The sequence below is a fragment of the Camelus bactrianus genome, chromosome 13 (assembly GCF_048773025.1).
Source record: "Camelus bactrianus isolate YW-2024 breed Bactrian camel chromosome 13, ASM4877302v1, whole genome shotgun sequence".
NCBI classification, from domain to species: domain Eukaryota; kingdom Metazoa; phylum Chordata; class Mammalia; order Artiodactyla; family Camelidae; genus Camelus; species Camelus bactrianus.
In genome coordinates this window covers 43,405,550-43,549,728 of record NC_133551.1, presented here as the reverse complement: position 1 = coordinate 43,549,728, position 144,179 = coordinate 43,405,550, and the positions used below count along the sequence as shown (strand labels likewise).

At 41.9% G+C, this 144,179-nt stretch overlaps 1 protein-coding gene across 3 annotated transcripts; it reads left to right on the top strand.

Annotated features, from left to right (window-relative positions):
* Positions 1-30,442: 30,442 nt before the first annotated feature.
* ELAVL4 (ELAV like RNA binding protein 4) lies at positions 30,443-118,293 on the top strand. 3 transcript variants are annotated; one of them, XM_010951822.3, is made up of 7 exons: positions 30,443-30,687; positions 66,978-67,218; positions 92,643-92,746; positions 109,184-109,337; positions 110,998-111,223; positions 112,855-112,893; positions 115,911-118,293. In XM_010951822.3, exons 1-7 carry the CDS (start codon positions 30,571-30,573, stop codon positions 116,236-116,238), a joined length of 1,209 nt encoding a protein of 402 aa, XP_010950124.1. In that variant the 5' UTR covers positions 30,443-30,570; the 3' UTR covers positions 116,239-118,293. The 3 variants fall into 3 exon arrangements, with proteins under 3 accessions (XP_010950124.1, XP_010950130.1, XP_010950129.1); XM_010951828.2 differs by lacking the exon at positions 30,443-30,687 and adding an exon at positions 33,299-33,553; XM_010951827.2 differs by lacking the exon at positions 30,443-30,687 and adding an exon at positions 34,195-34,315.
* Positions 118,294-144,179: the final 25,886 nt, after the last annotated feature.

The window sequence follows — 144,179 nt, the reverse complement described above, 5'->3', positions numbered from 1 at the left end:
ACTTTTCATTTCAATGATAATTTCCTTTGATGTGCAGAAGCTTTTTAGGTTGTTGTAGTCCCATTTGCTTACTTTTGCTTTTGTTTCCCATGCCTTTGGAGTCAGGTACACAAAAACATCACTAAGACTGATGTCAAGGAGCTTACTGCCTATGTTTTCTTCTAGGAATTTCATTGTTTCAGGTCTTGCAGTCAAGTCTTTACTCCATTTTGAGTTAATTTTTGTGTATGGTGTAAGATAGTGGTCTTCTTTCTTTCTTCTTTTCTTTTCTTCTTCTTTTTTTTTTTTTTTTTTTTTTTGCATTTGGCTGTACAGTTTTCCCAACACCTTTCTCCATTGCTTCTACGTTGCACATTAATTGTCCATGAAAGTATAGGTTTATATCTAGGCTTTGTTTCTGTTCCACTGATCTATGTGTCTATTTTTGTGCCAATACCATATAGTTTGAAATCAGAGAGTCTGATACTTCAGCTTTGTTCCTCTTTCTCAGGATTGTTTTGGCTATTCAGGGCCTTTTGTGTGTCATACAAGTTTTAGCATTCTTTTTTCTACTTCTGTGAAATATGCCACTGACATTTTGATAGGGATTGCATTGAATCTGTAGATTGCTTGTGGTAGTGTGGACATTTTAACAATATTAATTCTTCCAATTCGTGAGCACAGATATCTTTCCTTTTTTTTTTTTTTTGTATCTTCTTTAGTTTCTTTCAAGTGTTTTTCAGTTTTCAGTATACAGATTTTTCATCTCCTTAATTAAATTTATTCCTAGGTTTTTTTTGATACAATTGTAAGTGGGATTGTTTTCTTAGTTTCTTTTTGATATTTCATTATTAGTGTGTAGAAACACTACAGAATTCTATAAATTGATTTTGTATCCTGCAACTTTACTGAATTCATTTATTCTAACAGTTTTTTGGTGGAATTTGCAGGGTTTACTATATCTATCTATATTTGTTATCTGCAAATAGTGACCATTTTACTTCTTGCTTTTTTAATTTGGATGCCTTTTATTTCTTTTCCTTGCCTAATTGCTCTGGCTAGGATTCCAATACTAAGCTGAATAAAAGTGATGAGAGTAAGCATCCTTATCTTGTTCCTGATCTTAGAGGAAAAGTTTTCACCTTTTCACCATTGAGTATGATGTTAGCTGTGAGTTTATCATATGCAGTCTTCATTTTGTTGAGGTATGTTCCCTCTGTACCCACTTTGTTGAAAGTTTTTATCATAAATGGATGTTAAATTTGTCAGATGCTTTTTCTTCATCTGTTGGGATGATCAGATGATTTTTATCCTTCATTTTGTAAATGTGATGTATCACATGTATTGACTTGCAGATGTTGAACTATCATTACATCTCTGGAATAAATCTCAATTGGTCATGGTGTATGATCCTTTTAATGTATTCTTGGATTCACTTTGCTAATATTTTGTTGAGGTATTTGGCATCTATGTTCATCAAGTATATTGGCTTGTAGATTTTTTTGTATGAATGGTGTTGGAATCCTTGTCTGGTTTTGGTATCTGAGTAATACTGACTTTGTAAATGTACTTAGAAAGTGTCCTCTCTCTTCAACTTTTCGGAAGAATTTAAGAAGGATTGGTATTAAATCTTCCTTGAACGTTATGTCGAATTTGCCAGTGAAGCTAAGAGCTCCTGGGCTTTTGTTTTTTGGGAGCCTTTTCATTACTGTTTCAATCCCCTTATTAGTAATTGGTCTCTTCAGACTTTTTATTTCTTCATGATTCAGTCTTGGAAGATTGCATGTTTCTAGAAATGTATCCATTTCCTCTAGGTTGTCCCATTTGTTGGCATGTAATTGTTGAAGTCACCAGATGAAGTTTACCTTGGATACAGCTTCCTGTGGACTAGGTGAGACTGTCTCTTGGGTAGGAATTGTTAGATGCAGGCTTACCACTGGAGGCTGATTTTTAGAGAGGCAGCTAATGTATGATGGGAAGAACTGGAGTTGAGTAGATGAAGAGGACACCAAGATTTTAGTCTGAACATGACGGGGGCTGTAAACAAACTGGATAGGCAAGGAGTTTTGAAGGCCTTGTACTTACTGATAGTGTGACCTTGTTCAACACCTTTGACCCACTTCAGATTCCTTGTCTGTAAAATAAGGCCCATAATTGGGGAAGGGAGAAAGTGAAGGGACTGCCTCCCACTTAAGGATTGTTGTAGAACTGTTGAGAGAATGTATGTGATAACAGCTATGTCAAGTGGCACTCTCATAAATTGATATAAAGTGCTTGGCACCCAGTAAGTACTCAACAAATGGCACCTATTATTTATATTAAAATTATTAAAACACTTGGAAATGATTTGAAACACTTATAAAGATTTGGATGTCTGGTGTTAAATGATTAGCTTTCCTTGAATTTAAACAAACTTTAAATGAACTGTTAGATTATCTTCTGCTTCCTGTTTGCATTTAGTAAGCATGGGAAGTCCCTTGAGCACAGTAAGAATCTGGACTCTAGAATCAGACAGAAATGAATGCAAATCCTGAAGTGAATGAATAAATGAGTTGGCAAATGGACTAGTGCCCAAACCTAATCTTAGCCCATTCAAGTTTCAGTTTTCTTTCCCCATCAAATTCCTGTTTATCATCTGAAGGAGGCACTATGCCCAAAATGCCACGAGCAAGAGAAATAAACTGTGGCCTGGATATTTCACAGATGCCTTTTGTACCCCTGTATGGATGTGAACCACCATGTATTTCCTCCCAAACGGAGGCACGGGCATGTTTGATCCATACAGCCCTACTTGGACTTTTCACTATTTTATGAGTCAGATGCCGAGACCCGTCAGAGTAGCAGCCACTCACTGTCACCATCACAGTAAAGGACAAGAGACCTGGAAAGAAAGGGTCATGGGCGAGTCATCTTTCCCTCTGGGTCATCAAGGGACGTACATAGATCATCCTTGTCTCAGTCATTAGACTCCAACCCACTATGAAGGTCCCTCGAATCTGTGGTCTTTGCAACTGCTGAGAATGACATAAATAATCCTGATACAAAGACTGAGTAGTTGCTAATGTGCTCAGTAGGCATCGTGCTCAATCCTTTGTCTGAATCCTTTTACAGCACTAGAAGGTGTAGGTACTGATGTTGTCTTCATTTTTCAGATGAGGAAACTGAGGTTTCAAGAGATGAAATAACTTTCTGAAAATACCCCAGGTAGAAAGTGGAGGAGCTGGGAGATCAAGTGAAGTCATTTGACCCCAGAGTCTGCTGGGTGGTGGTCTGTTGTCTCTGCCAGACTGTTAACTCTTTCAGAGATGAGACAAATCTTATTCACCTTTAATTGCCATCCATCCCCAATGCCCAGCTCAGTCAATGTTTACTGAGATGAAAATTTTAAGTCCCCTCTGTGTGAATGATGTCCTAATATGTATCTTGAGCTGTAAGATAGAAGGTGCCTGTATGTGAATCCTTCTATGATACTAGAAGGTGTAGGTTCTATTGTTGTCTGCATCAGCCCTTTGCTCAGACACACAGTCTCCCTCAAGCCTCATAACACCTAGGGGTGGAGGGCATTGCTCCATCTTTACAGAGGAAGAAATAGTCTCCCAGTCCTCGGTAGGCAGTGGATTTGGGGTATAAACTCAGGGTCCTTAATTTCATATTTGATCATTTCACCTCCTCTGTATCTTTAAACCTTTAAGAAACTTAGAATCTTTTTGGATGGGGACAGGAATATTTGACAAAGTCTCATATTGTTTTAGAAAAATAAGCTTACCCTTATTGTGAGGCATAAGCTATTTTACTCTCTAATACAGGCACAAATGCTCTATTGATTTTTTTTAAAGCAAAGTAACAAAAACCCATGTCCCTCTTTTTGCGAAAAATCATTATTACTAAGTGTTGTGGTCTGCAAGATGCTAAATAAGGGTTCTAGCTAAAATGTTTTGCAAAACTATTTCAATGCAAAATCAATAACATGTGAAAAATTTATGAAAAGAAAAATTAAGGATAAAACTACCCCTCACCTTTGAGTGAATACATACTCATGTATGAAACAGTAATATGCCGTGTTAACGTTTGATCGTCCACTGAGGTTTGAGATCTTGAGGCCTTAGGTGCTTAGAAAAGTAGAGATCCAACGGGGTGCCAAGCTCTTGATTTCCAGGCAAGACTTCTGCACCTCTGGATGCCTTCTGGACATCTTTCGTGGACCATGTGAACATGACTGTCAGCTAGTATTTGGCCAGTCATGGGTGCAAGGCACGCTGTATAGTGTAGAACCAGAAGGAGTAGGATAGACACGGAGGGGGTAAATTTGAAAATTATTTTGGGGACAATGTCTGGTCCATAACAGTTGCTTGATTAGTGTTTGCCAAATGAATGAAGGTATAATCTACAGGATTCAGGGCATCCCAGAGATGAAGGATGAGGAGGTGAGGTGGAAACTATCCAAGTCATTCAACCTGTCTGAGCTTCAATTCTTCATCTGGAAGATGGGAAAGGTGAGAATACTTCCTGTGTTAGTGAATTAGTCAGGGTTCTCCAAAGAAACAGAACCAATGTATGTATGTATGTATTTATGTATAAAGAATTGGCTCATGCAACTATGGAGGCTGAGAAGTCCTAAGATACGCAGTCAGCAAGACCCAGGAGAGCCGATGATTTAGTTTCAGTCTGAGTCCAAAGGCCTGAGAACCAGGGGAGCTGATGTGACCTGGTGAAGAGGAGCACAGACTCTGAAGCCAGGCTGCCATGGTTTGAATCCCACCTCTTTCACTGGCTGCACAACCTTAGGAGCAAATTATTAATGTCTGCACCTCGATTTCCTCTTCTGAGAAGTGGGTTAATAATTATAAAGTGCTTAGAATAGAACTTGCATTTAGTATGTAAATATATACTGTGTGTGTGCATATGTATAGATTGTATGTATGTATGTATGTATGTATGTTGTGGTAGTGGTGGTGGTGACAGTGATTACACAGAGACAAACTCACATGCCTTCAGGGGCCAGTCAGGTAACATCAAGTGTGTGTAGCAGCCAAGAATAAGTCGTAAGGAGTGGTAGGGTATGTGGAGAACCAGAGAGTATCCTCTTTAACTTTAAGGCATTGAAACCTGGGAATTTACAAAACACTGCCTGGCCACCATCGATTTTTCACCCCTGGCCTGCCATATGCCAAACTGCATAATGAGTGTTTTACAGGTAGTTCCCTTAACAATCCTGCTAGTGGGGTGGTCTATTTTACAGATGTCAAAATCAAAGCTCACTTACCAGGTAGTGAGTACCAGAGGGAACTGGGATTGAACAAAGGGAACAGAGGCCTGACTCCAAAGCCAGTTGACTCTTTCGACCCTGCTCTATGGTATAGAGGTTCCTGGGTGAGCAGAACTGGGGCAGTCAGTCCATCCTACAGTCCATCTGTCAGTGTTGGCCCACTTATGGATATGCTCTCCCGCTGATCTGCTTTCTCAGTGGTAGAGGTAGGGCAAGTAAAAGTAGAAAAGTGCCTGTGTTCCTTGCAGCCTCCCTGGAATGTCTTCAGGGCCCTCCCCATACAAATCGCACATCCTGCTGACAGCACTCTCTCATTTCCATTCTCATGCCTGACACAGGAGCCTCTGTTAGTGGCCATACAGCTTATGGCTGTGTTTGTGTTTGTGTAGCTCACTGCTTCCTGAGCTCAGAAGGGTCGGGTCCTTACTCATCTTTCCATCCCCTACCCTGCAGGCGCACTGGCATCACTGAGTAACATCTGCGGGCTCTGAGTGCTGGTCATTGCCCATTTCTTCAGGTGGTGAATTCAGGCAGTCAGTTCACGTCTAAGATGTTCAGACATTCATGTTTGCCCCTCTTCAAAATTGGGGTAATAACTGTCACAGGTTGGATTCCCCAGGAAGCAGACTCTGGGATATGGACCAGCATGCAGGAGGTTTATTAGGGGGTACTCTTAGGATCAGCACTGGGAGGGAAGAAGAGGGGATGAGAGGGGAAGAAGCAGGGTCAGGCGGGAGGAAAGTGAGGCTGCAGTCCAGTCTCTGTGAAGACCTCGGCCAACCCCTTGCAGCGCCCTGAAGCTGAGATAGCTCTTCAGAAGTGTTCTGAGTCAGAGTAAGGGTACCAGGTCTTTATACCCTATGTCAACCAGTCACTGGATATGAGGTGCCCCAAGAAGGGGGCATGACCTTGGGAGAGACAGCTCTCTTCAGTCAACTGAGGACTATCTAGGGGACTGAGTCCTTCAGTCCCACCCTGAAGGAGGATGGAGGAGACTTGCCACAGCCTCCACTGCAATAGCAGCTTCCAGGCTACTGGAAAGCTGCCTCATGCAAAAGCATACTCAAAAGTGCTAAACAATTGTAATGTTTAGTTGTTAATATTAATACTATATATTATATATATATATATATATATATATATATATATATATATATATATATATATATATATATATATATTTGGGGATCAGAAAATATTTCTCCAACTGAGTTGGAAATATTTCTTAGGATAGATTCTTAGTAAGAATCAAGAAGTCAGTATATACCCTTGTTTTTATTCCTCTCATTTCCCCAAAGACACCCTTTCCCCTCTCCCTTTTGTTATTAATCTCGTCTTAAAAGTGCTTATGCCATCCTATTTTAAAACCTCTAGGGTTGGTTTGATTTGATTTCCTTTCCACTGAAATGACTGTTCTGAACTCTGACCTTAATCCGGGATGGTTACAGCAGCTGGAAGCACTTCCTTGACTGTCTGTCTAGCTTCACACTTTATATTCTGTTTAGGCTCAGAGAAATTCTAAGTCCTAGTGCAGTTTTTAAATATTGCTCATATTAACTATTCTTATCAGTGAGGTTAATTAAACGTCATTGAGTGCTGGCCCTAGCATCCCCAACTTTGTACTGACCCTGGAGTCAGTTCTGTCAGCTTGTAGGGCTCAGCAACACCAAAAACCATCAGTGTAAAAGATGAATGTTCCAGAGATCAAGAATATTGAGCAACTCAATTCCAGGGACCAGCTGCTTATAGAAAGAACTGTGTATGGGAGTTCAAAGATGCAATATATTGTTGATTTCACACACTGTGCGCACACACACACACACACACACACACACACAGATGTACCTAGGCAGTTATTCTGTGAATTCCATCATCATATGATTTTCCTCAAACACATATGTAAGTATATATATTTCTAACTCACAAATCTCTATGTCACTTACCTGCCAAAATATCTTCTGTAGCTCTCTAACATCTCCACAATAAAATCTAAAAGCCTTAGCAGAGCTTTTTTAGTGCTCTGAATATATCAAGATCTTTTATGCTGCTGTGTCTTTGTCCATGCCATTTTCTTTTCCCAGAAAGCCTTCTCACTGCCTGTACATTTTTCAGTTCTCACTTCAAATGTAACCTCCACCAGGCAGCCTCCTCTGGCTTCCCCACAGTGTCAGAACAACACTTGCTGCTCTGTACTGCCTTTCCTCCCAGACAGTGAGCCACTGGATGGGGGTGGGGTGGAAATGAATTCATGGACCTGATAGTGAAGTGAGAGGGTCAGGATGGAGAGAGAATGACAGAAGTTACATGCAAAATCCTTTTAATTAAAACTTATATTCTGTAGCATCAGTATTCAGCTATGTAGATCTCTAAAAGTGTGACTTAATGCACCTGTTATTTGAGTTTGTTCTTGGTTTTAAGAAGAACCAAGAAACCACCTTTTGATCCAAGGATTAGAAGAGCTTCTAAGGAGAGGCTTTCTGACAGAAGTAAAACTTTCCCCTGACTGCCCTCTGGTGGAGGTGCTGAAAGAGCCCAGAGATGATAGAGAAAGAAAGACAAGCCTTGCTCCCCAGGTGAGGAGAGCAGTGTTCTGGATTGTTCATTGTTCTGTTTAGTCAAGCTGCCATATGTAGATAATTACAGATTTTTAGAGAATTAGAGTGTGGCAAAACATGCCTCAAACTGAATTCAGTTTGTCTCTGGTGGATCAGATGATTCCTCAAGAACATTAGAATACCCAGAGTGAAGGTTACTGAACAGCACATGGAGAAGTGCCATGTGTGGTTAAGGGAAGTCTCTGTTGGTCAAAGTGCTGGACATACATCAGCTTTCACTAGCATATCTTCACGAACTGCAGAAAGCACTATTAAGCAAGAACACTTTAAGTTCTGTTTCCCCTAGAGCAGTGGCTCTTGCCATGCCCAAGAATCATCTGCTGAGCTATGTTAAAACCCTGATTTCTGAGCCTCTAAGACAGATTCTGATTCAGCGAGTCTGGGCTGGAGCCCAGGAATATGTGTTTTACTAAGTGCCCTAGGATGATTCTAATGATGTGACCCCACACATCTTGCAGTGGAGATGGGTTTTATAGAGCCATTCACACACTTTTCCACAACTATGGCAACTTTCTGTAGAAGTCATGATTTCAGATATTCTGACCCATTGTCCCATATTACACTCTTTTTAGACCTCATGGCCTGATTTTTGGCGTGAAGGACATGGTGGTGTTCATTTCTGCACATGGGATTGCTAGTTAGGATTAGTATTTGATCTGTAACTGTGGAACAGCTTCCCTATCTCCTTTCCTCTCTCTCTCCCCTTCTTTGCACCTACCTGCCTGTCTACCTGTTTACCCTTGTATCTAGTTACTCATACTTATGGATCAACCTGTGCTCTGTGCCTTGTGCCTATGAACCAATGTGAACCATGGGAAGAATCAACCTTTTGGAACAGAGGTTACCCTAGGATTTTGGCATTTTTGATGGAGTAGCATGAAAGACATTGGCCAGGAAATAACTTCCCCTGGAGAATAATACCAGCTACCATCTTGAGCACCTACTAGATGCCAGGCACTCTACAAGTCTTCTTAGGTACTTTATTACTAACCCAGCCAAGTAGTTCACAGGTGAGGAAACAGGAAACTTAAAGAGATTATGTAACCACTTAAGTCACCCGGAGTCAGCAAGGTTAACTGTGACTTGAATCCAGGGGTGTCTGACTCCAAAGTTCCCTGCTCCCTTTTCTCCAGATGAACATATCTCTAGCTACCTGCAGGTGGGCACCAAAGCTCATCCACCTTTTCTAGGTCTGCCAGTCAGTTTCTTTTTTATTACGCATAGAATTTTAGGTGAAAACTCCATTTTCAAGAAAGTAAATTAGCAAATCAGGAATCTCTCCAGGGCACTGCTGCTAACATCTTCCCAGTTTCTGGGGAGTCTAAAACTCAGTTGTATTTAAGCGAAAAGAAGAATGCTTACTGTGATTTTTTAGAGGTTTCTGAAGGTTGTTTTAGGACCATACTGGGCAGTCATGTATCTTAGTTTCATATTTTGCAGAGAACCTGCAGCATTGTTGACACTCCTAAAAGGTCAATAACAACTTGTTTGATATTTCGAGTTAATTGTGAGTCTCTGCGTGTTTGCATAGCTGAACCTTTATTGCTAAAGGTCCCTTATAAATGTTGCATTGCCCTTAATGTTTGGGGCTGCCTTGAATGCTTGTATGCCAATGGAAATACATTTGTTGCAGTGGAAAAGCATTTGATTTAACACAGTATAGTTCACTTTCCTTTAGCCATCAGAAGATTAAAAAGAATATAGTTTGTGTTTTTCTGATTATGCAGGAAACATGTTCAAATATTTAAAATTAGGAAAATAGGAAACAGTGTAAAGAAGATGAACTACACTTAATCCTCTTATCTAAGAGTAATGGTAGTAATAATAAAAAATGTTCTTTATGTAAATAAAGCATGCTTACTGTGTCTCATACTGTTGTGAGATAGGTGACATAATTCTAATTTTGTAGATTTGGTAACTAAGGCTTCGAAAGGTTAAATAACTGTCCTCCCAAGTGGTAAGTAGTGAAGCCCAGATATAACATTCTGTTTTTTCCTTAGCTCTAAAGCCAGTACTCTTTTTGTGCCTCTCCCACATAACCACTGTTAACATTCTAGTGTGTTTCTTCCAAGTCTTTTTTTAATGCATATTTTTCATGGCTGAGATCATACTGTGAACACAATTTTCGACCCTCCCGTTTTCACTTAACATAATGGCATAAGCATTTTTCGTATATGATTTGGCTCTGCCTTCCTCTCTGACTTCATCTTGTACCTCCTTCTGCATTGGGTGTCACACTCCAGCTACACTGGCTTTCTGTCTGATCCTAGAAAAATCCCCAAATATGCTTGCCTCAGGACCTTTGCACTGGCCACTCCCTTGGGCTCAATTGCTCTTGTCTCAGCTCTCAAATGGTTAGTTTTTTCTCATCCTTTAGGTCCCAGCTTACATGTGTTGGCTTTCCCCAAATGTCTGTCTCAAATAGGTCCTGTACTGTTTCTTAGCCCCTTGTGGGTTTCCTTCATAGCACCTGTTACAACTTGCAATTAGTTTATTTTCTTTGACTTTTTAATATATCCTCATGTTACCTTCATCTTTATAGGTCTAGCCTAGCATGGGCTTATACATGATTCCATACTGAACATATTTGTATATAAAACACTTTATTATTCTGATGGTTTCAAAGAAGTTAAAATACTGGGTCAAACTGTAGGAACGTTTTTAAGACTCCTGCTTCATATTTACTGCAAAAATTTCATCCCAGCATTCCAAAATGTATATAACTGCAAGTTCTGTGTGAGGATACTAGTCACACTACACTCTTGCCAGTGTGATCGTTTCCAAAAGTCTTAGCTAAGTATACACCCGTGAAACCATTACCACAATAAAGTGGTTTTAAAATAAATGAAGAAAATAGATCAAAAAAAGAGAGAGAAGTATTAGCTATTTTAAGAGGTGATTCAAATGATGCCTGCATATTGTAGGTGCCCAGGACATTTTTGTTGAATGAATAAAGGGATCTCATTTGATGAGGGGATGATATAAAGTGGATATGTGGCCAGAGTTCCAAGAACACCTGAATCCTTTTCTGGACCCATTTTTCTCTAAGGTCGTTGCACAGAGACACATAGGTGCGGAGAACAGCAGCAAGCAGAGGGGCACAGATGGCTTCATCTTTGGCCCTTGTAACCTGGGCTGGGCCTTGCAAAGAATTCCTTTTGCTGGGCCTAACGGCAACCAGAACCTAAAAATAGGGTTGCTCCCTACCTCTTTTCCCCTGCATCTACATCAGAATGGTGAGCAAAGAGCTGTTCAGAGCAAAAGAAGACTTTGTCCTATCATTGCTGTTATAGACCTGACCAGATGTCATTTCAGTATCATCTCCTTCACAGGTGTGGTCCCATTTTTATTCACATATATGAAATTAACAAAGACTTTAAAAACTGATAATATTTAATGCATGGCATAGTAAAACCTTTACCCTCTGAGACCATGAGCCAATAAAAAGCACTCGAATCTGACCGAATTTATTCCTGCAAGCCTCTTTTCCAGAGAGCGGTGACAGGGGAGACAGATACCGAGACCTCCCCTTATCAGCCTTGTTTTCATGTACATGTTTTTTAAACTAGTCATGAGGTTAGATGTTTTCCACGTGTTTGTTAGCCAGTTTTCAGTCCTTTTCTGGGTATTTGTTCATGTGTTTTGTCTGAGTCTATATTGATGTCTTTTGTAATGCATTTATGTGAGTGCTTTAAAAAAGTAAAAGCAGTAATCCTTTTTTGTATCTGTGGTAAATATTTTTCCAGCTTGTCTCTCATAATTTTTACTATTAGTCGTACTGAAGTTTTAAATTTACATGTAGTCAAATCTACCAGTATTTTTTCTTGTTAGTTGCTTTTACAGTTAGCAAATTCCAAGATTGGATAAATGGTTACTCATGTTTTTTTCTTATTTTATGGTTTGATAAGCATGTCTGGTTTAGAAGGTGCTTTTTAATTGTATAAAAGAATATCGAAATTGTTTGAGCTGTAAATACCTGGTTTGGTAGTATCGTCCCCAAAATTGGTGTGAACTTTTTTCCAATTTGGCTTTGGAAAAATAGACTTCAAAATGAGGTATAACTAGATAAGCTTTAAAGGTATTTCTTTGTTTAGTTCCTTGGAATCATTCAGCTTTTTTTCATTCTCTCCCTGCTATCTCCTGGAATAGTATGCAGAGGCACCCTTTAGCATACTAACATAATAAGGATGCTTTTTATGGCTTAAGAGATCTTGGGAATCCTTGGGAAATTGTTCAGTGACTCTCTGCAATGGAATTAATGTTTTTAAGCCAGAAACCTGCATTCTATATAAGAGATACATTTTCAGAGCTCTTCTTGCTGTGAGCTCTCCCAGCCCCTCCCTACTGCTGTCCTGGGAGTGGCGCCCCCCCCCCACCCCCCCGCCCCGGCCCCAATAATTGGATTGCAGCCAGTATTCCTTTGTTGCTTGCTTTTCAGAGAGGAGAGGTTGTGTATTATCCCAGAGGGCTGGAGGCTGCTGTAGTGTGAGTGCATTGTCTCTGGGGCTCTGCGGATCCAAGGCCAGTCCTTCATTCTGGGACCCTCAAGTCACTCCTTGGCCTTGGCTGTTCTTCAGCTAAAAGGACAGATTCCCAAATGCTCCTGATTGTTCTTATCTGTTTTTCCAAAGGGAGAGTGCTAGTACCAAGGAAAAGGTGGCTGTAGAGGGGCAATCAATTATCTTGTGGGCTTAAAACTAAAGAAAATGAACCCACAATTTAAGAATATTTTATCATCCATTATTTTCCTTATGTCAACCCCTTTGCGGCAGGAGATTCTTTCCTCAATCACTATACTGATTTAGATCCCTGAAACGGCTACCAGAAATGGAATTCTGAAATATGGTTTATTTGAAATTAATGGATTGAATCCAGGACCTCGTGCATGCTAAGCATGTGCTCTACCACTTGAGCTATATCCTCCCCTGTTTTGTTTTGTTTTGTTTTGTTTTTTTTGATGGAGTGGAGTTAATTTTAGATTTACTTATTTTTTAATTTTTTTAAACAGGGGTACTAGGAGTTGAACCCAGGACCTTGTGCATGCTAGGCATGCACTCTACCAATGAGCTATACCTTACCTCTCCAGCACTTTCTGTTGCTTCTTTTCTGACAATCTCCAGAGAAGTATATTTTATAACTTTGGCTATGAACAACAAACAGAATGCATCTCCTAGATTCTATTTTTTAAAAAACTCTTTGCTAAAATAACCCATTGAGGACAAATATATTTTTATTTTTGTGAATTTCACCTTAGTGATGTGACTTAAATTGTAACCACTTGAAGTAGACACTCAATTTTCTCCATGAATGTTGCTATGAACTGAACTGTGTCCCTCCAAAATTCCATATGTTGAAGCTATAACACCCAATATGACTTTAGAGATAAAGGTTTTAGGAGGTAATGAAGGTTAAATGAGGTCATGTGGGTAAGGTCCTAACCCAATAGGATTGGTGGCCTTATAAGAAGAGAGAGATCTTTCCCTCTCTCTGCCATGTGAATCCACAGCCAACGTGACAGCCATCACATGTGCAAGCCAGGAAAACCACCCTCACCAGAACCCACGACACCCTAATCTCAGGCTCCCGACCTCCAGAACTGTAAGAAAATAAAGTTCTGTTGTTTGAGCCACATAGTCTATGGTATTTTGTTATGATAGTCCAAGCCGACTAACATAAAAGTTTTATTGTCTTATTAAATTCTATTTCCTGGACCCAGTAGACATGCAAATTGCAAGATCATTGAGGATGATCTGTGTTTTAGAAAAAGTGTTCTAATGTTTGATGCTCTGAGTACCTTTTGTGCGTTTGAGTTGTCAGTGCTTCAGACCACTTGCTTTACTTGTAATAAATAGCTTTTTGTTGACTGGAAATATCCTGGCTCACAAATGGAACTGGTGGATGGAAGCTAGCCTATCCTCTGCTGAACAGGGAGTAAAGGCTGCACTAGCATTGTGATCTCAATGAAAACTGAGGTCTTTGCTAGGCTGGGAACTCATTTCTGGGCTCCTGAAATCACTTAATTAAAGGCAAATGCACATAATACCTGAACAGCATTACTGTGCTGGTTCTGTCTTCCCTGCCATGCTGTTATTCATTAACATTTGTGTAAAACATCTGAATCATAGAATCCTTTTACGAGGTCATCTAGCTCATCCCTTCTCTCTGTAGACTGACTCTTCCGCAAGCATCTCTAATGAAATTCTGAGCCTCTCATCTTCCCCACCACATATCTGGTGCCCTCGCACTGATGGACCCAGCTGATGTCAAAATTGGAAACAAATATTTAATAATACAACCTTGGATAAAGTATGAGATCTGAAAATGTACAGCTTTATACCTCGTAAAGTTCTTGAAATAAAAGAAAGCCAGCTGATAGTCTGCAGGTCTTAGCAGAGCAGTAATGCTACTTTCATCATGTTAACCACCAAATGTCCTCCACCTTTGAGTATGGACAGGCTCCTTGGATCTCTTAGGGTATTAGAAACCAGGAAACAAGAAAGAGCACCCACCCACATAGCCAGTGAGCACCTCTCATATCCTCCTACAGACCCTGTTCTCCAAATGCCAGACAGTAGAATTACCTTGGCAAGCAGCAGTGACGCTTCAGATCCATTCAAATGACTGTGTTTGGTTCCTGCTCAGTGCTGGCAGTTACTCTGTGAAGCAGGCAGGGTGCAGCCATAGCCCTGTTCCACAGCTGATGATGCTGATGGTACAGGCTTGAGGGCTCCACAGCAAAGGGACTGAGCAGCTCTGTGTCTATGAGCTATTCTGAAAACCAGCCAGCCCCTCAAGGATTATCTGGCATGCTGCTGATCACTGGGATAAAGAGGAGAAAAAGGCATGGTCCCTGGCTCTGCAGAGCTGTCCAGGAAGCAGAAAAGAAAGACCTGTAAACCTATCATTACAGTATGAAAAGTGATGTAATGGAGGAGAGGAAGCGGAGGAGGCAATGGGGCAGAGAGGAGGGTAACCTAATGCAGATTCTTAAAAACTGGCCAAATTAAGTTAGAGAGATAGGCATTGTTACCTTGGAAGTTTTTCCTTTTAGACCCCAAGATAATCTTCATGCTTCTAATTGTGATGGAAAAACCCACAAACTTTTGATATGTTTTTTAAACTTTGATTTAATTGCAACGTTCTCTCAAGTGTTCTCTTCTTAATAACATTTTTCTCATCCTTTCAGTAGTTAGAATGGGCTGGAGGGGTGGGTGTGTTTTTTCAGTGGCTGCTACCATGGGTGGGGAAGGATGAAGCCAGGTACAGAACACAGCTGCTTGCTGAGGCCTCCTGTAGAGGGACAGCCAGGTGGGGAATCCCAGTGTCCAAGGGACTCAGTTGTTTAAGAGATATGTAAAAACCTGGCATTTGGGGTCCCAGCGTGGAAAGCATAGCAACAAGGATTCTGAGATTGCTGTTTGGGCATCAGAGAGGCATGTGGAGATTGTGAGAAGGTCTGTTCACAGGAGGCAGTTGGAAGATTCTGGTGCTGAGATCAGCTGGAAATGGCAGAGGCCAAGCAGGCTCAGGCAGAGGTTCTGTACATCAACCTGCCTCCTTCTCCTCTTTAAGGTGGTGATAGTTCTAGCTATCCTGTTGGGGGTGTTATAAGGGATAAATGAAACTCATACGCATAAGGACATTGGTCCTAGAGAAGATATGGCCTTCCCACCCCTCCTTCCTTCCCACGCCCCCTTCCGCTGCCTTCTTGCATTACTCCTTTTCACTTTTCAGGAGCTAATAGTACCTAGAGCTATACTAAAATGTTCTATACAAAATGGGCCACCAAGTCTTCCAAGGGAGATGGTGATAGAGTAACTCCTAAGACACTCAGTGTGGTATCACCATTTGAAAAAAATGGAAGGAACGGTCTGTATTAGTCAGAATAGGTGAATTACTGTAGCAACCAACGCCTAAATCTCAGGCTTCACAAGATTGCTTCTCATGCATACTATAGTTCAACATGGGTTTGCAGTAGGCTGTGCTCCACATAGTCATTTAGGGACTAGCCCCTCCCCCTTAGTGGCTCTGCCTTCCTGTAAGGCCTCAGAGTTTTTCCTTATACCCTCTGCATCTACTGGGTAGACCGGGAAAGGATGAGAGGATGGAGCCACACACAGAAGTTGTTTAGGGGCCAGGCTTAGAAGTGGTCATTTCTACCCACATTCCAATGGCCAGAACTCAAGTTACTCAGCCCCACTGTAGTTTCTCTGGATGGCCAGGCAGAAAAGGAAACAGGATTTAGTGGATACATGACAATCCCTGCCTCATGGCCAGAAGTAACCCCACACTGAGCAAATTATTAGAAAAGAAATGAACAAGCTCCTCTCATTTAAGCTCTATAAGCAGAGTCCAGTGACTCTCTGGAATGTCCTTTTGGGGTGGGGGACATTCAAGCTAGAAGAATGCAGAGGACATTCCTCTCTTTGAGATTCTCTGATTCTGTAAAGCAGCAGAGAATTGGAGCCGAGTTACCCAGCTGAATTTCTGGTGCCTTAAACTGAGTTCTTGGAGTAGAAATAGAACGTTGAATTTCATTTCATAAATTGTTCTTCCAGCTTGATGTATTGGAGATTGTTAGCACGCACGCTCACACCTGGCTGCCCGCCACCTTCTGCCATTGCAGATACGCTTACAGGAAACCGTAAGTGGATCTGCTTTTGATGCTGGCAGCATCTTACTAAAATGCTTTTGCTGGCATCATGGAACAGGAGCAGAATTCAGCTGGGACCAATAATGAGGCTATTTAGAAAGTTCTTTCCTCCACCACCTGACAAGGCAGATGTGGTGGGGATTTTTCCACTCCCATTCTGCCGATGGTGGCCGAAATTAGTTCAAGGCCATCAAAAATGTTTAGACCTCGAGAGTTGAAACCCCAGACCCATAAAAAGGACAAATCCTCTTTTTCCTATCTAGCAAGAGAAAAAGAAACTCACCCCAGAGACTCCCAACACGGAGCTTTGTCACTTGTTTATTCTCTTAACAGACCTAGAAAAAGCACAGCCATGTGTCAGTTTGGAAGGAACAAAAGTATTGGCCTTCATTAAAAATATTTCTAGATAACATTACTGTGGCTGATCCTTTTTTTCCTCTGAAGTCATGTTAAATTGAAAACATTTTTTTCTAAGCACTTTCACTTCTATCATCTCATTTAAAACTCCCAGTCATTATTATGTGAGGTAGGGATTTCATGATTTAATCCCCATTTAATACATAAGACTACTTGAGGTCCAGAGAGATTAAGTGACTTGCTTAAGGTCTATGAGATAGGAATTCAAGATTAATACCCAGATCTCTACACTTCCAAACTCTCTCACTAGACCACATGAGGTTATATAAGCTGATGCTTTTTTTGGGGGGCGAGGGGAAATGGAACTCCAGCCCATTATAACTGACTGTATGTTGACCCATTTATCAATATGTCCATCCATAAACTCTGTACCAGGCTTTATGCCTGAGATACAAAGACGAATGAGGGTCTTTGCCTTCAACAAGTTCACAGCTTAGTAGGGGAGATGAACGTGTAGATAAATAAGTGATGAACAAAACTATATGTGAAGATACCAGGGTATAATGAATGTGTACACGGGGAAGGAGCAGATTGGACACAAAGTGAAAGCATGGTTAGTTCTTCCTGGGAAGTTCAGGGATGTTGTCACAGAGAGTGTGACATTTGAGCTGAATCTTAATGACTGTCAGACACATCAGGAGTATAGGGGCATCCCAAGGGCTAGCTTGTGCAAAACCATAAAAGCTTGAGAGAATGTGGCCCATGTAAGGATATCCTGGCATATTTGGGGATGGTTTTGGAGAGTGATGAACCCCGGGGCACACCTGGCAGCACTGCTGGGCTAAAAGTGAAGGATGATATTCTATAATGTTTCTCGGTTCTCTGAATTTAGGGAATGTTTTGGGTCTGACCCACACAATCCAGTCCTTCATTATGTACTCTCTTGTCTTATTCTGTCCTTGTTCTCATCAGTAAACTTGGGCTCCGTAGTCTGGTTATAAATGCTCAAAGATCCTGAACCATGTCACATTCTTGCTGCGTCCCCTGTCCCAACACTGAGAACAGTAGATTGTGGATTCCGACGAACTGCTTAGTGATTTTTAAATATTCAGAAATCAAGCAGTGAACTCTATGCAATGTTCACAGGGTGTGGCATCGTGAAAGGGGGAGCATGTGGCCTTGGGTTCCATTAGGTAACCCAGCACTGGGCCAGTCATGGGAGGACATAGATAAGACTGATTCTTGCCCTCAAAGAGCTTACAGTGTGACATGGAAGGCAATAATTGCAATTGCATGAGGAGTAATTGCAATTCCATGACAAACAAGTTCTGTGAGATGTCAAATAAGGAACTGTTGATTTTGTCTGGGGGAAATTGGGAAGCTTTCCTTTCTGCTCCCATTTTGATGTAAACTCTCAAGGCAGGGGATTTGTGTGCCTTGTTATGTGTTGAATCCCTAGTGTCTGATACAGAGTAAATGTGCTAAATGATTTCATGGGAATTAATACTTAAACTTGATTTTGGAGGATGAGTATGTGTTCACCAAGCAGCAGAAGCAGGGGAAGTTGTGTTCCAGGCAGAGAAAATAGCTTGTACAAAGACATATACTTAAGTGTACAGTTTTATTTACCTAAATGTTGTTTCCTTAAATGTAATTCCAGAGAGTGTTCTTGTAGAGTGTGCTTATCTATGGGCTTTCTGGATAATAGCCTTTCTTTTTTTTGGTTTTTGACCAGATATTCCTCACATAATGCTGTGCTGAGTATCTTAGCAAAGTTGACCATAACAACACATATTCACCAGGGACTTTCTCGTGAGTAGGTATCAGATTAAGTTGGTTATAGGTAATGTGACCATGTAACCTGGTTTGCCTTGGACAGTGCTAGTTTATGCCTGTTGTCTAAGTATAATTAGTAATAGAGCCTCCTTGTACCCTCAAAAGTATCTGGATTTGACCAAGAGAAGGAGAGGTCCCTTCTCTCAAGCATCAATCAAGGAAAGTGGTTGATGTAGAAAGCCCCACTACCAGATTCCAGGAGCACAAATCCAACACTTACTCAGTGGATATTTATTGAATGCAATTCTATTCTGGATACTTCAGGGATCTCTAAGGAGGAACAAGACATATTTTCTCCTTGGCCCTTCTTAGATCAAAGTGATGATTGTATATATCTTGTCTTTCTCATAATTGGTTGTAAGAATAGTACAGTAAATACTCTATAAATGTTTGTTGAATGATTATAATGAGTCCATGTATGTGTACTTAACTTCTCTCTGCCTTAGTTGTCCTCATCTGTCAATGCAGGGATAACAATAATAGTACCTACCTTATAGAATTATTGTGATATTTAGTAAGTTAATGCATGTAAAGAGCTAAGACTAGTACCTGACACATTATTTATTGAGCATTTACACTCAATAGATAGTAGTTATTATGTGAAAGCACTTTGCAAATGGAACAGAGCTACCTGTAGCTTTCTACAGCTTAAAAATGAGAAAAACAGCTATTTAGAGGTTGTTTAGGGAAGGTTGCATTTTTAATTTATTCAACCACTTGATTACAAATCAAATATGAGCCCCACTCTTGAGGAGTTCAAGCCAAGTAAGAGAAACAGAAATGCGAAAGGAAACTATGAACTTACCTATATTTGTGTTGTGAAACAATGTCCAATAAATTTGAGGAGTCTGTTAGAGGTCTCCTGGGTACCCCTTCTAGACCATTCATTGAAAATCTCAGTAGAAGAGGAGGTGTACATGGATATTAATCAAGAAAACAATGCAGTTAGACTGAAATTTTAGAAAGGTCATTGGGGTTGGTAAGTGGGGTGGGGTTCAGTCAAAAATGGAGGTAAGAATATGTTGATGATAATAATCCAGGAAAATGATGCAGAGACTTGAACCAAAACAATAGTAGCAGGCGTAAGAAAAGTTAAGGAGATAGAATCTACACAACTAAGCAATTGGGAGGACTCTTGAGAAACTTACAGACAGCTTTTCTCAGCTAAAAGAGGTATGTTTTGAAGGACAGAAACAAGACACCAGGTTTGTTTCCCAAGCCCTCTGTGGGTTCTTGTGAAACCTGTGTTGTTGACCTTGAGTTTCCCCACCATTAATTGTTGAATTTGTGTTTGTATAAGTGAAGAACGATTGGGAAGTACATTAACTGTGAAGCTGTAAGGTAGGTAAAACATATGAGAGGAGTAAGCGCCATGAACCTATGTGGCTGGAAAACCTCAGAAGCTGAGACATTCCGTTTGAAATCTCGGATAGCAATTGCCAAAAGCTTTGAATTAGATGTAATAGACGAGGAGCCTTGGGCCTGAGGGTGGTAGTGTTGGTGCTAGAACCCGAGTCTTTTGACTCTTAAATTTACCTTTTACCCACTGAAGTATCATTTAGACTAGACTAGATTGGTTTTCTCTCTGGTTGCTGGGTTCCTCAGAATGCTCCAGAAGTATGTGGGTGTGGAGTAGATGTTTAGTGGAGTCCACTCTTTCCCCCACCAGAAGAGCAGCACTGCTTATCTGTTTATATGTTAGGGCTTTTCCTAAGATTTGACTTCAAAAAAAAAATCACTTGCTGAAAAAAAAATCACTTGCTGAAAAAAAAAAGTATGTATAACTGAATCCCTTTGCTGTACACATGAAACTAACATTGTAGATTAACTACACTTCAATAAAAAATAAGAATAAGAAAAAGAATATGAAAAAGAATATATATATGTATAAATGAATCACTGTGTTGTACACCAGAAGCTAATACAACATTGTAAGTCAACTATACTTCAATAAAAAACAAAAAACAAACAAACAAAAAATCACTTGCTGCAAACAATGTTTGAAAGTAAATCCTCTGGAGTTACAGACTGGCTCTGAATAGCCTGATAATCCTATAGTGCAGAACTATTTACTTTCCTTTTAAACTAATTTTATATATACACACATGTGTGTATAAATAATGATTTAATTTTATACACATATTAAATATTAACTATTGTTACTGTCTATATAAGTAGTAACATTAGGTAGATGATATTTAGAATACACTATTTTTTTAATTTATTTATTTTTTAACCAATCTTTTTTGGGGGGGTGGGGGAGGTAATTAAGTTTTTATTTAATTTATTTATTTTTAATGGAGTTACGGGGGATTGAACCCAGGACCTCTTGCATGCTAAGCATGCACTCTAACACTGAGCTATACCCTCCCCCTAGAATACACTATTAATTCACTTAAGCACTTGCATTTCCTAGAGCCATGGTTGCATGGAGCATGGAAATGTGGGCATGTGATGAATTCACACCAGGCTGCAACATCAGCAGCACCCTCCTCTTTTCCATCCCTTCCACATCATCCAGGCCTTATTGGACTGAAGACCTCTCCAGCTATAGAAGCACAAATTCAGTGTGCAAACCCTCACATTATATTCACTAAATATGGCTGGAGCCAGAGCATTCCCACCTCTAGCAATAAAACAATGTCTCTGTTGAAAGCTCATGGCTTCAGCTCATGAATTTGTTCTGAAGAACGACTTCCACTTTAGAGTTTCTGATTTTAGTCACCTGAACATTTCTTAGAGGGAAAAAGACTGTCCTTTGGCAGAGATTTCTCACAGCAGAAAAAATGACTCTGTGGAAGGGTAGATTCCAAAAGTTCATTTCTGGGGGGAGTCATCTTCGGGATTCATCTATTTATTATTTATTTCTAAGAGAGGCCAGATCTTAACCTGCCATGTGAATATAGTCAGTTTACTTTAACAAATATGTACCGAGCGCCAACTTTGAGACAGCCACTGTGCTCAGCTGGAGGGAAACAAAGACAGTTAAGAACAATCCCTGCCCTGGAGTACCTTGAAAACAGCTCAGGGAGACAAACCTGTCAACAACTGTGGCATGAATTCTGTGGAGGCAGGAAGAACAAGCTGCTGTAAGAGCTCAGATAATGAAGCAGGTCGTTTTGCATAGTGAAGCTGAAGCCTTGAAGGACGAGAGTGATTTTCCAGGGAGCGATGGTATTCCAAATGAAAGCAACAGCAGGAACAAAGGCATGGGGTAGCAGGGCCAAGCGGTGCAGGAGAATAGAGCGGCGTGTTTAGAGCTGTGTATGTGGAAGGGAATCACCCAGAAGTCAGGAAGCTTAAATGAGGGCCAGGTTATAAGGAGCCTTGAACACCATGCTAAATAACAGGACTTGATATAAGCAGCAACGATCATGAAGCTATTTTAGGTAGAAAAGTAACAGAACATGGATTGTACCATATGAAATTGACAGTATTTGACTGCTTTTGACCTGTAAAAACAATGTCATGTGTTCAACTGAATATAAAAATTAGTTGCTATTTTTAGTTACTGAATAGCATGTCATATACCCTGTAATACATGCTTTACATGCATTATCTCATTTAATCTTCACAACCTTAAGCATTATTGTTGTCCCCATTTTAAATATGATGACACTGAAGTTCAGAGAGTATCAATGGACTTAATCAAGGTCCTAGTCAAAACCTTTGGTTTTATGATTTTAACTTATCATCTCCAATTCTGTGTTTTATTAAAATAACTCTGGTGATCAGACTGGATATTAAAGGAACATGATACTAAGCTGGTTCTTCATTTGAGGCAAATTTTAAAATCTCCTTAAAAAGTTAGATTTCTCTCCAGCCAGCATTCCTACACTGTAATTCCTACAGAGTTGAAAATCTGGGTTAACCTTACCAAAAATTTTATTTCCTAATTAAAAACTGTTTCTATATAGATGCAGACATATTAGAGCTGACAGAGACTTCAGAAATCATCCAGTTTCATTTCTTCTTTACTCATGAAGATTCTGGTCCAAAGAGGAGTAGTGATTTGTCCAAAGTCAGAATTATTATTAATAGAGATGGAGCTGGCCTTGAATCTGACTCTTCTTTGTTCCCTCATTTAAAATGGATCTTACTTTCAAGAACACATATTGAGCAAGGGCCATTGTTCTCCATATGTTCTTCAGTAATTCCCTCACACATGGAAAAACTTCATGTCAAAAGGATGACACAGTTTGGCTATATACTGATACCAAATAAAAGACAGAAGGGGGAAATCTGTCTTTTAGCTATCCATATCTTGGAATTGGCACACATAGATTGCGTGGTCTTACTTGATAATAAATTTTAACAGTGAAGAAGTCCATTGAAATTACTGTTCTCAGCCCTTGTGTGTTTTGTTTCCTTGTGCCCCAAGGTACCCATATGCTAATAGACAATATAGAACAAATTTCAAGCAAGAGTTTGTATATTACCTGAGTTGTGAAACCTTGAAGATGACAAAAAAGAGTTACAAAATTCTTAAACAAGGTGGAAGTTTTAATAATATGCATAACATACATGACATTCACAGTTTACATTCCTAGGGTTTCGAAGGCTAGCAAAACCTCCTGCAAGCATTCTCATTTTACTGACAATGTGAAAACAATCAAGTATGATGACTGTTTGATCATCCCATGGTCCATTTTATGGATAATTAAGTAGGCAGGGTAGTATTGAATAACAAAATCAGTAAGTACCAGTTTGGGGTAAAGTTGTTAATTTTTTTTTTTTTTTTTGTATTTTTCTTTAAACTGTCCACAGAACATTAGGTTACATGTAACAGAGTTTTTAAAACCCTGATGTAGTTTTTAAAACTGTGATTTTAGTTATTCACTCTTCTCAGTAAGGGAGCAAGCTGAATAGTGAGGTCAATATCAATAACCCTTTTTAAAGAACTTAAGTGTAATTTCTATAATAACCTAAGATTAATGGTGACTTGATAAAAGTTATGTGTTTGTGAATAATTTCAGAGTAGGACCAGGGCTTTTCCAGGGACTGAAATTTTACAGGAGCCCAACATCATTCTAGTTACCACATAATATCATAGAGGAAGTTTAGCATGAAATACGCATTTGTAGCCTACAAGGCTTTGGGGGTTATAATGCTACAACTTCTGTTTGAAAATCTTACACTAAAAAAATACTCATCTTCGTTAAAGATGTGATCCTTTTCAAGGAGGTATTTTGAACTTGAAGCTGCTGTTGCTAAGGCGTTGCTAAGGGAAATGAGCTACTCAGCACTAATGTGTAACTTTGCTCTTCTGCCTAAAAGTAGTTAAATCATTCCCCCAGCTTCAGAGTCTGAGAGAGAAAGAACTAAAAATGGTCAAGTGGAGAGCAGCCTCTTTCTGATAGTTACATAGCATGCCTTTCTTGTTTTTCATATTTTTACTTCACCGCTTGTAGAGAAAGGAAGTGACCTTCCTAAGCATAAGAGGGTTGAAAAGGCAAACAAGGCTACTGAGCAGGGCAAGGCTTATAATGAATGTGGACTGCCCCTGGCTAAGGCTGAAGGAAATGCCTGACCACTGGGAGAAATGCTTCTGCAATGACCGACCTCAGGAAAGGGCTTTTTACAACAACCCAGCAGTAAGGGTGACTCAAAAAAGAAAATTATGTATTAATGAATGAAGTACCAAATCACTGCGCCCTAAGCATTTGGTTCAAAAGTTCTTCTAAAATATTTGGAATCAATTATTTATGTTCTTTTGTTGTGTGTTCATTATGTTCCAGGTAATGATATTCTACATGCTGGGTTTATAAGGCAAATAACATACAATTTCTAACCTGCAAGCTCACAGTACAGTGTGAGAGTAAAAGGAATAATTCATTGAGTACAATCTGTAATAGAATAGTTTGAAAATTGTTGAAGTTCAGAATTATGCTCACGGTTGAATTTTTGATAAATAAAATTTGGAAAATACTTGGAAAGATTAATTTCTGTCTTGTGGCTTTAGTAGATGATTCCCTCTGAAGATCAGGCTTCTCTCTCCTCTACTTGCAGAGATGGAGGTGGGAATGGCAAACACACAAAATAATAGCAAGAAAAAACGTGACCCTTGTAATTCTCATAGGACCATTACTTGGTGGCAGAATATTGAAACTGCAGGCATAGGTTAGGTTTTTTTATTTTAATTGTTATTGTTTTAAATGTCAGCAGATGTCAACAGCATTACTCTGATTAGTTTCTGATTACAGACTAACAGAGAATACTACTTAAATTTTTTAGATCTACACTTTTCTCTATAAGGTAAAATTTATAGTAAAAACACTGTGGACTGAGGTTGGACATATTTAAGTTTGAAACCTAAATCTGCCTCTTAATAGCTCTGTGATCTTGAGCAAATCACATAAATTCTCTAACCTTTGTTTTCATATTAAGAATCTCAGAGTTATGTGATTAAATGAGATTTACAGGCAAAGCACCTCATGCAATGTTTGACACATATTGGATGCTCAATAATGCTAATTCCTGTTCCTTTTATAAAAGTACTTACTGAGTGAGAGGCCTTCTCTCCCACAGTCAACATGTCATAATATTCCTCTATTTACAACATTTTTTAAAAATGGGAGAGGTTGGAATAGATTCAGAGGAGACCTCAGAGGGGTCTGGGTAGAATGAGCTGGGTGCCAACATCCCCTTTCTGCCTTCTTCCACCATCATTGTTCTTATGTGAAATACCCTCCATTCTTCAAAACAAATCCTATCATTCTTTAAGCCTAGCTTCAGCACCAGCTTCTCTCATAAAACCTCCCCCCATCACTCCAGATGGTATCCTCACCATTGACTGTCCTTCAGTATTTCATGTTGATACTATCCTCTTTACATTCTTCTTTATACTCTTAAGATTCATGCGTGAAAAGGAAAGCTCAATTCCCAGCCAGATTGTAAGCTCCTTGGTGAGTACTATGGCTTGTATTTCTTTTTCTTCTTCATGTTAAGAATTTAGCACTGAAATTTGCCCACAGGACTAAGTAAATGTTTATCTCCCGCAAACATTCTTCATTAGAACTGGAACAGACCATTTAGCCTTTCTTAGTTATTATTGTCTTTATTTTCTAATTGTGTTGAGAGTCTTTGAATTGTATTGTCTTCAACAAGATTGAATTATCTTATAGCTAGGTACTAGTTCATACAGTTTTCCCTATTCTCCATGTTAATAATAATAGCTACCATTTAGAGTGCTGTCTCCACCAAGCCTTTATCTACTTAATTCTGGCAACAAACCTTAAGGAAAGTATTATTGTGCCCATTTTACAGATGAGGAAACTGAAGCATATCATTTCCCCCTGAGGAGGTGTTCAGCAAACCCTAGCTGAATTGAATGAAACAGGCGATGTGGTAGGATTGAGGGTGAGGAGCACGACTATCCATCTTCATTCATTCCTATAACTGGAATGCTGCTTGGTGCCAGGCTCTGTCCTATAAGGGGCAGAGGACAAAGAAGTTTATTCAATCAATGTTTGCTGAGCAGATATTCTATATAAGGAGTTTTGCCAGTTTTGGAAGAGGACGTCAGGGATGGGGCTGGGGACTCAATCCTACCTTCCAAGATTTTGTGCTTTCTAGCTTTAGTCCTTTGTATCTCTTTCACTCCAAATTTACAGCCAGGTGATAATGATAGGTTAAATGATACTCATTTTGAAGACATGCCTAGTTAGAAGCATATCACAAAGAAGTCGCTTGGTCACTTTTGGTTGAGAAAAAAACTGAACACACCTTCCATCTTCCCTCTCCTTTTTCTTCTAGTCTGTGCCCATCTTCCTCATTCATTCAACATATACTTACTGAGCATCTTATTCTATAGGGTGATGGAGGGGAGATCTTACTGTTAGATGAGGAAAACGCCCTTCTAGAAGAATCCTTAGATAACAACAATTGTCACTTCTGTGATGTTGGGTGAGACTGCATGTCGAGTGCCTAGTACAGTGTTTGGTGTACAGTAGACTCCTAGTTAAAGAGCAGTTTTAATTCATACTTTATAAGTCCTACTATTTCTTTATTTCTTCTTCTCTTCTCTCTCCTCCCCTTTCCTTTCCCTCTTCCTTCTCTTCTTCCTCCTCCTTCCACAAATAACCTTCCTTGACCTTTACAATACATCTATTTCTTTATTACAGAATTATAAATGAGTCCAGAATTAAAAAAAAAACCTACATGGAATTATTTTGAATACTATGTTCATCTAGCTAAACACTGTGTCCTTTAATGATATGAATAGCTACTTCATATTTCATCTCTTCAGTGGCCTTTGATTTGTAAAGATTTATATTTATACTAGGGTTTTTGTTTGTTTCTTTGTTTTTTCTTTTCTTTTATTATTTTTAGTAAAGCTCATCTGAACTGAAATGAAAAGGCCTGAAATCCCTGAATGCAGGGATCTTCAGAAATCTCTGTGTGTTTACATGTTGACCCTGCTGAGTTGTCTTAAACTATGATAAAGAATATATCAGTGAAAAGTCCAGACAGGAACTCCACCTAAATTAGATTTCTTGGATAAATGCGTGTTTACCTTTTTTTAGAATTTTGTGAGTAAGGCATTTTTCCTGTCCTTTAAATTTTCTTTCCCAGAAAGACACCCTAGTGCTTTAAGAGTGTGGTCAAAGGCACATTTGAAAAATCATGCATTGATTCTGGAAAGAAGCCTCTACTTTCAGCTGCTATTCTAACCTAGGCTTAGGATATGGAAAGAAAACAGGATGATCAAGTGGATCTACCCTTAAGCTAGTTTACCTGCATAGGTGAACTCTTGGCCATTTAAGTGGTCTAGACATCCAGTTGTCATATTTCCTCACACAGTAGCATTCTGCCAGCCTTTTCCCACAATCCATAGTAGACAGAACTACTCAGGAAAGAGAAAGGCATCACACAGTCAGGTCATACATCTCTAACAGAACATCAACAGTGAATTCCCGATGCTACTGATAGGCTCCGTGTCAGTCTGGTACATTTTTCTTTCTTCTGTAGTGTGTTTGCATTTTCTTATAAAATTTGATTTAATGTTTCTACAGGGGAAAAAAAGACAAAACCAAAACCACAATTCATCAAAGGAAAATTAGGCTTTTAAATTTTGTAAAATGCCCTTAAATATAGTATCCCATTGTCTGGGCATACTGATTGTATATTCCCTAAAAGAAGAAATGCCAGCAGCTAAGGCTTATTTTTCAAGAGAAGAGAGAGAAGATAAAAAGAAATTGAACCACCGGGAAATGTCAGGTCATAGTCACTGATGACGCTATTTAAATGGTGTGCCATAATCATATTAGGGCAGAGCACATGGAATTCCTGATTTCTGCATGACAGTGAAGAAGGGCCAGCAATTATCTCTGCGTGTGTGTGTGGATATGTGAGTGTCCGTTCACTCCACCTTCCCACCCCATTTTGCTAATTCAATTGAGGAGCAAAAAGAGGTAATCCAGACACCCAGGACAGGAGGAAGAGGTCTGCAGCTGTGCTCGGAGGGACTGGTGTGAAGAGAGGCTCAGTCCGACTTGGAGTTTTGTGCTATTGCACGTGAATGCTCTGGAACTGCTCTAATCGACTGAAAATGAGCCGGCTACGGTCATATGGAACAGGTCTGTTTAGCCACATCGCTGGGTAGCATGGCAGATGGTTGACCGTCAATGGGTGGTATTGATTGGCTGGACTTGCCTTAGGGTAACAAGACTATGGGTCCTTAAAAACCCACTTTATCTTATTTTCCTTTGTGCAGCTACGTACTGTTGTGTTTCTCTCTTCTCACTCCCCTAGCCCCCAAGATCTTCTTTCTTCCCTTTCTAAATCAAAAGCCTTCCTTGGTAATCAAAATAGAGAGGTTACCTTGAGATAAACACTCTTTAAATTATCACCAAGGCAAGAAAACTCGAGAATATTTTATTTACTAGGCTGATTACATTTTAATGTTTGAAGAAAGTGACATTTTAAAATTAATGTTTAAGACATATGGTGAGTGTACAAATTAGCTTATTTCATACAACCAGAATTTGATGAGAGCAACTCCTCCTTCTCACTCCCCAGTTAAAAATTGTCACTTGAAACTTAATATATGCGAGGAGGTTAAATGGTATTAAGTGATGCAGCTTTGACTTAAAGATGAAGGAGACAGTCACTGTTGTATGTAGGGGTAATTGTTGCCTGGATGGACTGGAAAAATACTAGTATTGACATCCGTGTTTGCAAGAGGATATGGAAGTTCCAGGGCTTTAATTTTGTCCAGCCAAGATACCCAGGTAGCTGTGTATGTTAGTTTCTCTTTTAGATACGAGGGAACGTAGAATGGTGCCTGCATACTCTGTAAGTAATAAAATCCTCCTTTAAAACAGGCCATGTAATGATATAAGTGATGAGATTTGTTTTTGTCCAGGTGGTTCTTTACCCTTTTTACATCACCCCTCCATCACTTGGGGGCTTTTAACCTGAGACATTCTATTTATTCCTGGCAGAAGAGCAGATTAATTGGAATAGAATTGTACAAAGGAGATGCCAAGTTAACTATGCAGACAAAATAGTATACGGCAGAAATGTTCCACTTCCAGGTAGATCTTAGGGAAAAAGAACAGCACTGGTGAGAGATGTGTGATTAGTTTGCTCTTGTGGTTGTTTATAACTATTTGTATAATTGTGTTTTAAAAAGAGATGCTTAAGATTTTTTTGTTTTTTGTTTTTCAGTGTCTTCACTTTTAAGCTTTTATTTCCTATCATGAAAGACAACATCAAATATCACTCTGAAGAAAAGTTACACCCTTAACTCTCCTCCATCTTGTGTGTGCTTCGTTCCTATGTATACTTTTGAATTGGGTATTTATCACATGTGTCAATATTACTCTCCTTTGGCTAAAGGAAAATATCTCCGTGGAGTTTTTGGTTTTCTCCCTTGCTCTGTGTTGATTGGATTTTCCTTTTTCATCCTTTGCTGAATGAAACAAAGCTTGTTTGTGTTTCATTCTTCACAGTTCTTATTAGGATTGGTGATGGTGTTTTGTTTCCCCACTAGAAGTCAGGAGAAGGCATTTATTTATTTATTTTGACAAGATACAGAGAGAAATACAAGACAGTTGCCTGTTAGGATGCTGCCGTTTCTCATGTCACATCCTACACCCAAAAGCTATTCCAAGGGGAAAAAAAATCTTTTAAGATGGTTCATTTGAATCTGTGCACTCTACCCACCTGGTGGTTATACAGTGAACTGTTACTTTAAAGAGTAGTTTAAACACCAGCCATGTTTGGGGCAGGCTGCTCTTGCAAAGAGAGCAGTACATATAACAGGAGTCTACTGTGTGTGAGATAAGGGGAAAATTCAGCTCACTGACTAGAGGTTTTAATGTGCGAACTCTAGGGAAATAATATATTGACTGTTCCGTGGCACGCAAGAAAATTGAAGAACCCTTTGCAGACGGAGTGCTTTGCAAAGGATTCTATCTGTTTCTCTTAAAACAAAATCTGTGGCAAGATGTTTGAAATCAGCAGGACGCTTAATGCTGCTTTGTTAAATAATGAGGTAATATTTTGTCACTTTTTTCTGGGCAGCATCTGTTTTTTTCTCCCCCTCTTCATTTTTTTTCCTGTGTTTATGAAGGATTCTTCTTCTTCCTTCCTTTCTTTCTTTCTTTCCTTTTTTTCCCCCCTTCTCATTGAAGTCAAGGAAATACAATTCACGCTTCCATTTCTGTTCCTTCCTTTCTGTGCTTTTGGAGAATTTGGTTGTCTTTTTTTTATTTGCAGTTTCAGCCGGCTGCTGTTTCCTAGCCCATTGTGCCACGTAAGGCTTCTCCGCTGCGCGAAGTAGGTAGTTATTAACGCTGAATTGGCTTCTGGTACAGTCCATCTGGACTCTGTGTGGGAAAGCTGGCTGCCGGCGACTGATGCTGAGATATCTGCAACCTTTGGGATGTGTGCATGGTGGCGAGGGGCTGACTGATATGAGATTACTTCTTTTAAGGGAAATTGTTATTAATGAGTCAAGAAACTGCTCATTTATGGTAAGAGGGATACGGTGGCGCTGGCAGCCCCATAGCTCTGGGATATCATTTTTAGGTTGCCTTAGCTGCTTGAGTGAGACAAGTTTCTTTCTGTGGTGGTGGAGGATTGTAACGGAAAAAAAAAAAAATCATGCATGACTGGGAGACTCGCCTGCCTGATTCTTGAGATTATATATTGAGAATCTGTTGCTTTACAAATGTCACACCACTGATGTAGTGGTCAGCCCCTCACTCTGAAAGATGAATGGTACTATTGGAAATACAATAATAAGGTTGACTTTTCCCAACAATAGGATTCTGCCTTTGTCTTTAGAGAAAAGGCCCCTGAGGACATTTGTGCATTTGTTTGAGGATTCCGTTGAAAGACTTTAGAGTGGAGGTTTTTGGAGAAGTGATCAATATACAAAGTGCATGGATTTTTTTTTTTTTTTTTTTTTTTTTGCCTAGCAAAACCGGCTAATTATTTGTACTGTAATGTACAGTTACTATTTTGGAAAAGTGACCAGAATATCTTTTGATATACCTAATTTTAATGTATGGCCCACTAAGTGTGCTGAGGCTAGTATGGATGGGAGAAAAGCGTTTTAAGCAATTGGACTTTTCTAATCTCCAAAGAAATACGAAGTAAATATTTTGTTCTGAGTGAGCTGCTTTTATTTGTGTGTTTGTCAGCACTGTGTTCATGTTGACTTTTCCCAGTATTTTGATATTAGTGTGATTGCACTCAGACTTTCTGTCGTTGATTTGGGGCTCTTAGACCTGCCCTGTGTTTATGTGTTGAGCTCTTTAGAACACTTAACCTGTAAATTTGTCCTTATTACACAGTTCAACAGATACCGTAGTACTACTGTGACTTGTAGGACTGTTTATACATGTGTTCAAGAAATTATTTTTTAAATTTGCTTTTTTCAGTATTATTTCAGCTGAAGGGATTATAGTTATAACATTTCTACTTTTCTATTTCACGCATTTTCATTTCTAATAGCTAAATTTATTTGTATTCAAGTCTAATAGTTCACATTGTGTCTCCAACGCATATTGTTTTGCGGTATGTCTGTATTTTTTAAAGTGTGTGTGTATATATATATGTATGTGTATATGTATATTTGTATGTTTGTGTTCGTGAAATAGTAGCTTCGAGAAAGTAGCTTTAATTTCTTTTAATGTAAAGTTTATTTTCTTTTCTAATAATTTTTCACAGACATATTTATTCTTGGACTTTGAAGCCCAGAGCATAGCATGATTTTTGGCCTGTATTTCTACTCTGCCCAATTCCATCTCACTGTCAACTCCAAGCAAAGATTAAAAATTACTTTAAATTATGTTTTTAGTAATAATTTGTTACCTCTGTGTATTTATTAAGGAACAAATTGACTAAATTATGAATTAAACGATTAGTTATAAATTAGCCTTTTGGGTAAAAGTAAGGCATAAATTCCTCAGGTAAGCCACTTTAAATCCCAAACTAGAACAACAAAAAAAACTATACTACTGGAGGCTTGGCAACGTAGAGGTTACAAAATGTATAAAATAGGCAGACAAACTGTATACATTACCACACACTTGCTAAATGTCTCTTTGCAAGTCATTTAAGAGGCCAAAGAAAGAAGACATCTCTTGAAGGAGAGAAGCAAAATCACGTGTTCAGTTAAGCAGGATGAGCACTCTGCACCGGCTAGGAAATGAGGCTGTTGTCAAAGCATATTTTATCTTTCTCTATAGCAGTAGGAAAGCAAAGAGAGAATGTGTTTTAGTGGATTTTTAAAAATTCAGATCATGCCCCTATCCAAGTTGAGAAATAAATTCATTTAAATAAATCATTCATCATTCTCTGATTTGAAAAGCTCAGACAGAAGGCAGAAAGGTAGAGGCTGACAGCTGCCCCCCTTCTTCCCCAGCCCTAGCTTTTTTCTTTTTTGTTTATTAGGGAACAGTTTTCTGAAGCAAACTTGTAAGAACCTAGTTCACAGAGCAAGCCTAATCTCAAACTTGCTTTCTTTTGAAACGCTGGCCATGTTAGCTGCAGAAGGAACATTGCTTGCTAAAAATCAGCAATATTGGGAAAAAATAAAGTTAAAATGTAGATATGTTAGCACATTAAAGTGCTTTTGTTGTATCTTTAAGCCTAGAGGCAGATCATTAAATATGCATTTCGCTAGAAAGCAACTGTCGAGAAAGATAAGGTGCTTGAAAATATTCTATACTGGAGAAGCCCTCCGTCAGAGGGGTGGGGTGGTGCAGCCCTCAGGACAGGGGAAAGGGAGGACACTCCCACTGTTAAGGTCTGCCAGACGCTTGTGACCTGCAGTTGTTACAGTACTTTTGAGCTGGGAGGAGGGAAAAGGTAAAAATACAAGTATGGCTGTTGTTGCTTCAGCCTGGCCTTAATTACCAGACACAAGAAGCAGTTCAGAAATCTGGTCTCTGTTGTTGTAGAGGTCACCAAATCATTAACATCGTCAATCTGGCAGTAGCTAATTTAAATAGCACCTGATGTTGCAACGCCTCCCTTCGTTTCCCTAGCCAATCAGATCCTGGCTTCTGCTGACAGATGGTCCCATAAATGGATGTAAAAAGGGGAAGCTTCGAGCCAATTTCAGCAAGGCTCTGTTCAGTTGTTCTTATCTACATCCTAGAATCGGGGGTTTCAGCTCACTGCTCCTTTTCTTTCTTTTTTTTTCTTTCTCTCCCCCCATCCCCCCAAAATAATTGATTTGCTTTACAATCATCCACACTGTGTTTTGTGGATCTTTTAAAATATATAACAATAGTAGTCATTTAAAAATATATTCTGAAACCTTTGCAAATTTTAAGAGAAGAGTCGAAGCTCTGCGAGACCCAATATTTGCCAATAAGAATGGTTATGGTAGGTATGACTAGATTTATAATCTGTTGTTTGTGTTGCTGGAGGGAAGAAAAGCATCTACACCTTGACCAGTCTTATGCTTGCACAAGAGTTTAGTTCTCTGCTGCTGTTTGGTTCCTACATTTACTACCTCTTTTGTGTAGAGAGTACGGGTAGGTCCTTTTATTGAAAAGCAGTGGGGAAACAGATTGTCATTTTTAACAGGTCATTGTCAATTTTCCCTTCAACATAAAGGTGGGGAGGGGGAGGGGGGCTGAAATAATTGCCGGTTTGTTGAAAGAGGTTTATATTTCATGAGACCATAATGGCAAAAGAAGGGTTTTCTTTTTGTAAGGGAGAGGGGGTTTGTCTGTGTGCCTGGGTTTTGTGGGGCTGGAGGTGGATGCAGCGGGCTTAGGAATCTCCATTTCCGTGCTGGAAATTTAAACCTTGAGAGGCAGCTTCTGAATACTGAACGTTGAGATGGGCAGTTGTGTTTCGGGGGAATGCGCAGTCAAAACGGCAAAGAGAGTGATTTATTTGGGCTTCAGTAAATGCTGCATCTTGTATTTCAAAGAGTTTCCTGTCATGACCTCATAAAAAAGAGGAGGCGGCTTGTATGTGTAGCGGTGCCTGGCGTGTTGAGTTGTTGCTTCCTTCTCTGGGCAGCAGCTCTGTAAGAAGGAATGTCAGCTTTTACATAACGTTCCTTTCCGCTTTTGACACACTGTGTGAGGGTCCATCTTCTTCTGATCACAGATGGAGTGGAATGGCTTGAAGATGGTAAGTGAAAAGAGGAAGGCAGCTTGGAGAGTCCATCCGTGTGTGTGTGTGTGTGTGCACAGAAGGATGGTGGACTGTGCATCATAAATCACTGTGCAGATCGTTTGGGTGTGCATGTGTGTGTTTATTAGTATTTCTCTTTTCTGAAAACCAGAATCCATCTCCAAGTGTAATGGCACTGCATGCACACAAGGCACACACACTGCCTCTTCCATCGAACACACATTTTAGCCAAGCAAGGTTGGTATCTTTTTTGACAATCACAGTGTCACCATCGCTGTTGGCTGGCGTGTCCACCGCCTCTGTGAGCTTTCAGCGGAATCAACGACTGTTAAAGTTAAAGGCACGTTTCTTTTTCAGTCTCCTGCTCTGAGTGATGGGGAAGGCTGGGAATGAGGGGTGGAGGAGGTGAGGTTCAGTACCAGCAGATGCAGTTGGGAAACAGGACTTTTGGATGTGGAAGGGGAAGTGGAAAACCTTTCTGCCAAAGTAGTAAATCTATTTTTAGCATCATCTTTTTCTGAAAAAAAAGAAGCAGGGAAACTCCTTGAGTGCCGCTCCTATCGCCTGATGTTGACCCTGAAGATATGGCACAAAATGGCACGATCAGATGCCACGAGTGCCCACTTTGACTTTGAATTTCACGAGCAATAGCTTTCACAGGGTTTCAAAGCTGGGTATGGGGGAGGCTGTAAATTCATATCCATCTCACTTATTTTTTGCTAGAAAAGCCTGGGGAGGACTTTTCGCTCTGCATAGATGTTATAACAAAGCTGTGGTCTTTTTCCCATTCTTAGCGGATTGCCTTTGTCTGGCTGCTTGTTTTGATGGGTGTAAAACAAATAAGATTAGACCGAGCAGCCCAACTGAAAGCGATAGCTGGGAGGAAAACCCAATGAAAGGTTGCCGGGGAAACGAACAGAGGAAAAGCCGAGTAGGGAGCAGGTGGCTATCATGAGAACACACTGCAAACAGTGTAAAAAAGAGTCGGGGGGGAGACAGGACCTCGATTATCTTTGCTGTTCTTTGTGGCCGGCCCAACTTTAATTATTCTTTATAAATAGGTGTTAATTACATTTCTAACTCTGGTTTACAGTGATTTTTAGAAATCTATTTTTAAGCATCTGTTCTGTCTCCCCCCCCCCTTTTTTTTTTTTTTTTTTGGTTTAAAAAACAGAGAGAGGAGAGGGGGAAGGGAGGGTAGGGAATCTTGCTTTTTTTTTCTCTCCCTCTCTCTCTTTCCCCCTTTTCCCTGCTGTGAAATTGTACGTGTGAAAAATCGCAAGGAATCCTGTGAGGCCATTTGAAAAAAATGTAAATTATATTGAATGAAGTTGACGGAAGCATAATAGTGAACTCCCACAGCTGATAGATTCTGCAAATGATTTCTTAGAAATTGCCAGCAAATATCCATAGAAGAAATACAGGTAGAGTAGATTCATCCTAAGCAATGATTTTGTGCTAAGTGATATTGGTGTTTTTTACTAAATCAGAGGTTGGTACTACAGTTCCGGGGAGTTCATTGTATCTCTCATTTTATATCCCGAGTAGCAATTACTTTTTAAAATAATAAATGAAAAGCTGTATTCTAGCCTTTTGCTTCGCCTCCATCTCCATGTCTCCAGCCACAGGATCCATCAGGCTGCACCCTTGCAACTTCTGCCTTCCATTTGGCATTTGGTCCCGGTCCTGGTCTTGGCATAAACTGAGTAGAAAGCTGATTTTTTTTTCCCAGCTTCTCTGAACGTCTGGGGCCCATGCGTGCACTGGGTGACAGGCATCTCTTGCTTTTCCTCTAAGTGTGCTTTACTAGTAGTCTCTTTCTCATGATGGTGGGTACCAGGAGGACTGAGAGGTAGAGTACTCAGGTGAATAGAAGGTAGCATAAAAACAACTGAAATGATGATCTGTTACAGTTTCTTCCTGAGAGACAAATTAGGTACATGATCAAGTAGCTAATTTTAAGCCCCAAAATGAGAGATTAGAAGACACGGAAATGTGTTAAAAGGTTAGGAAATATAATCGGCTTTATGGGAAGTACTCTTAATTTTTACTCTCTCCATTGCCAATCTCCGCACTCCTGCCCCCATTCTTTCTTCCTTGCAGATGCTTCTTTTTGTTTTGTCTTCTTATTGGGGGATTTTTAAAAATTTGTTTTGACTCGATGTAAAAATAAATAAACTTATTTTTTCATACACTTAAACTCTTACACTTAGGTCTCATATCTTGAGTTCATAAACATGACACTATTAAAAATAGAACAGTTTTCTGATTCTCTTGAATTTTTTTTTTTTTCTGAGAATTTTCTGGCATTTTTTTAGTTAGGGAAAAAATAATTTCTACAGGAACTGTCACCTTGGCTGGGGTTGTAAAAAAGACACGTGGTTCTACTGCTGACCTTTCTCACTTCTTTGTCTTAAAAATATTAATGCCTACTACCTGCATGTGGAGGTGTGTCTTTATGGAAGCACAAGGCTGAGTGTGCATTTATTAAGAACTGAAAATCGGATGGGAACTATTTCTGCAAAAAGCAGTTGGCGACAGCACAGTGTTAATGATCAGAATGTCCACATATCTCATTGCAATAGAATGGTTAAGTCATTTAGTATTTAAATTTTTGAAAGGGTAAAATAAACATAGGTGGGGGAATAATCGAAAAATTGCTTTGAGAATCATTGATTTACAAGACAGTTTTAATATCTCATTAAAAAAAAAAACCTAACAAGCAACTCAACCATTCATTTGTGATCTGGGTCCCATTCATTCCTAACTGCCATTCATTCAAGTCATCCTCCTGGCCAGATACAGATGAGCTTGCTTCTGTTTCATAGTTTTCCAAAGCCTTAAAACTTTTTTCTCTCCTGATAGCCCTTCCTCGACCCTTTGAATATTCTAGGATTTTGTTATGAGAGGAAGGCCAGATTGTTGTGAGGTAATAACAATAGAATATTTTTTGAAAGAAAAAGAAAGAAAATAAGCTACATATTTTAGTACTAAAACTCAGTCTTGAAACACGGTTTGGGATATGTTAGACTTCAGATATTTTAAACTTAGCGTTTCTTTCGGGGATAATCTATTTGAAATTTCAAATCTGTAAATCACTGCATGAATTGTGTGTGTGTGTGTGTGTTCAGTTATCTCTAAAAGAATTTGTGGGTGAATCCAGGTGTTTTACTCAAGTAAGAGTTACTATGAACAATGAAAGGGCTTCCTCAGGGCAAGATTTTTTTTTTTTTTTTTTTTGGTTTAATTTCTTCCCTTTGCTCTTATTTCCTTATTGGGGGTGGATTCTCTTCCTATATGTAGACCAAAAACTATTCCTTCTATGAAGAGATATGTTGATATCCCACGTCAATTAGCCCTTGGCATCTTAATGCCTTAATTTTTAAAAAGCCGAAACAAATTATCTGTGTGTACTATGAGTAAGGAATGGCGGTCTTAATAGAGGTCATTGTACATGGACAGGAGTACTTTGGCCTTAACAAATTTCTTCATCTGTTCCAATGATCTGTGGCCACCAGGCACTTAATTTATATGCCTGGACACTTAATATGTACATTTATTGGTGAGCTGGCCAGCGGATGTAGCCACATGAGTATGTGCTGGCAAATGCTGCAATGCAGTGTTTCTTCCAATGTCATTGGGAATTTGGGGGGTATGAAGGGAGGTAAACAGTCTCAAGCTTTTATCATACCATTTTGCAGTCGAAGGGCCATGTTGTACAGAACTGACCGATTCCCCTTTTGAAAGTGAAGTCAACCTTTTATTGCCCACTGTCCATCTTCCCATCCATTTGATAGATATGTGGAAAGTATGTGTATGTGAGAGAAGGAGACTGTGTGTGTGTGTGTGTGTGTGTGTGTGTGTGTGTTATCAGGGTAAGCATGTGTGTTTCTGGAATCCTGCACCTGTCTTAGGCTTTCCTTATTTGGTATTACCAAATGTGTATATACACTTGCAAGTATATGTGCATCTAAAAATGGAAAGAAAACCAAACTGGGCTGGCTTCCATAAGAAGTGGCTTCTCTTCCTTACAAATTCCAAGAGTTCTCTTATTAGAAAAATACAAAAATTCATCAAAAAAGATATATAAGACCCCACAGACTTCCATTAGTAACCAAACATCTTTCTTTACTTTCCACTTGAGAAACCGTAAATGGGCAAATTCATAACAATATTTGCGAACTAGAAGCTGCCCTTTCAATCAAGGAGTTAGATTTAAATTAAAATATATGTTTATGTGGAAGGAAAGTTGTGGTTTCTTTGGGAGCATATGAACCTAATCTTTAACCACTGGAAAAAATAAGGAGAAGGTAGGGTGGCTGTGTTAGCATCTTGTGCTTCATTTTGTGAACATGCGTGTGTTTTAGGAACACCCTTGTATTTTTAAAATCTCAGCGTGTTTTAAGAATAGAGGGCTTTTATAGGTCTGCAGCTTTCTAAGGGTGAAAAGAAAGGTGATCTGTGGATGGATGGGAGTTGTCACAAGCAGTAATTGTCATAAATTAGCCATCGAGAAATGGAAAGAAAAAAAGGCTGGAGGACAAGAGTGGAGAGGGGTACCCACATGTGGATCTGCACCTCGCTGGTATAAGAGATAATGAGTGATAAATTTGAACTGGTGCAGTGCAGGATGCCCAATAATTTCTCAGAACCTTGTCTTTGCAGGTTCATTACTTCTTTGCTTGCCTGTTCACACCTTTAATTATATCCAGTTTGGGATGCTAGCTGGGGGCACCAAAGATGAGCCATTTTGTTTGTTGTTTACTTCATTAAGTATTCAGGCAGTGTGCTCACAATAGCTTTGGAGCATCAGCGACAGGAATCAAGCACTTTGGAAACGGAATTGTTACAAAAGAGCAAAAAATGAGAAAGCAATCAGCCAACTAGCTTGCTTTGGCTGTTCACATCCACTCTGCTTAATGGTAATATTTATGCTGTCCCTGGTACATTCATTAGGAAATAACTTATGCAGTGTCAGTGCTCCAAATAGGCTGGTGGCCTGCAATCATTCTCTGTCTCTCTCTCTTTCCATCTTTCTGTCTCTGTCTCTCTCTTTTTCCCCATGCCCTGTTCCCATCCCTGAGATTTTACCTTTTGCCAGTTCATTTTAGCACTGAGCATTTTTACTTTGGGGAAGATCATTATTCAGATCCTTGTTGTATCTAACACCAGAGATATTTTCCCCATCGATATGGATCTCCTCTATAAGGATCAAGAAATGCTGAATGCCATAAAGAAATTCTTAAATAAATTGTGGTTGAGAAAGCAGTGACAATGTTGAAGAAATAAGGTCAGTGTAGTTGTTGTACTTGCATTTTCATTTTTTGTTGTTTGGGAAAGCCTTATTTTTAACCACTAAAGTAAAATATAAAACTAGCATAAGTGATTTTTTTAATGGAAAAAAATTACAAATCACCAGCCTCTCCTGAAAATAATTTTCCTTGGACATTTGGTTTGAAAATAACATTTAAAATCAAATCTAATTTCTTAATGACTTATTTTAAAGTTATAAAACTGTAGTAATTCATAAATATTTTTTCTGTAAGAAGTTTAGTTCCTTTTTCAGGATATGAGGAAGCAGAAAAACAATTCCAGTCAAGATGACCAATTCTGAAAAACACACCACAGGATGAGGGTTTCCTCTGTTTTGCACTTTGTGACGTTGAATCCACCTGTGCTCATTCTGTGAGTCAGTTACCTTCTCTTGGCTACTCTCTTGTAACAACTAGCCCTTGACGTCCTTTTGCCAACAGTGTTCATAGGAGAGGCAGGCTATCATTTGTTGTTGGATGTATGTGTTGAAGACTTACTATGTGCATTTCTTTGAAATGTGGAAATCAGAGTCACTGTTTCTTTTCTTCTGACACTAATCAAAAGATATATTAGAGGCTAAATCTCTGTAATTTAGGGATAAAATTGGGTGAGGGGTTTTAAGGTTGGAACATTATACAGTAAGGTTTGTGTCAAATGACAAGAAAAGATCTGTTGAAACATTCAAGTACATAAATGTTTTTCCTTTTGTTATTTGTAAGAGTCTAGACATGACTCCAAAAGATAGAAACAAAAGATCTCCTGGACATTTTTGTCTGTAAGGTTCCATGTATCCAGATGTTCACTCTCAAGAAAAAGTAAAGTTTGGACAGTTTGAAGGAACTTGTCCTTCCGTCAGCTGCCCGTGGAGCTTGGCTAGATAGCTTGTTAATTTTATGAAATAAGAATACCTTGCTTCTGACAGAGATGACTCTTTGAATACTTTTTCCCGTGTTACTCTCCGGAGACAATCTGAGAAGATAGTGACCTTCTTGGCACCCCTGTGCTAATTTTTTTTTAGTTCTATGGAAGTATAGTTGATATAAACCCTGAGCAAACTTGAGGTTTGCCAGTCACACACATCTAGACACTGTGTGCAGTGTGTGTGTGCACGAGTGTGGTATGGATAGACAGCCATGACCCCTGGTGTGCCCTGGGATGTACCAGTAATGGCTTCTCAAGTAGTCTGTGTTTTCCTAAGCTGCCAGTCTAAACTCTTTAGAGTTTTGCTTTCTAATTTGTACATGAAAAATAACAGGCTGAGCCGAACTTTTTTTCTAGTGCCCCCTTTGAAGATACAGCAGTAGTAAATACAGCTTTAATGATAAACTTTAGTTCTAAGTGCTATTTAAGTCTGTAGCGGAAAGCCTGAAAACTTGCAATCTTTACTAATGAAACTTTCATTAGGAAAGTGCTCACTTAAAATGGAGTAAATGACTAAGTCCCTGTAATTTGTGATTTTGACCAGATTTGACTCATCCTTTCTTATGTTACTTTTTGTAATTCAGCCAAACACACATCTAAAATTCTGGATATTGTGCATATCTTCAATATTAATTATTTCTGTTGATGCACTGGGTACAGACAGTCCAATTCCCACAAGTCCAGATTCTTACTGTAACACCAAAACAAAACTGATATTTGTGAATAATATTGGGAAAGTTGTCCCCAAAGGAAGCTTTACATAAATATGCACTTATTATTCAGGATATTAAACGGGAATCCTTAGCTTTTACTTTTTAATTTGGGCTAAAATGTGTAAATTGGTTTTATTTTGGAGTTGCTCTGTTTTAGGTGGCTTTGGGGGAGGATAACTTTCTAGCTTGATTATATTTTAATTGTCTCTGTGGTAGAAAAGGTTCCAGGCCTGAAATCAACCTGGTTATTGTGATTAGAAACCAGAGGGCCAGTGTACAGATGGGGCTAAAAACAGGTTACATCGACTTGTACACGTGTGGAAAAATGAGAGTTGTTTCTAACTAGATACCACTATTCCCATGTCTTTGTTGGCAGGGCCAGCTCCAAGGCCCTGGACCCATGAGTCTGCCTCTGGACTCAGAGGACCTACACAGTGAGCTTGTACAGGCAAGCCTCTGGAAAGACTGTTCTTTGTCTTAAGAAGCCAGGAAGTGCAGAGGATTTCAGAGTCAGGTGAACTTTGGTTAGAATCCTGACTTTTCTGATAAGTAATAGGGCGATCTTGGATGAGGTACCTCAGTTTTCTGAGTCTTAATTTCCTCAGATGGAGATGAAAATGCCTGACTTACACGGTTTCTGTGAGGATTGGATGAGAAACAGTATTTGAAGGCACCAGTTACGCACATGATCTGAAAATTAAAGGTGCTTAGAGGACGTTAGCTCTCTTTCAATCTGTCAGTCATTCTATCTGTGCCAGGTGTCCTGGGGAGAAGTGACATCGTATGCTACCCTCACAGTCTCCATCCTGCCCCCAGAACTCATGGGGCTGGGAGGGTTGTGTTTGACACACAGTCAAGCCCTCAAGTTATTCCCTGGAATTGTATGGCTTTATTCAGTTTTCTGTATTCTACGGTTTTGCAAGGTACATCTGTGATCTTCTTTGGAATTAGAATTAACTTGGGGTTTAGTCATTAGAAAAAAGGGTGAACATAAAATTAATTTTAATTGGTGCTGTTTTATCCATTTCATGAAAGAGTCTGTTAGGAAATTCAGAACTCAACCAAAAAGAAAATAAAAAGAAGTTAATGTCAATTGACACGGTCTCATCTTTGCTATCTAAAATAGGAAGGAAGGGAGGGAGGGAGGAAGGAAGGAAGGATGGATGGATGGAAGGATGGAAGGAAGGAAGAAAGGAAGGAAGGAAGGAAGGAAGGAAGGAAGGAAGGAAGGAAGGAAGGAAGGATGAGTAATTTAAATTTGGCCCAGAAACCAACTTACTTTGGACCTGTTTTTCCCTCTTCACCACATCAGCTTTTTTTTCGCTATCCCTCTTGCTTCCCAATAGGCTGATTTTGAAGGTCTATTTCTCAAGGAGGGGGAAGAGGTTGAGGCAAAAAGTGGCTTAATGAGATTTTTCTAACTTGCCATCAGTTTTCCTTCTCCTGCTCAGTGAAGGATGGCTGTGGCAGTGTAAGCAGCTCTAGAACTGATCATATTGACTGAAGAAGAGTAGGAGATGGGAGCAGAAGGCTGGCCCTGAATTTATTAGCCTCCCAGTTGAAGGGGAAAAAAAGAGAAAGGAGGAAAATCACCCCAAAGGCCTTGAGTTGTTGATCACACACATTTGGGAAGTGGTAGTGGGTGGTGTCAGGACTGGTGTTAGGCCACGCCTAATTTTATACATTTTCCCAAGACTCTGAAGGGGGAGATAAATAGGCACATTAAATAAATTCACAAATTGTTTTAAATTGAAACCTGTTGCTGTCACCAGTGAGGATTAACACAAGTTGGGGATTTGCAGATACTAACTACTATGTATAAAATAGATAAACAACAAGTTCCTACTGTATAGCACAGGGAACTATATTCAATGTCTTATAGTAACCTATAATGAAAAAGAATACAAAAATGAGTATATGTATGTATGTGTATGACTGAACTGTTATGCTGTACATCAGAAATTGACACAACATTGTAAACTGACTATCCTTCAATAAAAAAACAAAGAAAGAATACAGGTAGTCCCTTCAGGGGACTCAAGACGTAAACTGAAAACATAACCTTAGAACACTGTTGTAATGTCATGGATTTTGAATTCCACTTCATATGATCACAGGAAGGATGTGAAGGGAGTAATTTTCTTTCCTTCAATTTAACCCTTAAAATTAGGGGAAGGGATTATAAATTGATCTGATTCCCAAGTGCCATTTTATAGGCCTGATGTTTTTATGAAAAAGACCCTTATTGTAAAACAGACAACTGAAATTTTCTTTTTCCGCATGTATCTGTTTCAAGGCTTCACCAAGTTCCTTCTAAAGATTTTGTGAGCAGCCTTGTATGTGATGTGCAAGCTCTCTGGAAGAATTTGGTTGATTTTTTAGAATGTGTTTATATGGGCAGAAATGTATCTGTGGAAGAAAGGGATTTGAATTTGAGAAAGGTGGAATAGAAGATGTTTCTGCATATTTTGGCCTAGAAAATCTCATACCTATTAATGAAAGACCAAAAAGAAATGATTGGGTGAGTGATTCGGGCAGGTGAATGGGGAGGGGAGGGGCAGGTAGATATTCTTAGGATCTCCTTGCCAGATAAATATTTGCATTATTTTTTAAAATGACCCATATTTAAGCCAATATTTGACTCTCAGTTTCTTCTTGCTTTATATCTCTGGTTTAAGGTTATCTGCTGGAAGAAAAACAGATTTCTAGCTTAGAAGAGCTTTAGTAAGAACTCTTAAGCAGGTGAACTTTGGAAACACGGGCACGCAGTTGGGATAATCTTGACAGTACTCCTCCTGAGCTTAGAGGTTGTTCAAGAACAGAGGAGCAAGTTTGCATTTCTTGAGGTTCAGCTGTTCCTAGTACAGTTCTGCTGTAATGGACCTGTGACCATGGAGACCATTTCTCATATTTATTTAATATTATAGAATTTTGACTCTATGGTGTCAGTTCCATCTTTTTAACGTAGTTAGGGCAGGCATGTTAACCCTTTTTTTATAGAAAATAAAGCTCAGCCACCTGCTTTAGTTTACACGTTTAGCAATATTAGAAGTCCCAGATCCAAAGTGTTTGAAATACATCCAGCTTGGCCAAAGTTTACTTCTCTGGGAGTGGGGGAAGGGGAACAATTCCTTTTCTAGATCAAGTTTTTTAATGTGGAATTAGCAAATACAATTGCATGTGTCTAGCATATAAACCACATTCTAGGTGCCTCCTGGAATGTCATAGTATTTAAAACATACTCTAATATAGTGTATTAGGACAATGACAGAGTGTGAAAATTATCTCAGGAGAGGAGGTACAATATAAGGAAGAGGGAGACATTCATTGTTGTTGGAGGAAGGAGACAAGGCTTCGTAGAGGAAATGCTATTTGAGTGAAACCAGGAAAAATGGATAGGCAGAAAAATTAGGAGAAAGGGGACTTCCATGTGCAGGGAAAAATATGAATAAAGGCACAGAGATGGCAACTTGCTTAAGGAATGATCAGTAGTCTGGTGTGAGTGCTGCTAAGATGTGTAATGATAAAGCTAGAAAGACAGGTAAAAGCTATATTTTAGGAAGTTTTAGGGTATTTTGACTTGGTTTTGACTTTATTTGAATTGGTAGCTAGGGCATGTCTTAGATCAGAGGACTGTAGTTTCCTGATTGTTTAGCAGGGTCGAGACCTGTCTTTATTGAGTCACGGTTTCTCAGAAGTTGAAGTCACCATAAGGATGCTCCTAAATTAGATATTGGTTATTTAGAGCAAATCGGCATTAAAGCACTGTCTGGTCATAGTGTGATGTTATAATGGTGATGCTCATTGGTACCGTCGCACTGAATATTGCTGGTAGGGTTACAATGCCAAAAAGCAGTAGGAAGGAAAATTGCAGCTTTATTTCAGATCCTAAAGAAATGTGCCATTAGAGGAATTTGCTGCATTCTCGCACCAAAAGGTACCAGTGCTCGTTTTATGGGATAATCTGTGGCCAGAGAGAGGATGGTGGTGATTTGGGAATAAAATTATTTCCTCCAGAATAGAAAAGTACCCACTTAAGACTTCTAAGTTCATGTACTGTGAGCCCTGGAGGGTGGAGATCATGTCAAATGCTCTTTTATTTTAAGGTTGGGCACATGGTAGGTACAATACATGTTTATTGAATTGAGTTATAATTTTTTTTGAAAGGCCTGAACTGCAGAGTTAGAAAACTTGTGGATTTTGGGTTTGTGTCATCAGTTTGTGAGTTTATTTAGTCTAAGTCACTTAACCTTTCTGAATTTCAATTTCTTAATTTGTAAAATAGAATTAATAAAACTTCATAGCTTGATGAGAGAGGATCAGTTACATTATATCCTTGGTACACTTGAACAGACAGGGTAACAATGTTAGTGAATTACTAGGTTCTAGTTTTGCCTACAATTATTTTACTGGGTCTTGACCAGAATTTTAAAAAATTAAAACAATAAATGAAATAGAAAAGAAAACTTTAATGGCTGGTACTTAGTAAGAGTATTATTTCATGAAACTTTTGCTTCAGTTACTAAGTTGTGATATGTATGAAGTTCTTGTATTCAATGTATTTCTTATTTTTTTTTTACTCTGTTAGATCATGGTTAGTAACATTTGAGAAACATTGTTCTAGATAATAAAGAGCTCTTAATTATCCAAAGGAAAAAACAGTCAACTTTTTTCAGAACTATGCAATGCAAGTTCTTTAATATCTTCCAAATTATTAAGGAAAGGATGACTTCAGATTATTTTAAATTTAATGTGGAATATTGTATCCTAAATCTTTGGAAATTAATGTCTGCATGGTGTATGTTTGAGCTTTTTATTAATCAAAATATTTATTAGCTAGCAAATCTCATTCTTTGGTTGTACTGTTTAGCTGAACCTTCAAAGTAATAATGATAATGACAATAATAAGTAATGGAGGTGACCTAGAGGTGACGCTAGAAATAATAAAATTAGCTTTCATTTCTTGAGTTCTTACTGTGAGTCAGGCACTGTGCCTTACACAGAGCATCCGTCTTAATCCTGAGAACAACCTTAAAAGGTAAATGTTAATTTTCCTGTTTTATGGGTGAGCTAACTGAGATTTTTGAAAGGTAAATAAGCTTATATAGCCAATAATTGATTTGGCCAAGATTTTATTTGAAGCAAGTCTGTCTGCTTTCAGAGCAAAATTTTAAAGATCTATTCAGTTCCATGAAGATATATGAAGACACCTACTATGTGTTAGTACTGTACTCCTCAGCAAAGATAGACAGGTCAGTTTGTCCCTGCCCTTGAGGGTTTACTAGCTGCCCTTGAGAATTCTCTGTGCATGAAAGTGGGTACGATTTGATTTAATCACAAGAGGACAGGCACAAAGACTCTTACTAGGTATTTTATTTTGTAAGTACTGGGAAAGGTGCCTGGCATATGGTAGGTATTCAATAAAGATTTATTACATTGAATTGAAATTGGATTAATTCTTACCTGGTGACTGGGGAGAGAGTGAGAGAGGATTGGGGAACCTTTGTGCTAGAGAGTGTCTTTACCTGCATTGTGGCAGATCCATCTGTCCCAAAGTCATTCGGTGTCTTTTGGAACTCCTAGAACGGCAGCAGGGAAAAGCCAACCCGAGTTCAAGAACTCAAACTAGAAACTTCGAGTTTCATTTAGGTGGAAGGAATCTTTTTCATCTTAGTGTGAAAAGAGAATCCCATGGCAGAGACATTTGGAGAATGAGAAATGGAGGGCAGGCTTCCTTCGAATGAAAACTAATAATTACTGCTGTTGTTGTTGTTGTTTCTACATCACTTACTAACCTTATAACCTCAAGCAAGTCACTTTACCTCTCTGAGCCTCAGTTTCCACATTTCTAAAATGATTTATCCCTCTCAGGGTTCTTGTGAGGATTAAATAGACCCATTTGATAAATACTTACTAAGCACTTACTGTTTGGTGGTCTCTGCGGATCTAGTAATAATGGAGACGTAGCCCCTGCCCTCCAGGAGCCGAGTGTCTGGTGAGAGTGGATTCAGGCTCCCACCGCCAGAAGGACGCAGTGCCCAGCAGTCTGCTTGGGGTGTGCGTATCGTGGTCATGCATGCCTCATCTGCATCATTAAAAGTTCAACTTTATTGAGGGTGAAGGTGCTGTGATATTCATCTTTTTATCCCCTCGTCCCCCTGGGACCCCGCCTTGCCCGGTGGTACAGTGCTACCTTATGTAGTTGTCACTCAGTGAATCCAGCCCAATTCAGCAAATATTTACCAAGCTGTTCAGGGTACTGTGCTGGGGAAGGGAGAGTATCATTTGCTGAGCAGAGCTGAGTTTAAAATGACTTGAGAATACAAAAGGGGAACAGCATCATGAGGTGGTGATAAACTACAGTAGTGCTAAAAATGCTTGTGATCTATTCAGGAAGAAAATAGGGCCCCAAAGAAAATTTGGCCACAAGCCTAAAAAAAAAGTAATGTATTCTTTTTCTCACTGCTGTTTTGTTTGTATTTCATGGGGATCCAGTGCATTGCTATGGGCACACAGTTGAGATGTGATCACGGAGATGACTACTTAATAGATTAGTGGCTTGGGACCAAGCCTAGCCACCTTCCCCAGGCCCAGGAGACCCTCCATGGCCTGGCCCCTGCCCTCGTTTCCAGCCTCCCACCCTGCAGCTCTCTGCCTTCCGTTCATCCTCCACTGTGGAACCGCACCGTGTTGTTCTGTACCTGTGCCCAAACAGATCCCTTGGTCTCGAGCATCCCTCTGTTTTTCTTCACTTGACTTCATGAGACGAATGAGAGATGACTTCTCACCCAGGGAAGATTGCCTGACTGATTCTGGCTTAAGCCCCCTCTGTTAGCACTGCCGACATCCTTCTATCGTTGGTCTTCCACATTGCATAATCAGTTGTTGAATTGTCTTGTTTCACCACCACCTCAGCACTCAAGACTGGGTTTACCTCTGTGCCTGGCTCTGTGCCTGGCTCAGTAATTGTTAACTGAATGATGTAGTTGGATGTCAGTTAGATTGTCCATAAGTGGGTTCTTACTAGGTGCCCTGTTAACCTGTAGCCTACGAGAGGGGTGTTGGACCCAAAGCCCCCTTGTCTTGAAGACTCGTTTTGACAGTACTTTTGCTCACCAACCACAATTCTGTAACTTTAAGTTCAAGGTCTTCAGTGTGTCTGTTTACATGAAACTTTTCCTGATCACCATGACTCACCTGTGATTCCTCAGTAATTCTTTCTTCTAGACTCCTTTATGTTACTTGCTTTCAGTACCATGCAGTTAGCAATGATATATCAAAATAATAGCAGCCCTTTATAGTGTATGTGTCAGGCTTTGCAAAAAGAACTTTACTGAGGTTATCTCATTAAACTTCACAACAACTCTAGGAAGCAGATACCTTTATTCCCATTTAGAAGAAAGAGCACCATGCAGCTTACATAACTTACACAAAGTCACATGGCTAGGAAATGTCAGACATCAGAGAGATTTCAAGCCTAGTCTGTTTGACTCCAAAGCCTATGTTCTGTCTCCCATTTTCTATTGCTCGCCTCTTAAAAGGTAGGGACTAATAAGAGGCATTTAGCCTAGTGGTTATCAGTAGGGACTTTCCATCAAGATTGCCAGGTTTCAAATCCTGGCTTTACCAGTTGTGACTGGAAAAATCACTTCCCCTCCCTATGCCTCAATTCCTTCATCTGTAAAGTAGGGTTCTTGTGAGGATTTGATGGACCAATATATATTAAGGACTGAAAACAGTGCTTGGCATATAAATTGCTAATGATCATCATCATTATTATTATCATACAATATTAATTTGTATCCAACTATTCAAATATTTGTTGAGTGCCTACTGTATGCCAGGCGCTGTTCTAGGTGCTGGAGATCCAGTGGTGACTAAGACAAGTCCCTGCCCTCGTGGAGCTTCCATTTTAGAGGGGGAAGACAGACCACAGAGTAAATAAATGAGTGGCTATTAGTAGGTAATATGTATTGTGTGATACTTTATAATTTCACATAATGGAATGCTACCTTAGAAATACGATGAGATAATGGATTTGAGAGTGGCACATACAGTGAGGCCACAGTTGTTCAGCCAACGTCTTGCTTCTGCTTGGTGAGGTGGAGCAGTTCGTGCCCTGCTCTGAAAGGCTGGGCTTTATATGTCCAGCAGCTAACTCTTGGGGTGATAGGCTTGCCTTACCTGCACCCAGTGCGGGATGGTCATCCCTGGAATGCCAGGAAATTAAATGACTGGGACTCAGGAAAGCCCAACATAGAGAATTCATAAGTAGGCCAGGGGTCTCCAGGCCATGGGGGAGAGGCTCCACTCTATTTCCCTATAGTTGCGGCTGGAAAATGGGATAAACATCCCAAGAAGTTCAGAAGGAAGTTTTGGCCAATCATTCAGCTACAGTCAGGGTCAGCTGGGATGTTCTGTCAAGTAATTTTGTAAGATCTAATAATTCTTTGCAGGAGCCTGGACCTAGAAAGTGCAGTAGTCATTGCACTGTCATGGGATTCTTCATGTTCATGAGACTGTTGTAGTGGTTAAGAGCATGAGCTTTGGAGTCAGAGAAATCGAGGTTTTTTTTTTTTTTTTTTTTTTCCTTCCCATGGGTCTTGTAAAGTCTCTAACCTATCTGAGCCTCAGTTTTATTGTCATTAAAATGGAGCTAATAATACCTACTTCAAAGCCTTGTTCAGAAGATTAATTGTTAGCATATGTATCTTTACATATGCCTGGTTCAGGGCCTGGCTTTGTACTAGGCTTTTAATAAAAGGTATATATATATTTTTAAGTTTAGTCCCCTTAGAGTGTGCATTTTATATATTGGTCATTTATCGCAGGGCTCACAGGGAAAGATTTAGACTGAAATATGTGAGCTACTTCCCATTGCCTAATCTTCAAAAAGAAAAGCAGGTAACCTCAAAACCAAGTATGTATCATCCCAAAAGGATTGTGGAGCCAGAGGAAGATTTGATTTGCTCCGTACTGGTGTGCTAGAGACTGGAACAGCAGTCTGTGTCACAGAGCTGTGCTAGCTTACATCCTTCTGGTCACAGACCCTCAGAGGCCTGAGGCTGTGGGAAAAAAGGCACTTGGTAAAAGAGCTTTGGAGTCTAAAATCCTGAGTTCAATTCTTGAGTCTGCTACTTTCCAGTTTTAAGTTAGAGTACTTACTTCTGAATGTGTATTTTCATAGGTCAAAATTATTCGGGCAAAGGCTCCTGTACTAACTGGAATTGTAAATAAATCTTACTTGATGCTCAGCAACTGGAAATAATTAGTTTTAAAATATAGGTATAAACTTCTGTATATTTTTATCTTCTCTCTCCCTTCTGTATTGCGTAAAATTAGATTAAAATTTTAAGATTAACAAAAAGAGAGATACAGTTTATTCTCATCTCAAAGCTCCTTTGTTTTTGTTAGCAATGTGTAGACTTAAAATTACTCCAAGCATACGAACTCTCCATTAAACACTTTTAAGAGTAGAAAAACATTTGTCCGAGCATCTGACAGCACAACTTTTGTGCAGAGCAATGGATGAAGCCCTAAATATGTTCCTCCTCTTGTGGTTAGTGGCATGTTAGTATTGTGATTCTCAGAGAATTTATTTGACCCCCTCAGCCATTAGTTCACATTTGTTATGATCTTGATACCTGACTCATCTAAAATAAACAGAGCAAGAAGAGTGAAGAAGAGGCTTTAGAAAATGATTTTAAATATAGACCCACACGTTCCTGCTTTGGTTTTCCCGGCTCACTGCAGAGCCTGGTGGATTGGGAAAAAGGAAGTCTTTTCCAACGTCCTCATGCTCTCTCCCTCTAAACCCTCCGAGCACCCTGCCTCTGCCGCTGATGACGGAGTCACACGACGGACTTTGATTAAATTCTGTGTACTGCATGTTGGGAGCAGGAAGTCACCCAGAATTCTGGGCCCGCTCTCAACGAGCTTCCAGTCTGTGGCGAGACAGGCAGGTAGACCGTGACTAAATGCAGGGTGGTGAGTGTCATGACAGCGCAGAGAGAGGAGGTGCCCAAGGTTGTGTGGGTGGGAGACTGGCTTCAACTGAGCTTTGCAAAATGGTGAGGCTATTTAGATGGTGGCGGGAGAACCATTTTAGTGGGGAGAGCGGGAGCACACATGCAAAGACCGGGAAGGGACAGACATGGAAGGAACATACCACAGAAAGCATTCACAATGTGGCACTTGCCTTCCTGCATTTTGGAGCTTTGTTTACAGACCATCTACTAAACGCCTCCCAAGACCTGAATTCCTAGAAGGCAGGTATCAAATGCCTTGGAACTCAGTTACCTAACAGTAATAAAATATTTATTATTTTGCCACATTCCTATGAACCCTATCAACACTGAGAAAACTGAGACATAGAACTGTTAAGTAACATGCCCAAGGTCACCCAGCTGAACAGGGATTTGAACCTAGGCATTCGGGCTCTAGTGCCTGTGTTCTTAGCTACTGTGCTATGCAATCAATATTTAATAAGTGTTTGAATTGATTTGAATTGAATGGATGTAGAAGTAGTTACATGATAATGTATTCACTCGTTTGTCTAAAAAGAGAATAACATGCCAGGCATGCCCAGTTCTGATAGTTATTGCAGCAAAATATCAAGGGCCCCCGTGGTTTTGGCTTTGGCTTATGTGATTGTAGAAACTCTCACAGGTAGAAATGTTCTGTGGGCTCTTAATCTCCAGATTTTAGCTAGATTCAAACCCAAAGTGAAAATGAAATAGTTTAGGCCTGAAACAGAGGAGATCAGAGGTCGAAGGAATATGGAGGTGAAAACGAAACAGAGGCTGTAATGATGGCCTTGCCCAGAAAATGGAAGACCTCTGGCCTTAAAAATACAGTCTTTTGAGATAGTTTGAAAGAAGTTGAGAGAAACAATAATGTAAGCACAGATAGCTTTAAAACATGGAAGTGCCCTAGTTTTAAATTGGTTTTGAAGAGGAGCGAGAGAGAGAGATGGGAGAGGTTTATGATAAGAGCGGAATGGTGGGGCGCAGAGCAAGGAAAGCAGGCTGAGCTGTGGAGAGCAGGTGCTCGCCCAGAGAGCCATCCATTCACTCATCTGCTCTTCCAGCAAAGCCTGGGGCTGGTCCCTGAGATTACACATGAGCAAACACGGTCCCTGACCTCAAGGAGCTCACAGTCCAGAGACAGAGACAGGCAGATGGAGAGTCTCGATGCTGTGTGGTAAATGTCTGTGATGGACGTGTGCACGAGGCATGGAGGTGGGAGCCGCGAGAGGAGAGTGGGGAAGGCCATGTAAGGCCTGTTGCTGAGAGAGAGAAGGGCTTTCCGGGCCAACAGGATGCTTTGCAGAGTGTGGCTCGGGACAGAGCACGCTGTGCTCTGGTTTATCATTGCTGGCTGCAGAATGATGCTGCCCAGGGTGCACTTTCCGAGGGCTTACTGAGGTTGTGGTGGGTAAGGAAGGAAAATGGGAGTCAGTAACTGGAAGACCTCAGCTCAGATCCCACCTCTGCAGCTTGTGAACAGGAGCTTATCACTCTACCTTCCGTTTGCTCCTTAACTCTTAGTTTGCTCCCTGTAAAATGCAAGTAATGGGGGGAGGGGAGACAATCCTATCCATCTCTCAGGGTCTTCATGGAGATAAACAGGGTGTTGGGTATGAATGTGCTTGCAGACTCCCCTGAGTCTAGCATGTGATTTAATGAATTCTTTCCAGGGCTTTGTGCAGGTTTGTCTGGTTGCTGCAGGGAGATGACACTCGCTGTGTCATCTCTCTCTGCACTCGCCATCACATCTTTCTGACAGAGCCCTAGAAAGGCCTCCTGAAGTGCACTTGGTCCATGTAGCTGCCCCTTGGGGTCCACGGGAAGGAAGGAGCAGTCCAAGTGGAGGGTGGGCCAAGAACAACCCCTGCTCTTCCACCCTGACCGCTTTCAGTATACGGAGCATACTGTGGCAGTTCCCTGAAATATCCCTTAAAAACAAGAGGGTTTTCGTTTCAAGTAATCACGAACCCTAATGACTGTGCTTATTGCATTTGAAGTGTCTAACTTTAACCCATTCACAGTAGAGTTTTTTTAAAGGGCAGAGTGTACCAGAAATTGTGTTTATAAGTGTTAAAAATGCTGCTTTCATTATTCATTTTTTAAAGTTCACTTAATCTCTTCCCCCTTTGCATTATGTTTTCCTGACTGGTATTATTGTGAGAACTTATTAGTTAATATTTGTGAAGCATTTTGAAAATGGAAATAGCTATTGACATAGGTGATGAGTAGTAACGTTTTTAAGTGTTCTTTTCTATTTCAGAAATTAAATTCCAAGGATAAATCTTACCAGCGGTCAGATTAGTCAACTTTGCCACCTGCAATACATTTTAATGGGCATATATTTTCAGTATGTTACATTTTGGACAAGAAGAATGAACATGTATTGAGTGCCTACTGTGTGCTGAGGTCCAAGCCAAAAGCCTGAAATTTGCTATTTTCAGTCTTCACAGCAACCCTACAAGGCAGACAGAAAATTGTTCGCATTTTTCAGATGAGTAAATTTAAATTGCACCTCAGAGAGTCTTAAGTGGCTAAGACAAGGTCAAGGCTGGAGCTGGTTTTCAAACTCAGATCAGATCAACTCCAAACCTCATGCTCTTACCATTATACCGTGCAGAATTTTGAATTAAGACCCTTCCATCCATTTATTGGGCAATATTAACCGACTAATAGCATATATACATCCTAGAATTGTTTTAACTGGATTAGATCACTTACTTTCTCTAAGACTACTGGGTTGCATTTTATGCCAATAGGAATTCTTTCCTCAAGACTTAGAGGCTTAGGAAAGGGCACAGAATTTGATTTCAGACTTGAGTACAAGTTGTGGTTCCGACTGAGTGACAGTGAACACTGCCGGAAGCCTCATTTCTCTGTCATGTGTAAAGTGACTTCGCTTCTTCAAGTCCCAGTTTTCTCAACTGTAAATGAGAGGAATGACAATTACCTACTTTGCAAAGCTGTGGGAGAATTAAGTGAAGTAATGTAGGTGGAGACATGTAGTACGATTTGTTGTGCGTTAACTGTTGGTGGTATTGGATGGAGTTCACGGTAACTGCTTGCCTGGACATAGTCCTGTGTGACCCAAAGTACTTTTAACCAGCATTATGGCAGGATCTCCATTTATTGAGACTTTGCCATGTTCCAGGCAGGGACTTTTCTAGGCACTTTGTATGTGCTTCTCCATTACCACATTTATGACATTATGTAGTAATTACTTATTTATTTATTTATTTACTACCTTGCAGGCAGGAACCTCTTTTATTTCCTTCATATCCCAGTATTTAACATAATGGCTTCTGGCCCATCGAAGGAACTCATTAAGGTTAAGGAAGTGAGCTTGGCTTTGTTCCTTTAAACTGCTTTTCTTCTTTTAAAAGCTAACTTCGGTTGTAGAGAGGGACTGTTCAAATGAAGCACCACATTATCATTATTCAATTGTGACATATAACTTGCTTTAAAAAAAATGCCTTTAAATAAGGAAAATTTAGGTTGCACTAATTTTACAACAGCTGATTCTGAATATTTGTTAGCCTTTCACTTTTTTAAAAGGTAAATTTCTGTGATGAAAAGAATATCTCAGGAGTTGGAAGAGTTTGCCAAGCAAATTTACTTTGTATCTGTGATTTCGAAGGCCATGGTTACCCTACTCAAAGGAGTAAACTGTTTTCAATAAACTTACTGTATATACATTTGTCATATCCAGATTGTTCTTAGTGGCATATTAAATTAGACCTTAAAACGCCTTATCTGAGAATTACATATTACGCAGTTTGAATTTTAGTATAAAGGTAATAATTTTGGACCTTTGTCATGTGTTGTTAAAAGGCTTATTATTTCTCAAGTTTTAAAATGCTGGTTTGGCTCTTGCCCAGTTAATGTGAATTAGTGAGATTTTAGAAGTGTATTTTGATAAAGACAGAAGATTGTAAAGACAGAACTAGTAACTTATTTATCCTCTGTTCTAATCCAAAATTCTTTTGTTATGAGGCAAATCATAAAAAATGCATATGGTAGGGGATTTTTAAAAAATATAACAATGAGGAATTGAGATGAAGGAAAATTAAGAGAATTAAAAAATAAGATAAATTCAGAGGTAATTGTGCTTTAAAAAAAATCAGGTTTGCAGTGAGGTCCTATGTTTTTCTCTACACATAGAGGACTACAGATTTGACATTCATTTTCCTAGCCATGTTACAAAGAGGGGACCCAATGTATTACAAGATGCAGAGTTCATAAAATAAAAGTAAATCCACCACGTAGAAGATAGAGGATATTAGTGGTTCATTGCCATAATAAAGTATTTGCCTCAAAGCAGACAGAAATATTCTGATACCTTGTATTTGTGATTTTTTTTTTCCTCTCCTCTTTGCTTCTCGTTCATGAGATTTTTATAAATATGTATTAGGAGGATCTCCGTATGCGGGAAAGTGAGAGAGAAGCTTTAAAAGCGTGGCGTGGAATGTGCTTGACAGTGTCATACATTCACAAGATGTCCTTGAAGATGGAGCACAGAACAGAGATCAGGGAAATTTTGGCAGCTGCAGTTGGGAAAATAAATGGCTGTTGTGTGATTGGGCAGATCCTGAAAGCAGGCTCCTGCTCAAACCATGTAATTAAGAAAAGTGGGAGCTTTTGTCCAAGTGCAGAATGTTCATAATATCAGAGTTTGTCAGCAGGAGCTTTTAGAACGGATCAGTACTTTTCACTCCCTGATCCAGGGAACATTTTTCTTATAAATCATCTTCTCTCCTTGCTGTCCTCGTGAAGGTTGCTGCCAGGCAATAAGGCAGACTTAGATTGTAACCTTGCTAATACACAATGATTTAGGTGAAAGGGAGACTGAACCAGAGACTGTTTCAAAAAATGCGATTTTTATTCATTTGGGCTTCTATGTAGGAACAAAGTGTGACCAAGGAGAGATGCTGCAGGATGGCTCTGGGAAGGAGGTGGAATCATTTTTAATACTGTGGCTTCAAATTGGTTTGAAGGACTTGACATTTTCTTCCTTTTCAAAAAATCACTTCCTTTCAGATTATAAAAGTGCTGTATTTTCATTGTAAAGCAAAAAATCAGAAAACTTGGAAAATAAAAATGGAGACAAGTATAACAGTCACCTCTAATCTTACCATTTATTATTAGCATTTTAATTTTTCCCTCTGTGCATGTTTGTATAATTGACATGATCAGTTTTATTTTGCCTTTTTTCTACATTGATTACAAACATTTTTCTTGTGTTATAAAAACCCACTATAAACATAATTTTAGCAGTTGCAGAATACTGTATCAGAATTATACCATAACTTAGTTAGTCATCCTCCCTGCTAGGCCCACAGGTTGTTTCTATTTTTTTACTCTTCTAGACACACTTTTCTTGATATACCTTATTGTGCATACTTTCCATCTACAGAATTTTGGATTCTTTTCTGAGCTTCTGAACGGATCTTTGGGTCCAAGAATATGAACATAAGTTTCAGAAATTTTGTGCCAATTTATATTTTCATCAATAATGATACAAGAGACTATTTCACTGCACCTTAATGTTTAACACTTGCAAACCTTGAATTTCTTTCTTTCTTTTTTTTTATGGAGGTACTGGGGATTGAACTCAGGACCTTGTGCATGCTAAGTATGCACTCTACCACTGAGCTATACCCTCCCACCTTGAATTTCTATCTGTGTTCTCTGTAAATATTTTGTCCACAAATAATTAAAAGCCGCACTCCTCCCAGCCCAGGTCTGCATTCTCACCAACACTGGTTTGCTAACGTCCAGTTTTACATCTGCCTTCCCAGTGGGTGTCCAGGAGGAACAGAAGTCTAGACTACTTCTCTGAAGTAGTTTGAGGAATAAAGTTCTCCTCTGTCAGTCAAAAAGTCCTATCTTCTAAGATTTCTTTCTTACACAAAAACAAAAACAGAACAAACAAACAAACAAACAAAACAGGAAGTCAGTGAAGGAAGAGGTTAAAAATAAAATTTCAAGTGTAATAAAGTAATTTTCAAACTTAAAACTACTCTGTCAGATTGATGTTCAGGATCTTTTCACTAATGAACATATAAATATAATATGAGGCTGTGTGAATTGTCCATGGATCTAATTAAACATTGGCCACTTACACGTACACTGAGATGCTGAGAACTGTTTTGTTTCTCGCACTATCTTTGGCTTCAGAATGTCCCCAGATAATTCTCCTTTGAATTGGAAACGCCGTTGGCATTATACAATTCTGCTTAACAAAGAGAAGGTTGCTGGATGTAGATTTTTCTAGGTACTGATTCCATCTACTCCCCTCTGCTCTTCTCATCTCCACTCTAGCTCTGTTAAGAAACAAGTATTAATTTTTAAAATAAAAAAGTGTTTCATGTAGATTTCTGAAGAATTTAATCTGAGTGTGCACAAAACTTAAATTCAGAGACACCCAAGTTCTTTAGATCATCATATAGATAACATGTTGCTTTTTACAGCTGAATCTCTGAGTTTGCTCACATTCTGAGCCACTAGCCAGGCATTTTATAAATATACAGTATTTATGTTTACATGAATTGTGCCATTGGCTGTTGTTTATGCATTTAATCAGAAGATAAGTCCAACTTAATGAGTCTGTGGGCAGTTTAATAAGTGGTTCATTAATGTTCTTGGTATGGAAGTTGAAGATAACATATATACCGTCACAACTGGTTCCCATCCCAGCAGATACCTGTAGCTTATTATTAGGCATTTTTGTTATTTTGTCTACATTAAACATTCAGAGTTTGGGGGCTTAGGGAGTAGAATGGGAAAGGAATTGTTTTCCAATTGATTTTTTTTTTTAATTAGAGCTGATATTTTTACAGGAAGCCTGAGAGCTTGCCCACAAAATTGTATTTACATAAAAATGAAAACATTTATCTTTTTCAAATATGCCTTTAACAAAGAAGGCTTATTGAAAGTTTGGGGTTGTATTTATTTATTGGCCATTTTAGAAAAGAAGATGGAATAGGAGGTGGAGGGGGTGCGGTTGGAAGATTTCCCATCTTCATAATGAACTGGATGATCAAACAATCCCTTCAGCTTTGGAGAGTTTGCTGTAAAAATCTGTTAAAACCAAATATTCAGAGGTTATACCAGGACTGCCCCAAGTTGGGTACAACAGGAGATCATTTTAGGCCCAAGCTGAATCCCTGAAGAAACACTATAAGATATAAAGGAGGCCAGTATTTATTTAGGAGGAGAAATGTATGTGATGTGTCTGGGGAAGAAGATTAAAAGCTTGGATTTCTGTGAATTTGAGAATAATGCCTAAGAGAAATTAAACTTTGATTATGCTTTTCATTTAAATGCTGGTCCTGCTATTTTAAGTATTAATGCCTCTTATTCTCTCCAGCGGCTGCTGATTTTTTAAAAGCCCCGACTACCACCACTGAGAATACTTTTGGCATGCCTGGTGTTCCTCTCCAGTAAAGAAGATGCTGTTTCAAAGGAGTAATGCCTCAAGCTTACTTCATTGTTACAAATAGTCATTCATTTAGGACGTAAGCATTTAGACCAGAAACAGGACCATCAGTTCACTATCAGAATGGCGAGTGACTAGTTTGAGTGTAATTTCATTTACTTGCTTTTGGTGAGGAGGAGGGTCATTAGAGAAACTCTGGAGGAAATTGCTTAAAAGAAGGGTGTGTATATGATTGATTTTAATTATTTGTTTACTACCCCTCCTTTCCCAGCCTCTCAACTTGAACCCTTTAAGGGCAGGGACCAAATTATTTTTGTTTCCCCAATTCCTAGAACAATGCCTTGGTCTATAATGGCATTCAATAAACTCATCTTGAATTGAATACACTTGTTTTAAAGATATGCTGAGAATTTATTACCATGTAACTTCCTAGAGTAAACAGGTCTTTCAGGTTATTTGTGCATCTGCCCAAAGGTATTATTAAACTGTCAACATGTTTTCCCCAGTTGGAATTAAATTTTTTTTCCAGAGGGTTTTCTAGTTACCTTCTAGCAGAATCTACAGAAACTTGGTGCAAATGGTTTTTAGAGACATGAGTACAGTCTTCCACCAGATTCCCCTGGTCTGCGGACCTTTGTGAGTCATTACTTGTAATTCGGTTGAGGGTGGGGTGTATTACCCAGTTCCCTTTTCCTAGAGTGATCAGATCATAGATCTCAGACCCTCCTCTTGGGCCCCGTTAATAACATGTGTCTCCTTCCCAGTTGAATCATAACCAGGAAAGCACTGCATTTAGAAAAAAAAAAGGCTAATCTGAAGGGACTTGAGCAAATTAAAGCCTTTTGAAAAGAAGGAAGGATGAATATGGATTTTATGAGCCGATGGACAAAACTTTAAAGAAATATGAAATTGGGGGGTTGTAAGGACATTTTTAGTATCTTTCAAGGAGCAAGAAGAGAAGTGAGGAATTATTCCTAAAAATAATGTCTGTCTTCAGGAACACAGAGCCTGCTGTGTAATTTTCTAACTTTGGGGATTTGTTTTTCCAGGCTTTTGAAAAGCGAGTGAGATGCAGTAGTCGGGGCTGCTCTACCAGAGTCTAACATACTGCATGTCAGGATTTTATAAGGGTTAAGTGGGAAATGCCTACAAAGAGAATTAGGACTTTTATTTTTGTTCTCATGAATAGTTTAAATCTATTTCTTTAATGGTTCGATTCAGTGACTGCCCTTGGTAAACATTATTCTTCATGCTCTCGGGAGCACTTGTTCTATTACATAAGGCTTAGCCTTTATATATACATTTTCAAAAGTCCTTCCAACATAGTCAAAGAAAACACCTTTAAATACTTATTAAAATATTTAATAAAATACATGTCTGTGTCCTGGATGTGCACACCTGAGACATGTTTGCAATCAATTCATTCCTTTAGTATCTTTTCTAGTTTCTGGGAATACTGACATTTGAGGATACTGAAAGTAGAGGGGAGGGAATTTGGAAAAGAAACATCATATCCTATGACCCCCCTAGGTTCTTTTTTCTTGATTGTTTTGCCTGAATTGAGTATCGAGGACACTCCTCCCCTAGAAAAATCAGAAGTTGAGGAAAGCCTAGAGCGGCGGGCTGGGTGTACAGGGCCCTGCGCTGGGCTCTGGGATGATGAATGTCAGTAGTGAGTTCCTACATCGGTGCAGGTTCCTGTAGTATAAAGTCATAACCTTTTATTTGCCCTGTGAAGTAAATACTGAAAGTGTAAACTAGGTTAACTTATGGAAATGCAAGACCATACAGTTTATTGTCAGAGTTTCATTTTTGAGGATAATACTGGAGCAAGGCCATGATGTGGTGTGGTGGACAGGATGGGTGAGGGGGCTATGGTAGGACCTCTGTTGGGGCTCTCTGGGGCCCCAAATAATGATTTCCTCGGTTGTGAGAAGGGCCAGTCCTGTAACTCTAACCCGACTTACCCCAAACTTGAGCACATGGAAGCCTACTGAAGACAGAGCTGTAAGGGATTCATAAGCCAATGGAAGAAATATTAAAGGAGGCTTTAAGTACTTTTTAGAATTTTAGAATGGTCTCACTTAATACACTTTCTAGCCACAGGACGTGCTTGGTCTGTCCTCTGACATGTGGACCCTTCAGCAATAAATATTTGTTTTAATGAATGAATGAATTCTGAGGACAAGAAATTACATGAAAAGAGTGATTTGGGAAGGAAGGGAAATTTTTGCTCTTTGATTATATGGCTACTATTAGAATCAATTGGGGGATTTCAACCTGAGACAAAGGATTGACTTTAGTGTGCATAAAATGTTGTGTGCATGTAAATTTTGGGGGGAGAAAGGACAAAGGCATTCACCAGGTTCTCTACAGGATCCATGTCAGCCAAAGCTTCAGCCCTCCTACTTAAATGAATGCCTCTTAAAATCTGCATTTGAAATAACATCTAAACGTATGCCTGCCATATAATAGGTACTCAGTAAGTATTCTGTCCTCTTCTGTTATATGTAAAATGGGGATGACATTAATACCTTTTTGGCTTGTACTTCACAGGGTTGTTTGAGGGATCTAGCAAACTATTGGACCTGCGAGGAGTTTCATTTATTCAACAATTCTCTATGCAGAACCTACCAATTCTCAGGCCCTGTCCTATATACAGATACTGTTATAAACAAAGCAGATGTGGTCTCTGTACCATGGAGCTCAGAGTTCAGGTTGCCATTCTTTGTGGACTGTAAAGTACTGTACTCAGAAAAGTAAGGAGATAGGCCTCCACACCTATATTCAAATGCACTTCTATGATATGGCCACCTTCATACCCTACCCTCCCTGAAAAAAAGTAAAAGTAAACCTTCATCCAAATGCCCATATCTGCATTGTCACAAGAATATTGAAGTGAGGTAGTCTGTAGGCCTGAGCTCAAGTCCCATTTTTGCCTCTTATTAGCACTGTGACCTTGGGCAAGTCATTTCTCCTTTCTGGTCCTCAGTTTCCTCATTAAAATGACAGGGGGATTGGGCTCTGTGATCCCGCATGTTCTCTGATACCTGTCATGCATCCACACTGTGAACTCACTAAGGCCAGCTTCTCATCTTTGTTGTCTCTGTATCCCCAGGACCTCGCACAGTGCCTGGCACTCCAGAGCTCCATCTCTGTTCGTCTAAGTTTCCCAGATCTAGCCATTGTGGAAATAAATCCTTTTTATGCATATGATCTGGCATGCCCAAGAAGTAGAATAACAGATACCTTGGGCGGGCAATAACAAAGATGTGATTGAACAGCTAATTAGGACCATTGTTTAGAACCCAGGATTTTGGCAATGGAGATGCCATGAAGGGCAGAGAGGGTTGGCTCTTTTTCTCAGGAGCATCCTGAGAAAGAGGCGGACCCAGCCTCTGCTTCTTACCCTGCTCACCCTCTGCAGAGATAAATGACCCTGAATGTTGATCCAGCAGCTGCATGCCTGAGGCCTTCCCTCCTGCTTTTGTTGCATATTTTGCAGGAAAAAAAAAAAAAATGTAGTGTGAGGGGTGAGGTTAATGTGTTGAGTGTGAGTAATTAGTCATTCAAACCATCGACATTTACAATGACAGGATTTGAGTGCCTCCGTTATTGTGCACTGCTCTAATAGTTTATCCCTGAAATTTTCTGCCTGTATAATGTTTCTTAAAATATATCATGGGAACATAAAAGATTTAATGCAGTGCTTTGTACAACCATTAGAGTTTGAAGTCAACTGAACCTCCTCAGTGCTCTATCCTGGATGCTGACTGTAATTCTGTTCTTAATTGCCATTCATAAGAGGGGAGGAAGGCAAGTCAAGGGTTTGAAACCTGGTCAGCTATGAAGTTGGCTGTGAGACCCACACAGAATGTTTCATTAAAGTACATGTGTACACTTGAGTAACTGATATATTTATTTGCAATGAACATTGTGCTGTTACAATATTAAAGGCCTTAGCCTGGGAAGCAAGTGTTCTGATTTGCTGAGCCACCTCAGAACTTACTGGAGGGTATTGTTCTCTCTAATACTCATGTTTACTCTGGTCTGTTTCCCAAGTAGAGATTACAGGTGTCCTCTCTTTAAGATCTATCACGTAACTTTAAATGCTGTCATTTCCTATTCTTGGATTCGATATATTTATATCTCGGCAACTTCTCTTATTTTCCAAATAATGTTTTAAAATCCTCTTGGTTCACTTGTGTGTCAGATTTGATTCTGACATTTTACATTTCTGATTCTTTTTTTAAGCCTGTCTTGCATACTGGGATGCATCATTAAGACTAGCGACAGGTCTTATCACACGATGTATATTAACACATTGGCAAATGTTTCTCAGCTTTAGAGCTGTACATTTTTATTGAGAAAACTCTGTGTGTGTGTATGTGTGTATTTTCCTCAGTTCTTTCTGAGGCCACAGAAGGATAACTGGGTAGCGTGTGTGCAGAGCTCCATCTCCATGGGACGAGAATGACTCGACCTAATTTATAGGCTTGGTCTGTTGAAGTGGCTCACTACTGAACGTTGCATCTCATGGCTCCCTTTCAAAGGTTTGGGCCAGTTCGGGTTGTCTGATGTTCAGATGGGGCTCAACTCCAGGAGTCCACATAAATTAGGAAATCCACATAGGATATAAGGAGATCCAGAAAGCTGATTAGGGAACTGAAATTTCTCTGCTGCAGACTTGATACTTCCTAGGTCTTCCAGAGCAGGGAGACCTGTGAAACATTCACAAGGACAAGTGCTGACTTTCACCACTGTGTCTATGAGTCAAGCATCCAGTAAACAAACAAAAAAAATGAACCCAGCTGTCAGGTGACCTTTAATAGTCTTGGTCGCACAGAATCTCAGCGTGCTTAGTTAGGTACGACTTACTTTCTTTAACACCCATAGCTGCCTCAGTGCTGGATATTTTCTAGGTGTTTGACCAGGGGCTGCAAGAAGGGGAACCTAAGAAGGTGGAGCAGGGAAGGTGTCCTGTAGATTGTGGGATGGGCTTTTTTGACATTAAGTCGAAATGTAGTAGTTGGGCAGCTCTGTGGTTCTGCCAGACCAGCCTCCTGAATTGGATAGATTCTGTCTTTCAGGTTCCTTATTGAGTTGGCAGTGCTTCTTGTGTTTGTTGCCTGGACACCTATCTCAGTGAAGCAGTGAGGCAACACGGCGAGTGGAGGCCCTGCAGACCCCAGGAGGCCCGACTGCTTGGCAGAAACCTACCTCCCAGCCAGGAGTGGGGAGGATGCTCTGTAACATCATCTCCATTAGCATGACCCTTTCCCCTGGGCCCATCGCCCTCATTCTTTCCTGGATCCTGGCCTCAAGGGCAGAGCCGCTGAATAGGCATTACTGGGTGCAGTTTCTATCAGTGCTGAGGGCAGCTTGATTTAAGCTTCTTCCAGGGATCTCTTTGCTTTCTCCTTGCTGTCTGGGCCAGCCTAACACAATCCCACAGTTGACCTGAAGCCAAGATGGTTCTTGGTAAAGAATCATAGAAGCTCCCCACCCTCTTCAGTCTACCTTATTTCCCTGCCTCCTCTTGAGACTTCTTTTTTCTTTTGATTTCGTTTCCCATTTGTGATTATCAGAAGGAAAAACAGTTAGAGTAACAGTCACCTGTGTAGGGCATGATGAGGAATAATAGTAATGATACTTATAGTTACTTTATGTTCTAGGCACTTTAGGTAGATAGACAGACAGACAGACAGATAGATAGATAGATAGATAGATAGATAGATAGATAGATAGATAGATATAACCTTATGCGATAGGCCTTATTCCAGTTTACAAAGAGGAAACTGAGGCTCAAGAGTATTGAAAGAACCTGCTTGAGATCACAGAGCTAGTAAGTAGTAGACCTAGAATTTTAGATCAGCTGTTCCCTTGACTAAAAACTCATTCCTTTTTTTTTTAATACCACTATGCTTCAGATGAGAAAATAAGCAGAAAACAAAACAGAATAAAAACAAAACCAGTCTCTGAATGTTGACGAGGATGAGCAACAACTAGAACTTTCATACTCAGCTAGTGGGAGTGTCAGTTGGTACAGCTACTTAGAAAAACTTTTGACAGTGTCTACTAAAGCAGAATACACCCAGGAGTATTCCCAGCAGAACTGCGTGTGTATAGATAATGCTCATAGCAGCAATATCTATCACAATTAGAAACTGGAAAGAACCCAAATACACATCAAGGTAGAAGAGATAAATAAAACATGGTATTTGCATACAGTGGAATTCTCTGCAGCAGTGGAGAACAGCCTGCATCTCACAACATGGGTGACACCCAGACGTAATGTGTGAAAAAACATGAGAGAGTACGTTTTGTGTGATTCCATGTATATAAAATTCAAAAACAGATCCGATAAATTTGTGGATGAGAAGTCAGAAGAGTGGTTACCTTTGGGGGGTGGTGTGAATGACGGGGGTGGGGACATAAGAAAGGCTTCTGGAGTGCTGGTCAGGTTCTATATCGTGGTCTGAAAAGTCACTCAGGTGTGAGTTGTGCTCACTTTTTAAACATTCCTTGAGTTGTACCCTTAAGATTTATACACTTTACTACATACATATTAAATAAAAATGCTTATCTCCCCCAAATTCTCTGAGCAGCCAAATCATAATAATAATGGAAGCTACTAGTAATCAGATATCTGCTAAACCTTGGTTTCCTCGTCTACAAAATGTAGAGAATATTAGAATATGCCTTCTTGCGGGGAGTCAGTGAGAGAAGTCACATCACGTGATTGGCAGAGTGACCTTAATAAATATCTCTGATCATGGTTGTCTTCCCACCGCTGTTCAGGCACTTCACATACATCATGACATCAGATCCTTCTTACCGTCTTGCGAGGCAAACAGCATATTGTTCTCCCTTTTCAAATGAGGAAAACTAAGGTTCCGAGAGTTCAAGTCCCTTACCCAAGGTCACACAACTCTGGAATGGCAGAGCACAATTGCATTTCCAAGGCGTTGATGATCGATTTCACAGGCAGCAGAAGCCACATCAGGAGGGACACATAAGGGGTGGTGCTAGGATAGAATGGAAAATTGGGACTTTGGGGCTGCATTTGGGGCCAGGAAAACCAGGTGCAGGCCCAGACTTTGCCCTACTTTCCTGTGGTGACAAAGAAGTTGCTGGATGTCTCTGAAATTCATCTCAAACATGAGGATTTTGAACTGAATTTTATTCCCTGAAGTGCCTCTGTGCTCTGCAGTTTTGTGATTCTCTGTTGGTCGTACAATACAGGACATCTTTATGACCTGGTTCCATGAGCTTAAACCCATTTTTCATGTAAAACCTTCTGGCATCATCTTCTCGGGACTTCCCCTGATTGCTCCTATACTGTAAGCAGAATTAGTTGCTCCCCCACCACATGCCCGCTGTCCTAAAATAATCATTTGTCTGTCTGTGTCCTCTACAGACTGTAAGCTTCTTGTGGGTAGAGACTAAGACTTATCTCTATCCCCATGCGTGCTGCCTAGGGCGGTTCACACATTCATGTAAATGTTTGTTTAATTAACTATTGAAGTACAGAGGAAGTCCTTTTTGAGTAATGTGTGAGAAGACAACCTGGGGTTGTGCTAGACCTAAGGTGGAGACCTAGAGGGAACCTTTCCTTCGTGTTTTTAGTTTTTATTAGAGGTCCAGGAAAAACAACAGAGTGGCTGGGGAGAAAAATCATTAGATAACTTTGTAGCTCCCCAGCATGTGCTTATGAAATCTGAAGTTTGATCGGTATTAAGCATCAGTGAAAATCTAAATCCTTCCCATATGGAACAGCCCCCCTTAATTTAATGTCATTTTACTTTATGAGATAGTTAATAAACAGGTACTGTATTTGATCTTGTGAGCATAGCCCTCTATATTTAGCTTTTTCAGCTTTAATGGAACTATAATTTTAATCATGATTATTACTTTACATTTTAATTATAATTTGGTGTGGCTTAAGTATACATTTCTGAGAGTGATTGTGTAATGAAAACAGGAATTAGCTTTTCATTAACAAAATAATGGGAGAGTTCCCACTGCATTCTAGTCTATGTTCAAAATCTATGGGCTGGCCTAAAAATAGCAAGGGGAGTTTAACATTTTGGTTAAAAACATGCTTCTAAATTGGCTGTGTTCACAACCCCGTCTCTTTTGCTCCATCTTGCTTTATCTTGTTCTCTTTCTGTTAAAAAAATAAAATCTTGAAAGAGACTTTGTATCTTTGAGATATCAAAAGGCTTAATATTTTTATTTTTATTTAGATAATTAGCACCATGGAGCCTCAGGTGTCAAATGGCCCGACATCCAATACAAGCAATGGACCCTCCAGCAACAATAGAAACTGTCCTTCTCCCATGCAGACAGGGGCAGCCACAGATGACAGCAAAACCAACCTCATAGTCAACTATTTACCCCAGAATATGACCCAAGAGGAATTCAGGAGTCTCTTTGGGAGCATTGGTGAAATAGAATCCTGCAAACTCGTGAGAGACAAAATTACAGGTATGCTCTTCTTCAATATTCTAGGCTTGGGATTCACAGCTACATTGTTCCGTTACATGTGCAGAGCTCAGCAGCAGTGCCTATGCGTGGTGGTGCCTGTGAGCGTCTGCAGCGTGCCTCCTGCATTCAAGGACAGCGGGGCACGCGGTCGTAAACTCATCTGTGTGTGTACACTACATGAAATGTCATCACAGATAAAGATTTTGGAGCTTCCTCAGCCTTATTTTGTGTGAAATAATCCTTTGGTTGTATCTCCTTTTATTCCTAATCAGCCACCTCTACCCTTTGTTCTTTAGTTCTCAGCTCTGCCCTCTGCCCTCCCCATTCTAGTTTTTACCTATGTATTCCTTCCCTCTCAAACATTTGGTTTGTGTGTGTCCAATGTTCTTCCATGTGTCCGAGACAGTGTTTTAAAGGGGGCCATTGTGGACTTGTGAAAGGAGGTCACAACTGCCCCATTGTCGCTGGGGAGAAATAGGCCCTAAGGATAGCAGATTATCCTGAAATAAAATTACACCGCAATAGGAGGGAGATGCTGAATGAAGGTATTTTGTTTTATTTATTTGTTTGTTTTGAAGATACTCTGAGAAGTCAGAGACTTTTTACTTGAAAGTGAAACAGAACCCCATACTTCATACCTGAAATTTTTAGGTTCTGATTTTTTTTCTAACCGATAGCCATTCATTGAGGACCTAATGTTCGCCAGATGCTGACGCTGTAATTCTTTGGGGCTGGTGCTGCGGGTGTTTCCCTGTAACCTTTCTGGAAGTGAGGTTGTTTTCTTGGAAGAACGCTGGACTACTTCCTGATGGCAGTGAAGCTACTGCTCTCTGATGCTCCACTCCTAAAGTCGTTCATGCTCAACTTTGAGTGTTTGTCATTTTTGAGTGTTGACTTTTGTCTCCCTGTCTCTGGATGGTTTAATTGAAGAGCAGCTGGCCTATATAAGAAAAAAGGAAATTCTGTAATTAAAATGAGGAGATATATTATCTTGATTTTAAATCAGAGGATCCAGTGTATTTGTGTGCATGTAGCTATATATATTCTCCAATTCTTCTAATTCTCTTGCAATATTGCAATATATTAAGTATTTTGCAAAATCATAAAGCTAAAATAACTGTCGAAAATATGTCACGTAACCCTCCAAACATAATTTCCTCTTCTGTAAAATTGAAAAATAATACTTTCTCCCAGGGCTTATTGTGAGGATTAAATGAGAGATTGGATGTATACTGCCTAGCGTGATGCCTAGCATAGCAGTCTCTCAGTAATTGAGGGGGGGTGTTATTTTTATAGGTACAGTTAGTGTGTTTCAAGGAGAGTAGCTAGAACAGAGAAATTTTATCAAGGTCTCCAAATAGGACCAGCGCTTTGATTATCTTACCTCAGAGCCCGGATCATCCATCCTTTAACAGAATTCCGTGTGCTCTCAGAAAGCCAATATTTAGATTCCTGAATAATCTTTATATAATAGGATGATAATTCAAACCAAATTAAAACCAGTTAACCATATGATTCCTCCTCCCACTCTTGTATAGAAAATATATTTTTGGTGTAGCCTTACCTTCTAAATAGGGACTCTACCAGCTATATTAGTGAATGTTATTAATCACCTTTTCAAAAGAGTTCCTTTAGAACTAGAGTGAGATTTTTGAGACGTACTGATTCATGGTGTTGTTCCTTGTTTTCTAAAGACACATGTTTAAACAAGCAGATTCCTTTACTGAAAGAATGCTAATTTGGTAGTTCACTGAATGGATTTGAATAGGAGTGACAGCTTCGAAGACAGCCTTTAATTTGGTATACAAAACCAAAATTGTCAACTTTGGTTTGTTTAGCACCCTCTCTAGCACAAGCATCTGAGCTTAAAGAATAAGCTTATGGGTTGAAAGCAGAAATACAATTCAGGCATAAATTTATAATTATCCATTTTTTTAATTCAGGGGAAAAAGAATTTTATTTGCAGAGAACTTATGGGAATGAGGCAGGGAAATACAGAGAGACCAGAGATATTTGCCCTCATTTGGTAGCAGTGTTTAATAAAAGTAGAACTTGTGGTTGTAAAGAGTGCTTATTAAATTCTTCATTTACACTACCTAATTAATTCTAGCATTTTAAATTAACAGTGAAACTGGTCCCTGCTGTACCATTCCATAGATGCAGCATATTTCCTCCATCCACCCGTTGTTCAGGTTTAATTGGCTACACTACAAGTCAGAGGAGGAGGAAGAGATGGGGCTGTGGGGAGGTGGGGAAGAATTGGGGATGGCTCTAGTGGGAGACCCTCTGAGGGTCTACATTTGGGGTTAAGTGATAACACGGGCTAGGCCTACATTTGGGGTTAAGTGATAACACGGTCTAGGAGAGGTGAGGTATCACGCCAGGCAAGTTGAAAGGCAAATTGAAAGGCTGCTGCTGCTGGTTCAGAAGTCGGGGTAAATGACATCATAGGTATTTTTGTTGCCCTGATTTTTACCATCCCAGTCCCCCCTTTTCCTCCAACACCTCCTACAGATCTCAATGCATCTCGATCCTGTGAAGTTTACAAGAAGTTCTAAATATCCAGTGGGAGGATTGAGGGGTGGGAAGTGGCAAAGAGATAAGAATCCAAGATGAAGATTTTCTACCCAAACCACTCTGTAAGAGGATATATAGATCCCCTTAGAAAGTTCTGGCTTCTAAAATTGAGAATGAGAGAGACAGGCAGAAAGAAAGAAAAGGAAGGGAGGGAGCGAGGGAGGGAGGAAGGAATGAAGGAAGGAAGGGAGGAGAACAGAGAGAGAAAGAGAGAAAGACAAAAAGAGAAATCATTGATGATGTTGCCAGAGGCTAGATTCACTCTTAGCTGAGGACTGTTGATGAATTCTCCATTTGAATTTGGGCGTGGACTTAAGTGTTGTGGTGCTAAGGGCATAATTGCTATCATATATCAAGTACTTACTCTGTGCCAGGTACTTGGTAAGCAGTGGACGTACCTTATTTCATTGAACTCTGAAAACCATCTCCATTTCCTTACATGTGGACACTGAAGCTTAGTGAGGTTAAGTAACTTCCCCAGGGAGCATGATAATTAGCAGCTGGTGGAGCTGATTTCACCACACCTCTGACACCCCACCGCCCCAGCCCCCCACCCCCATTTCCAAAAGCATGATCTTATGTGGAAGCATGTGCAGGGTGCCTCTGCCTAGCCCTAATCCCATAACCCAGTGAAACGCTGTGTTCCTCTGAGTAGCAGTTACTGACCACCCTCTGGAGAGTACCTAATGCACCATGGCTTTCAACAAGACTCTTGTGTGTAAAGAGAGGCAAGATAATATTTATCATCCTCCGAGGATACAGCTCAGTCTTCGGTGTAGAGCCAAATTTACTGAAAGTGCCAAGTTTAAGATTCCCTTACAGTGCTTTTGGACATCTCTGCTACTTATCTTCTCAGAGATATTAGATTTTCTTTCCCCATTTGGGGAAGGACATTTATCAGGATAATCTAGGTACCAGGGAGAGAAACCATGTGTGCCAAGTTGCTTTTGTGTGCAGTTGTGGACGTGAGGTGGCTCTGGAAGCTATGTCCTTTGTTTTTCTCCTCCATCCACCTTCAGCCTCTGTTGTTGGAGGGGAAAGAAAGTGGTACACGGCCTGCAAGGATTTTTGTGCAACCAAGAAACTCGGGCAAACAATCCCAAGCCCCTCGTAGAAATTCTGTTATTCCTGTGGACTGAAGATAATTGAATTTGTTTCTTATTTTTTATTTTGTTGCCTTCTTGTTTTTCAGACTTTGAGACTGAATTTCTGAAGCCAGGTTCCTAGATGATCAGTGTTTTAGGGGAGGAAACATATGGCTTAGCTGGGATAGAGTTAGGTGACTCAGGGTATGTCTTAAAGCCAGAACAGCTGGAATGCTAAATTGCGTTTTTATAATTGTCTCTCTTGTTATCACCCCTCTCCAAAAGGAATAGAGAAAGGAGGGGGGAAAGTAACAAAGAAAAATCCCCAGAAATAAATCTCTGTATAATAACAAACAGTTTTGGTCTGCTTATCTAGATTGTGTGATTCTTTGCATCATAGTGATAAAGAAGAATTCTATTTTTTCTGATGTCACTCTCCATGTGCCCGTGCAGTGTAGTTTTTAAGGGTAGTTTTCTAACCATTTCAGGCAAGTGAGAGCTCTAAGGGATGGGGAAGGGGGTGTTTTGAGGACAGGGTGGTCCAAACTGAACATTATTGATTGTAAAACTGAATATATGGAGTGACCCATATGTGGAACAGACCATATGGGCTGTGGATGGTTGAGAAAGGGTGAGGTTTGTGTTAGCTGGAGCTATTGGGGGACATTTGAAAGATAGGGTTAGGATTTAGGTAGAGGGAAGAAAAGCAAAGGAATAGAGCTAAAATTCCAGTCTAAGAATAAAAGCCTTTTTTTATTCCTCTGTGCTTTGGACAGAGGCAGCAGAGTTGGGACGTGCCTCTTTGGAAGCAGTAGTCTGATATGAGGCAGCATTGCCAAGTTAAATTAAGCATACCAAAACTTTAAGTCAGAGTTGCACCCCAGTGGACAAACACATTTCCTAAGCCCCAGCTCTAACCCATTTCTTCCTTTATAGCACATATCTTTGGCTTTATTAATGTTATCATTCAGTGGAAAAAGCAGAATAAGGCAAAAAAGATGCTTTGCTACTGGGGGACATCTGGATGACTTCTTTGCCACAACCTTTGTGTCTAGAATCACATGTCTAATTAAAGGAACCAACTCAGTTTTGATACAGTGACATTGGGTAACTTCTGTTCTTTCTCAGATTTGTGAAAGTGCTAATAATCCTGTATGTCCTTCTCAGGAGGTGAGATGTGGGGCATGGACTACAGCAGTGGGGGAAGGGGGGCAATGTCTGTTAGAGCATTGAGGCCAAGAGGCATTACAAGGGATACAGTCTTGGGCTGAGAGGGAGAGGAGAGTGAGGGTTGTGGGTTGCTTTAAGTTACCGCATATACTTACAGGAAACTGGACTGATAGGGACACTGGGAATTTAGTGAAGTTTTGCTTCTAAGATAACTTTATAAACCTTAAGAGGCTCTAAAAAAATCCTAAAATATGAAAGTGCTTTGAATTCACTCCTGAAATGTGAATTCAGCCCTAGGGTAACTTTATTGGTATAATCTCTGACAGCACCCGGCAAAGATGAATAAAAATAATAGCAGCATCTTTTGTATGTTTTTGTGTGCTTTCTGTGTATTCTGGGTACTATATTAAAAGCTTTAAATATAGTTGCTCATTTAAATAGTAAATTGGGACTTCTTAGAGATTCATAATCATAGCCAGTGTTTATTGAGTGCTTACTATGTGCTAAGCATTGTGCTGAGGTCTATAAAGGGCGTTGCATATAATCCCCAAGACAGTCATTTTGCAGTTGAAGGAATTTGGACTTATAAACAACTGAGTCATTTGCCCAAGGTGACTTAGCTTCCAAGCAGAGGAGCTGGGACTTGAACTCTTGGCTCTCTGACTAATTGTGAGTTATCCCATGGTAGTTTCTCTCTGGCAGTATCCCTAAAAATACTAAACTGGCTTCTCCCCTTTACAAACCAGCTCAGCTTATATAACCTAGGGAATGAAAACTTTTAGTACAGGCAAAACATAATTAGATTTCAGAATCTTTTGTTTTGGAAAATAGAATGCTGTGCATTAAAATAAATAAATAAATAAATACCAATATTTTAAAATTAAATAGGCCACTGCTTACCTGAACAAGGGAAAAATAGATGTGGAGTGGTTTTTACCCTCAGATTCTTTCTTCACAAAGTAACCTTCACTGTGTTCGCCTTTTCTTTATCTTGCAAGCACTATATTGAAATGGATGCTGCCTTAAATTTAAGCATAGTTAAAACCCAGCCTCAATTATGCATATCCAAGAAAATCCCAAGATATTGATTAGCTAAATGAACTTTTCTACATGCACATCAGAGGGATATTCGTTAGTGATGGGAAGGGTAGAGGAAATAGTCGCATTTATCAGCATATTTTGCTGCTGATTTTGAAAATGTGCTTGGTACAGTGCAATGCGCCTCCTGAATTCAGAGGAAAATCAGGCAAATTTGCATCTGTTATTTTATTTATCACCTCCCTGTAGTCATTTTATACATATTCCACAAAGAAGAATAAAAGAATTTTGAGTTGTTGATTTGGGGAGGGCAGTTGATTATTGTTGGGGGTGAATGGAAAATTTTTAGGTATGGAAAAGATTTGGCAGACTAATGGGGTTACCAAACAGGAGAATAGGGAGTCTGCCTTATTAAGGGGAACTTGGAGAGCGTTAGAACGTTAAGTGGAAACTGTAAACCATATAATCATTGTGCCTCTTACACCGCCATCAAGGGCAATCTGAGACCCCTCATCCTTTCTAATTAGGACACTTTGGCAGTTGAGTGGAGCTGTGAGGCTTAGCGTTCGTACAGGTACATTCTGCTTCCTTTGACACATTTTTTTCCCAGGATGGCAATAGTCAGGATTATAGACCAGGTATGCTTTCCCTTTGCCCCCTGGCTATCTTTCCCTTCATCTTCCCTTCCAAATCAGACGTTTCTGCCCTGCTTCCAAACTCAGATAACCATAGGAAAATATTCTCACGTCCCAGGAGAGCTGTCTCAAAGGATTTTTACCTAGGATGTGAATCAGGCCTGGGTATTTTAAGGATTTTCTATTTCTGTGCTTTAGCTGACTGTTTGGTTCCTAAGACCAATTCCCTGTTCACCCAGCCACCCCTCCTTCCCCCAACACATACACACTCCCCGCCACACACACTCACTCACTGGCTCCCCCCTTCTCTATAAAATGATCTGGTTGATTGAGACTAGGAACTAAGCAGGAAGGTAATGTCAAGCTGAAATTTCCACACATTATCAAAAAATGTAATTCATCAGCTTCAGGGTAGGAGGAAAGTGCTTTTCTGAAATGTGTTAATGGGAAATTCATTTTTTTCTTGTCCTCTGTGAGCTGTGGTAGTGGTGGTTTCCTTTTTCAGTCTGCCCCCACCCTGCCCCCATTCCACATCTCCCTTACTGCTCTTAACTGATGAACCCTGTCATCTGCCTTTATTCCTTGTCAGAACTAAAGATCTTTAAGTTGCCTTTTTGTTTTTCCTACAGCCCCAAAATTGAGCTTTGATGGGAGAAGATATTTCTAGTTTGGAAAGAAGATAAAATTCAGATGGAAACCATATATTTGTATAAGGCTTTTACATTTGTAAAACGTTTTCAATCAGCCAACTCTATTTATTTAGTGTTGCTCTCTCAGACCAAATAAATGTTATTTCCTTTCCTCTCTTCCCTTAAATTCTGTATCAGGGTCTGTGAGGGAGTGAAAGAGGGGAAGACACAGTTGGTGCCCACATGTTGTTGCTAGCAGGGCCAATGAGTGGGGGAAGCTGGGAAAAATTACAGGGCCCTGTGGCCCCCTGCAGGTCTGGGCGGGGCAGAGAGCCTGTTTATGACGCATGAAGGTGATGCCACCTTTGCTCTTTTATGAGGTGTTTTTGTTTTGTTTTTTCACGAAGGCCCAAACCCACCCTTCCTGACCCTGATTCATAAAATACAATGAAGCTGGAAGCTTGATGGGATGCTTACTGTCTGTCAGCTACAGTGCTAGGCGTGTCGCCTATGTTACCTCATTGAAGCTTTGTCTCAGTCATACATGATCCATGGTATTATCCCCATTTTAAGGATGAGGAAGTCAAGGTTTAGAATCAGCTATCTGGGGAGTGCAAAGCCTCTGGTCTTTCTGTTACCTCACCGCTCTACCTCTGCTGAATGAAGGTGAAGAAAGCATCAGCTGTGGGTGTTCAAAGGAGGAGAAGATCGCTGAGGGCTGGGATTCTCAGAGCAAGTGTCAAATAGAAGTGAGCCTTAAATGGCAGATTGTAGGAGATGCGGAGAAAGCAGCTGAGCCAAGCTTCACAGACAGCTTCAAGGGATTGTGAATAGAACAGTCAGGGCTACCCTGTGGGGGAAATGTTAGTGCTTCCTTTGTGTTGATGAAATCAGTTCAGAGAGGGTAAGTAATTTGTCCAAGGTCACAGCTAGTAAGTGGTGGAGCTGAGATTTGAACCCAAGCCTGTCAGACTCCTTCTACGTTGCTGATAAATAACCTGGCCTAACACAGAAAGGGGTGGACAGAAAGTTTGCAGACTTCCCGTGGCCCCTGTGATTTGAGAATCATTGTTTTTCTCTCTCAGGTCAGGGCCGTGTTCTCTCAGTGACTCTTTTTTCCACTGACTTCAATTTCTTGCTGATTTATGAGTTTGGTTTTCTGCATGGCTCTTGTTTTTCAGTTGGCTGTCTGGTGAGACAGGGCCCCATCTACACTAAGTGGATACAGCTAATTAGGGTAATTACTCTAACTCCTGTGGCCACTAATAGAATTTCTCATCACAAACATCTTAAATCAGATTAAATCATTTTATTGGTAGTATGAGCATAAAATGTATATTTAATAATCCCTCATATTTGCCTTTTATGTTTATTTTCAAAGGCTTTTATATTCAGGGCCTCCTCTGATCCTGTTGAAGTAGCCAAGATAGGCAAGGTCCGTACTCACTTTACAGAGCAGACCAGTGCAGCCCAAAGAAGAAGCACTTGGCTTCTTATTTTCCTCTCTCTTTCTTCCTCCCTTTTTTCTTTTCTTTGCTTGTTTGCTTGTTTCCTATCCTGCCTCTTCTTTCTGACTTCTTATTCATTTGTATGCCATTTGATCCAAAAAGGATTTGAATTGGCTTATATGATGGGAAAGAACTAAAATTAAAATAGCTATAGATTTAGAAAAAAGCAAAGCAAAGCAAAGAAAAGAAAACAAGATAAAAGGGAAATGGGTGTGGAATGGTAAAAGGAGACCAAAAAGAAAATGTGTAAATTAAATGTGTGTCTAAGTGACTAGTCTGACTGGTACCTAGCCACCTAGTCTGAGTTTTCTTCACAACAAGGAAATATGGATGGTGACGCCTTGATGCCATTCTCAAGTGATGGTCAGGACCCCAGCCCCTCTCCCCCTTCCCACCACACTCACTAGAGCTTCTGATTGTGGAGACTATTGCCAGCTATACTGTAAGATGGAATATGAAGCCTGAAATCACATACGTAGAGTTTTCCTTTTCTCAAATTGAATGCATGTTAGATCGATCGTCTAGTTTTCTTGTGGCAGGGGCAGGCAGCCTCACAGAGAAGCTACCTGAGTGCAGTCCCTGTTTTCATTAACTTCAGGTGTAGATACTGTGCCAGAGGGGGTGCCTGAAGCGGGTTTCCTTGCTTGCTGCCCTGAACCGAGTATCGGTGGATTCTGAGTGTCTGCAGCTTCCCCCTCCCACTCACACCCCATGGTTGGGCATGTGGCTTCCATCTCTCTGGTGAGGGTTCCCGTTCTGAGTTCTGGCAGGTTCCCCAGGACCCTGAGCTGGACAGCAAACAGGAAAAACAAATGTCACTCTCATTTCCTGATCCTGTCCCTGGAAACTGCAACAAGTCCTCGGCTGCCTTTTCTCTTCCCAGTGCCCTCACCAGTCAGTGGAGCCTTCCCAATGAGACAGACCACCTTTAAGTACAAAAGAAGTGAGCCCTGCCCAAGAGCTCTGTACTCCCCCCAACACACACATGACCCCCCCCCCCAAACTTCCTGGTCAGAAACACAATGCAGTGTATTGGGCTAACCAGAAGTGAGCCAGATGTTAATCAAAGTCTTACACCACAGCCCCTACACACACACTTAATAGACGTGAGTGTGGCCTTGCATAAGTCACTTTTTTTCTTGGACTTCCATTTTCTCAATATATAGTAAAAAGGTAAATCCTTACCCTACCTTCATTGGATGATACTTGCGAGTTCAAACCAGGTGACACATGAAGACCCTTGTAAACTAAAGCAACCTATAAATGGAAGGGACACCTTCTCTCTCATAACTCCTTCCCTCTTCTCTCCAAAGGCTCTACCACTGGGCCAGCAGACCGATAAAGGGAGAGAAGGAGGAAAGGGGATATCTGTTTCTGGTTGGGTCCTCAATTACATAATTCCAAGGAACACTTAGGAGACAGCATATGAGAAGGCAGGCGAATGGCTGGGAATTTACATTTATTAAGTACTGCTGGATGCCAGTCACTTGATGTTTATCTCATTTAACCCTGACCTCACCCCCAAGAGGTAATGGTGGCCCCGTTCTTTAGATAAGGAAACCGAGGCTCATGGAGTTTAAAATGACTGACCTGAGGTCACTCAGCTGGCAGGTGGCCGAGCTACTTGTGTACTTGTGTGTGTCTGCCTACGTGCTGCTGCCAGTTGGGACAGGAGACCTTCACGGAGAGGGTTCCCCACATTCTGCTGTTTTACCCTGAGTCGTGAACGTGGCTGTAGGATGTATTCCAGTAAGCCTCAGAAATAGCTACAGTAATAATGCACAACAGTTTCAGTGGTTCTGGAGGATTGTAAATGAAAGCATTTAGTTCAGTATTTGAAAATGTCAGGATGGTTTCTGAGATTGTTTTGAAAATCAGGCCACTTTTATGAGTGGCAATGTGATGAAACAGAAAGATCCACCAAGCTCTCATTCTAGCTTCAGCTCTGGGACACACAGTGGATCAAGCCCTTCTGTGCCTCAGGTTGCTGTGCATAGAATGGGGATAACACTGGCTCTTTCCACCTTACTGTGTGTTGTGACATCAGACGAGCTGCTAATTTAGTGTCGGGAAGTCATTAAAGTGCTACACCAATTCAGGATATTACTGTGGTCACCTGGAAAATAGGACGTTTTAAGCAGGGGATTTGTGAGGGTAAAGTAAATACTAAACCCCCTGTGATAAGCTTGCTTTGCTTTCTAGCCTGCCTTCCAGATGTTTTGTTCTGTTATCTACGTACATCTCAACAAAAGCTGATTACCTCTCTCAGACATCAGTGTGTAACTGTTATTAATGCTCCAGCTGATCAAATTACAATGCCACAGATCCTACTTGTGGTTTAATATTAGATTTTGGATTCCGGTCTATAATGAATGATTTTTCTCCATGCATTGGAAAAATTGGTTAGCAGAGTTCATAAGAAAGTTTAATTAGCAGGCTGTTTGTGAAAATAGCGGCTCTGAGTCATCGTTCAGAGCAAACTAACATTTCTCAGGGTTGAAATTTGTTCTTCTGTTCCTTGAGCAGCCACATAGGATCCTTGTGTTTGGGAAGCTGGTGTCTGCCTGCTGCCCACTTGAACTGCACCATGTAATAAATTAATGACAAAAACAGCAGATTTTAAAAGCCAGAGAGGAAGAGAAAGTGTAGAGTGTTTATTTGTGTACATGTGTCTGTGTCTTCCAGGGGAAGATCATGGACCTAATATAATCCAGAATTATGTGAGGCAGGATAGCCTAGTGATTAAGAGCTAGACTGCCTGCATTTGCATCCCAGCCTCACCACTCGCTAGCTGTATAACAGGCAAACTCTTACTCTGTGCCTCGGTTTTCTCATTTGTGACATAGAGGTATTCACAGGATTATTGTATATGTAAAACTCAGGACATTCCTGACATATATAATTTCCACAGTAATTTTGTGAGGTGTAGGTATTGTTTGCCCTATTTAACAGGTGAAGAAACAGGCTCAGAAAGGTTAAGTAACTTGTCCTAGGTCACACAGCCTTTAAGTGGCAGAACAAAGTTGAAGCCACGTTTGTTTGACTCCAAAACCTCTATTTTTACCTACAATACTGTACTACCTCCCAGGGTCATATGCCTAGTTAGTTAAGAATAGACAGTGTCCACATATGTGCCTATATACATACCTGTAAGTGTGTACTCCTGCTTGGGTGTCCATACAGCCACACACAATTGTGTTTTCCCTCTGGATCTTTGGTTCTCCTACTGAAACTCCTTAAGCTCACTGCACGCTGACTACTGACACACAGTGAACTAGAAGCAGACTTGTACAACATGTACTGCCATGAAAACATGTACACAGATGTCTGACCCTCTTCCCACTGGGCCTCTCTGTCCTGTCTAGATAATCCCAGAAACAAGTCTGAGTGATGTTTTCTGAGAAACAGAATCAGACTATTGCAGTGAAGAGACCTGAGAAATATTCTGTCTTGGTCTCCTTGTTTTCTGCTACCCTCCCTGGTATCTTAGGAACCATAGCTCAGAGTTGAGGGCCCCCCCCCCCACCTTAGGGTAATTTTATCTTGAGACAGTATGCAGTCCTGTTTTAAAGAGTAATGTTCATTTTGGAATCCCATCTCAAAGTCTTTCCCAAAGATATTTAATAGGTGATAATATTTTTTAAAACCAGTTTTCTGTGACCAACTGAGTTTGGGAAACTGAAGTGAACCAAGTTAGAAAGGGGTTTCTTTGTATCACTGCTTCTCCGATTCTGTGCTAATATGTGTTGTACATCTTCAAAGGAACGATGTAATACGTAACATTACCCAGGGAAGCTTTTCTTCTCCAGCATTTTGTGAACTGTACTTTCTAAGCCAGGAGGGAGGAATGGAGCTTCATTAGGGATAAGTTTGAGGGTAGAAGGGAAGAAGGCAGTTTGGGACAGTTACCACTGATGATGAACTCATTTCCTTATTAAGAAAGAGGTGGGGTCCTCTGCTGCATGTGGGCGGGCACATGGAGGCTTTGGTCTCCCAGGAAAGTCTCACCAACTCCCAAGCGGAGCAGAAAGTGGCGCCATCCCTCTAGTATGTGGACCCATCCCTCTAGCACCAGCATAGTCCCATCATATACTAGGCATTTTTGTTGAAAATTACTGAGTATGTTCTGGGCATGATTTAAAGTATAAGTTTGTTTGGTTTCCCAATTGTCAGGGTGGCATTTCATTTTCCATCACCCTAAAGAGCTGAGCCATTCAACGGTGTTTACAGTTTGTGAGTCTCACACATCCCAGACCCTCCGTCATTTTCTCCTCTCCCAGGTGTTTGACTCCATGTAGTGAGGCTGGCCACACTTGCCTGGTGTAGCCATCCCCAGAGAAGCCCTTAGCTTAAAGAAATAATAATAACAAAAGGAGATGGCATCCCTCCTCGATTTTCACTCTGCAGACCCATTTCTGTGTGAGTTCTTTTGTTCTTGGGTTTTTCTTTCTTTCTTTTGCTTCTTACTTGCAAGCTGAATGGTAATGGAAAGGGGAAATGGACTTTTGTTTCTTCTTTCTTTTCCTTTCCATGCATCTGGGGAATTTCTTTCTTTCTAAACATTTGTTGGAACCGAACTGAGCTCTCGGACCGCAGGGTGAGCTCCCTGATGGTACTCTACTATCAGTGAACTTGATGATGGGGCCAGGGACTTCCACACAGCTGGGAGTGGTAAGTCCACCGCCAGAGAACCCCAGGCCCTTAGTTCAGAAAAGACACATTGGCAAAGGTTTTCAGACAGCCTTCCTCTCCAACTCATATTTGACATCCTGCCTGATCTCAGCACAGAAAAGTTATTTATCTCACCTCCTTTGTTGAGAGCCCTGAATTTTCTTTTATTTTGAATACAGGCAATTTTAATAGATTTATATTCAGTTAATATTTACAAAGCATCTCCTTTGTGCCAACTCCTCTCACATAACTTATGTCAATTAATTATAATCCCAATATGGCATCAGGAGCCCTTTCTCGGAGTAGTGTGTGGTGGGAGTTTTGAAAGCCATTGTCTTAGTGCCTGCACACAGCACATCCTTTCACCCAACAGACATTCACCCACAGACAGTCTCATTTTGCCCAAAGGCTGATTACAGTGTATGCAGTTCCTATTAACCTGATCACTTTTTCTCTCTCTTCCTTTGTTGCTAAACCCTAGCAACATCAGCAGCGTTTGTGGAATCACCTGTTGGTTCATCCCGGGAGGGAAGCCTTGTCTGTCTGACATCCAGACCTTTGTTTCATGGGAGAGTAAGCCAATCAGGAGTTAAGAATTCCAGTTCGTGTCTCTGGCTCGCTGGGAGTTTGCCAGATTCCTCCTCTTTTTGTTTTAACCCTTGTTAAAAATACTTAAATGTGACTGTTCTTTCCTGTCTGTAAGAATATTCTGAACATAATTTAATTTAATATTGCTTCGATTAAGAATCTTTTATTGCCCCAGGGTCATCAGTCTGAACACTTCTTTTTGTGTGATAAATGCTGAAGGTGAGACAATTGTCACTGAGGCTTCTATTGTCCCTGGTACACTACCTAGAATTTTTTTCCTTTTGGTTTTTTTCTAAGTGTCAGTACTTGGTACTAGCTTTTTATCTTATGAATTACTTTTCTTTCCTGAACAGACTGAAGAAAAATAGGGTTCAGATTAGTTTAGTTTATTCATTTATTGAGGTTTATTATTATTATAATTTGTTTTTTTTTGGAAAGAAAAGATTGTTTTATTCAGGAGGCCAGCGACCTAGGGAGAAGGTGGTCTTCTGTCTGAGAACCAACTCTGAATATTCTACTTGTCCATGGAAGTTTTTAAAGGGAAAAGGGGGATATTAATCACATTTAATCATTTGAGGAGGGGGACAGTCTTCTGTATCTTCCACTGTGTGCAGACTTTCTTCTGATTGGTTGGTGGTGATGTAACAGGGTTGTGTTCCAGGAATTTTGTGCTCAGCCTGAAGTTACCATCTTACACATTAGTTCCAGGTAGCAGTTGCTCCAGAAGAAATTGAAAATCTAATCAGCCATCTGATTCGGGACCACCTGAACATGTAGAAAAAGCACTAGATGGGAGATACTGTAGCTTTACCAGGCCAGTGGATTCATGGTCTCCCAAATTCGTCTGGACTCCCCAAGGAGGCAGATGGGCACAAAGGGCCTCTGCTGGAACCAAGGCTGCGGTTCCTCATAGAGTTCGGGCAAAGAAGAGAAGTCTGCTCTAGGTCCCTTATCGTGGTTACCATAATTGTTGACTAAAATAAATGCACAGCCTAAAAGCTGAGAGTTACGTTTTATTGGGCAGAATGACTCGAGCCGGGATGACAGCCTCTCAGATCGCTCTGAGGGACTTCTCCCTATTGAGGTTTATTATTGAAATGTATATTTGATGATCTGTCATTTGGAGCAACTTATTTTATAGGACAAACCGAAAGAGTAAGTTAAAAAAAATAAAAAACTCCTTTGAGAATTGGTTGGTTGGCTATCTTTATAAAATAGTATAGCTTTGTAACTGGTCCTTCCTGCCTTGGGGACTCCTGGAAATCATCATATATACTCTGAATTTCCATGTACCTCACCCCAGTAACAGAGGCATTATTTTACATCTACTTGAGCAGTTTGGTTGATATTGTGTCTGAAATCAGGAAACTCTACTGAAAGCCTCTATGAGCTTTAGAGACAGATGCGTTTATGTCTTAGGATCTGAGGCCTCTGGTCATCAGCCTTCTCAGTTGTAAATGGCAGTGAAGATGCCTACCTTGTTAGGATTGTTTTAGGGAGTAGGTGAGCTGATAAAAATAAAGCAGTCAGGTAGAATTTAAATGTTCTCACCAAAAAAAAAAAAAAAAAAGATAAACGTGTTAGTTAACTAAATGAGAGGAATCCTTTTACAATGTACACATATATCAAATCATCGTGATGGGCACTTTAAATATCGAACAAGCTTATTTGTCAATTATACCTCAATAAAGCTGGTAAAAAAGAAATAAGGTACCCAGTACAGTGACTAACACATAGTAAGCACTCAGAAAATGATAACTGCCTTCATTACTGTTCATGTGCTTATAGAATTCATTCATTCATTTATTCAACATAGATTTATTGAAAGCCTACTATGTGCCAGATATTGGTAGTACCAAGATTTAAAAGACCCATGTTCCTGCCCTGAGGAACTTCGGGTCCATTGAGAATACCCTGAGCTTGACAAGTTTATACTGAATGCCTACTGTGGCACAAGTGCTTTGCTTGTTAACATCTTGATGCCACATGATGAATTCTCAACCGCTGGGAAATTACATCTACTTAGGAAACCAAAATGTAGCCTCTGGAAATAACCAAGTACTGGTTCAATGTAATTTTAAATACTTTGGGAATTCAGAATAAGGAAGGCTGGGTCCTGTTTTTTTTGATAGTGTTTGCTGTTGGCAGAGAGCAGAGAGTCAAAATTTCAGATGCCTAAATAATTCCTGAATCTGTGCCAGAGGTATGGGGAGATCTCATGTGTACAGCCGAGCACAGACTCAACTCAGAAACAATGTTGACAGTTCTGGTTGATATCAACAACCTTTGGCCTCCTGGAGATGATAGCTGTAGACTGAGTAACAGTCCTCTCTCCTCAAGGGTCGATGCTCAAGCTGTCCCCTCCTCCTGGAATGCCCTTCTCTGTCCTTTGCCTGGTTGTCTCCTATCAATCTTTTCAAATTAGTCTCAGTTCAGATGTACCCTCCAGAAAACCCTTTCTCCTTCTCACTGTCATAGCACTTAACCACACTCTACTATCATTGTTTATTCACAGTTCTAACTTTCTTACCAGACCATGAACTGCTTGCTTCTTCCTTGTTCCTCAGTTTCCAAATCTGTAGAAAAGACCTGAAGATGATTGATACCTAAGTCCTTTCCAAGACTGTCATTCTGTGACATACCAGATCCAGTTTGACAGATGCAACCAATTCGGAAGGTGGGAACAGGATACTTTGGGGTGTATATTGGAATTAAATGAAAAGAATGAAGACTTAGTACTAGAAAACCCAGGCCCTCTCAAAGTCTCAGGCACACTGTGCTGTGTCAGGGCAGGTGTCTGGCACATAAATGAACGTGTATTCAAGAAACCAGGGTGCAGCAGGAAGTGCACAGGCTCAGGAGTCAGATGGGTCTGGCTCCTGTTTTCTAGCCAAGTAACCTCGGGTGTGTTACTTCTCCTGTCTGCACCTCAGTTTCCCCTTCTGCCAAACAGGGAGAGAAATGCCTACTTCAGAGATTGTAAAGATTGATTTAGATAATGATATATGTAAATTGCTTAGCCAACAGTAGACACTTAATAAATATCCTCTAATATTTTTATTTTCTCAACTAGAAATCAGGCTAAACTGGAACCGATTGTAAGCATAAATACAATGTAGAACCTTTGAATCTTAGCATTAGAGAGGATCTTATGAGTTGACCTTGCTAACTGCTGCATCAGCTCCTGATGACATGTCGATCTGGCCTCTGTCTGCATAGTTCTAGTCGTGGAGTCCTTACCACATCACAAGACAGCCCATACACTCTTATAAAATCATTAGTAGAAAGTTCTTCCTCTTACCAAGGCAAAAACCTACTCCCTCACTTTCTTCTGCTGCCTGATCCCCATTCTTCCTTTGGGACTCCACATAGCAGGTCTACCCCTGTGTTCCCATGACAGCCCTTCAAATTTTGGAAGGGGCTTTGAGGACCTCTAGAGTCTGCTCTCCTTCAGACTAAAGCCTGCAGGTCTGGCAGATGTGTTTCATAGGATCTGGTTCCATACCTCTTACCACCATCCCCTGGACACAGGTGAGGCCCTGGTAAAAGATTTTGCTGCTCTTCCTGGTCCCTTTTATTTGGATTTTGGGAGATTTAGGGTGGTTAGGAGGATGTAAATATGCATGTGAATAGATGATAGTCATTCATTCACCCAGCAGACATTTACTAGCTATCCGACAATGTCACGGACCCTGTGGTAGGTCCTGGGAGTATAGAGATGAATAAAATATCATCTTGGCCTCAAGTTACCTCCAGTCTAGAGGGGAACAGAGACACACGTTAAGAGATGGTTTTGAAGAAATGTTTCAGTGAGTGCATTCACTTGATCTGCACAGCCAAGGGGAAGGGGTTGGCGTGGTTTTCATGTGCGTCTTACTCAGCGGCACCTAAGAATGAGCTGGAGAAACCAGGGATACCCCTTTCCTCTTTTCAGCCTTTGACGAATGCATTGTGCGTTGCCCTCACATTCACTTGTGCCATCGCTCCAACATGCCAAGCATGCTCCTACCTCAGGGCCTTTGCCCATGAGACTCTCTCTGTCTGGAAGGGCCTTCCCTCAGATGGGGGGACTGGCTGCCTCCTCTCCTTCAGGTCTCTGCTATCATGTCTCTTTAGCAGCAAGGCCTCATCTGACCACCCTATTAAAAAATTGCCACCCTGCCCCCTGACACTGCCTTTCTGTCTTCTCTGATTTATTTTCTTCTAGAACTCACCATCGTCTCACAAACTTTATATTTTATGGATATTTTTCTTCTCTCACTCCCTTACCCCCAGTCAGAATATAAATTCTCTGATGGCAGAAACCAAGTATCTTTCGTTCTCTGCTGTGTTCCCGGTGAACATATGCCTGGCACATCATAGATAGTCACTAAATATCTGTGGGCTAGATTAATACAGTGCTTAGATTCAACCCTCAAGTTGGAATTGCATCCCTTTAATAGGACAATCCTAGCAAAATTCTGCTTCTTCTTCAAAACCCAACTCAAACGCCCCCTCTTCCTGGGAGTCTTCCCTACTCTGCTCAGTGAGAATCAGTCTTCACCTCTTCTCTGTTCCTGTATGTAACTTTAAAAGAAAAACCTCAAGTATATTTATTATTTTTGCTGGACTATAATTAATCCTTATGTTTATTTATCTTTCCCTTCTACGTAATAAGCCTCCCAAAGGCAGGAACAAGTCCTTGGTCATTGGGGACCCACTCATATTATCTAAGATGTATCAGTTATATGTGGAATTTGTGTGCCTGTTGCATATTATGTGCTCCAGTGTGGAAGAAAAGCTTCAGAAACACTCTCCACCTTCGAGGAAGTTGAGGCCTCATTGAGGAGACAGCATCCTCATAGGCAGGGGTGTAAGGCAGTATCTCATGGATCATGGGAAAAGAAAGAAAAGGAACCAGCATCTGTTGAGCACCTGTCACGTGCCAGGCATTTTACATGCATTATCACTTTTAATCCTCCTGGTACCTCCATGAAAAAGGTAGTAAGTCCATTTTACAGATGAGATTACTGCAACAGGAAAGGGCAAAGTAGGAATGAAAAGTTGGGGGATGAAAAGAATTAGCATATATTAAGAAGTTCTGAGAGCTCATATCAGAGCTTCCCTTCCCTGTGACTGTAAGTTAGGTGTGTAGTTTTCTTGAAAACCAAGGTGCAGGGAGGTTCATGTAACTTAGCCAGGGTCTCACAGCAAGAAGCCAAAGCAGCAGTTTTTACCAGTCCGCCAGGTGATGCCAGTCATGCTGGTACAAGGATGACTGAGTAACAAGACTTTAAACTGTCCTTAGTTAGAGGGAATTGTATGAACTACCAGAAGAAAATAAGTCCTTTGATTAGTTGGCTCCGCTAACACTGAGTCTGCAGGAGATAAGCCAAGACTCAGACTGCCCAACACGTGTAAACACACACAGAGGTGGGATGGAAGGGGGCAGAGCCATGGATGCGGATGCTCCAGAATCTCGAAGCATCCCCATCAGTGTGAGGAAGGGGAAGAGCCCCCAACGGAAGGGCTGTGCGTCCCCTTGAGTTCTTGCCTGATGCCAGGCGCTCTGCTGCGCCTTTGCACAGAGGCCAGAGGAGAAGGCATGAGCCGGGAAGTCACACAGCCCAGGGTTCACTCAGATCCCAGCCCCGCAGCCTCCTTCCTGGTTGACATGGGGCAGGTTGCTTAACATTTCTTCACCTCACTTTCCTTATCTTCACAGTGGGCCTGATGGTACCCATTTTGCATAGGATTAAATTAGGTAATTTTAGTAAGCCACTTAGCAGAATAACTGGCATAAAGTAGGCACTGAATAAATCGGAGCTGCTGTTCGTCCACATGTTAATACAGTTAATCCTCACAGTGATCTTTTGATCGTGAGGATAAAGGATTATCCCTGTTTTTCCAGATAAGAGAATAGGCTGGTGAAGCTTAACCAGGACTTAACCACGGATATACAACAAGTCCAATTTTGAGCCACACACACAGACATATATGCAGTAACAGCCTCAGAGCTCTGTGACCCTCTTTAGGGTGTGTTCAGGTAGGTTTCAAGGCAGCTGACAGCAGGGAAAGTCATCTCAGGACTGGCAGAGAGGGAGTCCTGGGATTTGGAGTTGGCTGCGGTTAACCCAGAGTGTGGATTACTGCCATGCAGGTGATCTTGAGGTGACTGGGGATTTTATCATGTGATAAACGGAGAACGGAATTTTAGCCTGAGCTAGGGGTTCTAACATCCACAAAAACTCCTTACTCAACTCAGAAGTTTTCATCAATAGCAGCTACCCATCTGGCTGCCCCCTTGAGGGCTTTGCAGAGGAGGGGAGTAGCTGTTAGGTTTCTGGAGATGACGATTTTTGAAGAAAGAAAGAGCAAGGTGTGCAGGTTGGCAGTGCAGAAATGCTGAGGTTCCTTCCAGTCAGCCCTGCAATGGGACAGCTTCTCTGCTGCTGCCGTCAGCAACGAGGATGTCACATTTGGTGTCCTGCCGTCATAAACCCCAGGACCCTAAAGGCAAGGAAAAACAACTTCTATCCAGAATGACTGAGAAGATGAAGGGTTATAATCAGCTATGATGGTGACACTTCCTTAGTACAATAAAAGTGCTTAACACAAACTGTTGAAGGTAATTTACTTTTTCCCAGGTGACAAAAAAAACTTCAGGGCCTCAGAATAGTTGTCAATAACATCCTAGTTCAAATGGAGTAACCATAGTTATGGCAAAAGGGACTGGCAGAAATTGACACAACACTGTAAACTGACTATACTGCAATAAAGAAAAAAAAAGAAAAGAAAAAGGGACTGGGTTTGGAGTCAAAAGATCTAAACCAAGGGGTCAGCAAACTGTGGCCTAAAGGCCGAATTGAACCCACAGCCTGTTTTTCTAAATAAAGTTTTACTGGGTCTCAGCCACACTCATTAGTTTACATATCGTACATGACCACCTTCAGACAACAGCGTCAGGGATGTCCTGACAGACCGGAGGTCCCTCCAATCCTAAACTCTTTATTATCTCACCCTAAACAAAAAACAGCTTGCCAACTCCTGATCTAGACTCAATTTCAGCTCTGTGACAGAGCAAATCACTGCTCTCTCAGGGCTTCAGTTCCACATCTGTAAATGATGATTCTCTCTCCCACAGGGTTGTTGTAAGAATTAAATGTGACAGAGTGGGTGGGAAAGCACTTTGGGAACTCAGATCCCTCTGGAAGGGTGGGCAGGGATGGTTTTTATTGTTCACCTGATCTGTGCTGGAGGGGCATCCACCCAGGACATTTTTTTGTCTGTGTTCTGTTTTCCAGTCCCTAGTGTCAACTTGTGGTCTTGTTCTCTGTTTCTCACAAACACAAAATGAATTCCCCAGGTACCCCTGTCTACCTCTTCTCCCCCCAGACATAAGCACATATTCTGGTCATATGCATCCGGGAATAGAGAATTAGTACAAATCTGTGCATCCGTTCTTTCACTTATCAAATGTTTGTTGAGTACCTACTATGTTCAAGGATGTAGACTTTTCTAAACTAGTGCTTGTAGGGAGAAGTGCTTGGTTTCTAAGGGGAGAAGTTAGGTATACAAATTATTGTAACAGAAGAGAGATATTGCCAAATCATAGTACGAGGACGTGTGTGTGTGCGTGTGCACATGTGCGTGATTTAAAAAAAAAGAAATATTCAGGTTCAGATTTAAGAAAAGCTTGTTAGAAACAAGAATCTGTTTAATCCAAAATACACTGAAGTGCCTTAAAAATGCAGCCATTATGTATGACAGTTTTCCCTTGGAAACTACATTCTAATTTTAAGTTTCCATCCCAAACTGCCAAGAATGCATTTCCTGCCCATTCATGGTCACTGGGGCCCCTCACCCAAGCTCCTGGACAGGATTATTAAGAACTGTTCACATGGAAGGATTGTCCATTACTTGGGCATCAAGGAGCCAGGCACTCACTATAGTTTCTAAATTTTGGAGATAATCTTCATTTTTATATTTTGATCTGTTCTTTAATGATTTTGTTTATTCTTTATTGATGATTCAATAAACATAACTTCAGTGACTTAATTTTTTATTTGTTCAACTTGCTATCAAAATAAGCTCATAAATCGGGAGCAAAAATAAACTTTGTTTTAATTTTCTGTTCTGAAGGTATTGACACCATACCTGTGTGGCCAAATCTTGCTACTGCTGATAAAGGGGGAAGATTCAGTTATCTGAGGGAAGAAAAGGAAGAAGAAAAAGAAAAAGGCCCTGTCTATTTCTGAGATGCAGAAACACACACGTAGCTCAAGACTTCAGACTGAGTCCCCTGGGCCTTCCCGGCACAGTCTCTCTTGATCCTCACAGAAGTGGTGTTGGTATTCTCTATGAATATGTTTCATCCATATTTTTCTCTGTTCTGTGTACAGTTTAAATACAGAACTGCAAATCCAAAACCCACCACCAATATATGGCCACCAATGTTTAAATATAAATTTTTTTTTCATTTTATTCTCCCCTACTACTAAAACAGTTTCTGAAAGAAAGGAGGCTTGGCTTTTATATTTTCTACCTAGGGATTTAACTCTCTCTAGAGTGTCTTCAAAGAATATGTTCAGCCCCACAGAATATTTTTACGAGACTTAGCTGTCCTCCTTCTAGGATGCCAAGAAACACATGGAGAAGCTTGTTTGTGAACGAGGCTAACCACAGGTAGTTTCATTGTGCTGCCGGTTTATCTCATATCTTTGAATTCATAGGCAAGCCTTTCCACCTCTGTCCTTCTCTTGTTCAGACCAGTGTTCTGTTTTCAAGTTGACAGTTCATTAATTATATCAAGGAGAACCTCCGTTCTTTTTTTCCCCTTCCTTTCTGAAACGATGTTCATCTAGTTTTTAGTTTTCTCCAAAGCATCGTCATTCTTGATGTTAAATGCATCTCTCTCTAAAGGAGGGTATAGGTCAGTGGTAGAGTGCCTGCCTAGCATGCATAAGGTCTTGTGTTCAATCCCCAGTACCTCCATTAAAAATAAAGAAATACTTAATAACTGCCCCCCAAGTGCATCTCTCTCTAAATCTAGAGCAGATGACAATAACACAGTTGTGCTAATCCAATACTAAAGTGATGGTGGGTTTGGGACTGATTCAGGCAGATGGGTAGATATAACACATCTTTTTGGGCAGGAGTCCTTCCTTCACTTGACCTTCAGAACCTTCCTATGACGTGAGTGTTTTCCTTCCTTCTGAAGCAAAGACAAAACAGAGATAAAATATAGAATATAAAAATGATAGCCTTTACGTATATGTAAGATTTCCGTTAAGTATTTGAATAATTAGAAAGAAAGATTATATGTCAGGGAACACGCACCACTGGTAGGCACGATAAATTCTTTCACATATATTCCAGCAGTACAGTGAATCACGAAGTATTTGGCTTTAGGTCCACTGTTTGCAGTTGAGTGGTGAGTGTTTTATCTGCATTTTTCATATTTCATTTTAATTTTATGCAGGTTAAATTTAGCTGGATAGATTGACCTGTTTCCTAGAACTCATACATAAGGTTTATCATGGAGATTACTGATTTAAAGATGCCCCTTAAAGCCCCTCAGTTTGGTGCATGACTGTTTAAAAGAAACAATGGTAAGAATATTTAACAGCAATTTTTAAGTCTTCTCCTATATACAAGGTAAATAGGACTGATAAATTTGCATGATTTAATTAATAGATTTAATTAGGTGAATTTAGTTAGGCTTGATGAGGTGGAGCTGAATTTAGGATAAATGATATTTTTAAACCAATGAATTAGGCTCAGGTATTTTCGGATTTGCAGAAACTTTCTGTAGCATGTTGCAGGGCCTGGTAATTTACATGCACCTCTCTCTCGCTCTCTCTTACTCTCGTGTGTGTGTGTGTGTGTGTGTGTGTGTGTGTGTGTGTGTGTGTGTGTCTGTGGCTTGCATACACACTGCTCACACACCACACGTAACACAGTGGAATGGAAAGAGAAGGGCCCCAGTAGCTAAGTCTACTTAACACTCTCTCCTGCTTCTTCAGTTGCTAATTCTGGCTGGTGAAGGGCATATCTGGCAAAGTTTGCCCCTGCCTTTCCTATTCTGACCCTGTTATTCCAAAACAGAAAGAAATATCCTAAAGTATTGTCATTTGGGATTTTCCATTTTGGGGACAAAAATGCAATTGAGTTTTTCATGGTTACTCCCACCTATCAAGGGTAACACAGGCACCCATTTTCTGATCCGGAACCCAACTTGTTTTCCCAGGTTCCCTCCTACAACCAACACACACACAGACATTTACCAGCAAAACAGAAGCTGTTGGAAAGATTTTTTTGGCTGCTGAAATGGGCTCCTGTCACCAGGACATAGCAGGCTTTTTGCTGTATTGTCTCCCAGCACTGGCCCCGGTACTCTAAAGAGAGCATTATGTAATCAGTCTTTCCTGACATGTGACGTCCTGTCATTTTCCTCCCCTTTGGCGCTCCTGCCTCCCACAAATCAATAACATTGCCTGGGAAGTTCAAGCTGGTTTTGCAGCCACCCTAAGCTCTGTGTTTCTTAAAGGGTATGTCAGAAAATGTAAAGTTTCCTAATGATATTTCTGGCTGATGACACATGGCAGAGCTGATGGACTATTTATAATCAGTGGCACGATCGCAAGCACATTATTTTTATTTCACTTAGAGGGGAGCCCTGTGACTTGCTACCTCTCTTTTCAGACAAATTGTTGCCATCTCCACCTTAAGTAGCTCAATCCTCATTGCAGAATGCGTTAGCACTCTCCCCTTTGTGTTAGGAGCTCCCCAGTTCTTTCCAGTAGAACCCCCACTTCTTTATTGTTCTTGGACTGGGGGAGATGATAAGGGTAATGAATGATTTGTAGCAACTGCTTTAAATTCTGGCCACGCCTTTGCTATAAATGTCTCCAGTCTTTGCTGCTCGAGGCCTGCTCCATTCCTGAGTGTGGGTGAGTGTGGGTGTGGCTGGCATGCCTGAGGCAGCAGACCAGCTACCATGTCCAGTGCTTGCCCCAGCTTTACAGGACTGCGCACAGCATAGCTGTCTTTTGTTGAGCAGCTACTATGCTCTAGGTATGCGTTTCATATACAGTATCTCATTAACCCTCTCGCCTGTCTGTGGCAAGTCCTGTTATCTCCAGAGAAGAAATATGGGTGAAAAATAGGAGATTAAATGATTTCTCTGCAAATCACACAGCTGATAGGAAAAGCCCCAGGACTCCAGCTAAATCTCTTCTAACAAACCACACCTGCTCTCTTTCCGCTACCCTGCCCTGCCCTTTCTCAATGAAGTGGACACTTGTGTATAGGTGGTGAGGATGTGCAGGGACTTATTATTCCCAGCTGGGGTAGCTCCTGTGAGTTTAATGGCTGGCCAGAGTGAGATATGGAAGAACTAGAAACTTCTCCACTTGGGGGTAAACCCTGGTGTAAAAGCAACTGTAAACTAGAGGAGGGTTTTGACTCACTGCAGTGGAAAGTGTTGCCTCTATAAAGATACTGAGCTCTCTTTCTCTTCTTTTTTAAAAAATGTTTCCACAGGACAGAGTTTAGGGTATGGATTCGTTAACTATATTGATCCAAAGGATGCAGAGAAAGCCATCAACACTTTAAACGGACTCAGACTCCAGACCAAAACCATAAAGGTAAGATATTATATGCTAGCTCCTTATTTGGGAGGCACTGGTTAAATTTCATCCCTTTGATCTAATACATCCAGACTATGAGGGAGCTGGCAGAGGTGTTCTTTATTATTTAAAAGACATTTACCATCCACTGTACTAAGTGAGGGACTCACGTCATTACAGAAGAATGAGGTGAGGGCTGAATAGAGGGAGGGGACCACAAGCTGTGAGACCTCCAATTCAGAGGGCAGATAAGGTGCCAGGGATGACCATCTCATTAAGAAGGCCTGTGAGCCCAAGCCTGCAAAGACCATCAGAACAGAGCCAAGGGAGAAGCTGAGGCAGGGAGGCTGTTCCAGGCAGAGGGACCAGCACATGCAAAGCTGTGAAAATATATAAACATAGTGAGTGGGGAACAGCACATAGAACATGATGGCCTAAGTTTGAATGGGGAGACGATGAAAAGATGAGGATGGGAGGTGGGCAGGGGCCTCAAGTGCCAGTCCAAGCAGCTTGGTTTCACTTAAAGGTGAAGAAGACCCTCCTAACCAAGATTTGAAAGGGAAAATTAAATTATAAATAAACACGCTGATGTAAAAGAGATAGATACTATAACATAGATGGGAACGTAGTAAAGGAATGATGGGAAAAAGTAACTTTCTAGCAATCCAGAAATAATCAGACCATCAGATGGGTAATAATATCTCAGGAGGGGTTGTTTTAAATCGAAAAAGAAAAACAGTTAACCCAGAGCCTGCTCCTCCAGTCGGAGGTTTCTGTAGCTGGATTGTCACCGTCAGTTCAGACGTCACCTTGTGGGGATCCTTCGGGAGGTGGTGCTGTTTGCGTTCAGCACCCCCTGTGACAGCCAGTGGCGTTCTCCTAGATGGAGCCTGCCTCCTCCTCAGCCTCCCTTTCTGTTCTTCCCCCACCTCCAGGCAGCATCCTGTTTGGGGGCAGCTGCCTGCCCATTAATGAGTCCATCCTTCATAGCCTATTAAACCACAGGGAGGTGTCTCCTGGGCGCGCTTATCCTCACGACAGCAGATTTGACGCAAAGTAGGACAAAGAGAAACCTCTCCCAGAATGGAAATCTATACATGGCACCAGCTCTCATCCTCTGGAAACACAAAACCAGGACTTTTTAGTTCAACAGAGCCACTTTCGCAACATATAGACTGACAGGAGACTACTGGTGTGAGATAATCTTAGCTGGGAGGTAATCAAAACAGAAACAAAACAAAATAGAAACCTTCTCTTTTCTGGAATGTGTTGTGTGGTTTTCTTTGTTTCTCTCTTTTCTATTTTTTTCTTTTCCTTCCTTCCTTCCTTCCTTCCTTCCTTTCTGACTACATTTCTCCCTCCTTCCCCTCCTCCTTCTTTATTTCCTTCCCTTTCCTTCCTTCCTTTCTTTCTTTTAATTAACTCTACTGTTGCAGTTTAGTTTAGCTTATTTATAAAGGTGATCACCTTCCTAATCTCATACAGCCTGTACTTCACAAAGACCCCAAAATGGGCTTGATTCAGGTTGCCTCAGTCTCAGCCTAGAATCAGTCCCCATGAGTCCTCTAAGGGGGAAGTAATCGAGAGTTGTTTAATTATGAGGTAGTCCTCTGAGAGGCAGGAGAATTAACTTCTTTCGAAGGAAAAACATACCTATTTTCATGCTTTAGGATGGGGTGCTCTTGTCACCTGACTCTGATGAGGCCACACCAGGTTGAGAGCTGTATTGGTGGGTTTGATTGATTTTTCTGTGCTATCCAGCTCATCATTAGAATGTCAGACATTTACTCTTCCCTTGATGAACACCCTGACCTTGAACTGAGAAAGATACTTTTCTCTCCTCTACAGTTTTCTTAAAACCCAAATCTCCCAAGAGCTTAGAATCAAATCATCATCATCCATCCATTCTGCTTTTTTTAAATAAAGTATTCCATGAAGCCATTGGGGACTCCCAAAACACTAAGTACATCTGGCTTTTCTGATCTCAGAATGCACCCCCTGGCCCATGGTGCCATGAGAAGCAGTGCTTTTTCTAAGTAGATCTTAGAGATGAGGAACGCTGATTATTTTCTTTCTGTGAAGAGTCAGTCTGCCTCCTTCCCTTCTCTATATCCGTTTCCCCACCCCCTCACCCACCCCGTGCTCACCCTGCATCAAAATGCTGCCAACCCATTTGCACCCAGCAGTAACATGGGCTTCCGAGCCACTGTAGGATTCCAAATGCACGATGCCACGGCTGAATCAATAATTTCCATTCTCTACAACGAATGAAAATTTAATGTGCAAACGTGGGGATTTTGGCCCTTTCATTAAAGCAGTTTATTTGCCATACTGAAAATTAAGTTTGAGTGATAGGTTCCTTTATTAACTTTTCTTCCCTTTCCTAAAGGGACACAGTGTTTAAGGTAAAAATCATATTAAAGGGAAGGGAAAAAGCAAACCCTTTCCGTGTGCTGTTAATAGTCTCATCATTTATTAATTTTTTTAAATTGCTTTTCTGCCTTTCAGGCCACTATTTACTTCTTCTGCTTCAGTTTGCTTTGATAAGTGGTATGAGATTTACCTCTTTGCTCTGACTCCCATGAAGAAATAGATAACTTTCCTTTCTGGAAAAAAACAAGCATTTCTTTGGAAAGCATCCATTACAGAGATTTCCTCAGAACCATCTAGTACATGTTTGAAAACTTTGGTCAAGTCTGTCCCTCCTTCTCACATTTCTAGAGTGCTTCATGAAAAGTACACAACTTTAAGTGTAGTGTACAGCATAGATGCAGGCAAACCAAGAGTTAATTCCAAAGCTTTGAAGGTGAGTGATTAACAGGGCGATTCCCGGGTAGTTCTGGAAAGCCCTGGAGGGGCAGTGGAGCCTGGTGAGCTGGAGAGCCCTGAAAAGGGCAGCTATTCTTCAGCTACTGCTGGTTGTTTAAGGGCAGATTATTGTCAGATCTCCCAATTATTCAGTAGAAACCAAAATCTAGATTTTTTTCAATGCCAAATCTCCCAATTTTAAAAGATTGAAAACCAGCTCAAAAAAATTTAAAGCATTATGTAGGCAAGCCAAACTAAACTTTATAGTTGACCTGTGGACAAGTGGTTTGCAGCTTCTGAACTCAAATTTAAGTGCACAAGCACTGTTTTGTCTGTTGGAAGTGAATGATTCATTACTAGGCTGCTAGTAGAAAGTGCCCACAAATGATGGTTCCCTATTAACAAATATTCATTTCCCCTTTATTTAGGGGGATGTACTGTGACCATGTGCGAATACTGAGGGCACTTGGAGGGCAAGGCCAGGTGTAGACACAGCATCAAAGCAGAGAAAGAATGTAATTCATTAAATAAGCCCTTCCCAGTAGTGTGGACGATGTGGATAACTTGCCTATCTGGTATAAAACCAAGTGTCTGCTTTGGAAGCATGCATTACAAAGATCTCCTTGGAACCATCAAGTTCATGTTTGCAAACATGTGACTGCAGAGGAATTGTTCTTTGGATTATAACTTCTTTAGTGGAAGAAGGTAGCAGGCTTCCACCCCTTCTTGGGGATCAGCCTCAGAGATGAAGTGGCTTGTCCAAAGGCAGACAAGTGGCCAGCAGTCAAGCTGAGTTAGCACCAAAGGTTCTGTGAAAGATTCTTCCAGAAGAGGAGCTACTTAATGTGTGAGCGTGAGCTTAAAAGGAAATAATAATAATTATTATTAATGGTAAGGATACTCTATGTATTTACTCTGTGTATAATAGTATTCTCACCCCTTCGCATGCTTGATAACCTTTAATCCTTGAAGCATTTGTAAGGCTAGATGCTTTACACACATCAACTCTAATTCTTAAAATAGCTCTTTCTCCTTTACACATATGAGGAAACTGAGGCCCGAAGAGGTTAAGAGATTTATCTAGGATCACTCAGTGAGATTTAGAGTGAGAAAAAAATGTTTTAAAAATAACTCTGGCAATAGGTCATCAGTGTTGGAATGTCACACCGCCTGTCTGCTCAGCAGCACGTGCATTCAGTGAGAGTGTGTGGTCTGTATTTGGCGCTGCACACACAAGGCTTTTACCCCCTGGTGTGGGAAGGAGGTACAAAAAGCAGACAGTGAATGGCATGGCTCTTCCAGGGCTTGTGGTTCGGGTCTTCTGCCATCCATCTGGGGACAAACCTGACTTCAAATCATTTCTTCTCAGACCCCTGCTTTCTAGGCCCTGTGCCAGGTCCTAGGATGTAGGTGACCCAGAGACGGCAGTGCCCTGCAGATTCTCCCATCCATATGTGTCAGAATGGCGTCGGGTATGGGCAATGGGCTTACATTGTCTCACCTGCCAAAGACCCAAAACTAGGTCTTTTCTCAGCATATCAACCCTAAACTCAATGGAAAATCTTTGCCCTGTTCAGGGTTTTGAAAGTGCTGTTTAGCTTTTCCCCTCAACTTGTCTCCAACAGAGATCACTTTAGACTCTGAGAAGCACTGGGCAAAATGGCTATGGATTCTGCAAAATGATTCCCAGTACTCCCTGGCCCCACCCTGGATGCCTGTCCCCATCCTGAGCCTCTCCACGGGCTTTACAATAGCAGCGTCTGAATTTGCACAGTAATTCCAGCCTCTGACTAAGAAGCTGTCTGCTGGATGCAGTTGCAGTGGTTCAGCTTTGTGTCGCACTGATTAGGAACAAAGGTAGATGGTTCTGTAGTTCCTTCAAAAGAGGGGTATGTTTACCAAAACTTTGGATTGATGTGCAAGTTACACCAAGAGCCTTCAGTTAAAAATGATCCAAAGTGGAATTTGAGGGCTTAGAATCACTCCCGCTAAACCTTTCAGCATAATGGGACACCTATTTGGATTTTAACCTGAGTTTGAGGAGTGCAATGAGAGAAGCGTTCACTGCCCTGCCTCTGGAAGCTCCTCTCTCATGGGGGACAGAAAGATGCCAAGGGGCACCTCTAATGAAGTGAGATGGGGCAGCCACTGGGCCTCAGGAATTCCCATTTGATTGGAGTAGGGAGAAGGGAGCTGTGCAAGTTTTGAGCAGGAGAGGGATCCAGCCAGAGTAAAGCCCAAGAAGGTTTATCTGGCAATGGTGTGTCACTTGGGGTGTTTGATGAATGAAACCAGTGGCTTGCAGGCTGCAATGGTAGGTTTTGTCAGTCTTAGACATTGATTTTCACCAGTTATATTAGGAGTTTTTAACTCATTTTAAAAGCAAGACATGCTTATTTATAAATAATTTGGGAAATGCATTATCATATAATGAAGGCAGTGTCAGCCATCCCCAACTTAGTGCTGTTGACATTTTTATATATTTCCTTCCTTTTCTCATTGCATTACGTTTACCAATAATTTTTGTGGCTTGTCTTCTTCTAATAATTGCATTAAGCTATTACACAAATTATAAAAATAGGACTTTAAAGAAAGCATTCCCAGAGCACAGCTCTTGTGCAAACTGGAGACGTGATTTCAGGATTAGGTCGGGATGAGGGGACAAAAAGGCTGCTCCTGCCACTCTGAGTGAACCCAGGAGGATTGGCACTCCGTCAGGAGAGGGGGTGAGAGAGGAAGAAAGAAGCTTTATCACCAGGCAGCAGCCAGGTTCCGGAGGGAGCAGGACTAGAGGAGGGAAGATGTGTGAGTGAAGGCTTTTCAGAAGGAAAAAACCTCCCTTCTCCAGGCAGGAGAGCCGCTCCTTTATTTCAGCCTCTCTGTGCTGTGATGCTGCTTAGCCGTTTCTCCATCTTTGCTTCATTCTTCTAAGAGCACTAACGGTGCCTCCAGGGGATCTTCCCACACTTGAGTTTTGCAGGTTCCAGTTTGCCCCTCCTCTTCTTTCTCTCACCAAAGGTCATCAGGGATTCTCACCTCCCTCCCTCTGCCTGCAACCCACCTGTCTTGCTCAAGGCCTCCATTCCGCTGAGGCATCTTTTCTTTGCACTCGGCATAAGCAATTATTTCTCCTATCACTGCTCTTAATGCTTCCCGGAGAGTTAGCAGATCATTTTTTGCTGACGGATATCACCCCACCCAGAAATGATAGACTACCTCCTCCAGTCTTGTTAATAATAAAACACGCATTTTTCTCTCCTCCCCCATTATGGCTATAGTCAGAGCTGGTGTGGGAGTGCTTCTCTGCCAAGGTCAGCAGGGATGACTGGATCACTGAATCCCCAAGGAGCGAAGAGAGGGCACTGATGACACCACGGGAAACAGGAGACTCGTTTACCCGAGTTGTACCAGGCGGCCTCTCCCGTGAGAGGTTCTGTTGGGCTGCTTTACTTTCCAGTGCCCCGTTAACTTCCTTTGAGTGAATAATTTCAGATACAGGTGTGAGAGTTTGCGAGATGGAAGTACAACCCCACTACTCTCTGCCCAGTGAGGCTGATATGGTCCTAGTATCTTAAAAGTCATCCACAGTGTCCTGTGTCTGGGTTACAAAAAACAAAAAGTTGGACAGGTACAGGTTACAAGGACACTTAGGTTTTCAGAAGGGTGTGGAATGGGGCTTGGGTGCTTTAGCTGTTTACAAGTATAAAAGAAGCCCACAGCGTGACTTGAGCGGCTAAATAAATAAATAAATAAATCAGCACACCTCGGCTGTGTTAGGAGAATTGTGGATTCTAGATCCCAGGAAATCGTGGTCCTTTCTTGTCCACTCTTGGTCAGGCCATCTCTGGTGTCTTGCGTCCCACTGTCAGCTCCTCTGCGTTTCGGAAAGACGGCCCACTCTAAGAGTTGTCCAGAGGCAAATGAGAAAGATGGCCACACGGTGCTGTACTCACGTACTCACCTCACGGTGGTTGCTTTTCCACCCTCTAGAGAGAAAAGAAATCTGCCAGGACTCTGAAGTTCAGTCCTGTATGTCAAGCACCTGGAAGGAGAACCCACGTGTCTATCATTTGCCTTGGGTGGTGGTTGAGTCCCTGGTTGCCGTAGACATTCAAATGGAATCATTAGGGCTGATGGAAAAGTGATTCCTGGAACAGGCTGCAGTCTGGCTAACTGACCTAAAGGTCCCGTCTGGCTCTTAGATGCTATAACTTTGTGTCATTTCTGGGCCTTAAGCTGTTCTGTCCAGTATAGTAGCCACTAGCCACATATAGCTATTTATATTTGAATTTAAATTAATTAAATAAAATGAAAATATCAGTTCCTCAGTCACACAAGGCACAGTTGAAGTGCTCAGTAGCCACATGTAGCTGGCAGCTATCATGTTGGACAGCACAGCTCTAGAACATTTTCTTGACCCCAAAAGTTTCTTCCATTAGACAATGCTGGCCTAGAACAGCAGGAGCCCTGGGGAATAAAGGATCATTTCTCCATGGTTACCAGGAAGCCCCAGGATAAATCAGCTGGTCTATCAAAGATCATAGAGCCACACTCTCTCCCCTCCTGCCTCGTCCGTTTAGAGGAGCTCTGAATTAAGATGGAGAGTCAGGTCCGCCCCCTTCAAAAACTACCAGGATGACCTTGGACAACTTAGTGTACTTCTCTGGGCTTACTCTCTTATCTGCAGAATGGTTCCTTCCAGCTCTAACAGTCTAACTAATAAAATATTATAGCATGAGCTTTCCAGCTTGGTAACTTTCCAGGGAAAGTAGCAGTCTGTGCCAAGTACACGGCTTTTATTTCACTGTCCACATTAGCCTGGCGTAGTGGAAAGATCCCAGAACCTCAAGTCATATCCAGCTCTTAGTTCATCTGTGTGACCTTAGACAAGTACTTGATCTCACTGAGCCAGAGTTTGTCATCTGGAAAACGGCACTAATAATACCTCACTTACAGGTAGTCATGGTTTGTAGCGGACTGCTCGATCAGTGCTCCCCAGAATGAAGACGGCGGTGAACGAGGTGACCCCTAAGGTGAAAAATTACATGGAGAGAAGGGAAGACTTCTTCCTAGCTACATGTTTCAGAGATATATATGAAGGGAAAGAATGAGTCTGAGTCTTACTAAAGCTCAGAGAGCATATGTAAAGGCTTTGTATGGTGGAAAGTCTTATGAAGTTTCCAAGTGACCACAGCGATCTTAACCAGTCTTCCGTGAAGCAAGAATCAGGAGCTGCAGTTTAGCTAGCAGACTGAGTGTCTTAAACCCCGAGCCTGAGACCAGCTCTCCCTCTATCCAGGCATTGAAACCTTTAGCACATCTCTCCCTTCTGGGGGCCACTAGACAGACAGCAAGGACCTCATACCAAGTAATCCCCCTTAGTAATTAGTGGACTTAAAAAAACAATTTGGAAGGCACATGAATTCTATCACCACACCATTTTTTTAATGAAATATTTATCCAGCCTACTGTATGCCAGATACTCACGTGATACTCTTGGATACGCTTCAACTCCGTGATTCCTTCTAGCTCCTTCTCCACATCAGAATTAGTTCCTGGGAAAGGAGCTAAAATTCAGTGCATACAGTGTTTTATACGTTTTTGTTTCAATTCAGAGAACATTACTGAGCTCCTACCCTGTGTGAGGCTTTGAGACTAGATGCTACAGAGGGTCTGCAGAGACCACCAGAATGCTCAGATCATTGGAGCAGATGAGGTATTAGCGCAGATGGCTGTGATGGGAGACGGTGTGATAGCTGCTGCCATTGAAACGAGTATCATCTGTAGAGTCCACGGAGAGAGCAGTCATCTGTGCCTGGGCTTCACGGAGGAGGTGGCATTCAGGCTGGGCCTGGAAGGTTGGGCAGGAGTTCATTTTGCCATGATGATGAACAAATAGCAAGAATAGAGACATTTTGTTTGAACTGAAGCACAGGGTGCATGGAGGGGTTGGCAGGAGATGAAAGGTCAGACCAGATCCCAGAGGGCCTTGAATGCTTGGTTAAGGGATTTGAGCTTCCATCACAAAGTGCTGGAGAAACGCTGAACGTTTCAAGCAGGAAGAAGTGGCATGATCAGAACTCATTAGACATGTTACCATCGGGTCTTGCCCCTGATAAAAGAATACCGTATCAATGCATACGTCATATATCAGGTGATGGGTAGGGGAAGTATGAGGAGTGGGGCTGCGGAAGCAGACACCTGTCCTGCCTGCAGCCACCCAGGGGTAAGTGGATCCTCACAAAGCTGTTATTTCTAGGAGGCAGCTGGCTTCTCTCTTCTCTCCCTGCTCCTGGAGGCGGGATTGGAAGTCCCAAGGAGGGTTTGCTCCTTGAAGGCCCGGGCAGCACCAGAGTCTCTTCCCTGCTGCCATCGTCCTGGTCTCTTTGGAGGAAATGTCCCCAGGGATCCGCGTGCTCTGGAGAGTTTGTGCTCACTCAGAGCGTGGGGTGTTACAACAGATTGGGAGAATCTGCAGCCTGATCTTCGGAAATGAGTGCATCTCCTCTGCTAGACTGATAGCCCTACTTGTCAGGGGCTGTTGTCGTCATCTCCCACCTCATGTCGAGCATAAAGCATAAGTACATAACCATTGTATCCAAAATCACTATTTACTGAGCACTTACTGTGTGCCAGGCATTGTGCCTAAGAATCGTACATGTGTTAGCTCATTTAAGGCCACAACAGCTCCTTTAGAAAGCTTCTAGATTATTCACGTGATACAGCTCAGAAAGCGTAATTGACTTACCCCAAGACTTACCATTTATAGCTAGCAAAGTGATTAGGATTTAAATCTACATGTCTCCAACCCCAAAGCCCTTGCTCTTAACCCCTATCTCCTTTCCATTCCAGGATAAATGCTCCATTTCAGTTAAAATAACATAAATGAGAACTTCCTTGGAGTGGCCTGTCTCAAAATACAGTTGCCTGATGCTCTAACTAGCTCCTCATTGAGACCCACAAGATAAGGGGTGATGTGGACAGGAAGGATGCTCCTGCTATGTGGAGCCAAAGTAGAAATAGGAGAAGGTCAGAAGCTACAGGGAAGACAGGCTGGAACTCAGCAGAAGGAAGAACTTTCCGATAACCAGGGGTGGTGGTGATGGTGCAGGATGTCTCATGGGGTAGTGCGCTTCCTGTCCTTGGAGATGTATAAAGTGGATTATAATCCATCTTGGATTCTGCCCTGAACTTCTGAGGTCACATCAGCATCAAGTTTCTGTGAAACAGATTTCAAGGCTAATGCTTTCTGCTGGGATCACCAGCGTCACCTGTCACCTTTGTTTCCACTTACCACGAACTAGGGTTGTGGAGGTTAGCGGTATTGTGGATAGAATGCGCAGCTCATGCAGAAGTCCAGTCAATGATAGAGATCCTTGTAATTCAAAGGGGCCCAACTGATGACACCCCTGTTTTCTACATCCAAGTTCTAAATCAGCTGAGAGAGAAAAACAGAAAAGCTTATGGAATCCTAAGTTCATCTTTATTACTGATTAAGGCCCAGATGGATTGCGTGGACACAGTGGGCTTCCTAACACCGAACCCCACAATCGGACAGACTGACATGCTAGGTCACAGGCCTCTGCATGTGAGAGCATAGCCTGCACCTGTAGGACTTAGAGCCTGGAATAGAAAGTGTGCTTCCGGCTGGCATCTGGCTCCCAGAGGGAGGGAGCAGGCAGTGTCTGAGGCTCACATGCTCATTTCCTTTATTGAAGCCTATTGAGAGCCATCTTCCCTGGGAAAAGAGGGATGGGGGTACAGAGAGGCCTGGACTGTTACCCCCGAGGGTGTCCTCCCCGTGGACGGGAATGATCTTCCCCACCAGGAACGGCCCTCTGTACTGCACTCTTCACTTGTTTGCTTCCTTCCTCACCACACCGTGGGTTCATTGAAGCAAAGACTCTCCCAGCACAGAACCTGGTCACAGTAACGTTCAAGAACGGAGGAATGAACAAACTCTCATGTTCTGAGACCAGTGTTTTCCTAAAGAAGCACCTTTCCAGGACAGAGAAGGATGCCTTTCCTCTCACCTCACCCTCCTTGTAGCACCCAAGATCATGCCTTTACCATGCTTTCCAAGTCCGCTCCTTCTGTACTGTGGTGGGTCAGACAAGGGCCAGGGTGTTGCCAGGTGATTCAGGAAACATTTTCCCCAGGCCATGCTGTTCCTCCCACCCTGCCCAGCCCAGGCCCTCGCTGTGCACCGTGAAGGCACCTGGGGTGCTGTGTGGGAAGGGGCAGCCCCCAGCCCTGGTCTTGCTGCCCCATCTGTCATGACAGACGACGCCTGCCTTACCACCTTGGTGAGAATCGCTGAGAGCAGCCTGTGAAGTCACTTTGGAAAGTAGAAAGTGCTTTGTGGATGTGAAGCAGCGGAGTCTGTAGGAACATGCTAGAGGAAATTCAGCGCAGTGAAGTGGTAAAGATGATCCAGACCCCCCGGCCTGACAGAGGAGAGAGTGATTTGATAGGCACTCACTGGTAGTGTTCCAGATGTTTGCTTGTGTGGTGAAATTGAAAGGTGTGTCCCAGTGGGCACTAGAGTCCCAGGCTGGCCCGTGAAAGCCTGTCTGACTCATCACATGATGATATTTACTAAGTAGATACCAAATGCTAGGTGTGTGCTAGCACATTAAATCTGTTCTCTTAATTCTTCACCAAAACCCTTTGAAGGAAAATTGTCCCTCTTTTTACCAGTAAAGAAACAGACTTCTTAAGATCAAATTAGGGGGCCAGAGTGACCATGATGAAATTAGGGCAGTGGCTGTGGGGACTGGCACTCCTGGGCTCCACCTCGGCAGCCCTGACCATGGGAGCCCTGGGCCTGGAGCCGCCCTCGTCTTGCTGGGAGCGCCTGTGGCCACTGCCTGCCTACTTGCTGGCGTCCGCCTATGCCCTGGGCACTGTTGATGCAGGAACAATGGATGTCGGGCATGGAGGAGGGCTGTGTCCCAGGCCTCAGTTGAGCCCCTGGGACGTGCCCCGCCAAGTGTGGGTCCTTGGCTTCACACAGGAAAGAATTCAAGAGCGAGCCACAGTTGAGTAAAGGTAGATTTATTTAGAGATGCATCAAAAGCCAAGAGAAAGGCCACGAGGTATGGGGGTTGGGTGCTCAGATTAGAGTAAAAGTAGGTACACACTCCACAGACAGAGTGCAGGTTGTCTCCGGAAAGGTAGAGAGAGAGGCAGGGGCCACGAGGCTCAGTGTTGCCAGTTTTCTTGGGCTCAGTACCTTTATATGCTAATAAGTGGAAGGACCAGTTTAACTAGCCTGGGGAAGGCGCTGGGATTCCCAGTAAGTTGGCCTTTTCCAACTCTTTGACCTTTTGTGGCTAGCCTCTGGCCTGACGCCTGTGGGCATGCTATTCACCATGCTAATATAGTACAATAGGCATATAATGTAGCTCAAGGTTTACTAGAAGTCAAATCTCCCACCACCTTGAGGGGTTGAACCTTTTGCCATTCTGGTGTTAATTGCTGTGTTATTCCTTGAATGGCTGTGCCCTGCCCCCTTCCTGTGTCACTGTGGGCTATCGCATGGCCACTTTTCACAACTGCCAGGACTCCACTGGTGAGCTGCAGAGCCAGATCCAGGTGGCATAGCTACTTTTCACAACTGCCAGGACTCCTCTGGTGAGCTGCAGAGCTAGATCCAGGTGGCCTGAGCCGACTTGGCCCACAGGGATATGTACTTCTGACACTCCAACCCCATTCTCACTTGGACAGCCAGCTCTCCCATCCCCCATTAAAAAGCTTTTTTTTTATTTTCTAAAAAAAAAAAAAGAAAATCAAATTACCTGCCAAGATCACACAGTTAGTGAGTACTGGAGCAGTCCCTTGGGCTCATAAACTCCATGCTGTACTGTCACTTTTGCAGAGAGTAGGGTCTCCCATGGGCTTGCAGGGATGAGGAGGGGCAGGGAGTTTGGAGTGACCACAAATCTTCCATCAAGATCATTGGTAAAGTCACCTGCCTTGGGGGTCACCCTTACCCAGAGAGAGAGGGGTAGTCTCCCCACTCCCAGTTCCTTCCAAGCTCTAGAACAAGATCAGTGCTGGATCTTGTCTCCAGAGATTCTGGATGAAAGAGGTGAGCAGGATTCTGAGGGTCTGGGGCGCAGGGTTCTTTAGGGCACAGCCTCCAGTGTTGGGAGCCCTGGGCTCTGGGGGGGGGGTTAAAAAGCCAGCAATGGCTGACCATCTGCAGGAGCTAAAAGTCAGCGATATTTTAGAAACGTTGCAGCCTAACAAAGGACCTGACACCTGTAGTCACTCGGTTAGGATTTAATAAACGTATGAGGACACTTGGAAAGTTTAGATACTGGGACAAGCATTAGATATTGAATGTGGAAAGATCCTTCTTCTGTTGTTTCTTCCCACTCCCACTTATGCGGGTTTCCTGGACAGGGGACTCAGAGAACAATAGACTTAAGGTTCCAAATAGAAGAGGAAAACCAAGCGGAAATTAGGCTTGGTGAATGGTTGAGGTGCTGTTCACCCTTGGGGTTTGTGTCTGTTCTGTGACTGGGGCCCATCACAGTAATCCTTCCTGGCTGAGATTCCTCCTCTGTCAGAATCCTCTTCGGGCAAATGGTTTTGGTTCTGTCATTGACTTCTCAGTGCCAGCTCCTTTCTCCTAGCAGACCTGTCTCCAGCCTTACCTCCTCTGTATCCCAGCTCTGACCGCCTAGAACTCAGGAGAATCAAGGTCATTACAATCCACTGTGCATTTATTGGGTGCCAGGCAGGCCCTGCACTGAGCCCTTGACCTTCATCACCTCTTTTGTCCTCACAATAGAGGAGAATTATCATCTGGCCACAGTTTTCTGACCCCACCACACACTGTCATATCACCTGTTTTAGCACAAATCTCACCGACCTGTCTCCTTCCTGGCTCTTTTAACCCTTAATTGAAAGGGAGATTAGTCTCCCCTTCTCTGTGTTACAGTCCCATCTGTACAGCCCTGGAATGACACACATCTTGTGGTTTCATGATCATTGGTCCACATGTGCACCATCCTTCCCTTCAACTCCTATTTATTGAGTACCTGCTGTGTGTAGTCTGTTGCCCTCATTGGTCTTGGAAGTCTTTTAGGGCAAGAGGCCTTGCCTTGTTCTTGCTGATTGTGTATCCCAGCATACAGCATTGTGCCTGGCTCGTAGTAGATCCTCAAAAAATGTTTGCTAAGAAAAGGCTTCTATATGTAGACCTAGAACAGTCTTTCTGTCCTTCCTACCCCAGATACTGGAGAATGGGAAACCTAACTCTTAGCTTAGTAGGAAACACAGCTGAAATTCTGGATGCTTAACTCTCAGTGATCTCCCTAAGTGGAGGAATCCAAGCTGCAGTTAACCCCAAAGAGCCACTAATGCCCAAGTCATTCAGTATGATCTGTGGGTGTTCATTCATTCTCTCAGTAGGTGTCGAGCACCCTGCGGGTATCAGGCTCTGTGCTGGGAGCTTGAGCCACAGAGATGAATAGGACACACACACACAACCCATGACCTCAAGGAGATCAGCAGACTAGATAGAGAGACGGTGAGTCAAAGTCAGAACGGATTAAGTAGCATGGGTGTGATTCATCGAGAACACTGTGAGGGGGCTTTCAGGAGGAGGTACGGTGGGAGAAAGCTCTCTAGAGAAGGTGGCATTTGAGCTGGGCCTTAAAAGGAGAAGGATGAGGACCTGAGGAAGTGGGTGGGAAAACGTTCCCTATGAACAGAAGAATGGAGGTAATAGGGTATGTTTTCGGGGAGCACAAAGATCATCTAGATAATTAATTTGTCCATAATTGACAGGGGTGAGACAAGGGTGACCCTCATGTCCATAGACCTGTCACTGTGATGTTTTTCATTTCCTTCTCCCTGCCTCCTTCTCTTCATGCCTGAAAAAATAGTTGTGCTGGGTTGTAGCCTAAAAGGACATGGGTAGGAGAGCCGTGTGTGGAGTGACACCCTGCCCTGGCAGTCTCATGGGATTCCTAGCCCTTCAGCCCCCACCTCGAAGTGTACACACAGGGTCCCTCTATGTAAAGGCCCCTCTGCCTGTCAGCTATGAGCTGGGAAGGAGCCCACAGAGGCCACCGTGAGTTTCTAGAAGAGATAGACACTGCAGATGGGCAGCCTGGCTCCATTGGCAGGAGGAGGCCAGCGAGGCACATTAGTCACTCATCATTTTATCTGTTGAGTCAACATCTATTTTTAGGTGTGGAACACATAGAGGGACCTGGCATCTCTGCATGGAAAGGGAGAGAGTTCCGTGGGTGGGGGGGTCCTGCTCATCCTTCATTCCTCTTCGCGCGACCCACTGCTAGACCCATTCTCAGACCCGAGGCCCGCTCCGCTCCTGGAGGTTTGTTCTTAATGCCGAGGGTCCAGTTTAACATGGATCATTCCTGTCGCAAACATGCTTTTGTGTGTGCAGAGCACACATACACACATACATACTCACTCACCCCTATAGTCTTAGCAGGTCCTGTGAATTGGTTATATAAATTAAATAAAACTCCCCAACTGAAAAATGCTAAGGCACATAGGTCCCTTCCTGTCCAGCCTTGTCAGATGTGCTCTGAGATGACTGTTTTCATCATCTATTCTGAGCCACAACCGCCCCAGAAATAGCATTAGCAGGAAAGTGCTTTTGTTAGACTAGCTGTAAATTATATTTCAAATGTCTCATGTTGTTTTCTTTAAAAAAATAAATAAATAAGTAAATGAAAGTCTAAAATTAATGACTGCTGGGGTTTGCTTTGCTTATGTGTACTGCTACAGATTTGGCTTCTTGCAGATGGAATTTCAGATCTGTTTACACTTCTGTGTTAGCTTTTTGGGAAAAAAAAAAAAAGCACTTGAGAGATCTGGGAGGACAAATTTACAAAGTCGAACTTATTATAACCATCGGTGAGGCTTGCCTCTCTCTCCAGTGCCCTCTCCCTCCCCCTTCCCACCGTGCCCTCATTTGGTTTGTTGTGGTTTTATCTGCTCCGCCTCAAAGTTAGAAGGCAACTGGTTCTTGCAGATGTTATGACAAGGTCACAGATCCAGTTTTGCAAGCAGATGTTCATTCAGCCCCATTTCACCAGCACTTTGTCATTCAGCTAGAGCAGACCTTGTGGGAACATATTGGAACAACACAAAGGATGGGACATTAAAAAATCTTGCAGAGAACCTGATTGCTTTTATGTGTTCAAGAGGGAGGGGACGGGGTAGGGAGGGTGGCAAAGAGAGAAATCTGCAGAACAGAATTTCATGGGTTTCTTTTTTTTGGTTTATTCAAAGATTATTATGTGTTGGATACAGTAAATCCTCTATACACCCACATCCAGGAGGTAAATCTTCAGAACTCTGTGCGTGGGTAGTTCTGCATTTAACAGCTGCCGTACACTAGCTATTTTGTTCTGCACTTAGAGACCCTTATCTGTACATTTGTTTTAAGTTATCGTCAGCACTCCCTTTGTTCCTCTATTGCTGTTCTCCTGGTTCTCATTACTATTATGAGTAGCTAAAAATCTGAACTACCGGGTTATTTGAGCTGACACCGTGAGTTAGAATGATGGACGAGGGGCTGACATCTCGGTTGTCGGCTCAGTCTCTGCTCAGGGGATATTGCCTGTAATGGATTTAGCTCCTCTTGCCTTTTCCTAGGTCTCATATGCCCGTCCGAGCTCTGCCTCAATCAGGGATGCTAACCTCTACGTTAGTGGTCTCCCCAAAACCATGACCCAGAAGGAACTGGAGCAGCTTTTTTCACAATATGGCCGTATCATCACCTCACGAATCCTGGTTGATCAAGTCACAGGTTAAGTATTCTTTTGTCATTTCTTCATGTCTCAGTGTCACCAGCCAGTGCTCTGTGACCCATAGGAGAAGAGAGGTCACTTAGGGTAAAGGATATAGATCTTAAATAGACAGATTTTTGACTTAGGAGAAAAAGGACTTTTTAATCAATCAACTCCCCAGATTGAAAATGGGCCACCTTGGGAAGCAGATCTTCATCATGGGACCTGTTCCTGCAGCAGCTAAACTACTTGGCAAAATTATGAAGAGGATTCAGCATCAGGTTGAGAGTGGGACTGAATAACCATCAAAGTCTCTTTCAACCATCAACAAAGTAACACTACTTTGTGTGTATAGCTCTGGCTCCAACGGTAGCCTTATGGAGTTAGAGGGAACCTTCAACTGCCTTGCTTCACACATGGGGAAACAGAGGCTGGAAGTGGGGGACCTGACTTCTGTCCAGTTCATTACTAGCAGTGCAGGAATAACCCAGGATCTGGTTCTGCCGTAATTTGGCCGTAATAAAGAAAGGCAGCCACCACCTCTCAGTAAGAAAGGCACCTACATTTCATTTTTGATGGCAGAATGTTTTCACTCTACTCCAAATGTAATCCCAATTTACACATCCCCTGAGAGCAGTTTGGACATGTTTATCATTTGACTATTGCAACAAACCCTCACTGAAGGCAGCTCTGTCCTGGATGCTGTGCAGAGGGACACCAGGGACCAGGGATGAAGGAGGCACAGTCCCACCCTTATAAGACTCCAACGTGATGAGTACCTGCTAGGGCCATCCAAGGCACCACGAGAGCTCAGGAGGAGGCAAGCTATGCCTGGTGGGCACTGCTGGGAAGGAAGGCTTCATCGAGGAGGTGATGTTTGAACAGAGTTTTGGAGGATGACTTGCAGTTCTCAGGCAAGAAGGAAGAATAGAGCATTCTAGGTGGATAGGATGTCTCCTATAGAATACATGGATGGGACATATCTGAAGGCATGGAGTCAAGGAAAAACACAACTTATTGAAGGACTCTGGCAGTTCAGCATGGATGGCATGAGGTTCAACAGGGGATTTAGGGCCAGATCATCAGGGGCATTAAATGCCATGCCAAGAAGTCTGGACTTAATCTGTATGCAACATGGAGCCACAGAAGGAGTTTTTGTGGGTTTTGTTCATTAGTTATTCTGTATTTAGAGTGGAGAGCAATGAGGAACAGGTATCATCCACAAGATGAAAAATTGAAAATGTACAAAAAAGTTATAAAAGATGCTTTTAAGGGTGTAACAATGTTCAGAGTTTGCTTTTCAAATAGGTTACTTAGTTACCAAGAGTGGAGGACACATTGGTGAACTAGAAACCAGACAGCAGTGATCACTTACAGCAACAAAGGGAGGTCTTTAGGACTGAGGACTGAGCAGGGGGGTGGTGACGGAGGGCTAGAAGGGGCAGATGTGAGCGATACCTGTGTTCTGGGGGTGGGAGTCACCCGTCCAGAGCCATGATGGCAGAAATGCAGGCAGATGCATTTTGATGGATGAGAGAGATTCGGGAAGCCAGGCTCAGCCCTGGCCCCACAGGTGGGCTGACTCCCCACAGAGTCCACAGGGCCTAGCCCATCTTTTCCTGGGAATGTTTACCACTTCGGTTTGTTCACTCTTTATGAAGGCTCTTTCTCTTTCCCCAGGAGTGTCCAGAGGGGTGGGATTCATCCGGTTTGATAAGAGGATCGAGGCAGAAGAAGCCATCAAAGGGCTGAATGGCCAGAAGCCCAGCGGTGCTACGGAACCGATTACTGTGAAGTTTGCCAACAACCCCAGCCAGAAGTCCAGCCAGGCCCTGCTGTCCCAGCTTTACCAGTCCCCCAACCGGCGCTACCCCGGCCCACTCCACCACCAGGCTCAGAGGTTCAGGTAGGCGTGCACAGGGGAAGAGCCCTACTGCATCAGTACAGAGCTGGCCCACGGCCCTGAAGGATGGGGCAGGAGACGAACCTCCGCCCCCAGGAATCACTGGGTGAAACTCCCCCGAACCTCAGTTTCCACTGCTGTAAAATGTGATGATTGGACCAGATAGTCTTCTAAGCCCCCTTTCAACTTACCACTGTGACTGTGGTTAAACTTCAGATTCTCTGGTTAAAACAAAATTTCTGCGTTCAACCAAATAAGAAGGTTCAGTTTCAACAAGAATTGATCACAGAGAAGTGACCACATTCATCAGCTTAGACTTAAGCTTAAGACAGTGGCTTGTAATAAAGTCAAAGAAAACAGTAGCCTAGGAGGCAGGTCCTTGCCAGAGGGAGTGGTATAGCCTGTCCTCTTTCTTCTGCTGGTGACTCTGTTCTTTTGCGGGGTTAGAGGAGATCCTCTCTTCTGTGTTAACTTTGTTCTGACATTAAGTCAGCAGACTCTGGGAAGACAAGGAGGAAGACTTGCCCAAGCCTTATTAGTGTTTCCTTTGGGTGCCCAGCCCCCAGGAAGCTCCTGGTGCAATGGGGCATTCCCCTTCCCCTGCGACGTTTCTGAAAGGCAGGTTTTTCTCCATGAAGACAGTCCGACCTTGACCTACCTCTATTGTGCAAGAGATAAGAATATTCTTGACCTACCCATAATAATTCTAAATAACTATTCTATTCCACCCATGCCCCAACTTCCCTTTAATGAAAAGGTCTTTCTCCTTTTCAAATATCACACAGGAATATAGCAGCTCGTTCCAGCGGGCTCCAGTGAGGAGAAAAATCAAGCCTCTGGAGTGTCCTCCCATGCCCCATGAATTTGAAATGGTTAATGATTTCACGAAGAGTCCAAGTCATCTAATTTTTATTTTGTGTGAGAGCACATGCAGTATTTACGTAAAAAGCCTTTCCAGCAGGCTTTTAATGGTGGAAACTATGGTTACTACTGCCCCACGGTGTGACTAGCTTGTCCCCAAGTAAAATACTGAATGTGAGGGAGATTATAACAAAATGGCAGTTTGCTGGGATGTGCTTTCAGCTTGTAAATAGTAAGCTAATTTTTAAAGATCTTAACTCTCAAACTCTGCCCCCCACCTCTCAAAAAAAAGGGTGTGGTAAAAAGATTTAGATGATGTAGCTAGGCTGAGAGAAAAGACCCATTCTGATATGCACTGTTTGTGCGTGTGTATTGTTAATCTGGAACAGAGACCTTTATCCATCAATTTAATTATAATAAAAGGTGAACAACTTAAGAAGTTTAAAAGAAAATCTTTTTTTTAAAAAATTCACACAAAACCTAAAATAAAATCCACACAGATGTTCTGAGAGGTGGGGGAATGAGATTAATTCAGACCTTGAAAGAACGGAAAGTTCATTAGACACTTGCTTTAAACTTTAGCATCGACCTGAACACGAATTACTTTAGTCAGAGGCAGGAAAGGGGGTATCTACCAGGGGTTAGTCTCCTAAGCATTGGGGAAAGTTGTTGAGCTTTTCTTCTTTGAAAATGGAGCATTCTTATTAATAGTTCCATTGAGCGATCTTGCCATCTGTGAGGCATTAACCCAGAGACCCTCCTTCTCTTTGCAGGCTGGACAATTTGCTTAATATGGCCTATGGCGTAAAGAGGTAATTAAAACTCCACAGATTGCCAGATGTCCGTGTTGGCACAGACTGGGGCTAGAATTTTTTTTTTTAATTCACTAACTTTACTTTTTTTTTTTAATTCTTCCTTTTTCTTCCACCAGCATGTCAAATTCTTAATTTTAATTTCAGACCTCAGTTGGTTTTGTTTCTTTTAGGGCACACAAAGTGTGTTTGTGTGTTTCACTTTTTCTTTTATTTGCAGGTGGGCTTCTCCTATGGTTCAGGTGCCACAGCTACCAAGCCCTTGATAATCTGGTCCTCTGAATGTCTCCCCTAAGAGGGAAGGCTGCGACTCTTTGCCAGCTGATTTTGCAAACTTGCAAAGCAACTGTTTTGCATTAGCCATGCCAAGATTCAGTTAAGAGGGCAGATTCCAGCATGGCAAAATTAGAACATTTTGCTAATCATAGTTGACAATCTTATGATTGTCAGTGGGAAAATTAGATTTTGGACTACCAGCTCTGGCCACAGCATGAATAAATGAGTGGATGACCTTATGAATCCTACCCCCACCTCCGTGTGCACTTCAGGGCACAGCCTGAGGGCGAAGTGTATCTGTGTGCACCTCAGCCAGGGCTTTCTTTTGTTACAGGTTTTAGCAGTTATTATCAATCCTCCTTTGGTTATATATGTATGTATGTATGTTCTAAACTTGCTGTTTCTTTTATTTAAAAACTTTTTGTGGGGTTGAGGGTTCAAATAGAGTCAAGATTTGAGGGGCTCTCTGAACAAGGGCATAGTCACAGGGTGTTCCAGACCTAGTCTGAAAGCTGAATCTCAGGAAGTTGGGTGCATTATGTCACGTGTCTGTGAGCTTCCCACATGTGCTTTTGATAAACCCCCCTGCACTGCTAGGGACACAGCATCTTCATCTCCCTGCTCAGTAGTACTGCACATTTTAATTCCCCATCTTGCAGTCAAGGGAAAGAGGTATGGTCTTGAATAGTCACTCCCTGTATGAGGCAGTTTTTTTACCCCTTGGCCGTGCATGGTAAGTGCTCCACTCTGGAAACGGGCACACGGTGGAGGAAATAACTGGATCTCAGACTTCCCTCTTAGGGTGCCAGCCTCTCAGATCTCAATCCCAGCACCCATGAGGGACTGTGAGTGAGCGCCAAGTGTCTAGCATACTGCTTCCCTGTTCCCACACATGTTATGTTTTTCCAGCTCTGTCCCATACCTTTGCTCCTGTCTAACTTTAGTGAGGTGGCACCAAATGTCATGAAAAGAGTGATGCTTCTACCTAGATGAGGCCGGGAAGACACCACTGCAGCTCACTCGCTGCCATCTCCTCTAGTTCCCCGCCTTAGTGAACATCACTGGTTGATAAGAGCACTCTCTTTTCCCATTAAACCCAGATTTGGATCCAGGGTCCTTCCTACCAAAGTGCTCCAGGTAGCATTACCAACTAGAGTTGAGGCGCTACTTGAAACCTCTTTGCTAGCCCCGACTTTGGCCTTGTAATAAATACCTCGCTGTTCTCTGCCTATAAACTGAAAGCGGTCAGTTGACTCAGAGGAGAGAAGGTTGGGAAGACAGTCTTCAGAAATGATGCAAATAACAAGTAGACATGGATTTGCCCTTCTAGAATTCATGCCATGATGTTTTTTGGGTTGTCCTTCCCTCTTATTTAAAAACAAATAAGAGGGAAGATTGACTTGGTGAATAATACCAAAAATACTGCCTGTTGTTATGTTCACCCTACCTTCAGCAGCCAGCTGATTATCTAAATTCTGGTAGATACAGAACTATTCTTTCATAGGACTTTCAAATCTCTAAGAATATGTACTTATTTTCAAAACAACCCTAGATGGCACTTTATCTGTTCTCTCCCCCCGTTTTGCTGCCCCTCCTCCTATGCCCCTCTTCAGAAAAACAACCAACCAACCAAATGAAAAGCAAGGTACTAGTCAGCATATAGGGTCAAAATCCCTGTATAAGTTTGGTGTAAAGTAAAATGTTAACAAACTTTTTTTTCTGCTGTAGGCACTGGTAACCTAATTGTTTCATCTGATGCATCCATCGTGAATCACACACATATTTTATCAGACGGTGAATAGCATCAGAAGTGTTGTTTTTCTTTTCAAGATTACATGAAAAAAGAGATTTTGAAGCCTAATGCAAAAGTAGTTGTAATAGGGCAAATAACATTATTCTGCTTCTCCAATGTACAGTGAGTGATTCAAGATACATAAATGCACAAACCACTTGAAATCTCACTCCTGTGACACTTAGAAATGAATTCCAGATAATATAGCATCAAGGAATGATACATCGTTATTATCATTGCTCAGGGGTTTTGGGGAAACTCTTCTGAATGAAAGCTAAAAGAAACATAAGCCACCCATCTAATTAATAACAAGACATGTCTATTCATTCTCATGTATTTCCATCCTCCATAATATCAAGAGATCTTTGACCCCCCATAATCAAGGGACTGCAAAGATGGTAGATGTAAGCACTTTGGGGCCATCCCCTAATCTACTTTAAAAAAATAAATAAGATTTCCCATTGAGATCCACCAGTGTTATTCACCTATTGCATCAATAAACAGTTATTGAGTGTTTTCTATGTGTCATGTCTGTGAGATTCTCATATGGGCTCCACTGAATAATTAAGTAGAGCAAAAGGATGAATGAAGTAGGGCCCCTTCCCTGAAGAGCTCATCCTGTATTGTGGGGAGGGAGGTAAGGCTCAGGGTGGATACCCTGTGAACATATGTCATGAGAGTATGACAAAGCCTTGCTCTGGGAGTCCTTCGTGGTTCTTAGGAGTTGACCTAGGCCTTTCTCTTGGCATATGTGTGCCTTAGCCAGGCTAGCCATTCCCATCAGAAGAAATGCCAGACATTAGTTTTTACATTTTGGTTTTTAAACCCTGAAGACTCGCCTGCAAACACTCACTCAGCCCTCTGCCCCGTGTCTGTGTCTGTGCATCTGTGTGTTATCCGTGGTCAGACTGATGTCTGGACCAGTCCCCCCTTCTGCTTGTCCCCCCAGGTTCTCTCCAATCACCATTGACGGGATGACAAGCCTTGTGGGAATGAACATCCCTGGCCACACAGGAACAGGCTGGTGCATCTTTGTCTACAACCTGTCCCCGGATTCAGACGAGAGTGTCCTCTGGCAGCTCTTCGGCCCCTTCGGGGCGGTGAACAACGTCAAAGTCATCCGTGACTTCAACACCAACAAGTGCAAGGGATTCGGCTTTGTCACCATGACCAATTATGACGAGGCCGCCATGGCCATCGCCAGCCTCAACGGGTACCGCCTGGGAGACCGAGTGTTACAAGTTTCCTTTAAAACCAACAAAGCCCACAAGTCCTGAATTTCCCATCCTTACTTATTAAAATATATATATAAATATATACGAACAAAACACATGCGCGCACACACACACATACACACGCACACACACAAAAGAGAGAGAAACAAACTTTTCAAGGCTTATATTCAACCATGGACTTTATAAGCCAGTGTTGCCTAAGTATTAAAACATTGGATTATCCTGAGGTGTACCAGGAAAGGATTTTATAATGCTTAGAAAAAAAGAAAAAAAAAAACACAAAAAAAATACCTTTGATGCATTGAATGTTCTTTCATAGCTGTCGTTGTTGACTATAATATACATAGATAGCGACGTGCAGGGATTTTTACCCAGCCAGCTAACTTTACTACCTTCCTTGAAGGTGGGTCTTTTTAAGATGACCATTCGCTCATTTGAAGAAGAAAAACAAAAAACAAAAAAAAAATAATAAAAATAAAACAATTTTTACAAAGTAACGGGATTCAAAGAAAGAAAAAAAAAAAGATATTTCTTTTTTGTCAAAATGTTGATCCAATCAGATTGGTTAAAAAAAAAAAACCCACACAAATTAAAGAGGAATAATAAAAATTGCAAAACTTAAAAAAACTTTTGCAAATTTTTTTATTTTTCCTTTTTTCTTTTATATCATGTGAACTAAAACAGTCTTCTGTTAGGGGATGGGGGCAAGGGGGATACCTGATGACATTAACAATTTAATAACATTAACATTGTTGCCAAAGAGGTGGTCTCTTTGCTGAAAATGGGTTTCAAGAAAAATCTATTTTTATAAAATATAAAGAATTTTTACAAGAGAATCTGGATTTGAGAAAAAAATATTTTGACTGGCTAATTTAGGGGAAATTGACAACTTTGTCGCGTTCATACTGCACTGGTAACTTTTTAGAGATCAAGATGTGTGTTTTAAACTGGATTCGTAGACTGTTTTTTGAAGGATGGGCTATAAACAGATGATCTTCATATCTTTTCATAGCATGTAATAATAATTAAAAAATTATTAATTACTAGGGGAAAGGAGTGTTCGTTCTACCCAGGGTACCACAGTTCCCCACAGTCAAAACCCAAAAGCAAGGAGATGAGTTGAAAGACAGTTTTTCTTTAAGTCATCAGTATGGGATGTCAGCAGAACAAAAATTAAAAAGATTAATTTTCCTTTTGATCTAAAACTTCCTTAGTTTGAGCAGTAGGTGCTACGAAATTATTTACATATCTTAGTATCATAGTTAAATGTAATGTGTTTAGGAGAGGAAAACAAAAGATACATTTGCTTTAAATTCATTAAGGAATTTTCAAATTCACTTTGTAGCCCATGCTGATAGAATTGGGCTGTGTTGGTACATTTGAAACACTGTTTATGTTGCTTGAAACACTTATTTATTTAATCGCCGATGTGATGATGCCTATGGCCGAGATCAAATATAGCTAGATTGGCTAGACTACTTATTTGTTTACTTAAACTATGGGAAGAAGCATATTATTGTGTCATTCTGTTGTGTGTGTATGTGTATATACAATATAAATATATATATATAAAGTTATTTTTCCTTTGGGTTAATTTATTATAAGTTGTAACACTTGGCTAGTTTTGTTTGTATATGTCTTAAAAATGTTTTCTTATGATATTTAAGTGACAGTTAAAGAGGTATCAAGGTAACTTGTGTAGAACTATTGTTTGATATATTGTCATGTTTGTTGTGAATATTTTTTCTTACTGCACAGTAGAAAAATAAAAACAACTGGGTCTTTATTTTAATGTAATTCAGATTGGGGAAAACAAAACAGAGCTAAGGGAACAAAATGACTGAGGGAGCATTCTCCCACGTCCAGTGCACTGATCATTTTAGTATGTTTGTGCTTTGTACGGTTATATATTTAAAACAAAAACGAAACAAAAAAATACAAGGGTTCATGCTCTTCCCTGGGTAATAGAAACAGTTACTCGCTATGCATAATCTAGTTGATAGTTAAATTTGCTATTGCTTTTCTTGTCTTGTTATATACAATCTTTTCAATACCAGTTTAGTCTTAATGGTAATAAAACGTTATGGTTATTTATAACTTGTGCTTATTTTGTGCGTTTTTTCCCATGCTGAACCCACTAAGTGCATGTAGACAGAACTGTTGTTTTCACACTGAAGAGGCAAACTTTGTAGTAGTAGTCGTAGTGGTAGACAGGTAACGAAAACCAAGGCTACATCATAGACTCCTCCTTTAAATTTTTTTTCTGTTTTTTTTTCCTCTTTTCAGTTAAAAAAAAAAAACAGATTTCAGTTCAGAGAACACTCGTTCAACATTCAGGGAAATCTTTTTACATCACCTGCTATGAATGAACGCACTTTGCTGGCAAAGTTTTGATGCATTTGCTAAGCATTAGTGGGAAAGGCATGCCAAAATCTCTTCTCTATAATGTGTTCACTCTTGGGGGAAAAAAAAAGGAAAAAAAATCTTAGGACCAGGCAGTTGTATACTTTAGTTATAACGGATGACTTCATGTTAATCTTGCTAGTTTAGATGATTTCTGAGGGAAAGCATTGTAAATGTTTTTTTTTCATAATCTTGTTGTGTTTGAATTATTTGTACTTTATCTGTCCAGACAATAAATGAAAGTGTGTAGAATGGATTTGAGCTTCCCAGATTTTTAAATGTGTTCATTCAAACTTTTTTTTTTCTGTAGCATCTTCAGATTTCCCCAATGTTTTACCACTTTAAACAAACAAAAACAAAGGCAGACTAAAATTCTGTTTTGCAACCTAGCCCAATCTCTCAAAGTCAACCCAGTATTCAAGTCATTGCCCTAGTTCCACACTACTAAAAGTGTGGTCCCCAGCCGGCAGTATAAGCATCATCTGGGAGCTTATTAAAATGCAGAATCTCGGGCTGAATGCAAATCTATATTTAACCAGCTCCCCAGGTGAATCATTGGCACTTAAAGTGTAAGGAGCACTGCCCTGGTTGATAATGAGCCAGCACATTTGGCACTGTGTTTGGCATTATGATACATTAATGTCTGTTACTCATTTATAAGCATACTTGTGACTTGTGCAGAAGAAAGGGAGTAACTATTTGCAGAGTGTCTGTTATGTGTCAGACAGGCTGCGTGGTGCCCTCTACCTCCCCCTTGGTCCTGCAGCGATCTGGAAAAAGCACATAGCACTAGCCTCATTGCACAGATGACAAGACCAAGGCTCGGTGAGACTTAAGTAACTTGAAACAGCTAGCAAATTTCCAGCTGGGATTTCAATCCAAGTCTGATTCAACTGTACAGCACCTCAGCATTGAGATGGCAGAGCTTGAACAATATTAAGGAAACAGATCATCTGTATTGGATGTGACAGCTAGACAGGAAAGGTCACCTCTTTATTTAAACTCATTTTTGCTTAGAAGTGGCAAATATCTGACTTTCTTACCTCTGAATAGAAATCCTAAACAAGGACTTTTTCATGCTGTGTATAAAGAACATGAGTTACGCTCAGCCTAGGGGGAAAAGACTGCCTAAGGTATCATGAAGTCATATTAAAATATGCCCTGAACTTTACAGCCGAGCTTTTTAGTGATTTCCTGTTATGATCACTCATTGATGATCTACTGTCTATCTTTTTCATTTTCTCACTAATTGAAAATTCATAATACTCCATAAAACATCACATCACCATCCACAAACTGACACTTGAAAAAAACATGCCCCCACTGATGCAGAAGAAGGAGTAGTCAGATTCGCTACCATTTCTTATTAGCTTCTTTTTTTATTATTATATTAAATTACCTCAATAGTTGGGATAATTAAATTCAGGACAAACAATGGGATTTAATTAACCAAGTTAAATATTAAAACTCTAAGTCAGCCCGAACTTCACATACTTAAAGATTCTTCTTTTAGTTTTATCTTAAGGACAAGCCCCTATGTTCCTTTTCTGAAGAAAAATGGGCATTCAAACTAATCGCTGCCCCCAGGAATAACAGCGCTTTGCAAACATGTGTATAGGGTCTAAAAATGTTGCTGCCAAACCTATGATAGTTATTACCAATCCTTAAAGGTGTCGTTTTAGTGCACTTTAGACAAATGGATATATTATTTTGGAATATTGGAAGTTGATGGGCTCTTATCAGCTCATACAGTTTATTCCCCAGCCTCTGAAACAGATCTATCCTGAAAGTTTTACAAATAGCTGTAGGTGTTTAAATAGGTCTTTAAAATATCCATAAAAGGAGATTCTACGTACACTCTCTTGCCAACACTTTCCAGCATTCGCACAACGTGTCTGCCTAACAGCTAATAAAAAATTCATCTTGCTGCAAGTATAAGCCTGTTACCTTAAATCTCCAGGCAAACATTGTATAGTTTCTGCAGGTGTTTGTGGGAAAGGTCTAACAAATCACAAGATCGCAAAGATTATTAAATTTCTTTTAGTTCCTAGGTACATTATGTTTTGCTGGGATGAAAAACTGCACACCCGAGAAGGCTGAAGGCATTTACTTAGTGTTATTTCTGTCTAAGAGGTAGGAAGAGAAGAGTGCAAAGAACACGTACTGGGTGTGTAACCATCCCACATCATCACTGCCAGCATCAGGACTACCTCTATCTATTATTGAAGATCCGATACTAACCAAACGATGGTTACAGCCAGAAGTTTTTATCAACTTGGATCCTGTTCAAATTTCTTTCATCAAGATAGGTCATTAGTTGTTCACTCATAAATAAAACATTTAAACCCCAAAGAATAATATATAAAAGTATATGCAAAACTCACAGAGTCTTGTGGGGCCCCGCCTCAGTCAGTGTTTGGGTCTGGCTACTTTAACCTTGTCAGAATTCGGCACTTAATTGCCTTTTACCATAGATGATTCAGGAAACTCCCAGTTCTTGAAATTGTTTTGACCTGAATTTCTGTTGGCCCTAGGACTTTGTTCCTTAACAGACAGACACATGCAAACATATAGAAGCAAACATTTGGACAACTGAAGAAGAAATGGGGTTTTCTACTTCACCTGCAAATGCAAATCATGCCTGACAAGACAGCATTAACAGCAGGAATGTGTTTTCCAAATGGAAGAGTCATTAAAATCTTAATTTGAGGCCATCCTGCCTGGATCCATTCCACGGCCTTAGAAAGAATTCATGGAACACAGCTGTATAATATCCTTACACCCTTCACTGCCTTTGTTCTACCTGGAAAAGAGCATAATAAAAGGAAATTACATTTTATTTCCATGAGCTAAAATCAAGTTTTAATATTGTCCAAAAATGACTCGTACTGTTCCTTTATCTTATTAGCTTTTTGGCATATTAGGTAATAAGATAATTTCTCATGGTACAGTATTTATATAAGAATCATATTTCTCTCTGTGCAGATCACTTACAGAAGTGTGTTAACAGGAGAGAATGATGCATAATCGGCACTTAAGATTAAAATAGACCTGAGAACATAAAAGTGTTCCTTCAGTTAAAGGAATAGCATTTCTCCAGTCTCATCTTTTTTGTTTCTGCAGCAGAATGAAAACTGGTTTAAAATCACCCAACCCCAGGGTTAATTACCAGAAGGCTTCCCTATGCAAGTCCAGCTTGATCTACTAGTGGTTCGAATGCAAAGTGGATTTACATGCCACTCCAGGATGCCATGTAATTATTTTAAACAGTTTCCAGCCAAGTCCTTGAGGTTTAAGAAAACGTTTTCCAGAAAGAACACTAGTGTTTATTATGTCTTCAATATGCCAGGCACTATACATTTAGCATTTGGTCCTTCTGCCAACTCAATGAGGAGTAACATCTCCCCTTTACATTGAGCAAAAAGAGATTCAGAGAGATTTGGTATTTCTGCCAATATGTAGGTGGTGAAGACAGAATTCAAACCCAGGACTATCTGACCCAAAGCCCCCAGTTATACTACCCTGGCTATGAGGCAATTCTGTCATAATTAGAGCTTCATTTCAATTAAAGGTGGAGGTGAGTCCTGTCATGTAAGGAACAAGGGGAATAACATTAATGCACTGTGCCTGGAGCTAACTTTCTCCCCATATCTTTAATGGAAAAATAGATCCAATAATATGGTTTACAAGCAAATTGACAAAGAAAAACTAAAAGTGATAGTTTTAAAATACTGTCACTCAGCAGTGCTGAAAAATAAAATCACTTGTCAACAGATCTATTTAAACCACCAAAAATCATCGAGGTAGAAAGGAATCAAGAATAGGACCAAAAGGTAAGAATGTTTACAAGCCAACTTAGCTGCCCTTGGAGCTGGCTCTGTGAGTCTCCCTACAAAAGGAAGGCATTGTGTGAACCAGCCTTACTGTATTGAGAGCCCCTTCACTACTTGTATTGCCCCTGAATCCTCAGAACAATCCTGGGAGGCACGTAATCCTCATTTTACATCTGACAAAAGAGGCTCAGAGAAGTTAAGTACCTTCCCCAAGGTTGTACAGCATGTAGCAGAACTGTAATTTATACCCAGGCTCCAATCCAATGACTTTCCACTAAACCATACTGACAGCCTTTCAATGTGACACCACCATCAGGTGACCACCCACCTCCCTGTGAGGTACTGGAACGTGGGAGGGGTGGAGGGAGAACCAACCCAAGCCTTGTCTACACTACAGTCCTTACCTGAACATCTGCCATATGCCAGGCACTGAGCTAGGCGAACACAAAGAGTAAACATATTAAGCTAATTTTTTCTTCCACCTATTTTGTGCATAATGCTGTGTAGCAGGTTATGACAGGAAACAAACAAACAAAAACCAACAGGAATGGATATTTGGAATTCTGTTACAAAGACAAGACATATGAAAGAGTTATTTAGCCATGCCAAGTAGCTTCTGTGCTGGAATAAGAATTGCAGGAAATTTTGAAAATCTTTGGGGAGTGAAAGGAGTACTCTGGGACCCGGAAAAGGAAAGAGACGGGTGGTAAGAGGACAGCTCTGGTGAAAGAAAATTCTGAGTTTGAACCCCCAGGCAAATTGCTTAATGTGTCTGAGATTCCTGATCAGAGAAGGAAGGATTAGAGGGAAACTGTGTCAAGCCTCTGGCACTCAGTGAAGAGTAGTGGGAATTAAACTGTAGCCAGAAATTTCCCCATAGGAAAAGAGCTTGGGCCAAGCCATCTGGCAGGGGAAGTGGGTTTGGTGGGTGACTAGATGTGAAGAACAGAGAAATCCTCAAGTAAAGGGGGTACGAAAGAGAGATGCATGTGGGGATAAGCCCTAGGAAATCTCATTGGCCCTGTGGAAACAAAGCTGCTTTTAAAATACAACAGTAACTCCAGCCACACACCAGCAGAGGCTCTGACGGCCCCTCAGCGACTAGAAACAGCATTGGTCCCTCCTCGGGGCCCAGCCGCTACAGTGACTTGGCCATTCCACCTCTTCCCTGTGACTCTTCCATGATGCTCTTTAGCAGCGGTCCAATTGTCCCAAAATACACAGTTCGTATTCCAGAGAGAGGGTCCAGGTTGGTCTTGGTTAGTTAGTATTTACAGTCTGCTTGGTACTATTAATTCTCCTTCTCACTGCCCAGCCTGGTCCAGATAGCTGAAACCAGGGCTGGCATCAGGTGCTACACAACATGGCCTGTCGGTGAAGAGTGGCTTGGGGGAGCTGCTCAGAGGAGGGTGCTGGGCAGGGCTGGCAGCTCAAACAGCCCGGGCAGCAGAGGGGGCGGTGGCTGGGCGAGTGGAGCTGGGCCGGGCCTTCCTGGGGCTGCAGAAGGGCTGCAGGCAGCTGCTGAGGGGCTTAGGGAGGCAGTGGTGGGCGGGTGGTAGAGGAATAAGAGAAAAAGCGTTGAACACTCAGGCTGAGACTTCTTTAGAAAAACAAGGTACTGGAGACTTTTGAACAGAGAAATGAGGCCCCTTCACTCATAAGCAAATACCTGGGAAAAGACTGATAGCTCCAAGCCCGGCTCCCCTCGGCTGTAGGCACAAAAGTCATAAGTTCTGTCTCACCCAAGACGGGAAACGGATCCAATCAGACCACTTGTCAAGGGCAGCCCTTCCCCAACTTGGCACACAGTCGGCCTTAGCCTTGCCTGCTTCATTAGCTATGGAAAGTCCTTGGGAGTCAGTTCAACCTCCTCATTTGAATCCAGCAGAGAAAAGGGGCCTTTTCCACCCCATGCGACTAGCTCATGATCTCATTCCACAAATATTTGGATTCCTCTCCTTAAAATGCTCTTCCCTCCACCACCAGGCCCCATTTCACTCAAAGCACACACATGTACCACCCATGTGGCTATTCCAGCTTGTTCTGCTCATGATTCACTGCCTCCTGAGAACTTTCTCTGACCCTCAGGCTGGTTTAGGGATTCCTGGACAATCCCACATCCTCCTGCTTTCCTGTATCACAGCACACTTCACCCATCACGTTTGTACAAAGGAATAAGACAGTGTTTGCTTTGGAAGAGCTCAAATGTAAGCCGAGCATTGCAGGACAAATCAAAGCTAAAGGGTGTCTGGAGAGCACAGATAAAAGAGCAGTCAATTCTGACTTTGGCAGGAGGGAGTGAAATTGAGGTGTAATAAGAAAGGCATCCTAGAGATGTTTAGGAATAAGTTTTATCTTGAAGGATGAAACATACTTGGACAGGTAGGCATTGGGACCAGGTCAGGTGCATCACACCGGGAACCATGCAAGTGAGCCAGTGTCAGGAATCAAATCCTCAGCTCTTCCCCTGACTTACTGTGTGACATTGGGCAAGTCACTGCACCTCTCTGGGCCTCAATTTCCCACAGATTTAAGGAAGGTGTTGGACTAGATGGTCTCTGATGGTCTTGCTCCTGCTTATTCCCAGACTCTAATTTTCCCCTATATTTTTCATTGATTCAGCAAATATTTATTGACCACATACTATATGGCACTGAAGATACAATGAAGGGACAAAAGAGGTATCTGCATACAGCTGGGGGTGAGTGCTGTTAAGGTAAAGTGCAAGCTGCTCTGACAGTGAGTAACAAAGACACTTGCCCAGCTGAGGACAAGGAATGCCCTGATACTGTGGCATTTGAGCTGAGATCTAAAGGCTCCAATGACGTCAGTGGACTGCTTTTCCTGCCTCCACAAGATAGAGGCTAGAGAACAAAGTAGAGTAACGGGAAGAACACTGGCCCAGGAGTGCTGGGTTCAGTTCCCAGCCTGGCCACCAACTTCCTGTGAGATTTAGAACAAATTATTCAGTTGACCCTTGAATGACGTGGGAGTTAGAGACACCAACTCTTCTGGTAGTCAGAGATCTGTGCATAACTTAAAGTCAACCCTCCACATCTGTGGATTCATCCAACCACAGATTGTGAAGGACTGTGATCTTTACTACTGAAAAAAATCCATGTACAAGTGGACCTACACAGTTTAAACCCGTGTTGTTCAAGTATCAACTGTATACTCCAGATCTGATTTTTCCATTGTATGCCATATCCCCGTTAATGGGGGAACCCAGGAGTATTTCTAAACTCCAACCCCCTTCCCTTAACCATCCAATTATTTACCAAACCCTGTCAGTTTTGCCTTCTGAAACTTTCTCAAATTCATCCCCTCCTCCCCTAACTCATGGCTGATATCCTAGGTTAAGTCTTTTCATCTCATTCAGAGACTATTAACTGGATACCTTTTATGTATGTACATGGATTCTGGCACTGACCTCATAGGAAAAAGCTCCCCTTCTCACAGTCAACACTCTTTTCCATCCCTCAGCCAGAATGATCTGCCTAAAACACTAATCTGACCAAATCACTTCCCTGCCTAAATCCCATCACCCAGTCCTAACACCCAGGCAATAAGGTCCAGACACCTGATCATGGCTTCCAAGGCCCTGCATCATCTAGGCTCTGATGGCTTAGCAAGCTTCATCCCTCTTCTCTTCCCACCTCAGAACTATAACTGCTCCCTGAATATATGCAGTATTTGTCACTGGCATACCCATATTAATTTTCTCCCTCCTTTCTAACAGAACCCTGATTTTATTACTGCAACAAAATGCCTCGTACAAAAAACATCCTTTAGTTTTCCTCAGAGTTAGAGGTGGCCACATCACACAGCTCTGGCGAATGAGATGAAACAAGACCCTGGTGAAGCTTTCAAGATGTCCCTTTTAAAAAGAATAAACACAGATGACACACTGCTTTCCCTTTGCCATTGCCTTCCTCCCAGTCTTCCTTCTTCCCACTTGGAATGCTGATGTGATGTCTGGAGCTGCAAATGCCTTATTGCAACTATGAAGGCAACAGTCAAAAGCTATGGATGGCAGATTAGAAACACATGAGGTATCTGTGTCCCCAGTGGTGACTGTAAGCTGCTCCAGGAACCCTGGATTCTCTCCTCAATATGTTTTATTACTTGGAAAGAATACACTCCTTACTGCAGAGCTTCCCAGCAAGTAAACACATGCTTCCTGATGTCCTTGTTTTATTTCCTTGACCCTCTGAACAGCAAAGTAGGGCCCTGGACTGTTACAACCCCCAAGCCATTCACCTCTGGCCCCAAACAGTCTGTCCCTCTACTCTACTGGGACAAATGAATATTTTTGTACATATACCACTATGCGAAAAAGATTAGACAACTTTGTCTCGCTGGTTTAAGTTTGATTATTACTCTATCCCACTTGGCCATTGCCTGTGCCCCAGGTTGACCACGTTGATGAGGCCTATATTGAACTTCGGGCCCACCCCAGATGGCCAACGCCCCTCCAAATGCCTGCCGTCCCCACTGCTGTGAGTTCCTTCCCCGTTCACCTCCACATTTGCATTGCTGTTCTGCTGCCTGCATCAGTCCGCCAGGCAGCTAAGGCTCCTTTTGGGTTACCCATCTGGTGGCACTGACATATCTTTGACTTCTGATGCCCTTTGGGGCCTCAATTACTGCCTCCCCATTGACTGGAATATCTCACCACCTTTGCTCACCTCCAGATCTCCAGGGTTACCTCTCTCTGGCTTACTCTCTCACTCCTGCTCAACATCAGGGATGCGCCTTCCCTTCTCTCATCCCACTTTGCTGGGGAAGGAACAGCCTGACTACAGAGCTGCTTGGACCCCTAGTGTCTTATTGAAGTAGGAAGATTTTGCATTTACCAGGAGGCCAGGTCAGAGTGGGCTAAGAAGAGTTTTACACCATGCCCACAACCAGTGCTCCTTATCTTCAGGCCTGTTTGCTGTCTTGCTCCTCTGTGCCAGACTCCCTCCACACTCACAGTGATGCTTTCTCTCCAGACCTCCTTTCCTCATTGTAATCTGGTTTCCAATGCTCTCTTTCCCCGTGACCTCAAGGTCCATCAGATACGCTTATGTATGTCTGAACTTCAAATATGAACAACCCAAGTTTTTACTTGTGGAGTTTATGCCAACATGGGGATGTAACTAGACACCAGAAGGGCATGAAATATGTGCAGAGTCCTGAGCCTCTGGCAACAGAATGAATGATTAAATTCTCTAGGCCTCAGTTTCCCCATTTGTAAGGGCAGGCGCAGAACTACCTGATCTCAGCTTCATCAGTCTGATACCAGGAAGAACCCCAGGAGTCTGATATCAGGAAGAACCCCAGGAGTAGGCTTGAGGCCCCAGAATTCATTAGAACCAGTCTAGGAGCTGGGGGAGGGGGGAAAATGAGGGGGAGAGGAAGTTTTCAATCAGGTGCTAAGCTTTCACTGCCAAAAAAATTCCTACAAACAAACCCACCCCAGCAAAGGAAGCTACTGTCGGCTGGCACACTGCAGAAAAGAAGGCGGGCATGAGGCCTCATTAATCCGGCAACTGTGGGATCAGTTGCAGATACCCCCAGCCCACCCACTTCTCACCATCTGCTGCTGCCGCCGCTGAGCTGAAGACATGCGGCTCCGCTGGGAGTCCAGCCCGAAGCCAGCAGAAGGGCCTGGACGTGGACAATGGGGCAGCCTCAGCAACAGGGACCCGCACGTCCCCTTGAGGCCAGGCTCATGCCCCAGGGGTATCTCCCCACCCCACCCCCACCCCCACCCACGACCCCACCGAAATACGAGGCTACAAGCCTCCATGGAGCTCTGTTTTGGAAGCAACTGAGGGAGAAGCTCCAGCACCCTGAGCAAATATTAAGCAAATAAATGATCAAACTGCATTGATTGAGAACCCACTGTGTGCCAGGCACACACCTTATCTCCTGTAAGTACTCCCCCAAACCATACTAAGACTCTCCAAAACTAATCTTGCGTAATTTTTAATGATTTCAGTGTACACAGAGATGATCCTTCCAGTATCCTGGCTTCTGAATTCCTCAACTTCTGCTTCTATTTCCACCTCATTACTCCCTCCCTACTCACACCTTAGGCCTTAATACCTGAATTTAAAGTTCAAGCATCCTCTTGTCAATGTCTCCTTCCTATCCCACTCCCTTTAGTATCTGACTCAGAATAACCCGTCAAACCAGTGGGACTTTCAACTTATTTTTACCTGTCCCTTCCCCCCACCCACTATGTCCTCGCTTCACTTCCTATTTAGTTCCATGGTCAAACATACACTCCCACCCTTGTAAACATCGTTTTTTTTTTAACCCCTCCCTCATTTCACTGCACTCTTTTGGCTCATCCAAAGCTCTCCATCTACTCGGTGCTGGCACTTTTACCAAGTACGGCAAGAGTAAAACACTTATTAATGCTGACCAAGGTCCCTTTAAATTAGTGATCACCAGCCTCACACGGGTCCTGCCTGAAGGTCACACTGTGTTTGTCTAGTTCATTTTGCTCTTCTTTCTCCTGGGTGACATTTTCCTGCTTTCTCCTCTTTCTTTCAAACCTCCAATTCCTCCTCCCCATCTTTCTACCTTTCTGGCCATCTCTCAGTTCCTTCCTCATCTCTTCGACCTCTAAATATTGGAGGCTGAGTTCTTGCACCTTTTCTCTAATGACATTCACTCCTCAGAGTCACTCATCCAGGGTCATGGTTTTTAATATAATTAATGTTCAGATGACTCCCAAATGTATTTCCAGTCCAGATCTCCCCCTTGACTCTGGAGACATATATATTATTGCCAAGTTGACGTCTCCACCCAGCTGTCTAAAGGACATCTCAAACTAAGCATAACAAAAAAACAATTCCTTTTTACTTCCCTGTCCACTCAGCCTGCTCTCTTCCCCATTCTAGCAAACAGCAGTGCTACTCTGCCAAGCCAAAACCGTTGGAGTGCCTGTTAGCTCCATTTGTTTTTCTTCTCTCCCCCAGAAATTTTCCCCGTCATACAGAGGTTTGTGTCTTTGTTCACTGTTGTAACCTCAGCTCCTGAAAGAATGGCCCTTAGTAGTTGCTCAATAAGTAATTGCTAAATAAATGAATATTCAAATTAATTGAATTGAATAACTTAGGTACTAAGTCATTCATCCATCTATTCATTCAATAAATTAAATAATGATGGATTGTGATAAAGGCTGGGAAGGAAGGTACTATGGAAGAAAATGGCAGAGGGGTTGTACCTAGGAAGGATAGCCATCTTCTTCCTGAAGAAAGGACTTTAAAATGAGACCTGAGAATGAGAAGGAGTCATTGGAAAAGAGCCAGGCAAAGAACACAAGTACAAAGGCCTAGAGGTAAGTAAGAGCTTAATAAGTTCTAGGCAACAACAGATGGCCAGAGGGGCAGAAGAACGGTGAGGGAATGGACAGAGATGCTAGCAGACATTGAGAACTAGCCAGATCATGCAGGCTTTTGCAGACACCCATGAGGATTGCAGATGTTATTCTAAGGTCACTGACTTCCTTCGTCTTGTCAACTTTCCAAATAAAGAGTGTGGAGTAATATTAAGGCCTGAGGATTGGATCCCTGTTCTGCCAGGCTCACCACTATGCAGACTCTACCAAGTACCTCTCCCTCAGAATAACCATTTCTGACCTGCTTACCTTGTACCATTGTTTTCAAGTTCAAGTGAGATTAGCCAGGGATCTTCAGAGGTGTCATTGCCAGAGCTTATAGGACATTTTAATCAGATTGTTAAAGACACAGACCGAGCAAAAGGGAAAGCTGGAAATGGTTTGCATCTAAAGAAGTTAAACATAGTTAAAATCAGCAAGCGCTGTTTTGCTATGGTGCAAGTTAAAAGGCATTTTCTAGCAATCCCTGGGGGTTTCTAGCCAAGCTTCCAGCTAAGTCCCTGGCATTTGAGAAGGTAGGTTGAGAAATGACCTGCTGACAGGAAAGAATCTGGAATTTGGAATTCTTTCCTGTTAAGGCCACAAGGTTGGGGCCTGCTTTGCCTTCCCCCACTTCTGGCTTGGCCATTAACCCTCACCCCACCTTCTCCTTTTGCTAAGGCTTGCTGGCCTCATTTCTGTGCTCATTAAATATAAACCTAATGAAATGGCCGTAAGGTCAGGACAGCTCCAAGAAGAATTACAAAGGGAGTCTGCCATCTGGATCAGGTCAGCGACCTAAGAGAGCCAGGTTGGAGTTCTAGGTCAGCACGGGTTGGGCAGGGTGGTGGGGATACAGCTCCTCCTCCACCTTTAGACAGTTGCCTAGGGCTGCTCAAGGGAAACTGAGGCAGTTCAGGGGAAAGGAATAGGCTTGCACATACTAATATGGCCAGGTCAGGACTAGACATGGGGTCTGGGAGCTCAGAGCAGAGACAATAATAATGATGACGATGCTCTTTCCTGAGTCCAGACAAGGAGCCAGGAGATTTAATACACACTCTATCACCCTTGTAACCCCCTTTGAAGTACATAGTGTTTTCCCCACTTTACAGCTGAGAAATCTGAGATGCAGAGGAGTCATGTGACTCTTCCAGCATCTACAGCTTTCTGGTGAGGAAGTTGAGATTCTAGTCCAGTCTGTCTGACTCCAAAGCTTGTACTAAGTCTCACTACCTCTCCCAGGGATATAGTCCTCCTCCTCTTACAGAGCCTGAGGGAGGGGACATCTAAGGCACTTTTGCAGCAAGAGCCTTTGCCCTTCAAGGGTGGAAATTTAAGAATACTTACCTTATATTGTCGGGAGGATTTAATGACTTAGAACACAGGCGAATGTTGGTCCTGGTCATCATTGTCATTGCTTTCATCAGCAGCAGCAACAGCAGCAGCATCTAACCAAGATCCCTTCCTATGCGGCTGTGCCTTTACCCTCAGAAGACCCAAGTTTATTCTCTTTGATGGGATGAAACCCTTGAACCTGGTATAAGAGTTAAGACAATGATTCTTTTTTTTTTTTAATTGTTGATTCTTTTTATTTATTTTTTAAACTGAAGTACAGTCAGTTATAATGTGTCAGTTTCTGGTGTACAGCACAGTGTCCCAGTCATGCATATACATACATATATTTGTTTTCATATTCTTTTTCATTAAAGGTTATTATAAGGTTTTGAATATAGTTCCCTGTGCTATACAAAAGAAACTTGTTTTTTTAATCTATTTTTATGTATAGTGGCTAACATTTGCAAATCTCAAACTCCCAAATTTATCCCTTCCCACCCCCTCTCCCTGGGAGCCATAAGATTGTTTACTACATCTGCAAGTCTGTTTCTGTTTTGTAGATGAATTCATAACATCCTTTTTTTTTCTTTTTTTTTTTTTAGATTCCACATATGAGTGATATTATATTTTCTTTCTCTTTCTGGCTTACTTCACTTAGAATGACAATCTCTAGGTCTATCCATGTTGCTATAAATGGCATTATTTTATTCTTTTTTATGGCTGAGTAATATTCCATTGTATAAATATACCACAACTTCTTTATCCAGTCATCAAGATAGTGATTCTTAAAGTGTGGTCCCTGTACAAGCAGCATCATCATCTGGCTACTTGTTAAAAAACACAAGTTTTTAGGCTCCACCTCAGGATCTACTCAATTAGAAATTCAGGGTGGGGCCCAGAAATCTGTGTTTTAACAACCTCTGCTATTGATTTTGGTGCATGCTGAAGTTTTAGGACCACCAAGTAAGGGCATCTGCTAGCTACTATAACAGATAACCTTCCCGACCCAGCAGCTTAAAACAGAGAAGCTTACTTCTCATTCACACAAAGTCCTAATGGGTGTTCCTGATAGGTAGGACACTCTCCTCCAAGTGGAAATTTGTAGACCCAAGCTTCTTTCATCTTGTGGCTTCCCCATCCCCATTGTCCCTGGACTTCTCTGCATCTAGTCAGCAGACAGGAGAAGAGAGTGAGGATGGCATATTGGAGTACTTCTGGAGCCACTCTAACTGCAGGAGAGGCTGGGAATACAGTCAAGCTATCTGACCTGGAAGAAGGGGAATCATATGGAGATTTTGATGAACACAGCAATGACCACACCTGGTATCCAAAGCCCTCCATGACCGCACCCCTGCTTACCTCTCCAGATTCGTCTCCTGCCTTGCCCCCTTTCACTCTTGAATTCCAAAGTCCTCAAAGTGTTATGATACCCCAGGAATTCTATGCCTTTGTACATACAGTTTACCTGCCTGGGATTCTCCTTCCTCACTGGCCCTCTCCATCCACATTCCCACTCGCATCAGCCAGTGAACCAGCTCACGGTCATGTCCTGTATAAAGGCCACTCTGGTTCTCCTGTACTCTTGGCTCTGGAGGAGGCCCCAGTGGCAGTCTCCTTCCCTCACCTTCTCCTCCACCACATATACCCCGCACCCTAACTTAGAGTCATGTCTGTCTCCTCACTGCAGGGTTAGCTCCTGGATGGAGTGACAAAATCTAAATCCGCTTGTGTGTCCACAGAGGCCAACACAGCCTTGATACAGGGTTGGCCTCAGTAAATGCTTGCTGAATGAATGGATGAGGGAGTGAGTGACTGTGAAGAAACTCTGGGCCAACAAGGGCAAGGCAATTTCAGCTGCAGAATTACTCCTGCAAACACCAGGTAAGAAAAGCATTTCCGTTTGCAAGTGGCACAATTCTCTCCTATCACTGGAAGGAACAGCTGAAGCCTGCAACTAAACCTGCCTGCTGTGAAGTATATGGGAGATGTGTGCTGGGGTGACACTGGTGAGAGAAGCAGAATTGTCACTGGGGCTTCTCCCAGGGATCAAAAGTGATGGAAGTGGTGGGTCAGAGAAGAGAGTCAGAAATGGGAGGTATAACTAGTGAGAAGGGTCAGGAAACCTGCCACGGTGGAAACTGGCCACACAGAAGGCCCCCTGGCACTTGTTGATCTGCCCATCTCCATAGCAGACCAACAACTCTGTCCCTTTACATTTCCCCAGTCCCATCCCTAGCCAGTTTCCATTTGTTCTAAGAACTCCTGACACACTGCATGGCTGCCCTTCTCCCAGCCCCACCCCACACACATGCACTAGCTCTCCTCTAAGATAAGCCATGTGGAATGAGCCTGGGTTTGGGTTCAGAGCTCAGTTCAAATCCTGACTTTGTCACTTACTGACTTTGCAACAGTTGGTTTCCTTGTCTAATAAAATAGAGATAAAAGTGTGAACCTTAATGAGTGGCTGTGAGAGCTAAATGAGAAGAGGTATGTCAATCACGTGTAGTAGATAAGAGAGCTGTTGTGTATGTTGCAGCGATCTTATGGCCATGTGTTAAATCTTCTCTAGTAGACTAAAGGTCCTGGAGGACGAGGACGTGGCTTCTTGTGAATACTGAATCCCCAGCATCAGCATATAGGCCAGTGTCTGGAACATAGTAAATGGTTAAGAAATATCTGTCAGGGAATATAGAGTTTTGTTAAGATTAAAAAAAAAAAAAGATCCTGACACCTGGCAGGTAGCGCAGCTGCACAAATCCAAAGCTTGCTCTGTCCTCTGAAACTGGCATCCAGTTGTCACCAACTTTACACACAGCAAGAATCAGACTCATTATTAAAATCCCTCAAAGTGACTTCCCTGCCTGCTGTCCTTCAGAGTGAAATAAGATGACAAAGATCTGACGTCTTCATCACACAATTACTAAAATATCCTTCTTGAGTTGCAATTTTAAAATATTTGCCTAATTTAGCTGGACCTTGGGTTTGGTTTCAGGAAGAATGTGGGTTTGAGTTAGATTTGGGGAAGGGAGGAGCAGATGACTGAGCCCCTTTCACTCGCTGAAAGACTTCTACTGGCTCAAGAACTCCCAGGTAAGACTGGCCTAGTCAAATAAAGCTACAGCACAAAAGGAGCTCGGAAACCTCTTTTGGAAAGAAAGAGGTCTTGGAGAGGAGTCGGAGACAGCTCGCTCCAGCTGGAAATCCTTCAGTGTCTCTCTAGGCCTCAGGACACAAGTGGGGGTGCTTGGCCTGGCAGTCAAGCCCTCCAGGATCTGGCCACCCCTCCCATCTCTGCAACCTTGTCCCCTCCTCCCAGCTGTCACCCCCACCACCGTGGGCCCCACTGACTATGTGAACCCTGGGGCTCTTTCAGCTTCTCTCCTGACTGGGGCCCAGTTTTACTTCTTCTCCTGTGCAGTGGCCTAGACTGGGCTGGTCTAGTCCATCAGCCAACAAATATTTATTGGGGACTTACTATGTACCCAAGATGATTCTAGACGCTGGGGATGAAGAAGTTAACAAAGCAGATGAAATTCCCTGGCCTCAAGGAGGAAACGGACAATAAAAATGATGACAAAAATAAATGAGACAGTCTTCTAAATGGTGACAATTGCTACTGTATTAGTTCCTTTTCCCTTTTGCCAGCACTGGTGAGTGAATGTGGCAAAAAACAAACAAACAAACAAACAAAAAATTTTGTGCTTGATTCAATGTATAGTTTTAAATGTCTTTCTTTGATACCTTCCACTACCATTGCTCTGAGACTCATTGCATTGTCCTTCTGACTAGACAGGTTGCTGCTTGAGGGCAGGGACAGAGTTTGATTTTCATGAAGGCACCAGAGACTGTCTACCCTGGGCGGCCTGTCCACTGACCTCCTGGTTGTAAACCCTTCTCAGTACTTTTCAATCCTTTCATTCTTTTCTGCCTACAAAGTTTCTGCTAGTCTTGTAGTGGGTCTGTCCTAGTTTCTAAAGTGGTCTACTGGGGATAAAATCCCTCTGAGCTGAGATCCTTAAAGACATTATTAGCATTCTGGCAATAAGCATGGCTATTTTCCAGCCCAACTCAATGAAAAGAATTACTGTAAAGGTCTTCATCTAGTGAGCATCTTCTATAGCCAGGCACCAAGCTAGGCCCTCCACATGGAATGTCTTTCTAATAAGTAAAAAGTTCTCCTTGGTAATCCTCACAGCGCCAATAACCGTGAGAAATACATGGAAATTACTAGCTGCTATCAATATTACTGTGTCTAAAACTACCGTTTTCCCCTGCATTAGAACAATCTGAACATTGTTAGGCAAAGACATCTAAGCAATTTTAAAATTATTTGAGTCATGACAGAGAGACTCACAACTGAAATATTTACCTTTCAATTTCAGGTGAGGATGTTCCCAGAGATGGAAGATGTGACAAGTTCCCGCATAGTATGAGCATCAGAGAAAAGTTCCCCTGACAAGTCACGTGCAGAGATGGGAACCGCTGATTAAGGAGAGGACTAATTTTATCTTCCAAGTGTTTCTGTCAGGGAAATACTCTGAGATTTGTAGAGTGGTGAGGCTGGAAGGGTCTGTTGGGGTCTCCTGCTCAGCTCCTTTGCCTTCTGGATGGGGAAACAAAGGCCCAGAGGTCAGAAGTGCTTCTTAATTGTTCAGGCTGCCTGTTTACACACCCCGCTCCAATCCATCCCTCCCATGCTAGAGTTTACTGCAGGAACAAATGAATAAAAGTAAAGGGGGTGTTTGGATCTTGAGTCATCCACCTGTTTACTCAACAAATATTTATTGAGCACTTGCCAGGCACTGTTCTAGGCACTGGGGATAGAGTTGTAAACAAAGCAGACCAAAACCTCTGCCCTCGTGGAGCTGGCATCCTAGAGAGGAGAGGTGGACACTAAAAATATATACATACATACATAAATTGCGTAGACTGTTAAATGGTCATAAAAACCAGAGAGAAGAATAAAGCAGAAAGAAAGTCAGGAGGCCCAGTGCAGGAGGGGGTGGAAACTGAAGTAGGATAGTCAGAGAAGCTATTTCTATCAGGAAGTGATAGAAAAAAGGAAGGGAGCCATGTGGATATCCGGTGAACAAAATCCAGACAGAAGGAATAGCAAATGTAAAGGTCTCCTGTGTCCAAACACTGGGGCAGCCAGTGTGGCTGGAGCACAGTGAGTGAGGTGTGAGATTCTGGACATGAGTCCAGAGAGATAATAGGGGGCTGGAGAGAGGTGTGTCATATCCCGAGGGTTCTGTGCCATTGGTGGCTTGTTTCCCTTCATAGTCATCCTTCTCTCTACGTTTCCCCTGCCCTCTGGCTTCTGGCTAGGTTTGGCCAATAGGAGGTACTGCAGGAGTTTAGAGAGAAGGAGGAGAAAAAGCCAAATATATCTCCCACTCTCTCTGTTTCAAGTGATATATCAAGCAGGGGCCACAGCTCCCCATGGCTCCAGCTCCCCCCAGACAGGCCCATGCTGGTTCCAGCTCCGGTGGTCCAGTGGGGCAGCTCCAGCCCTTGGGCTCTGGTAACATGGCCTCCTCCCTCTATTCCTGCATCCCTAGGGGTAGTGGCAGCCCCTGCAATGGCCAGCCTCAGAGTTGCCTCACTTCCCTTGGTTGCTTTTTCAGCTCTTCTAATGCTTTTGTAACTAACTCCCTGAATTAAATTACCCAGTGTGGGTTGTTTGCCCAACTGGACCCTGGCTAATATAGGTAGGCTTCACAGACCCCTGTAAGACCTGAGCTTCTAATCTAAGTGAAACGGGCAGCCATTTGAGAGTTTGGGGCATTTGTGTTTCCATCAGAATTTCTTCAATTAAAGACATCTGTCCAAAGTCACATAGACTTGGTGATGGAATAGACTACTCTTCTGCTCTCCACTCAGTGTTCAACAAAGGGCACTGAGGATCCAGAGATTTCAAAGACAAGGAGAGGTCTCTGCATATTCTTAAGCAGTTATGCCCCAGACTCCAACTCTTTGAAGCCCTTTGGAGGTCAGGAGGGGGAGATGACACTGCCCAGAGGAAGGTTTTCCTCTGTTTGATTTCCCAGGTGTGCCAGCAGAGATGGAGAAGAAAAGCTAACCCTTAGGGAGCCATTGCAATATCCTAGACACCCTGTCAGGCAATTTCACATCCAATGGCTCATTTACTCCTACAAGGACCCTACTCAGTGGGTATTATTATCTTTATTTTGCAAACACAGCTTCTGAGTTTCAGAGAGGGTAGGTAACTGGTCTAAGGTCATACATTCTCCTATTATATTGACAAGGAGATCGAGGATCAGTCACAGCTCTTAAGGTGGCCATCAAGGCAATGGAGTTAGGGAATCTTTGGGCAAAGTCATGGCACAAGAGGTTAGATCTTGGACTAAAAGTCATTTTTCCTCTCTGAGTCTCAATTTCCTCATCTGTAAAGTAGGAATAATATCAATGATATCCATTTCAAAGGATGGTTTTGAGGGTTAAAATAATCTACTGCAAGATACTTTGCACATTTTAAAGCTCTACACCAAAAGCTCTTAAACTGAGGTCTATATCTGAGCTTTGAGGTCCATGAACCTCTTTGAGATGATGCTAAAAATTGAATGTACATGCAGAGATCTGCTGATCCCACAAAAAAATCTGACTTTCCTCACACTTCTTTTACAGATAATCATCTTGCTGTGTGGATGGTGATCCTGTTACTTACAGAACAGCTTTCTCATTCAACATGGCTCCCAAACGTAAACCAACCAACTACTGTGCAGACTATGTACTCTGGACAATAGGCGTAATTCAAAGGATTTTCAAGGGTAATTTCTATTACATACAGTTTTTGCCTCAGACTGTCTTTAGAATCCAACCCCTGCATAGGATATGACTCCTCTGCTTGTGCATTTCTGGCAAAAGGGTCAGTGACTCCCAGCAGCAGATTCTCAAAGGAGAAAGTGAGCCAAAGTTGGCTGGGAAGCACCATTCTAGACAAATATTGCAAGTATTACAATGTTAATGTGATGAACATGCTGTGGCGATTGTCATTACATATACATTTACTGAGCATTCAAGGGTGAATTAGAGAAATCTGTATCCTCACCTGGCTCATAGTGCTGTTGTTATAACAAACCAAATGTGGCTGGCAGGTTTCTTGGAGGATATGTAATATGACCTGGATCCTAAAGAATGCCAGGAATCCTAACAGGTGAAGATGATAGAAGGGCCTGCCAGGCAGAAGGGATGTCTTGAGCAAAGACAAGTGGAGAAGGTGGCAGGGCCTGCTCAGAAAATGCTTAGGTATGACCAGAGTACAGGCCGAGATGTGAGATGACCAAAAGTAGGGCCTGGCTAGGGACGCCTTCAGTGTCAGCCAGGATAAAAACTCTCCTCTCTGTCCTAATTTCCGCAACTCATTCAGCCCTTTTTCTCCCCCAGCACCTATTCCAGGGCTGAATATCTATGGATGCTTTGGAAGACGGAGACCCTTAACCTAGGCAAAAGCAAGACAGACTTGGATTACAGTCCTGATTCATCCACTATCCAACTGTTTGATCTTGGGCAAGACCCTTCCCCTCTCTGTTCCTCATCTCTAAAATGGAAGTAGTCATACCTCTCCTACCAATGGTACCCAATAGTGTTTGGCACTTAGTGGGAGCTCATCTCATGTTAGTTGAACTGGGCGCTTGAAGGGCATCAAATGAGGTAGTAGATGGTCATGTGATTAGGAAGAAAGACCAAAGACAACCTCAAAGCCCCATGTTATTGCCACGGTCACTGATCTCGAGCAGCTCTCACTCCATCCAGAGGCAGCAGATTCAGCCCTCTCTTCATGCCAAGCTCCCTCTGCTGCAGAGGAGACAGGAGGGATATTCATCAATTGCCTGGGCTGATGCCAGACATTGGAAATCTCCCAGTACATGCTAATGCCATCGACCCTCACTAGGATATGCTGGGTTTTCAAACAAGCTTATTTGACTCTGATTCACCTATGGAGAAAAGAAAGGTTACATTATTGATATGAAGAATACCAGGAACAAAGTCTTCCAAACAAAAAACAATTCTCCCCAGGCTTCAACTTCCCCAACTTCTGTTTAGGTTTGAGTGACATGCCCTTCTTAGAGAGGCCATCAGTCGTCATCCACTCACTTGATTATCTGCTCACGTTGAGCAGACCCTGAGCCAGGCCCTGGGAGCACCAAGAGAATTCAGGGCAGACCCTATGCGAAAGAAGCTCCCAGTCTAGGTGCAAGAAAGGAGCAAAACCACGGACCCAGACAACGGCAGACATTAAGGTGTGGTGGTCCGTAGGATGGGGTAGCCCAGAGTGCTGTGGGAGCTGAAGAAGGGAGCACTCATCAGCCTGAGGTGGACAAGATACTCGGCCCTCCAAGGACTGGGCCCAGCTGCAGCGACAGTGCTCCTTTCACCACACCTACCGCGCCATCTGCATCACCACACCAGTGACCTGCGGGCTTTCATCTTCCCCTGGCCATTTCATGCATTCACACCCACGGTAAGGTATGTGAAAATGAACCTTGTGGACCGATGAGTGAAGCTTCTCCCTGGAAGAGGGTGCAGACAGGGCCTTATGAGGAGACAATTGAGCTGGCTATTGGAATGAGTAGGAGTTCCACCTATGAGTGAAAAAGAAAGCACGTGCAGGGGACGGTACAGCGTTCAGTGTAACTGGAGCGCAAGGTGAGTGTGGGGAATGTGGGAGCTGAGACCGAGGGCAGGGGCAAGGTGGCCGAGGCCCTTGGATGCTGACTAAGGAGTTAGGACTTTATCCTAAGGTGACAGGAGCCCTTCATGGGTTGTAAGCAGGGTAGTGACTTGCTCAACCATCATAATGATTGCAGGGTCCTTGAAGTAAGTTCAAAAGAGGCCGGATTTCTATAAACTGATGGAGAGGAAGCTGAAATCAGACCCAAAGACAAGAAAGTGCATTCCAGGCCCTAACAGAGCCTCATCCAGCAAGCAGTCCCTCCCCTGCTAGCCTACAAGGGGCCCAGGGCTTCCCAAGGTCACCCTTTCCTGACGGCCTTTGATGTCTCCAGCATTTCTCCCCCACTCTCCTAAACCATCGCCTTTCAGCAGGTTCTGTGCCAAGGACAGATTTGATGGCGAGCAAATGGCCCACTGGAGAAATAAAATGCTTGGGTCTCTTCAGCAGGGAAAGTTGTTGGGGTTTTTTATTTTCATTATTATTATTTTTCTCTGAGCCATACAAGTGGCAGAACATAATAATATCATTTATTCTAACTTGCTCTTGCAAATCAGAACTTTTTAATATTTTCCTTTCAAATGAAAATGCCATTTATCATTATCAAATGAAGTGCTAATGAAAACAACATGTATGAGAAACACATTTACACAGCAGAGCGTGATGGAGCACCTTGTCAGCAGTCCATAGTCTCGCCGTTAATTTGATTTCTGCCAAAAATCACTTAAGTGAGACTTGGGGATTTTTTTTTTTCCCTCAATGCTCCAGGCCCTTCTACTGAGGCCTGTTTATCCCCTCACCCTCCTAAGAAGGCTCTGCAATTCCAAGCCAGTTTTAGGCTAACTTTTAATGGATCTCCCATTGATTGTATGAAGGATGTGTGCATATTGGGCAGCATGGGGTGATGCTTGTCTGTCTGTGTGCTATTGCTCATTTCTTCACCCATCGTGTATTGGCTGGTGGACTTTGGCTGTGTCCTTGTTTAGGTATGTGTGCATTTGTGTACTGCAACTTGATGTGCCTCTGTAGGTGGTTATGTGTTCGTGTCCTTAAGCCACAGGACAATAATTACATCTGTCTGTTCCCCACTGTAGGCCCAGCATCCAGCCTATCACCTGACACATGGTAGGCACACAATAAATATTTGTTAAGTGAATGTTCCGTGAATATGTGGCTGCATGTCTTCATGAGGCATGTGTTTCTGTTATGTGGCTTCATATCTGTGTGTTTCTATTTACAGGTATGAGACCTTCAGGGTAAGAACTATCCAGAGTTGCAAGTGCTTCTTACAGTGCCCGGCACACAGGAAGCACTCAGTTTGTTGAGTGAATATGTCTGTGAGTTTCCCTATATGGTTTTTGATCAAGGTAAACTTTGCGCGACAAAATTAAACCATTTTTGAGCATACAGATCAGTGGCACTTAGTATCCATTCACAGTGTCGTACAACCATCACCTCCATCTATTTCAAAAACATTTTCGTCATCCCCCAAAGAAACCTTGTACTCAGTAAGCAGTCATTCCGCATTACCCCTCCCCCAGCCCCAGGTAACCACTAATCTGCTTTCTGTCTCTATGGATTTCCCTATTCTGGATATTTCATATAAAAGCAATCATACAACGCATGACTTATTATGTCTGGCTCCTTTCACTTAGCATAATATTCTCAAGGTTCTCCATATATATTTTTTATGTCTGTGTGCATTTAAAAATCTGTAGATGTGTATTTATGTGTGGAATACTTGGCACCCCTGCTGTGTCCCTAGGACGTTGCACAGGGCCTGACAAAGAACAGCTGGGCAATGAAGAAGACTTGTTTCGCCATTCCGCCATCCTCTTACCTGCCTGGCACCACTGAGCCTTTGCACAGTCTATTCCTCAGCCCAGATCACCTTTCCCCATCCTACCTCTGCTGTTGTTGGGCTAACTCTGAACGATTCCTTGGTGATCTGTCCAAGTGTTATCTACTCCAAGCAGACTTCTCTGACCCCAGGCTGGGTTACAAGACCCTCCTCTGGTCTCCCACTGCCCCTGTGCTTTCTTTTGTCACTGCTCCGCCCCCTTGTGCAGTCGTCATCAGTGTACTTATGTCTCTCCCTCTACAGGATCATGGGGTCTTAAAGGACAGGGGCTGTATCTTCTTCACCTTTGCAGGCCCAGTGCTTGGCATGTTTAGCTTATAGTGGGCATCCCATGAGCGCTGGTAAAAAGAATGAATGAACTTTTAGTAAAAGACATTCCATGTAGAGAGAACAGCCTGTGCAAAAGCCCTGAGACATGAGCGAGTTCATTCATTTTTGAAAACTGCAGCAGTTAGGTATGACTCGAAGCCTGGTGTGTGTGAATGAGGAGGAAAGTGAGAATTTAAATAAGAAGCAAGAGGTAGGAATGGGCCTAGCATGAAACACCCTGAAGACAGTGGGAAGTCCCAGGAGGATTTAAACAAGGGCATGGCCTGGTCAGATTTAAAGATTGGACTTATCCATCTAGTTACTAGGTGGAAAATGGGTTAGAAAGGACTAGAAAGCATGAGAGTGGACCACATAGGAGACCGCTGCAGAAGTAAGCAAGTAATGAGTGTGGTTTAGTTTAGAGTAGTTGCAGTGGGCCTGGAGACTCCTGCTGTTCTCAGAAAAGTGTGGCCTGTGACTGGGGCTGATCCATGAGCTGTAACCAGTCTATAAGGAGAGGAGTACAAAAAGGGAAAGGTGGGAGTAGGGACTTAGAAACCTTTATAGTAATTTGACATTGCTGAGATGTTTTTGTTGTATTTTACAAGATTGTTGGTCCAGAACATAGTCGAAATGGAAAACTAAAAGGTCCTTCACTATAGATAGTTTACAGGACATGCTAAAGAGTGGGGTATGTTAGGGAGTGGGAGAGAGGAAGCAGGGACGTCCCTCGCAACACTGTCGATGACAGGGGCCATGTCTGAAGCATCTCTGCGTCCTCAGGACCCCTTGGGGAGGAAAGGAACTTCCAGGGTTCATCAGGCGCTATGGTCCTGAAAACATGTCAAGGCTCCCACAGGATACTATGAAAGGTATCTTTGTTTGGGCTGCTGTAACAAAACACCATAGACTACGTGGCTTAAATGAAAAAAGTATTTCTCACAGCTCCGGAGGTTGGCAAGTCTGAGATCAAGGCACAGGTATATTCAGTGTCTGATGAGAGCTCACTCCTTGGCTCACAGTCATCTTGCTGTGTCCTCACACGGAGGAAGGGGTGAGAGAGCTCTCTGGGGTCTCTTTTATAAGATCACTAAGCCCACTCATGAGGGCTCTGCCTCATGATCTAATCACCTCCTAAAGCTCCCCACCAAATATCGTCACATTGGGGGTTACTTTTCAAAGTATGACTCTTGGGGGGACACAGACATTCAATCTACAGAAAAAAGTGAGGACAAAATCTGGGTCCAGGAAGAAAATGGGATCCGAGTCTAGGTGGTCAGGAGCCACAGACAGAGGAAGCTGCGCTTCCTTCATCTTCCCCCAGATTCACCCTTGCTCTGCTCAAAGACAGGGTAGCATGAGCTTCTGTGGAAACTGGGAGTCACGATGGACTAAATGAGTTACATGATGTGTTTAGAGCAGTGCTCGGCATATGGCCAGAGTTTTATGTGTTTGCTGTTACTATGTCGGTTGCTTCTATTTCCTAAGTGTCACCTGGACAAACCTGCATGTCTTGTACCACTGCCCCAATCCAAGCCATCAACATTTCTCCCCAGACACAGTAGCAACCTCCTCCTCAGTAACCTTGATGTCTTCCATTGGATCATCCTTTGCTCCATTCTGGCCCCAGAATGCTCTTTCTCAACCCTGAATCTGGCCATGCCACTTCCCTGCTTAAAACCCATCAGTAGCTCTCCGTAGTCCCCAGGATGAAGTCCAAGTTCACAGACACAACTCACAATGTCTTTCACAAGTCAGCCCTTTCCATCCTCTCACAGCCTGAGCATTTGCCACAACCGCCCCTGCCCTCCATGCCCCAGCCACCTGAGCCCTTTCAGTTCTCCAAATGGCTTTTGTATACTCTAATCCCTGTGCCTGGGCCACCAGCCCCAACTGCTTTATCAAACCAGCTCCTCTCACCTTGAAGTCGCAGCTTCTGACATGTTGTCCCTGATGCCCCAGGCAGAATTAGGAGCCCAAGTTCTGTGTTTCCACAAGCCCTGTGCCTCCTCCACAGCACTGACCACACACTGTTGTCTTCCTGTTACATATCTGCCCCCCAGACTGCCAGCTCCTCTGGGGCAGACTCTGGGCCTGACCCACTGTGTAGTTAGCTGCTTGACAAACCCACGAAAAATGGGATTGAATTGGAACCGGCCCAATATTGCA

Excerpts from the sequence above, each read along its gene's own strand:
- ELAVL4 (XM_010951822.3), top strand. The coding sequence starts at position 30,571 with ATGCTGAGATATCTGCAACCTTTGGGATGTGTGCATGGTGGCGAGGGG. Across the intron at positions 30,688-66,977 it reads CAAGAAACTGCTCATTTATG|ATAATTAGCACCATGGAGCC; the intron begins GTAAGAGGGATA and ends ATTTTTATTTAG. Across the intron at positions 112,894-115,910 it reads ATGGCCTATGGCGTAAAGAG|GTTCTCTCCAATCACCATTG; the intron begins GTAATTAAAACT and ends TTGTCCCCCCAG.